Raw genomic sequence first — 144,179 nt, 5'->3', positions numbered from 1 at the left:
GGTTGAGTGAGTGAAGGAGGAGGAGGGAGGCTTCCCTATCCTCTCCAATGTCTTAAAAGCTGGGACCAGTAAAGTCCACAGAAATTTAAGGACTCCCAAGACTCTGTAGTCAGTGCTCATCAGTTTATTAAAACACGTTTATCAATGCTAAAACTCTGAACCTCCAAAGTTACATCTGAAACCAGTTTTATTCTGTACCATGGAGTCTGTGAATGAGGCATATCTGCCTGTACCTTTAACAAGAGACTTATTAATGAGCTACAAAGGTGCTTGTAGCCTTGGGGTTAGGGGAGAGAGTTGTTAACTGGCAAAAATCCATTAATACCCTGGTCATCAAACGCCATCAGATCTGAGAAGGATAAGTAAATGAGCAGAAGAGAGACAGTTTTCCTGTCTTCACATAAACAAACCTTAAAGCACCTTCTTTTTATCTAACTTACCAGGAGACACTGAGAGCAGTCATTGCAAAGTGAGTCAGTCTATCCCTTTTTTGAGTCTGGTAGCAAGGTGAGCTGTGTCTAGACTTAGTATTAGCTCTAAGAGAGTGAGGCCTGAATTTTACATAGAGAATTGAAAAGGCAGCTGAAGCCTTGGTTCCTGATGTTGAACTGACAAAGCCCGGTCCTCAAATGACACCAGAGATCTGAGAAGGATAAATTTTACCTGAGTTAGAGATTGAAAGTGACAGACTTACCTGCTGGTTACCTAGACAGCCACCCTAGGGTCCTCCACGGTCATTGAGGGCAGAGGTCTCGGGGCAGCAACATCAGTCTTTGGCTGCCAGGCCTAGGCCTGCCAGACCTCAGAAGATCTGACAGTTGTGGGTAGGGACTTGTGGGGAGGACCAGCCTGCCTTGTCTAGGCAAAAGTGAGGCAATGGATTCCCCAGAGTCCTGCTGTCTGAAGAAGGCCCTGGCAGCATTCGAGGCGAAAGGCAGTACTTGAGGAGAAAGGCAGTTTTCGCTCAGTAGCTGGTGCTGCCCCTCTGGAGCAGGTTCTGAGTGGAGGTTCTTCTCTGCCCGTCCATCTTCTTTGGAGGAAATAAAGGTGCTGCCAGGAGTCAGCATGTCTCTCTATCATGAAAAGCTTTGTTGTTGTTGTTGTTGTTGTTGTTGTTGTTGTTGAGCTGAGGACTGAACCCATGGCCTTGCACTTGCTAGGCAAGCGCTCTACCACTGAGCTAAATCCCCAACCCTGAAAAGCTTTTGAATTAAACAGTTTAATGCCATATTCTGCAGATCTCTGAGCATCTGTGGACCATCTGACCACTAAGATGTGAATGACTGACTGTTAACTAGTATTCCCTAAGTCTCCAATATGTTAGCAGCTTTCATGAGACTAGGACTTACTGTCTCCTGAGAAGGCAAGGACGAGTGACAGGGAAAGATCCAGGGCCAAATGGGAACAGGAGAAGAGGGGCTTGTGAGTTGGGGATGTGGCCCAATTCTGAGAAAAGACCCTCTTGGGGGACTAGAAATTCCATCATAAAATATATATCTTGTTTATCATTTATTAAACATATGGCATCATTTATTAAAATTTTCTAGAGACTTGGTGTTAAACATTTGGCAAAGACATAGGTGTAAATCTCTAAGATAGCTGTTGTTAATATGAATAGATCTTTATAAACTTCAATTTCTATTATCATATAGAGTATATTATAAACCGGAGTTGAATCAATATAGCTTTATAGTTCTACCATCATACAAAAAGTCCAAACCAATCCAAAATATTTGAGACTTGTTGCTATAGTCTTATTTTATAAAAGGACATAAAAGTTTTAAATATATTACTATTATCAATCAGTATTGAAATCCAAATCATAGAAAAGTAGGTAATGGGTATCTAGACTCACACCTTTGAGTCCTAGAAAAATTATAAATTTGGGTTAAAAGGTATGTACATTTTTTTAGAGAGAGAACCAGCTACAGATTGGGCAGAGATGTCTTTGATCTAATAAGAAATTTAAGTTTATATTTATAAGATGCTGGGAAGTGGTGTGCACACCTTTAATCTCAGCGCTCAGGAGGCAGAGGCAGGTAGATCTCTGTGAGTTTGAGGCCAGCCTGGTCTACAGAGCAAGTTCCAGGACAGGCACCAAAGCTACACAGAGGAACCCTGTCTTGAAAAAAAACAAAAAAATAAACAAACAAACAAAAAAAAAACCTCTCAAATGTCTTTCTGTAATATCAAAAATAAAATACTCTCTTTATTTGAAGAGGGAGAAAACATGGCATAACCACCACCTAGCTACAATAGTGCAAACAATCCCCAATTATCATCTGAGTGACTCAAACTAAAAAGTTTAGCTCTGTCATTTCTGGAATTTTTCAAGTTTCTTACAAAGCACTTCCTGTTTACTTGGGTAATATTATATCCTTCTGGGGTCTTTAATGGAGTTGAAAACTAGAAGCCGGGCGGTGGTGGCGCACGCCTTTAATCCCAGCACTCGGGAGGCAGAGGCAGGTGGATCTTTGTGAGTTCAAGGCCAGCCAGGTCTACAAAGCGAGATCCAGGAAAGGCGCAAAGCTACACAGAGAAACCCTGTCTCGAAAAACCAAAAAAAAAAAGAAAAGAAAGAAAGAAAAGAAAACTAGATAGTTATTTTTCCTTAATTATGATAAAAAATAAATTAGATAGGAAACTTTAGACTTCCAAATATAGGATAGATGGTAGAATATTTTCTTTATTTCTGCCAAATACAAATGGACTAGATATTGTAACTGTGATTCTTGCTTGATAACTATTTTGTTATATGCAATTTTCCTATATTAAAATGAAAACCTTCCTTTTTGATAAGACAGAAAAGGGGAAGTGCTGTGGGGTGGTCTTTCTGTACATTGTAAATATATGTTGTTACCATTGATTAATAAAGAAGCTGCTATGGCACAATAGAGCCAGGTGGGAAATCTAAGCAAAGATACAGGAAGAAGAAGACAGAGTCAGAGGAGACACTGAGCACTGCCAGAGGAGCAAGATGTAATGGAACACAGGTAACACCATGAAGCCATGTGGCAAAACATAAATTAATAGAAACGGTTGAGTTAAGTTATAAGAGCTAGTTAATAATGAGCCCATACAGTCTGTAATTAATATTAAGCCCCAAGTGATTATTTCATGATCGGCTGTGGTACCACAGGTGGGAAAGACTCATCTAGACCACAGTATCAGGCAGGACAGAAACTTTCAGCTACATTCTGCTATACTCATAGACTAGAGCCTAGTCCAGTCATCATCAGAGAGGCTCCATCCAGCAGCTGATGGGAGCAGATGCAGAGACCCACAGCCAAACATTAAGAAGAACTTGGGGAACCATGACTGAAGAGGAGGAGGAAGAATTGTAGGAACCAGAGGGGGTCAAGGACACCACAAGAACACAGCCCACAGAATCAACTAAGCAGGGATCATAGGGGCTCACAGAGACTGGAACAACAATCATGCAGCCCGCATGGGTCTGAACTAGGTCCTTTACACATATGTTACAGTTGTGTAGCTTGGTCTTCTTGTGGGACTCCTAACAGTGGAAGCGGGGGTGTCTCTGACTCACCTGCTCCTAGGACCCTTTTCCTCCTACTGGGTTGCCTCATCCAGTCTTGATAGGAGGGTTTGTGCCTAGTCATATTGTAACTTGCTATGCCATGCTTGGTTGATATTGCTGGGAGGCCTGCTCTTTTCTGAAGGGAAATGGAGGAGGAGAGGGTGGGGGGAGAGGGGAGGTGGGGGTAAGGGTTGGGAGAAGTGGAAGGAGGAGAAATTCCAGTCAGGATGTAATGTATGAGAGAAGAATAAATAAAAATAAAGAAAGAAAAAGAAAAAGAACGCCTATTAAAAAGTAAATAAATAAAATGTCTCTTGGTTAGAATCTAACAAATAATTCATTTCAAGAATTTTTTTAAATGACAAATAGATATCTCTTAGAAATCCACAGTCATCCTTGGCTTCATATCAAGTTTAAGACCTGCCTGGGCCACCCAAAACTCTTAGAAAAACAAACATGATAAAAACAAAGACCATGAAAGCCAAAGGCTGACCTGTCATCAAATGTCCCCACAGTGAACGTCAACTTCACTGACATTTCTGTATTTCTGCTTTCACTTAGCTTTTTGCCTCTGAAAAATCCCAACTTCCTCACCAATCTTACTGACGTCTTGCTACCCAACGGTCTCTTGCTCTTTCACCAGCATTGCTGAGATTTTCCTGTTCATAGTCCGTGCTCACCAGGGCTGGGGCTGCCAGCAGCAGCTGCTCCACCTGTCCCTTTCCATGTGAGCTTTAAACTGTTCCCTTTATTTAATGTTCTTTCTCTATTCTTATTTGTGTAGACTGGGGGTGGGAGACTATGGGAAATTAAACCTAGGACCTCATGTATGCCAAGCAAACGTTCTACCACTCAGCCTTTGTAAAATGTTTAAATGTATTTGTTTATCTGATTCTTCTTTTTCTTTTTTCTTTTTCTTTTTTTTTTTTTTTTTTAAAGTTTTTAAAGACAAGGTTTCTTCCTGTAGTTTTGGTGCCTGTCCTGGATCTTGCACTCTAGACCAGGCTGGCCTTGAACTCACAGAGATCCCCCTGGCTCTGCCTCCTGAGTACTGGGATTAAAGGCTTGCGCCACTGCCACCTGGCTATCTGATTTTTCTTAAGTCCTGTGGTTACTTTCCTAAAGTTTCCAAGGTATTTAAATGCTCAAAGCTCTGGTTAAATGCATACTCAGAAATATATACAAGTCTTGTAAGTGCTTGGTAAGGGCAAGAGACGGGCAGGGGTTGAGTGCCTGCTGCAGGCCATGAGGAACTAAGTCAGGATTCCCAGAACCCAAGAAAAAAGACTGGGTGGTGTGCGCCTATAACTCCAACCTTGAGGAGTGAGATCGGGGTAGAGACAGCAGGGCCTGAAGCTCATTGGCCAACAGCCTGGTCCAATGGGCGAGCTTCAGGCTCTGGGAGAGATCTTGTCTTAAAAACTAAAGGTGGAGCATCCAAGGTAAGGCCCCAGATGTGAACCTTTCAAATCCATATGTGGGTGCACACATCTGTACCACACACCCACAGCTACAAACCAAAAAAAGAAAAAAAAGTTGATTAATAAGGCAGAATAGGTAGGAGCACAAATTTGGGGTCCACGCTGCCTGGGTTCAACCACTGATAGCCAATTACTAGCTCTGTGTCCTGTGCCTTGACCTTCCTCATCTATAAAATGGGGGTGATAATAACAATACTCCTTAGCAGTAAATATTATATTTATATAATACTCTTAGAATAGGCCTCTCCAATGGTTAAGAGTGATACAGAGCTCATATAATTAAAATTATAATGATAATGAAGTTGTTAAAATCTTAGTTTCTACCTGGCACTCATGATTGGTTTAACAAGTCCTTGGTTTTCAAACCACCACAGAGGCTGTTCCTCTATATCTGGGGACATTCTGTGAAAGCCATGAGCCTGAGGGAAACTCGACCTAGGAAATGTGTTTAAAGAACTCACATTAAGCTATTATGGTATGTGGCTTACACTTGCAATCTATTCCTAACACTTGGGAGGCTGAGATAGGACAATGACTGTGATTTCAGGAATAACCTTAGCTAAGTGAGATCTTATCTCAACAAACAAAACCAAACAAGGCCTGCTGTTGACCAGATGTCTGCTGTTAGCAGACGCCTGCTGTGCCAGACAAGAGTCCCTGCAGTCTTCATCTTGCAGTTGATGAAATGGAATTTCCAAGAAGTTAAGGGGCTTACTTAGAATTACAGATCTGGTCAGCCTGTGCAGCAGCAGAGAGAGCATTTATAGGAAGGAAAGGAGGGAGGGAGGGAGGGAGGGAGGGAGGGAGGGAGGGAGGGAGGGAGGGAAGCCATGCATCTCTGGGGTGCACACACCATGTCTGCTGAGTTGGATCTGGAGTTGCTGTTACTGTTTTGGGTAGTTACCTGGGACGTGAATTACTCACTTTTGTGGATGAACCCTCCATGTTCAGAGAACACTGGAGCTCTTATGCGTGTGGTGCTTCACAAATAGAAAGAAGAACTGAGACCAGAAGCCCTTCCTTTCAACCCTTACCACATCGCCTAACCACTGGGCTTCCCAGCTTCCTTCATCCTGAAGTCAAATGAACCCTTTCCTTCCCCAGTTACTTTGGTCATGGTGTTTTATCACGATGATAGTGACCGTAAGACAAAAGCCAATTAAATAAAGTGTTCCATTAGATCACAATGCTGTGTGCCCACGGGCAGAGCCACACCGCCTCTCTAACATGCCCAGAACGCATCAAGCCCTAGGTTCACCACAGAACCTGGACATACATGGTAGCACACGCCTGTATTCCAGGGCTCAGGAGACAGCACAGAAGCAGAACAACCAGAAATTCAAGATCATCCTCAGCTACACTACAAGTAAAAGCTACATGAGAGCCTCCCACCGTGGGAGAAATGCAGGCATGACCCGGCAACCAGCCTGCCCAGCGCACTGTGCTTCTTAATAAGAAGCATGGCACAATGCTCCTCCTGAGTATTCCCGAAGTCAGAACCCTGAATTCTGTCTGAAGTAGCTTGAGTAACTGACCAGCTTCGTTCACCATGCCTCCTTTTATGTGCTTCTCCCAAATAGAGACCCTGGTGGTATGAGTGCTCACTGTCCAATTGGAGGTCATGCAAATCAATCACAGTTGACAGGCTTCCACTATAAATAGTTGTTCGTGTACAATAAAGCAGACGCTGTTCCCTGAAATGTTCTCTAGAGAGGTTCATCTCTGGGCCCTTTGCCGACCCAGGCTTTGCTGTCTTGTTGGGGTACACCCGATAACAAGCTCACCCAAATCCTGGACTTTAAAGTTAAGTGTCTGTCAATGAGGAAATGGCAAAGCCTCGCATTTTTCCTCTCCTGAATCCTTAATTTTGGTGACCTCCTCAGAGTAAGCTGTCTCCAAAAACCCCACATCATTTGTACAACTCTGCTGAGGCTCTCGGGTGCAGCCTTCTTTTGATTTTGTTTGGGGAGAGGCCCTGGGTGGCTATTACTTGCTGTACCACTCTGGCTGGCCTTGAACTTGCATCAACCCCCACATCAGCCTTCTTAGCACTGGGATCCCAGGCATGTGCCAAACACTGGCTGGATTTTTCTCTTAATGCCCAAACTTGCCTTTCCTCTAGTGTGTATGGATTTTTCTGAATCCGTAAACTCACTTTGTGTCCCTCTCATTAGTCCTGAAATTCTCGTCTGTGGCATTGTTGCTGGTGATGATCTGATGATTGAACTCAGAGGGGCTGAGGGTGTAGCTCAACTGGAGAGTGCCTTCCTAGCATGTGCATAGTCTGTGTCCCAGCACTGCATGGTGATGCACGAACTCACGCATGGAGGGAAAAGGATAGGAAGCTTAGGTCCATCCATCCTTGTTACACAGAGAGTCTGGGCCAATGCTGGGCCGAAGAAGAGGAGACCTACACACTCTGGAGCAAAACCACGCCCTCCAACACAGGAGGCAGAGCTGAAGCATCCCTTAGTCTGAAGACACAGCTCTCCTGACCACATCTTTTCATGTCCATGCTCAGTATGAGAGTTCAAACAACTGAGAATATAAACAGGTGACTCCTGGAAGAGGAGATCCAGATGTCCAAGGGAGACATTGTCCGCTGAACAAGACAATACAGTCACCATGGCAGGGCAAAGGCAGATGCTGGGCATGGTCAGCAAGAGGAAGAAGGGCATGAATTTTAATGGACACTTTGTTACATGAATCCAAATGCTTTTGAGCCAGGGTCTCATTCTATAGTTCATGCTATCCTGTAACTCACTATGTAGCCCAGGTTGACCTTAAGCTAATGGCAATCTGCTTGTATCAGCCTGCCAAGTCCTGGGCACACAGGAACAAGCCATCACACCTAACCAGATCAAACTTTAAAGCATATGCTCCTGGAATGAACTGTCCCTTTCCTAGAAATCTCCTCTTCAGCAGTATGCCTTCTGACTCTCGCATGCCTACAATACAATTAAATTTATGTTGTAGAAATCAGAGATAGCCTAAGTAGTTGCCAAAAGGAGGAGTTCTAAGTCCATTACATCTATATTGTGAATTCTAGATAACCATAACAATGAAAAAAATCCATCTGTAAAATACAGGAAAATGGCTGTGATAGGTTTCCTCATAAAGAGTTTGTAAGGTATAGATACGCACACTGTACGACTGTGGCCTAAAGGGCACAAGGATGACCAACGGCTTCGCACGGCATTGGAAGCCTTCTCCGTAGGAAGCCTGCTCCGTAGGAAGGAGCTCAGACCTGGTGCTGTAAACTTGGTCAAAAGTCCACAGCTGACAAACGCACTTTGTTTTGCTAAAACGCATGTTGCTAAACTGCCTTCCAAACATTTCTGCTTCCCCCACAGAGGAGGGCTAGCCTCAGCCTTGGCCAGGGGACTTCTGCAGTGGCCAGCAGTTAAGGCCAGAGACTTGCAACTGGTCAAAGTGCTAAAAATAAATGTCTATTGAGTGCTAAGCCCAAAATGGGACATCTATATCCACCCCGCCCTTCCCCAAGGTTCAGATATCATCTTGGAAGAGTGGTAGAAAGAATGTAAGAGGCAGAAGATGGGAAGAAGTGCTGTGAAATTCTGTCTTTGGGATACGACATGGCCATTGCACCCATGAGCAACAAGATCCATCAGCATTCCAACAGGCAACACTAACTGGATTCAGTGGGTTATCAACCTAAAAAGGAGAGTATATGATTGTGAAAGGACCAAGCAGACGCCGTAACAGGCTGCTTAGTCTTCTCTCAGAGATTAGGCCTCAATTTCAGTTTCCTGAGACATTCCAGGCCCTGGAGATGGGGATGTGGAAGCCCCCTGTGCCTGTCTGATTGATGGGGATGTGGAGATCCTTGAGTCTGTATGGTTTTGGTGTGATTGTGCCTTTGGCCTTGTGTGTAGCGTGTTAACTGTTCTCATTGTTGACTTGATTATGACGGACAGTATGGACAGTCCCCCTCTTCTCTCCTAGACCTATGCCTAGCCCACTGGAAGGATGTAGGAGCCACTGCCCACAACAGAGGGGACTGGGTCCCCCTGACTGAACTGAGATAAGCAGGTAGCTCCTGCCAGGTGGGGCTTGTGTACTATAAGAAGAGCCATCTGCTAGGTGTGAGTGAGGCCGTCATCTCAATGCTGATGTACCAGTACTTGGATTGTCTGTGCAAATGTTGTTTCTGTCTCCTCACCTCCCTTTTCTCCTGAAAAGGAGAGAGGCACAGCCAGGGCCACCTCCCTCCCTCCCTAGCTCTCCTGCTATCAGGACTGGAGCCAGCCAGCCGCTCTCATGAGGGTGGGGGTGCACTCTTGGCACAGGCAGGCAGAGACCGGAGCTCTGGACAGGGCAATGGGGACTGCCTGCAATTGACAAAGACTGTGAACACTGAACAGAGAATCTGACTTTAGTCAGAGGAGTTGACAAAAACTTTTTTCAGCAACACTGGCAGCCAAGGACACACTCTGTGCCCACCACTCCCCCTCCCTTCCTTCCTAAGCCAAGATCTTCACAGTGATAACTTCAAGGTCTGCTGGCCAGCAGCTATCCTTGTTAACCCTTCCCTGTCCTGATATTGCTTGAAAAGAAAAATGTTGAATTAACAGTCAAAGATACATAGGTTTTGGTCATTTTGAGTTCAATGGGTTACAAGTGCTTGCCATCATTTAAGAGAATTGGTTACAAATTATTGTTGGTTAAGATAAGGAGAAAAAAACTGTATCAAATTCCAAACAGAGGATAGGTCATATGTAGGTATGAATTGAATAGAAAAAAAGATGTGTTTAGGGTGTGATGGTTTTATAAGAATATGAAGGCCTGAGATATGAGGATGAAAGTGTGAATAAATGATTTTTTAGTTTAAGGAAAAAAAAACAGTTTAAGATGTAAAAATTTGAAGGCTTAAACATGTTCTGAGAGTTTGAGTACATGATATTTTGGGTCTGAGGAAGTAGTCTGAGGTATAAAAATGTGGAACTTTAAGTACTTTAAAGTTTAAATAAGGTATGAGGTTTGAATATACACAAAGTTTATGTAGCGTCTGAGATGTAAAGGTTTTAGGTATGAAAATATAAAAAGAATGTTTTGGGAAGAAGTAAAGTATATAAAATGTAAGTTATTGGAATGTGTAAAAACAAGTTATAAAGATCTGAGGATAAAAAGGCTTAAGTAATAATAAAAATAATTGACTTGAGGTATATAAAAGAATAAAACATGTTTCAGATTTCTTTTTCTTGTTATTCTGCTGTTACATTGAGACTCCAAAGGTTCATAGTTTTAAAAATGTCTGTCTACTCTGTAGGTATGGATGAAAATGTGACCACATATATATTTGCTTTTGAATGTCTGAGTTTGCATGTCCTCTGTGTTAAGGAATACAAGTTAATGCTAGTCATCCAGCTATCCGGATACTAGTTTAAAACTATTTAACTATAAGTTTTAACTATAATAAAACTTATTTAATCATAAGCTATTTGAATAAGAAGGAAAAAGCAGAACCTGAGAGGTACATTTGACTAATATATCTACAGGATAACAAATTAGCATGGTTATTGTTACCAGACTTAGAGATATTTTCAAGATCAGACCTACATTTGTTTGGCTCAGATATATTTAATAGATAATGGTCCTCAAACCCTTCAAAGATCTGATGAATATGACATTTAAATTATTTAATTAAAAAGCTTACTAGCTTTACTATAACAAACAAGATTCCCAGCTCCCAGCATTAACTCCCAAGGTCTCCAAAGAAGATGGAACAACAAGAAGATGTGCTGTGGATATCATTCTATATAAATAAAACACTGATGGCCAGTGACCAGGCAGGAAGTAGGTGGCCAGGCAGGAAGTAGGTGGAACAAGGAGAGAGGAGAATTCTGGGAAGCGGAAGGCTGAGGAGAGAGACACTGCAGCCACCGCCAGGACAAGCAGCATGTAAAGACTCTGGTAAGCCACCAGCCACGTGGCAAGGTATAGATTTATAGAAATGGGTTAATTTAAGATAAAAGAACAGTTAGCAAGAAGCCTGCCACGGCCATACAGTTTATAAGTGATATAAGTGTCTGAGTGATTATTTTATAAGTGGATTGTGGGACTGCAGGGCTTGGGGAACCTGGAGAGAAGCCCTCCAGCAACAAAGATGTCACCTGAATTGCAGACAACACCGACCACTGGGCAAGATGCCCCGACTCAACACCTGCTGCCAGGGATCCGGCCCAGACTAGAGCCACTGACAAGATAAGGTCAGTCTTTCCCAAGTTGCTCCTCCACGGGGAAAATTTCACATTATGGGCCCAGCAGCCAAGACTAATGCTGTCCTGACATCTGTCCTGCCAACGCTATGAAGACTACAGGAGCCTGGGATGATGGCGGCCTGGGTAATGGATAGTCTGTCATTTTTTAATAGATTTGGAAGTCTGCACTCAGGTACAATGTATCCTTCTCAGATCTCTGATGGCACTGATGACTGGGCTCCCTATAGCTTTGTCAGCTTAGCAACATCAGACAACCAGAGTCTTCCACAAGCTTGCAGCCACCTTATTAATTGATCAATTAATTAATTAAAGCTACTAAGTCTCTTAAAAGAGAGAGAGAAAGACAAATAGGTTCTGAATATAGACTTACAGGTGATTTTCATAGGGCCAAAGTCATTTTAGTCTAATCTATACCTGGCTCTCTAGATAGAAAAGACAGTATGGATTTCAAGGCAAATTGATAATACTACAATTACTGAGACTATGGGTCTAAAAGTTCCTAATAAGTTCATAAATTTAACTCCTGTTCCTAGTTTATATCTGTCTCAACAGGTTTCCAATTGGCTGACAGACACATGCAAGCATCATTTGCTGATGAGCCCTGAACTTGCTGAAACCTGATATGGACCAATTTAGCTCATATACATGCCATCTCTTCAGCTGGTCAATAAAACGCTCCCTCCTTGCCTTTGACTAACATTCTCGCTTTCCAGGACCCTGACAACAACATCCCAGTGTCAGCAGGAAGTAATTACAGAAATGAAAACATTGCCCTTGTTTCCCCCGCTGGAATGTTAGATCAAAAGGGAATTTCTTGTTATAGGGAACCTGAGATAAAGAAATAACTGGTCCCCATTCTCATTTCCAAGTTCCTTTAGGATAAGGAACTCTGTCAGCCATCACAGGGATTTTGGCCCTTCTGCTTCTGCTAATTACTGTTGGCTTTTACGTCACTGATGCCTTAACTAAATGAAGATTCCTGTCTGGGTACCACTAAACTGAGGATGCTAGACTCCCAACCTCAGCCCCTGAATTACACCCGTGACACACTTGCAGATGGCAAAAACTGAATAAAGCGAGGCTCACTTTGCCTTTGATAATGGGAAAACTCTTATGTCCTGATCCAATTAGTCTCTAAAATGATCTACTACCTTGGTGGTAAAATCTTTTACCAAAAAGAAACATCTCCAAGACTGGAGATGATACACTACTCAAGGGGAGAATGAAAGGACCAAGAAGATGCCATACAGGCTGTCAGTCTTCTCTCAGAGATCAGGCCTCGATTTCAGTTCCCTGAGACTTGAACAAGCAGTTCCAGGGAGGGCTATGACATAGTCCTTTCAGTAGCTCCCTTTCTGCATGTACTCTGACTGTTCAAGGTTCATCTAGTTGTTTACTGTCTGGGACCCCTCACCAACTTAGAGCTACGTGAATGGGTCAGTGTGAACATGTGAGGCCAGCCAGTCTCTATGGCAGCTCAAGGACAGAGCCTGGGCCACTGAGTCAGCCCCCACAGTCAGTACATGCTCCACCGAATGCACATATAAGCAGCATCAATTGGACTCAGTGGGTTATTTAAAAAAAAAAAAAAAAAAAAAAAAAAAAAAGCCAGGCGGTGGTGGCGCACGCCTTTAATCCCAGCACTCAGGAGTCAGAGCCAGGCGGATCTCTGTGAGTTCGAGGCCAGCCTGGAAGCGAGTTCCAGGAAAGGCGCAAAGCTATACAGAGAAACCCTGTCTCGAAAAACCAAAAAAAAAAAAAAAAACATGAAGTTGGCAAGAGCACCTAAGAGGGGGATTTAGGAAGAGTTGGAGGTAGGGAATGGATATGATTGAGATACATTGTATACATGTATAAAATTCTCAAGGAATAAACATAAAAAATATTACATTTTCTTTTTTGTTTGTTTGTTTGTTGTTTTTGTTTTTGTTTTTGTTTTTCGAGACAGGGTTTCTCTGTATAGCTTTGCGCCTTTCCTGGATCTCGCTCTGTAAACCAGGCTGGCCTCGAACTCACAGAGATCCGCCTGACTCTGCCTCCCGAGTGCTGGGATTAAAGGCGTGCACCACCACCGCCCAGCTAAAATATTACATTTTCCAAAAGCAAAAAAATGCTGGGTATGCTGGTGCACATCTTTAATCCCAGTACTCAGGAGGCAGAGGCAGGAGTTTGAAGCCAATGTGGTTTACAGATTGAGTTCCAGGACAGGCAAGTTACACAGTAAAAGTCTGTCTCAAAAGAAAATGTGAAAGAAGGGCTTGGGGTGGGTACGGCTTGACGGGAGGACACCTGCCTGCAGCGTGAGGCTCAGACTTCCCCAAGCTGCCTAGGAAAGAAGAGGGGAAACCACGAGACCTGGTGCTAAAGTCTCATCACCATCAATACACCAAAAGAAGCTGACATTTAGATTTCTGAATTAATGCTCCAACTAATTCTTCAGTATCCAAACTGTTCTATTGATGAACAGTGCAAAGCCAAATGGAGCATATCACTGGATGTTCACAGAGTTTGGGTAGAAATACTAACATGCCCTTCAGACCTGGGCCAGTTCTCACGCATTCCATTGGCCCTTTGGTCAACAGGACACTGGGCCCCTCTCAGATCCTTGGTCTCCTAAACAAAAGAATTTTTGTTTTTGTTTTGTTTAGGCAGGATCTCATGAAGCCCAGACTGGCCTCAAACTTACAAAGTAGCTCAAACTGGCCTTGAACTACTGATCCTTCTGTCTCTGCCTTCCGTGTGCTAAGATTATAGGCATATGATGTCATGGCAAGTACTACAGATAAAATAATGGAAAAACAGACACATGGCCTGGGGATGTAACTCAGTCAGTACGATGCCTGCCTGAAAACAGACACAAAAGGGACCAGAAGCCAGGAACGCTTGTGATCCCAGCACTCGGGATGGAGGTGGGAGAGTTCCTCAGTGCTGTAGGCAGTTCTGAGACCTACCGCAAGAGACCAAATAAAGAATCAATAAATAAGTAAATAAACAGTGGCTCACTCGGCAGTGAGGGGAAGGGTGTCGTGTGTACAAGTGTGTGTGAGCGCGTATCTCATGGAGCAGCTGTTCCTTCCACTTCCTCATTCTGTGCTCAGGTGGGCGCCGCTTGTTTTTCACTGTGGCATTCCATGCGTATTCGGTTGTAAAGCGTGACTTCCTCTCACAGGAGATCCCTAGTCTGGTCTGATGTAGAACCCTGTTTCTCTGTCCTTACAGGGTGCTCCTGACTACTGACAGTGTGGCCCTCAAAGGGTGTGACTGATCATGGTGCCATCTACATGGAGTATGGCTGGCTCTTGATGCTGGGTGTGGTCAACATGGTGATGTTATGTTCCAGATGGTGTCCGGGAAATAGAGGAGTGCAAGGGTCTTTCTGCCCACCTCCTTCCTCACTAAAGTTCATTCTCCCCTTGCTCATGGTATTTGAGAATATCTTAGTACCTAATTAAACCCATTCAGTTTATCATTTTTAAATGTCAGAAATTATATTTTGCCATTTTAGCCAATTTTAAGTTTAATTCAATGGAATTAATTACAGTCACGGTGTGTTTGACCATCGCCAATAGCTCTATTCCCAAAAACTTTCATGGCTCTAACAAAGGCTTTTTACCAGTTAGGTTTTAACTCCCACTCCCTTGCCCACCCCAAGCCCTTGTAACTCTGTTCAGTACAGAAGGATGCAATAGCTGTGCATTCAGTTTATTAAGCACACAGCAAGCAAAAGTAGAAAAGAGAGCAGGTAGCAGATAGAAGCAGCAGAGCGAAAGAAAACATCAAATCAGGCGCTTAAACCACAAGCAGAGATGATCGAAGTAGCCTTACATAGTGAAAAAACGAAGACAACATCATCAAATTGGGTCCTTATAACATCCTGCAGAAACCAAGTGGAGAAGAAACCATCAAGCTGGAACTCCATCAGTGAGTTTCGGGACTTTCATTCCCACTGCAGGCATGGTTTTTTTTGGTTTTTGTTGTTGTTGTTTTTGTTTTTTGATTTTTCGAGAGAGGGTTTCTCTGTGTAGTTTTGGTGCCTATCCTGGATCTCACTCTGTAGCCCAGGCTGGCCTCAAACTCACACACCTGGCTCTGCCTCCCGAGTCTTGCGGGCTGCAGGAATGTATCATAGAGATTCAGTTGTGTATTACAGCTAAACTTTGACTGGCCAAGGGTCGGTCAAGAGGCAAGCCATTTATTATGAATATTTGGTGCTATCCAGCCTTTAATACTTCAGCTGCCTTCTGCTGTGAAATTCTTGAGTGCCCAAATATTTCCAGACTTGCTGAAATCCTAGGTTCCTACCTCCCCCTCTGAGCCTAGGAGACAGGCTGGCTGGAGAGCATAGCTTTGCTTCTTGTGCAAAGGAAGCTCAGACCATCGCCTCACCTCGAGGTCTAGTGGCTCTACAGAGCAACTGAGAACAAAGGAGATTTTTACACATCAAGGTGTAAGGTGGAACAGCATTCCTGAGGGGGCAGAGAACCGTGTGCCCAGGGAAAGAAAGGGCAGGCATTTTCTGTAGAGACAAAACTGAAGGCGAGAGAGAAGAGAGGAAGACAGAGGTTCCGCAGAGGGTGAGCAGATCTCGGGTGGAGTCTTCTGAGTGCCACGAGTAGAGAGCAGTCAAAACGGAGACTGAGAAAATGGAGGACAAAGATGAGGCTGGAAGCACAGGAGTTTAGTCGTTAGCAGGACAATGGGCTAGGGAGCTGGACGGAACTAAAACTATGGAGACAGGATTTTAGACCAGAGAAATAAAGTAAACGAATATAGAGCTTGGTGTATCTAGAGTTACTCCTGCCTTGAATGCCTGGTGGAGCTATAGCTGCATTGATAGAATTTTGTCTTAGAAGAATAAAGTTACAGACATAAGAACATAGTGTACGTAGATTTTTTTCTCTCAGATATCCCACACCGGATGTAGTTAAACCCCAGGACCCCTGGGTATTCTGTACCCAAGAGCTGGGATTAAAGGCATGCACCACCACCACCTGGCTTCAGGTATGCTTTTTAATTTTATCTTTCTACCTCTGTGTGTGTATGTGTGTGTGTGTGTGTCTGTCTCTCTCAGAATGTATCTCTGTGTGTGTGCATCTGTTTCTGTCTGTCTGTGTGTCTCTGTGTGTGTCTGTCTATCTCTGTGTGTCCGTCTGCCTCTCTCTCAGTATGTGTGTAAATGTGTCTGTCTGTCTATCTGTGTCTGTCTGTCTGTGTGTGTGTAAGTACACACATGCATGGCACAGCATGTGTGTGAAGGTCAGAGAACAACTTTGTGGAGTCAGTTTTCAGTTCTCTCCTCCATGAGTTCTGGAGATCAAACAGATTTGCTGAGCGCTCTCCCTGGCTCCCCACCACAGACATGTTAGACCATGTGATCAACAACAGCAAGTGCTGTTGGTGGTGGTTTGCCCCCTTCCTGCTCTTGAGGACACACTGTTTTAATACCTTTAGAGCCTGGTTATTTTCCTTTCTCCCTGGCACAGTAAGGAAAGGGACCTTGGGGGGATATTTGAAGTAAACACTCCCAGAGTCCACATTCAGTGAGCTCAAACAGTGTGCAGATATCACCAACACAACATAGGTTACAAACCTCGAATCTGCTGCTTGCCTCTGGCTTGTGTGCTTTGGACACTTGCCCTAAACAGAGTGCAGAGAGATTTAACCCTTTCCTTTTTGGGTGCAGCTTATTTCACTTAGAAAATACTTTCAAGGTTTATTCTTGTAGTATCTATAAGAACTCCCATTCATTTTTATGATGAAGTATCCCATATGTGTGAATACCACCTCGTGTTTGTTTATTCATTCATCTGCTGATGGACACTTGGGTTTTCTCCACTATTTGGATATTGCAGGTGATGCTGGGAACATTTGCATTTTAGTCATTTTAAGTCTCTGGTCCTGTTTTTTTTGTTCTTTTGAGTACATGATAATTATATACTTAACAACCAAACCACTTTCCACAGTGACGACATCATCTCACAATCACATCTGCAATGTGTGTAAACAGATCTTTTTATTTGTTTTTTATTTATTGTTTTCTTGAGACAGGGCCTCGTGTTAATCCCGCCAGTCAAGAATAAGACCACTACCACAATTTAAAGTCAAATCTGAAGCAAGCTTTAACTAAATATTGGCCAGGTTGATATACTCTGGCCAGGTCCATACCAGGGTTCCCGGGGAAATGGCCCGGATGCATCGGCTTGCAAGGGCTTAAAAAGGCAAAATCCGTAATTCACCACATTTCCCATCAGATCCAATCAGAGGTACACACATATCCTGACATATTCCCTGCCCCTGCCTACTGAAAAAGTACTTGGTATCTGCTGTCAGCTGCTAACTTTTACAGGGAAATGAAAACGTGTGGCTGCTTATCCCCCTTAACAATAGCCTCCAGAATTTCAGGAAGCATTGTCCTTGGACAAGGGGCTCCTATGGCAGAAGCATTTTTATTTCATAGATCTCTTAGGCGTAGTAAAAAACTTAAAACTTAACTTTGGCTTAGCTAGGCTGGATTTAAACTTCTGATTCTCCCACCCCACCCCACCCCTAGTGCTGGGATTACAGGCAAGAGTCGCCCACCACAACTGGCAATTCCTCATGTTTTAAATAAATAAACCAAGAGGGGATCCAGTTAGATAATTTGTCTTTATCCCCAGATGGTCAGTGTTGCAGCAGACAGCAAATACCAAGAACCTTTGTCAAACTCGGGCAAAGGCTGACCGTGGTGCCTGTTAGCATGCAAAAAACAAACAAAAACCCCTAGCCACAGGCTCACTCAGGACCTATGGTTCCCCTCAGCCCCTCCCACCCTGCCCCCTACCCTAAACCTCTCCAGTCCAGGGGCTTCTTCCCTTCCCTACACAGCCCTGCCGTTTGCTCTTTTTGCCCCTGGCTGTTTCTCTTGGGGGGGGGGCTCTCTCTTGGGCCTCTCCTCTCGGCTGTCCCCTCTCCTGCTCCCATGGACTGGTTCATTCCGCACTCTCCCAGATGCCTCTGGCTGTACTCTCCTTGATATCTACACCAAAACCCTCCCTGCCGTGCCTGGGAGTGGTCGAGTCCTAGAAAAGCACGCAGACATTTAATTCTGCTTCCTGTCTACTTAGAGCGCTTGTCTGCGACAAGCCCGTGTGATGCTGTTTTGACTCCCTCTCTGTGGAAAGTGCATTGTCTGTCTAAACGTGAGCGCTTCAAGAACAGGCTGCTCACAACTCTGTCCTGTCTCCTCTTCCGAGCTCCTTGTGGTGCTGCACACTGTCCTAGTGTCCTAGTTTGCTTTCTGTTGGTGACAGAAAGGGACGGTGGGCATGGGGGTGGGGCGCATGACACAGGACACAACACGGAGTTTGCCTGGTTTCCAGGTTACAGCCTCTAAAGCCAAACTGAGGGAAGAACCACGTCAGGAGTTGAAGCAGAAGCTATGATGAGGCTGCTCACTGGCTTGCTCAGCTTGCTTCTTCTTGGTTGTGAGCCTATTGTTTAAGAGCTCAGCCTGCTTCCTGATACAGGCCAGACACCTGCCCAGACACCACCCACAATGGGTGGGTCCCACCACATCAGTCACTAATCAAGAAAATGCCCCCGGGACTTGGCTAGAGGCCAATCTGATGGAGGCATTTCCTCAGTTGAGAGTCCCCCTTCAGTGTGTGTCAAGTTGAGGAACAGGAAGGAGCATGGACAGTAAGTGCTCAGCAAAGACCTTCAAGATAGTTTTCTCCGACTTCATGTCACAGAGCCTGGGGAGCTGGGTCTCGGACAGCTTCAGTTTCCAAGAAACATGATTCAGGGCCAGCAGACGGACGGCTAAGTGATTCAGAACACTAGCTCTGCCAGCCTGCCAGCCTGCCAGCCTGCCAGCCTGAGCTCCACCCCAGGACCCATGTAAAAAGCTCGATATGGTGCACACATTCGAAATCCTAGCCTTACTGTGAGGTGGGCAGAACTAAGCCGGAAAAGTTGTCCTCTGACCTTCACACAGGTGTGGTAGGGATTCACACAAACGTATACATGTGTGCACACATACATACACACTCACATACTCTAAATAAATAATTTATTTTTAAAAAAGGAAAGAAGAGAAACTTGGTTGAGAAATCACAAATAACTTAAAAGTCATCTGAGGGGGGGGCCCAGAGATGGCTCAGCTGTGGAGAGCACATACTGCTCTTCCAGAGGACCCCAGTTTAATTCCCAGCTCCCCCATCAGGTGGCTCACAATCACCTGTAACTCCAACTCAGGATATCTGGCATCCTCTTCTGGCTTCTACAGACATCTGCACACACTTGCATACACATAAAGACCTACACACACACATAAGTAAAAATAAAAATAAATCTTTGAAAAGTCATTTGAGCTCTGGCAGGTGGCTCAGTGGGTAAGGACACTTGGACCAAGAGGAGTTCAGTTCTCCAGGACCCAGGTGGCTGTGCTGGGCACACTGACTGAGGGAAGAAGCCCCACCCCCTCTCGTGGCACTGTACGGTAGAGGCAGGCCTGGACTCTGTAAGGCAAGAACTCTAACGGAGCAGCCACCTGCATTTTCCCTCTGCTTCCTGATTGTGTGCTGTTACAACTGCTTCAAGCTATTGACCTTGACCTCACCTTCATGGTGGACTTTACTTTTGAACTGTGGGCCATCATAAACCCTTTCTCCCTTAAGTGGTTTTTCTCAGGTATCTTATCACAGCAAATGGAAAAGAAATTAAGATTATATGTAATAAAGACACTGTGTGGTATATAATGCACAATCCGAGAGCTGGTAGTAGTAATTAAGATCAGAATTTAAAACGCCCTGTATTTGCCCTTACCAACTGTCTTAGTGGTCACTGTTCTGTTCCTGTGGAGACGGCACAGCCACGGCAGTTTACAAAAGGAAGCATTTACCTGGGGATCGCTTACAGCTTCAGAGTCTTGTCATTGCCATCATGGTGGAGAGCATGGCAGCATGCAGACAGGCATTGGATCAGGATCTGAGATCTTTACACCCTGGTCCACAGGCAGAGAGGAGAGGAGAGGAGAGGAGGGAGAGGATGGGAGGGGAGAGGAAGAGAGAGAGAGAGACAGACAGACTGGGCCTAGCTTGGGCTTTTGAAACCTCAAAGACCACTCTCAGAGACACACCTCCTCCAACAAGGCCACACCTCCTCCAACAAGGCCACACTTCCTCCAACAAGGCCACGCCTACTCCAACAAGGCCACACCTCCTCCAACAAGGCCACATATACTCCAACAAGGCCACGCCTCCTCCAACAAGGCCACACCTCCTCCAACAAAGCCACACCTCCTAATTCTTCCCTGACAGCTCCTCACCTGGAGACCAAGCATGCAAGTACACAGGGGCCTGTGGGGGTCATTCCCATTCAAACCGCCACACACACAACCTCTCAATAGAAGTCAAGACTACTTGGCAATTTGTAGCCAGTGAAATGTACATAGCTTATGAATTTATTGTAATTCAATAAATTCTGACATTGTAGAAACAAATACACAAGGGTTGGAGAGATGACTCAGTGGTTAAGAGCACTGGATGTTCTTCCAGAGGACCCGGGTTCAATTTCCAGCACCCACATGGCAGCTCACAAGGGTCTGTAACTCTAGTTCCAGGGGACCTGACACCATTACAAAGACATAAATGCAGGCAAAACACCAACGCACAAAAAATAAAAATAAATAAATCATCAATTTAAAAAAAAAGGAAGAAAGAAAAGCACAAACATGTCCATCTATTTTTCTGACATGTTTGTGACAATATTAGAAATAGAGATTTTAAAGGAAAAACCTGGGCTCCTTAGCTCTCCCTTGATGCACGACGATGTAAATAATGATTACATCTCAGGAGGCGGTATTGTTATAATGGCTTTGGAAGTACACAATATAGTAGCACGTGAAGATGGATATTATGGCCTTGCTGGCTCCCATTCAGGCAATGCTACTTCCTGGTCAAATAAGTGAAAGCTACCTCTGGCCTTGGGTAGAGACATCACATGTGATCTGCTCCAAGATGAGACCATTAAATACTAATTTTTTGCTCCATTAAGAGTTAATCTATCTGGGCCCCTCCCACTCCTTGGCCAGAAGACTACTCCTCAGGAAGACTGATTCACCATGCTAAGGAGATGGGGAGCAATAATTATCTCCTTAATGAGATAGTGAGCATATCCTTCCCAGAAGCCCCCCTGGGCAACACTGGCAGAACTTCCGTTGCAACACTGTGACCCTCTCCTGTGCACACTGTGACCCTCTCCTGTGCACACTGTGACCCTCTCCTGTGCACACTGTGACCCTCTCCTGTGCACTGTGACCGTCTCCTGTGCACACTGTGACCGTCTCCTGTGCACACCGTGACCGTCTCCTGTGCACTGTGACCGTCTCCTGTGCATACTGTGACCCTCTCCTGTGCACACTGTGAGTCTCTTGTGACCCTCTCCTGTGCACACTGTGACCCTCTCCTCTCCTGTGCACACTGTGACCCTCTCCTGTGCACAATGTGACCCTCTCCTGTGCACACTGTGACCCTCTCCTGTGCACACTGTGACCCTCTCCTGTGCACACTGTGACCCTCTCCTGTGCACACTGTGACCCTCTCCTGGGCACACTGTGACCGTCTCCTGTGCACACCGTGACCCTCTCTTGTGCACACCGTGAGCCTCTTGTGACCCTCTCCTGTGCACACTGTAACCGTCTCCTGTGCACACTGTGACCCTCTCCTGTGCACACTGTGAGCCTCTTGTGACCCTCTCCTGTGCACACTGTGACCCTCTCCTCTCCTGTGCACACTGTGACCCTCTCCTGTGCACTGTGACTGTCTCCTGTGCACACTATGACCCTCTCCTGGGCACACTGTGACCCTCTCCTGTGCACACTGTGCCCCTCTCCTGGGCAGCACTGGCCAAGCCTCCTCTGCTTTACAGGGTTGCTCAGAGAAGTGTGACTTTTCTTTTTCCCTCTTTCTTTCTCCTTTCCGTTCAGACACTGATGGAAGTCTTGTCATACTTTGCAGTCACTCTGGACTTTCTAGTCTTCTTCTCAGAGCCTCCCTCTCCTCTGCCATGCAGATACTCATCCTCCTATGAAACTGCCTTTCCTATTTTTTAAGAATTTTATGCTTTTTAAGTATGTGTATGTGCACACACGTGCTGGTGCCTGTGGAGACTAGAAGCCTTGAATACCTCTGGAGCTAGAGTTACAGGCAGTTGTGAGCTGCCCCACATGGAAACTGGCAGAACTGGATCCTCTGCAAGGACAGCAAGCACATGCTCTTAACCAGAGCCCAGCCTGCTCGCCTGCTTCCCTAAGGGTGTGGCTCTCCCTCTTGGTCCCCATCACCCCTGACAACTTCTGAGCTTCAAACCTTGCCCACCCTATAGTTTTTCTCTCAGACTCTGAGAAAATTGTTCCTAAAGCTTCCCCCGAGTCCAGTTCTAAGTTATTTTGTTAATAAGTCTAGGCACCCAAAGAGGGAACCTCAGTTTTTCCCCAGGACAATACTGCACATCTGAATGTGCTCTAAACGGGGGCCTTTATAACAGATCCATAAATGTCAGAAGGACTATACGACAGAATTGCAAAAGGATATGGGATCTAGAGCTAACACTGGGATGCCCCAGCACAAAGAGGCCTACTTAATTTCTCTCCCTCAGCCACCATATCCAAAATTGAATTTACTTTCAATATATACCCTAAATACATTGCTGCCGTTCTCACTACTTCCATTTTGGTTCAAACTCCCACACATCCTCCTGTGAAGGTTCATTTTCACTGTCCACTGGACTTAGAATCACCATGGAAACACTCCTCTTGGCATGTATGTGAGGGTGTTTCCAGAGAGGTTTAATTGAGGGAAGGCCCACTCTGAATGTGGGTTTCCCCATTCCATGAGCTTGGGTACCACACTAAATAATAATCTTCATCTACCTCTGCTTTCTGCTGGCGCCATGTGCCCAGCTGACTCCAGCACCTGTGACCATGACTCCCTGCCGTGATGACGGCATCCTCAAACTGTGAGCCATAAACCCTTCCTTGGTGAAGCTGCTTCTGTCAGCGAGTTTCTCGCCTCTTAGTCACTCCACGGGCTGGGCATGGTGTGCAAGCCTATAATCCCAGGAGCTGAGCAGCAGGGTTGCATGGCTCTGAGGCCAGCCTGGGCTATACAGAGTATCAAACCACCTAGGTTATAGAGCCAGACTCTGTTGTTTGGTTTTGTTTTGTTTTAAGCAAAATGAAATAAGACTAAATAATAGTAAGTCATAACTCACTAATTCTTCAGTCACTTGCCTTAGTTTTCTTCCTTCCTTCCTTCCTTCCTTCCTTCCTCCCTCCCTCCCTCCCTCCCTTCCTTCCTTTCTTCCTTCCTTTCTCCCTTTCTTTCTCTTTTTTGTTTTGTTTTGTTTCCTTGTTGTTTTTTGACACAGGTTTTCTCTGTGTGGCCTTGTCTGTCCTGAAACTTGCTCTTAGACTAGGCTGGCCTCGAACTCACAGAGATCCAACTGTCTCTGCCTCCCGAGTGCTGGGACTAAAGGTGTGTGCCACCACCGCCCAACACCATACTTCTTTTTAAATGTTTGCAGGGCTAGATCCGGGTCCATGCGCTTCACCAATACTGACTAAACCCCAACCATTGAGCCACACTCCCAGGCCCCATATTATTTTTTTAAATATTTCAGTTCCTTGTGTGAAAATTCCTAAGACCCAAGACCCTTGCTGCTCTTAGTCAGTAATTCCCAGACATGCAGGCTTTCCTTCTGCCCACATAGCTGGCACACTGTCGTGACCCAGGTTTCTCTCAAGGACTCAGTCTTTCTATAGCAGAAGCTCCTAACCATTTACTCTAAAGTGCCTGCTGCTTCTCCAATGCATCACGGTTGTTATTTTAGTATGCATATGTGGTTCTTTGCAGCTGCTCAAACTTTTGTTGAGCAGATAGCGCACCCTACTCATCATTTATGGCCCAAATGAGAGCATGAGGTGCTGAGCAGGAATGAAGTCTCTAGCAGCTTCATCTCCTCTTTCAGAAACTTCCACAATAATTCTTTTATGTTTTCCTGTCACCTGAAACACTTGTTTCTAAAACCCTAGCTGTGAAAAATGTTCATGTAAGGAAGAATTGGGGCAGGAAAAAAGAATTTGGGACATGGGAAAGAAAAGCAGGCCCTGAGCCAGGAAACCAAGTAAAGCTTCTTAGGGGCAGAGAAGCACAGCCAATGCAGCCCGAGGCCCTCTCGATCCTCTTCCCACTGCAGTCCCTAGGACTCTCACCAGAAACTCCGTACCACGCCCCCAGACCTTAGCGCAACTGACTCCATGATGGAAGTGCCTGCAAACAAAGGCCTAATCCATCAAAGTCCATGTAGTTCTGGGAAGTCTCTAAATGTACTAACCTTGCTTTTGGGCTTCTGTAGTTCCCCTTTGGCTAACTGTTCTTGTTAACTGAAGTATGTCAATCCAAAATGTGGGTTGTTTTTGTTTTTGTTTTTTGCTTAAAAGCTCACCTTGAAAAAGGCTTGGGGCTAAACTGGGATCCCAAACATGAAATATTGTTGCTGGCCAGTTATAAAGACTTTCTGTTGGATTAAACCTGTGCCCAAGTTCTTTGGTGGATACCCCACAGCACTCCACTCATGGAGAAAGGACACATTCTGAACCTTTATTCAGCACCGGTGGGCCGGGTTTCCCCTTGTCAAATTGTAATTCCACTTCAGGCATCTCGGGAGCCACCTCACTTAGCTCACTTAACAAAAGAGATGTAAAAGGGGCCCAGCAATATGACTGAGTGAGCAAAGACCCTGGCCACTAACCTGATGACTCCCCAGGCCCCACATGATGGAAGGAAAGAAATGACTCCAAGTTCTCTACGCTGAGGCATGCTTGTGTCCACATACAGAAATATGTACAACACACACACATAAACAAAGCATAATAAAATGTTTTAAAAGAGAGAAAATGGAAAAAGGGTTTCTTAGCAACCTTTAGAGATGTAACTTGGGGGCCACTGAAATAGCTAATGCTGAGACAATTCATTGTGACTCTCTCTTAAGGAGCCTGTACCCACACTGGGGTGCATCTTGCTCTTTTCCTAAATGCCTCTCCTTCCCCAACCCCTATAAGATCTCCAACTTGTTTCATCTCACTGACTAGAACTGATATTATTTTCTATATCAAAGCCACAAATCCTGGCCTGGGAGGAGGTAACACAGGCTGCTGGGGAGAGTGGGGGCATCATGAAGCCACCTCTCTGCCCTCACTGACAGAATGACGCAAGGCCTTTTGATTAACTCTGCATGTAGAGCTGAAGAAACAAGAATCCCTAAGGACAGACTAGACAGTAAGAAAACTGAACTGGTCCCTAAGAAGAAGCAGGAAGGTGATAACTAGGGACTTAATAGTAGAAAGTCCCTGGGGCTTTTCCCACAACCACCCAAAACTTGGAAGTCTCTTCCCCTGCTAAGACAACTTCATTCTGACTAGAACACACCCTGAAAACACCCAAGGATGACCTTTGGAGCAGTAAATTCTCTGCATTCAGACACAGATTCTTTCTGTTCCAGTGCCAGGGACCAAATCTAGCATCTAATATGATGGTTAGTGTCCATGTCAACAGAACAATCTAAAGTCACCTAGGAGATAGATGTGTGGGCACGCCTGTGGGAGATTCTAAATTGTGGTGGGAAGACCCATACTATTTTAAATATTTATTTCGGTACCTGGGTGCTTTGTCTGCTTGTATGTCTGTGGCCCGCCTACAACCCTGCTGCTCCGAGGCTTTACGTCCCCTGGGACTGGAGTTAGAGACACTTGTGCACTGACAGGGGGGAGCTGGAAATTGGACCGGTCCTCTTGAGGAGCAGCCAGTGCCCTTCACCACTGAACAATCTCTCCAGCTCCAGGAAGACCCATCATAATTGTGGCCAGGGTTCCGGCACTGTACAATCCTGTAACTCGGAGAACGCGAACTGGCTGCAAGTGTTCACCGCTTTGACTCTCTCCTCTTGGTCTACAGATGCCATGTGACCAGCGGCCTCACATTCCTGCTGCTGTAACTCCCTCTGCCAGTGTTGATTGTGACCTGAAACCTTGAGCAAACAGTGAGGTCTGTTTCCGGGAAGCTGCCTTTGTCCAGGGTTTAATCCCAGCCCCAGAAGGGGGACTACAGTAGGTGGACACCGACCACAGCTGCCTTTGTCCAGACACTTGTCCCCTCCAACTGTCTGTCAGGCTGTTGAAAGTGTGGACTCCAGAGAGTGAAAACATCTCCAGAGTCCCACACTGGGGCAAGGGGAAGACTGGAGCCTCTGTGACGGCAAGGAGAGTCCACACAGTTCTGATTACTAAAATGAGCATATGTCTTTTTCCCAGCTTTCATTCACCTCTTCTAGAAAATTGTAATAGTGCTACAGAAAATGCAGACAGACACCAGAACTCTGCTTCACTCTGATCTGGTCAAAGTGTAAATAAATCCATCCTCCTTTAATTTTTATTTGTGTGGTGTGTGTGTGTGTGTGTGTGTGTGTGTGTGTGTGTGCGTCCGTGTGTCCGTGTGTGTGTGTGTGTGTGTGTGTGTGTCCATGTGTATATATGTGTGTCCGTGTTGGTGTCGGTGTCTGTGTCCGTGCGTGTGGTGTGTGTGTGTGTGTGTGTGTGTGTGTGTGTGTCCGTGTGTGTGTGTGTGTGTGTGTGTGTGTGTGTGTGTGTGTGTGTGTGTGTGTTTGTGCACGCACGCACACAGAGATGCAGGCTCCACTCAGAATGTGCGTGGCTGTCAATGCAGGTTCCAGGATCCCAACCCGAGTCTTTAGGCTTGTACAGCAAGTGCTCTTAACCGCTGAGCCTCTAGAGAGCCCTTCCATTTTCCCTCATCCACATGCTCCCCAGCTTCTTTTAAGAAGTGGTGGGGTAGTGATCTAAGATGCCCTGTAACATGACCCCTGAGCAGAGCTCCATAGTCCTCCCTTTCTAAGAAGTCATCCCTTTAGAACTTCAATCCACTCAGAACTTTTTTCCTCACTTCTTTTTGTGTGTTTGAAACAGGGTCTTGCTAAGATTCCCTGGCTAGCCTGGGACTTACTGTGTAGATCGAACTGGCCTCAAACTTGCAGCCATCTTCTTGCATCTGTCTTCACTGCCCTGGACACTGTCTTCACTGCAGTCAGGGACACTATGTGAGGCTTCCAGATTAGAAGTGGAAAGTCCAAACGTGCAGGCTTTTATTTTTTGCTGATTTTTGATTTGTCTTTGTTTTTAGCTCATTTTATTTCCCTTTTACTCCTGTTCCTCTAGAGTCTTGTACAATGTCAGACACAGAAGATGTGCGATTCTTTTTGGTTGATTAACTATATGCACATTGGCTGCAATTTTCACTCTGAGGAAGACTGAACTAAAAGATGAGAGAAGATATAAGGAAAACAGGGATTCTAGAATGCAGAGGGAAGAAATGGGTAAGTGGGCTTCCATTGTAAGACTCAATCAGAGTTTATCGTGGCTGTCTGTCCGCTAAAATAGAAGCTGACAGGCACTTGGCAGAGACATGGAAATGGACACAGGCCAGTTTACAGCCTTTTGTTAAATCTTTCCACAGCTTTGCCTAATTTGTAGCCATCACAGTCTCAAAGCCTGATTGATTCTGATTCCTTCATCATGCAAATATTAATTTATCAAGAAGTCTTATTGGCTCGTAGCTATGAGGTAATTATCCATAGAATGCAGATCAGATGGGTCCTCCTCTAGCATCTGCTCCGTTATTTATCTATCTCTATGTAGGCTGGCTAGCTTCAAACTATGTAGCCAAGGGTAGCTTTGAATGTCTACACCTCCTGAGTGCTGTGATTACAGGCCTGCAGACCTCAAACCCAGCACCTGTTTCTTTTTAAATAAAAACTTACCATGGTGATTTTTTAAGCAAGTATGATGGTTAGTCTTTATTGCCAACTGGACTTAGAACCACTTAGGAGGTACACCTCTAGGCATGTCTACTGAGGGTGTTTCCTGAGAGGTTTAAAGAAGGAGGGCAGACCCTTCCTGGAGTGGCACCATCCCTTGGGCTGAGATCCTAGACTGAATCAAAGTTAAAAGGGCCGAGAATGTGGGTTCTGCCTCCTGACTGAGGACATGTGGCCTCCCTGTGCTCTAGATCGTGCCCCTCGAGCTGTGGGCCAAAGTATAGCCTTCCTACGTTTGCTTTCATTCAGTGCTTTGTCACTGAGACAAGCACAAAGACAGCAAGTTCTGCTGGGAAGACACAAAATCTTCGTGCCTTTTGTATGATCATCACAAGAGCAGTCTCTGCTGTTCCTGCATGGAAAGCAATTCACATCTGGTCCTTCAGGAATATTTTAGTGTTTATTGTGATTTTTACATTTTTTCTTTATGATTGGGGTGTGAATATGCAGGTCACAGGACAACTTTGTAGACCTGGTTCTTTCCTTCCACTTTTTTCATAAGGGATGTTGTTAATCAAAATCCTCTTGGATACTTGTACAAATAATTTATTAGATATTAGGAGTGTCAGAAAACAAAGATTCACTACTATTATAGTATAATATATATGACTATATATATTACTATCATAGTGTAACAGTATAACCTAATATATAATTTGAATAATAAAATGCCCCCCACTCTCTCGCTCTCTGTTTTTTGTCCTTTCGAGACAGGGTTTCTCTGTGTAGTCCTGGCTGTCCTAGAACCAGCTGTGTAGACCAGGCTGGCCTCAAACTCACAGAGATCCACCTGGCTCTGCCTCCTGAGTGCTGAGAATAAAGGCATGCGCCCCACTGCTCTGATTCCCTTTTATATTTAAATAGAACAAATTCACACCTAGTAGCATGCTTATTGAAAACAATGAAATGTTTCATTAATTAAAAAGATATCAAGAAAGTGAGCTGGGAAGTGGTGGCACACACCTTTAATCCCAGCACTCGGGAGGCAGAGCCAGGTAGATCTCTGTGAGTTCAAGGGCAGCCTGGTCTACAGAGTGAGATCCAGGACAGGCACAAAAAACTACGCAGAGAAACCCTGTCTTGGAACAAAAACAAAAACAAAAAAACAAAAATCAAAAAAGTAATGTATATGAAATCATTATTTTTGAGAATTTCCTGTAACTATAGCCTATATTTTTTACATTTATTAATGATTAAAATACTAGACTTTCATGGTTATAAGGTAAATCATAATGTAGGTATGATGGACATGAATTTGCCAGGCTCCCTTTCCACCTTCTTTATAACTAGAAACCAAGTATTTTGTATGTATGTATGTATGTATAGTGTACGTGTGCATGTGAAAGTTGTGTGCACATGTTGTGGAGCCCAGATGTTGTGTATCTTCCCCTATGGATTTCTACTATCTAGCTACTTAGTTATTTTGAGACAGTGTCCCTCTGAACCAGAAACATACTGGGTGTCTAGCCAGCAAGCTGTGGGGAGCCACCTGTCTCTGCCCCTGCTAGCACTAGGGTTAGAGGCATCTGTCACTACGCCCAGATTTTACAGGAGTGTTGAGCATTTGAATTCAGGTCCTCACGCTTGCACAGTAGAAACTTGCTGACTGAGACATCTCTCTAACCCCACCTCACTTTTAACCTCCTCACTGGGGCCCATCAGTGTCTATCATGCCACTAGACTAAAGTTAGTTTACAAAATTAGCTTACTAGTATATACAACAATCTACCTTAAAATCCTGTACCTATCCATTCCCCTTTTTCTTTTCTTAAGGAGAATAACAAGTCTGATTTTTTGTTCCACCCCCAACCCTATAACCATCGTCCACAGTCCTGAGAAACATGAAACCTTTGGGAGAGGGGGTATCGTCGTCTTAGAATTGCTTCCTGCTGTTTTACTAGTAAACTAATTTAGTAAAATATCAGCCTTAAATAATTTGCATGGTTATAGATTCTTGTATACTGATACAAATGTAAACTATTTTTATATTCCTATTTAAGATAATTAGTATAGCCAGGCAGTGGTGGTGCACGCCTTTAAGCCCAGCACTCGGAAGGCAGAGTCAGGCAGATCTCTGTGAGTTCAAGGCCAACCTGGTCTACAGAGTGAGTTCCAGGACAGGCACCAAAACTACACAGAAAATCCCTGTCTCGAAAAACAAAACAAAAAACAAAAAACAAAAACAAAAAGATAACTAGTATATTGATACAAATACAAAACTATATTTCTTGTATTGTACATACATTTTTACTCCTATTTGAAATACCTTGTATATTGATATGAATGTAATATTATGTTTATCATACCGTATGTATGTTCTACCTCTGTTTAGGATATTTTGTATATTGATACATATTGTTGTCATATTGCACTATACATTTCTACCTCTGTTTAAGATATTTTGTGTATTGTCACAGTTTTGAGGTCATTGTCCTTTTACTGTACATTTGCTTACAGACTGTTTACCTTGTTTATGTGAAGCCTTAGTCCTTAGGTTATTTGGGTAGATAAGACTTACAGATTTATAGTCACCTATGCTTGTCATCTCTATAGTTATGTTAGTTAGTTTGTCTAGATTTACAGATACATAGGTCGGATGGACAGGTAATCTTCAAATACTTCATAGACCTAGAGAGTATGGCATTTAAATAACTTAGAATTCTGCTGACGTGAGACACAATTGCTCCTGGCAGCACCAATCTCATCCCAGGAGAATGTTGGGCTTTTAAGACACTTGGTTTGGAAGTTTGTCTTCCTCCTGGCATAACGGCCTGCTGGGCAAAGAACTGCTCTTGCCTCGACTGCTGACAGTACAAATGCTGTCCTTTCTGGATGAGCAGGACACAAGGGAAAGCTACTTCTGAACTCTGCCAAGACAGGGTAAGATGGTTTTTCAGAATTCCTGCTTCTGAAAATGGTCTGTCAGATAGTCTAGGTCTGTAGTCAAAATGAATGCCCCAAAGGTGCTGAGAATCTTTAGGTGACTGTCCAGGCTGCCAGCTGCCTCTGTCTATTCATGAAAGATTTTTGAAAATGGCTTGCCTGCATTTCCTATTTTCTCAGGTATTATTATATTCCTTCTCAGGTCTTTGATACAATTACAATCTTCTCGTATCTTAGCTAGAACATATTAAGTACTAGATTCAGATTCTTCAGGATAGGACAGCTTTTGGAATAATATCTCCAACATACCATTTACTTATGCTCTGGACATCTCTGTATTTTATATAGTATGTGTCTCTTGTTTGATGTTGTTCTTGTTGGTTGTAATTCCATTTGTTTATGTCATTACCCTTTATTTCTCCTGGACAATATTTAATAATCATTCCTATTGTATATAGTTTTGTGTTCGGTTAGAACCTTCTTGTTTAGACAAAAGGGGGAGATGTAGTGGGAGCTGTTTGAGCCATACCCTGAAGCACCGCCCCCAGTGAGGTAGCAGGTAGCTGTTACATATGCCTATGACCTTCAGGTACATGCCCCTGGGGTATGGCCGCTGTGGGACCCTTAAGACCTGGGATGCACATATGCTCTATCTCCTTGCTACCTCATGGTTTTAGATGCTGAGATCTTGGACCAGGCAGATCAATGTGGGACAGGTTTATTGAGTTAGGGTCTGATGTAGTCCAGGCTGGCCTCAAACTTGCTAAAAGCTGAAGATGACCATGTATTCCCAATCCTCCTTCAGTCTCCCAAGTGATTGGATCACAGGACTGTGCCTCCATTCCTGGCTGCTGGTTTGGTTGAGACAGGGTCTCATTATATATTCAGCTCAGCCTGACCTGGAACTCACTATATAGCTCAGATTGCTTTGAACTTGCAGCAATCCTCCTGCCTCTGCTAAGGGCTGGGACTGCTGGCCCGTGCTGCTACACCAGTTAGGGGCCTGTTTAAAGACATAGGGTAGACTGCATCAGTGCTCTTGAAACATTTCCTCTCCACAATAATAAGAGTGGCATCAGTCTGAGGTGAAATAACTGCTGGACAGACATGCTTGCCGAAAGTACTTTTTGGATAAAGATTCTGGTGACTTCTGTGCAAGCTTGTGGTCTTGGCAATCTTTTGTGATAGTTTCTATCAAGTGTTTCCTTAGTATAAGTACTTTTCCTTTGTAACTTTTCAGATTTATTTTTTGGTAGGGTTAACATGAGTCCATTTTTATTCTGACACTTCACATTTCTGTTATAGGAAGATGAGCAAAGACAGAGTCGTCGACACCGTGTATGTCTAGAGAACTTTTGCTGATTTAGTCACAAAGCAAGCACCTAGCACGATGGTGCATCCCTGTGATCCCATCTCCTGGGAGGCTGAGGCAGGAGGATTGTCATGCATTGGAAGACACTGTGGACTACATAGTGAGACCCTGCCTGAAAAATGAAACAAATCATCCATTCATATCATGGTATGGGGATCAGGCAGCAGACATTCTGGGGGAGGCCCCATCAAGGTCAGTCCCGGGAATAATTGTCAAGTAGACATCTTGTCTTCACATTGTCTCTATCCATTCTTGTTGCTGTAACAAAGTACCTTAGACTGATTAATTTATGCATAACAGAAACTTGGCGCACTTCTGGAGGCTGGGAAGTCCAAGGCAATGCCAGCGACTGATTTGGTGTCTGTTCAGGACCCTTGGTCTCATAGACTATTTTTTACTGTTTCTTCGTAGTAGCAGGGATGGGGATGGTGTGTGTGTGTGGAAATTTCCCTCAGGCCACTTTCATGAGGCACTAATTTCATTGTTCAGAGCTTTGTTCTTCTGACCCAATCACCTCCCCAATGCCCAACACCTTTATATCACCACCCTGGGCACTGCATTTCAACATTCGGAGTCAAGGCAAACATCCATTCTACAGAACATTACTTCCTAGTCCATGTCTGGAAGCACTTACTAGTCCCATGGCCAGATTCTTCAGAAACAGAACCACCAAATCCTAAACGGACAACTTTTTTTTTGTTTTTGTTTTTAAGCCTGTGGTAGATACCGGTATTTTGGGGTTGGCTGATTGCAACCTCAGATGTAAGTCTTGTAAATGTAGAACAGATCAACCAGTTAATCCATGATCAGGACACATTTATAACCGATAAGCTTTGCTGGTAAAAAAGTATTTCTCATAACCATGTTTTTAGCTTATCTTCAAAGTGCCCTGGATCAGGTGTGAGAGAGCTGCATTGCCCTGGATCTGTCTTCAACATTAGTTGAGGAGTCTACACCAGTCACATACCATTTTAGAGTTCTGAGTGGAGTCAAAATACAGTCTTTGGGAGCATTGGCTCTAGGGGCTTAAGAGGGATTTTTGTCAAAAAACTAGATCACAACAGCCTGTCCTGAGACAGGTCGGCGGACTCCATGCAGAGAGGGTCCGAGGTTATAGACGCAAAGTTTCCAACAGTTCTGCGAGCCGCATCGCCCACTCTAGTTGTTTCCGCACATAAGCGGAAAAAGGGAGGAGCAACTAGAGTATGAAGATCGTGATATTTACTTTGGAACTTGAATTTGTCAGCTCTTAGGTAGAGTCTGACCTTCCTACACTCCTCTGAGGGGCTCGCTCTGCAGTCATCCAGCCTCCGACTTCCTTTCTCGCTACTAGCCGCACCCGCCCCAATCCTCACACGAAAACTTCTATACAAAGCCTGTCTTCCGGCAAGAACACTGCCAGCCAGTGGCAGAGAAAAGGGGCGCCGTGGTCCCTGCACCCAGCTCCGACCACGCCCCGCATGAAAGGCCACGCCCTCACTCGCCTCCGAGCGCCCCGCCCCTTCTCGGCTAGACCTCATTCAGTTCGAAGAGCCACGCCCTGACCCCGCCTCCTTCGGCCACGCCCCTCTCAGCCTCGCCCCTCTTCTCAGAGCCACGTCCCTCTGGTTCGGCAGTTTTCCCCAGCCCCGCCTCCTGTGGGCCACGCCCCTCCTGACTTTGCGGACCACGCCCCGGCCCCGCCCCAGCCCGGCCCGCGCCCTATTTGGTCATTCGGGGGACCGGCGAGGCCGGCGGCGCTGCGGGGGAGCGGGACGCGGCGGAAGGGGACGCGGAGCGGTCGCGTGCGCGGAGGGCAGCTCGGGCGCCGTGCGGTCGCTGCGGGCGCTCAGGGGCCCTGGGAACAATGGCGCTGTGCGCGCGGGCCGCGCTGCTGCTGCTGCTGGGCGCGCTGCAGGTGCTGGCGCTGCCGGGGCGGCGGCCGACGGTAGGTCCGCGGAGAGGAAGCGCGCTGGGGCGGCCTGCGTCTCCATGTCCGGCGTCCTCGTGGAAAGTTCCACACATCTGCCGTAGACTCCGCGGGCCGAGGGGAACTGAGGTTGGGGCGGGTTTCCCGCTTGTCCCGGGGCCACCTGGCTTTTCCGGGCTTGGGGGCGGCAGGCCGGCGTGGTGCCGGTAACCTGTTGAGTTTTCCTGGGGTGGCCCTTCTGCCGAGGACTCAGCCTTGGAGTTCTGTGGCTGGTAGAAAGACCTGTAGATTGAAGTATGTCCGCTGACTGCTGCAGAAACAGATCTGGTTTTCGAATACCCACACAGCTTCCAGCAGAAGGCCCCCCAAGACGCTACAAGTTGGATTCCAGGGCTAGTGCGGCTGGGTGGGAGCCTTGGGTGTGCGCGCCTCGTTCCCCCCGCGCAGGTGAGGCTTATGCCCGGGCCGAGGCCACTAGGGCTGCGAGTCACCTGCGCAGCAACCTTCAGGTCTCTGTTGTCCAGAGCCCACGACGTCATTAAGGCCGTAACAAAATGTGTTGGCAGCCTTCTGTGTTGGGGATTTTTGTTTCCTTTCGGGGCCTTGACCTTTTGGACACTTTGAGAACTCTGAGTTTGTGAGGATTCTGTTTCCCCTTAGTACCTACTAGAGTCCAGTCGCTAGGGAAATAGTAAACTAGGGTAAGTAGCTTTATGTGACCAAAGGCTTTGAGGTTTTCAGTTCTGTCCAGCTGTTGTGTGTGTTTTTAGATTCATTTATGGAGAAATTTTCGTTCGTTTTCTCCACCTGCTTGCCTTGCGTGCACAAATAAGTCTGTTTACTCTGAGTTACTGAGTGGAGGAGAGTGGAGTCATAACACATTTGTGTTGTTGTTCAATACTGCGTTCTGTTTATAAATGTCTCACTAGAGAGGTTAGTGCTGTTTGGAAAACTTGAAATGCTCTGATGCCCTGATGTCGTGAACTAGTAGAGCCAATGAATTTAGTTCTATAGACTAGTCACCTTCAAACTGTGCTAAAAGGAGGTTTTGTTAAGTGAGTAATCAACAGGACCAGGCCCCCTGGTAATCCCTGCACTTCAAAGGAAGTTTAAGGCCAGCTTGGGCTACATAGGGAAACCGTAGCTCTAAAAACTATAAAACAAAACCAAATAACTCGTCTAGTCTTTGCATGCAACATGTAATCTGTATAAGCAGCATTACAATACATGGAGATTTTAGCAATCATACTGAGATGTGGCTAATATTGGCTAGGTACATCTGCCATGTTCTCCACTGTAATTCACCCCTAGGATCCTCATATACCATCTCCATTTTATAGCTGAGAATCTGAGACTTCCAGGTAAGCCAACTTACTTACAGTACAAGTAACACGTTTGACTTCAGATCAGAGCCCAGACTCTACCATTTCATCAGCAGGCCACATCAGCTGATGTTAGCTCCTACTGTTCTCATTCCATAATGCTGTCCAGAATACTGGGGAAGACAGAAGGTAATGTCATTGAGCTTCTGGTTTTCAAATATTCTGCCTGACATGGTGGCACACGCCTTTAATCCTAGCCCTTGAGAGACAAAAGCAGGTTGATCTCTGTGAGTTCCAGGCCAGCTTGGTCTACATAGTGAGTACCAGGACAGCCAGGGCTATATAGAGCACCCCTGTCTCAAAATACCAAAATAATAATTTATCGTGCTGATGCTGATGCTGGGTTGGTGGCACATGTCTTTAATCCCAGCACTCAGGAGGCAGGATGGCAGGCTGTTAGTATTTTGTTTTTTTATAGCAAATGACAAACACACTTTCAACAACCTTAGGGGAATGAAATAACTTGTATTAACTTATAACTGAAAGCATGGAATGTCTGCTTAAACATTCAAATATTTTGCCACTAAATACTGTCTCAGGAGTGACAGTGATTGATGCTTATGCAGCAGTCCAGACAGGTTGATCTTTATTGTGGGGTCTTGCTTGGGCAGTGGGACAGACCACTTGCTAATAGATGGGACAGTGAAGCCAGAAGAGGGAGGAACCAAAGGATAGCTTGGTTGAGAAAGGAGCAGTTGGTGATGTCACACCAGGAAGATGGAGAGGTGAACATAGATCTATGCAGGCTTTGGAATTCATCAGCCCGATCCACATCCATACTCACTCATGAGCAGAGCAGCTTTGTCTGGGCCTCAGCTTCTGTCACTGAAGAACAGGGCTCCTGCCATAGACTTTCCAGGAGGCTGAGAGGAAGCATTTAATATTGTCAGCCACTGCTTGGTGCCTGCCAAGTACGTCTGGTCTGATCAGGACCTGTCTGAGTTCCATTTCACACTGGATGATAGTCCCATCCAGAGGAAGATATTTGCATATAAGAAAGAGATTTGTCAGTTGGTCAATATTTCAAAGTTGTTGTTGCTGTCTTTGTGTTTTAAAGGTTCTTTGGTTTGTTTTGGATTTCTGTTTTGATTGAGGGAGTTTGTTGGGAGTGAGTTATGTCAGAAACATAAAACACCTTTGTGTCTCTTTACATTGCAAGGGACATAGAGCAGGGCTTAGCCTGACCTCAGTAGCACTGGTCTCTGTGACAGAAACAATAGTAGTATTACCTGAACTCCCTCCCCTCGCGGGTTGTCTTTATACCAGTTCCAAAGTAAACCCCTAAAAGGTGCCCACCTGGAGCACAGGATTCTCTTCTCCCCCTCCCTCCAAATCTTAAGGTCCTAGCTGAAAAATGAAAAGTCCTACTGAGATTTTCACTGAAAAATGAGAGACTTACAAATACCATCTCTCCACTGAGTGAAACTAGGGGTGCTGGTGGCAAGAAGACCAGGAGGAACCCGTGAACAAGAGGGCCTTTCCAGGAGGTCCACACCACCCGGAACAGCTGACGTCACCAGAGGGTGGCGCATAGTGAGCACTGTGCAAGTGTTTGTTACGGAAGCTTGCTGTGTTCTGTGTGAAAGATCTAACAATGCAGCCTCAAACCCACTGACAGCTCCAGGATGTTTCATAGCAACAGTGGTACAAGCAGAACTTCCTGTGGCATTACCTCCCCTCCCCCGTACCACTGCCATCCTCAGGCCTTGCCCATCTGCAGCTGTGAGTTTCCCTCCCCCTCATCTGCATACAGGCCCAGGCTTAAAGACTCACTGTATCGGACTAGGCATGGAGTACATGCGTGATGGATACACATGCACTAAAGGGGCCTCTCATTTTCTTCAAGCTCACAGTTCCTTCAAAATGCAAGACCCCCCCCCCCCCCTGCAGCCCAGGAAGTGGAGACAGCCTGACTGTAAGCATGTACAATGGACTGCTCATCAACCTGGTGGCGTCTGCAAAGGACACATTCTGCACTTGTCCTCAGAGGCCTGGCCATGCTGTCTTTGCATGGTGTGGTGTCTTTTCTGACCTCTCACACAAAAGCAGTCAAAGCTGGCCTCAGTGTGCATACCCTCTGGAGCCCCACACCTTCACAGAAGGGCAGAGGGCTCATACCAAGTTGATTCTTCAGTGTGCTTTACTAATGCTTCTCTTTATTTTTATAGGCTCTCCAAGTGGAAACAACTCTGTGCCTCTACTGACCTCCAGTGTTAATGTTACAGGTAAATCTTACAAATTCAGGGTTTCCTTCCATCTAGGCTATAATTCTACTAGCCAGGGAGTATATTCAAGCTGCTCCAGGGCCTGGCTGAACCACAAGTTCATCTCAAGTGAACCCCATAGCCTATGTAAAGGGATTGCCCATTACCATTAGCAGGTGATGGTTCACAAGATTGTTGGTGTTAGTCCAGCAAAGATGTGAATAACTGAAAAAAAAAAGTATGGGGAGCTGGGTGCCTGTAATCCTAGCACTTGAGAGGTGTATGCAGGAAGATTAGGACTTTGAGGTGATCCTCAGCCACATAGGGACTTCAAGGCATCCTGGAGTGCGTGGGAACCCTGTGCGAGCTTGCTTTCAGTTGCTGTGATAAAATTCCATGAGCAAAATCAACATGAGGAGAAAACAGTTATTTCATCATACAACTCTCAGGTCATACTCCATCACTCAGGGCAGGAACACAGAGTTAAGAACTGAAGCAGAGCCCATGGGGGAATGCTATTCACTGGCTTGTTCCTCATGCTTGTTCAGCGTGCTTTCTTATCCAGTCCAGGACTAAAGTGAGAAATCCACAGGATTCTGCCAAGGAGTATTAGGGAATTTATTAGGACATGAGTTGAGCAAATACCACTACACAGGACCACCTGCCCGGGGATGGCACTGCCCACAGTGGGCTGTGCCCTCCACATCAATCATTGATCAAGAAGGTTCCCCACAGCCCTGCCTGTAGGCCAGTCTGATTGAGACCTTCCTCAGTTGAGGTTCACTCCTCCCAGATGGCTGGTGCTTGTGTCAAGTTGACAGAATCTTAACCAGTACAGTCCGTGTCTCAAACAAAGAAAAACATACTGGGATTTCAACCTGCATGTGGCTTGTGAAGTCATGAGTCTGCAGGTCCACTAATGAACAAAGTCCCCTGAGCTGTCCTGGCTGGCTCTCAATGCCACTGTTTGAGCCATCAGACTTCAACCTGCCATCTTTCTTTTCCAGAGAGACAGTTAATGAGGCCCTCCTTCACTCACACTGTTAGTTTGGGACAGATGAGCCCTTCTGGGCTCTGCACTCACTAGCCTGCAGGTCCTGTCACAGGATGGGGCACCTGCCCATTGCCTTCATTTCTAGTGCTGATTTGTCAGAATTTTCCCAGGAGCCTGCCCTGAGAAAATCCTTCCCAGATTCCTGGGGAAGACACTACATCCAGCAGGGGGTCATCTGAGGGAAAAGAATCTATGTACACCATGCTCTTTTGTCCTTTATTTCTCTAAGACAAAATTCTGTCTACATAGCTTCAGTTCCGTCCTGACACTCAGTTTCTCTCTGTCCCTTCTTTTTCTGTCCTCTCATAGTCTAATAGTAACTAAGCTCTTATGTTTTTGATCTCCTCTTTGTCCCCTGTTCCTTCATCCTCCATCTTTCCTCCCTCTCCTTACTCCTCGGCCTGAGCCAACCTGCCTTACCATCTACAGAAACTCTAGCTTGTTCTCTTCTCCCCGAGCCATGCCACTCTGCTCTGACTAGGCTGTCTGCTCCAGTCTTTACTGCACTTGGTTATGCAAAACACCCTATTGTCCTGAGACAATGGCTCTCAATGCTACTAGGCCTGAAGGCAAGGGGTGGTCTGAGCTTCATTTGCTCAAGAAACAAAGCTGTGCATCTACAGCCGCCTGTCTCCTAGGCCCTGCAGGGGTGTTACCTAGTGGTTCAGCAGCAGGTCTGAGAAGCTAAACTTTTTGCCATATGACCTAATAGTATATGGAGACACAAGAATTTCATAGCAGAAGACAGCTGATACCTACTGAAAGCTGAATAACACCAAATATTCCATGATAAAGGCTTTCCTCTTGAAGGACTCCTTGGTCGATCAAGGTATAGTTTATTATATACAGCCGTACTCTTATTTCATATTCTTGTGGCCCATGACACTGACTGAGAGAGAAACTGGAAAAGGTTGCACATAACCTGCTCTTACTGACACATTCTGAGTGCTCAGGGCACAAAGTAGACCACATCTTGACTCCCTAAAATGTTTTATATTTAATATTCTCATGGTAAAATATGGATGAGATAGAATTTCTGATTTTTGCCACTTTACATTTACAGTTCCTGCTATTGCGTGCATTCACATTATTGTGCAACTTCATGAGTTGTGTGTTGTTATTTATTTCTTTGTTTAACCATGTCATACAATGTAGGTTAGGCTTGCTCAAGTTCACTGTGTGATGCAGACTGGTCTTGAACTTGATATCCTCCTGGCTCAACCCTGTGGCTACTGGGATTAGAGACTTAGCCTACCCAGCTGGTCCCGGAGTCCTGTGTGGTTTGTCCTCACACCCTGTGCCTTGTTCTCATTCGGTCTGTCTTTCCTGCTGATGTCTAGTGAAACGTAGCTATGCTTCTGTTATGATCATAGCAATAGCTGTGCTGAATTCCAGTAGATGTGACAGAATTACAGAAAACTTCATGGGGGAGAACAGGACTAGAAAGATGCCCCCAAGTATAGTAATATTTATCAACTGGGTTGATAAATTATTGTCAGCAAGTATAATAGTAATTACCACTGGGTAGTTGAATATTTTACATATATTGCTAGGCGGTTAGGTGAATGTCTCTTCCTGTTAGCTTATTTTAGGGGGAAGGAAAACGTGTGTGTGTGTGTGTGTGTGTGTGTGTGTGTGTGTGTGCGTGTACACGTGTATACAGGTGTATTCACCATTCGCCTGAGTGTGGTGAAGGCCAATGATTGGCCTCTTCCCTTGTCACTTTCCATCTGTATCACTTTTGTTTATTATTTTATTTGTTATGTCTATAGGAGATGGCTTAGCAGTTAAGAGCTTTTGTTGCTCCTATCAAGGGAGAACCTGATTTCAGTATTTAGTAGCCACCGTCAGGTGACTCACACCCACCTACATACCAAGTCCAGGGAATGCAATGCTTTTGGCTTCAGCAGGCACCTGCACTAGAGTGCATAGACACACACACACACACACAACACACACACACACACATAACTAAAATGATTTTTTTTTTTTAAGTAAAACAGCAGAACTTTCAAAGTGGTGGTGGGGTTATAGAGAGTTTCCCTCACTGCTCTGAAAAGCTAGTTCAGACTCAACCTGCTGGATTTTTCCTGCTATTAATGACATTCATGTTTGTGTGCTTGCGTTTGAAGATTGCTGGTAATGTGGACTGTCCGTAGATTTCCCCAGACTGTGGAGTGGAATAACCATACACTGCATGCCCACCTACTGAACCAGATGGGTGTTTGGATTACCCACTTGACCTGGTGCTATTTCAGGCGAAAGTAATTTAGTAAATAAAACAGATCTGAGTTTGTTCTTGAGTGCTCCATCAAGGGAGGGGGAGGGAGTATAAGAAGAAATGAGCTGCAGATGGTTTGAGATGGTGATAAGAGGTAAACAGGTAAAATCCATACCTAAATAGGTGATGGGTGGGGTAGAGACTGACCACAGGTCTGCTTCAGGTTCTTTGATGTGGGTAGACCTGTACAAGGTGGGCTGGCTTAAGCTAAGACTTGAAGACCGGAGAGAGCCAGCCCTATCCATAACAGGAAAGAAGCTTCCAGGCAGGAGAAACAACCAGCATAGGCACTGTACTGCAGGTACTCTGAGCAGGAGTGACCATCTTCCTCAAGGAACATTGGCAGTGACGTTGGCTGCTTTTTGGTTATGTTATCATATACAGGAAATAGGGGACAAAACAATTACGGATTAGCTGTCAAAACATGGGAGGCTGGAAACAGGTCATGGCAACTCAGTTAACTGTTCGGGTCTTTTTTCCTCATAAGATGAGGGCTCTTTTTTCTGTAGTATCTGTCAGTGAGTCTAGCCCACTGCACTCTCTCATACTCGGCAGCTAGGATGATGTAATGCCCTGGCTTTCCTTTCTACGTCTGTCTGTAATACGCTAGCGTTGTGATTAGGAACCTGAACTGCACCTGGCATGTTGATGATGTGACCAGGACTGCTGTGCACATCACCACTGTAAGCTTGTTGTAAGTGGGTTCCTTTGTTGTTGTTGTGGCTGGTTTAGCCACGCCTCTCCCCCTCCCCTTTTCTGGTTGTGAAGGTAATTCATGGTTCATGTAGAAATTGTGTAAGATATAGTAAATAGCTAACATCGTTACTTGAGGTATTTTGTTTTATGTGTGTGTCTGTCCATGGGTCGTGTGGAGGGCAGAGAACACCTTATAGGAGTGAGTTCTCTGTCCACATGTCCTGGGGATGGACCGTTGACCGTCATCCTTGGCAGCAAGCACCTTTACCAGCTGGGCCATCTCGCCAGCCCAATAACAATGTTTCCTACTTGAAAACTGCTAAAAGAATAGATTGTGAGGTCTCACCATAAAAAATAAATGTGTGAGGTGGGGCGTGATTGAACCAGTCCACAGTGGCTCAAAACATGTAGTACACCGTAAATATATACACAATTTTAAAAGTACTCTATTTTAAGTTTGGGGTTTTTTTTTTTTTTCAGCTTAAATTTGTGAGCACAGTATTTGAAAAATGGGAACTCAGACCCTCGTGGCCTGTGCTTATAACATACTTGCTCACCCGTGTGGCCCTCTTATCTTTCTTTCTTTTTTGTTTTGTTTTGTTTCTTTTTATAGAAGAAGCAAAATTACTTTATCCAGAGCAAAAAAAGAGTACAGGTCAGAGAGGGCTACACAGTCCAGATTGGTGGTGGGCCACATGAGCGAGAGTCCTCAGAGCCCCGGGCATTGTGGAGGTCAGGACGTGGGCGCTGCTCACCAAGGGGGTGCTGTGAGCACTTCTTTTTGTTTTGTTGTTTTTTTTTTCTTGTTGCTGAAAATTTTTTCATACACTACACTCAGATCACACATTCCCCTCCCCAACTCTTACTGGACACTGTATTTTATAACCTTTGCTTCGAATAGAGTTTCCTTGCTACTTTCCCAAGAAGAGGAGAGAGGGGAAGAGAAGAGGGGGGTGAAAAAAGGAGAAAACACTGTGTCGGGTGCTCTGAGACTGGCCTGCGGGCTCTGGAAACTGGTTTGGTTGCTTGCTCTCCGAACTGGTTTTTAGTGTCTACCCATGGTATGTATTTCATGTTGTCCTTCAGAGAAAATAAAAAAAGAATCATTTTGTTGTTGGTTGGACATGGATGATGTGTAGTCTCTCTGAGTCTCCCCTCCCATTCGCAGCACAGGCCTCACAGGGTAGGTGAGGTGGCAGGTAAGGACCCCAGCACTCAGCACTGACCAAGCAAGAAGTCATGTGGTTCTGTTCCTCCTCCTCTCCAGTCTCCCCTGGCTCCCCTGGCTCAGGGCCTTTGCACCAGACTGTTCTTGATACCTAAAGCACTGTCCTCCTGTGTCTGCCTTGGCCTGCCTGGTGTCCATACATCAGAGTGCTGAACACTGGATGCTCAGGCCTCACACTTAGTGAACAGTCCTTGATCTCCCAGATTCCGGGGACCCAGTGGTTAACGTTCTATGTCTACATGATGCTTTCTTCCTGTGACTCCAGCTATCAGCTAGTGCCTGAAGGGGCAGTGCTGACTTCAGTCACCACATCCCAGGGCCCAGTGCAGGACCTGGCATGAATTTCTGTTGGAACAGTAAGCGATAACCAAGCATTCTACATAGAAGAAGTGTACGGGCTGTCTTAGCCCTGGGTGCCAGGAGTCACCCAGGTGTGGTCAGCGAGCACAGAGCTCTTGTGTTTGTGGGAGTTGCCATGAGTAGATTCTGTGTAGAAGCAACGCTGAATCTTGCTTCTTCCCAGGATCAGGCTGCACACCCAGCAGCTTCTTGGCAGGACAACATCTCTGCTTTGTAAGGAGGCAGAAAGGGCAAGAGGAAAAAGGCTGGTCCTACAGCTCTCCTAAGGAGGACAGCTGTCCCACAGAGTTGCTGGAGTCTCCCTGGAGTTTGAAATGGATTATAATGCAGCCAGAAGCCATGGAAAGCTCAAAGGTGGGCAATCCCACGATTTGACTGACATTTCAAAGAGTAAGGTTCATGATTAGGAACCTGCTGAATGAGTGTAAATGGCTGTAGGCCAGGACAGTGGTGAGGAGTCTGCACAGGCCTTCTGCTGATTGACTGGCTATAGCAGGTGGGAGTGGGGGCTGCAGGCCGGTGTTTTGAGCTCAGATGTTCATTGTTTGGGTCAGTGAGCAGACACTTCACCCCCACGTTTGGAGATCAATTAAGATTGAGCGCTGCGAGTTCACGGCATACTTGAGAGGCCGGACGGGCAGAGCCACGTGAGAGAGGAAAAGGAACGGAGCTAGAGAAGGAGAGACTCCCTCTTACTGTGCTCATGGTCTGTGCGAGGCAGAGGTGACTGGGCCGTGGCAGCACTGAAGATAGGCAGTTTTCACTTCAGTGAGCCGCTTACTAAAAAGGGTTCTTGTGGATCAAGAGCTCCTTCAGTCCTAGAAATTGTTAGGTTACCCATCGCTTTTTAACTTTTAACATAAACTTTACAACTTGCATCAGTCTTTATTTATTTACTTACTTACTTACTTGTGTGTCTGTATATCTGTGCCTCATGTATGCAGATATCCATGGAGGCCAGAAAGGGAGACCCGGAGTTACAGGTGGTTGTGAGCCACCCAGTGTGGGATTTAGGAACTGAACTTGAGTCCTTGGAAAGAGCAGTAAGCTCTTGTCTTAGTCACCATTTTATTGCTATGAAGAGACGCCAAGGCAACTCTTTTTTTTTTTTTTTGAGCTGAGGATCGAATCCAGGGCCTTGCGCTTGCTAGGCAAGCGCTCTACCACTGAGCTAAATCCCCAACCCCAAGGCAACTCCTATAAAAGAAAATTTATTGAGGGCTTGCTTACAGTCTCAGAGACTCAGTCCATTATTACCATGGCAGAGAGCGTGGCAGTAAGCAAGTGTGGTGCTGGAGAAGTAGCTGAGAGCTACATCCTGATCCACAGCAGAGGGAGAGGGAGGGAGGTCCATGCTGAGCCAGGTGAGCTTTTGAAAACTCAAAGCCCACCCCCAGTGACACACTTCCTCCATCAAGGCCACGCCTCCTAGTCCTTAAATAGTGCTACTCCCTGATGACTCCGTATTCAAATTTTTGAGCCTTTGGGGTCCATTCTTATTTAGACCACCCCAGCAGGCCTGACGCTTGAGCCTTCTCACCAGCCCAGATCGCATTCCCATCTTCAGAGCAGCAGCTCTCAAAGTTATTAGAAATACCAATCCTGGTGCCTGTTGAGACAAATTAAATCTGAGTGGGAAAAAGCAGAAACACTCCACTGTGTCTGAAGTAGAGAAGCACTGCCCCACCCCCCACCCCCGCTCCCACAGTGGCTGAGGCCATCTCCTCCTCAGTGGTCTTTGCATAGGTGTATGCTCAGGATGGCGGTCATAACAAGATGTGAAGAAAGTAACAATTGATGGCATTTGGCAAGTAAGGGATTTGTTTCCTTGCTGGGGTTTAGAATATGTTGCCTGGTGATGGTCACTGCGTGGAAGCCTCCTGAAAACAGACCTGACACCCCACCTCCAGAGGCATGAGAGCAGTAACAGCAGCCAGACCCTTGGTGTGGTGGGGATTTTACTTTACTGGCTAACTTGTTTGATCTGATAGTCAGTCCATTAGCTGTCAAGAGGATAAGGGGAAAGTCCGTAGGAAATAAAGCTTCCCTCAAGTTTCAGAACTGAAACTGAGATGTTACAGAGAATAGTGGAGAGGTCCCGTCACATGGTGCATAGGTCAGCATGACACTTGTGTTCTAGGCACCTGTCCAGGGTTAGCCATGAAATGTCCTGAAACATCAAAGCTAACCTTGGCAAAGCCGTCATCCCGATTAGTCCTTTTGTGACAGTGTGACGAGAGAGAGGGGAGACCACAAATGTGAATTTTTTTATTCGTTTGTGCCTTGAAACTTGGGAGACTCCTGTGAAGGTGGGCACTTTGATTTTTGTGGATTTTGTGAATATACATGAAGACTTTTCAAAACCATAATCCTAATGTCATTTTCACACTTTAGAAAAAACTCAAGTCATGTTTTAGGTGGCTGTCCAATCATTGCTCTTTGAATAATTTTTCATAAACTCTGAAAAAAGAAAAAAAAATTGACAAGCCCCTACCCACTGAGTCAACCTACTGACCATTTTCCATTCCATTTCTCTCCAGTGAAACGAGCAAGCTTCTGGCTCCTCTAATGGGGTCTTAGTACCCTCCACTTTCCCAGAACCCTTCCCTCCTCATGTCAACAACCACAGTATAACATTTTTAAAAATATTTCTGTTTAATTATGTGTTCACTGCAAATGCAGATGCCCATGGAGGCCAGAAGGGGGCGTTGGATCCCCTTGAGCTTGGGTTGTAGGTGGTTGTGAGCTATGGCAGTCGGTGCTCAGAACAGAAAACCAGCCCTGGTTTTCCTTTTTTTCTTTTTGTTACAAAGTCTGCCTGTTTTTCCAAATTGTCTCATATGATCTACCATACCATAGCCAGGACCAAACTTTAGATTCCGTGCTTGCGTGCGTGCATGCATGCATGCGTACAGTGCTGCTTTTCAGTTTCTGACTTATTTCACCTGACATGATCATCAGTCCATCTGTGTCACAGGATGGTCGGGATGTCTTATCATCAGTGGCGTTCTGTTGCATGTACCCACCACATTGTCTTTGTCATCAACGGTGCACTTAGGTTGTTTGCATGGTGATTGATAGCTGCAGTCAAGATGGGCATGCAGCTACCTCTTTGACATGCTTGCTTGCTTTCCTCTGGATTGAGACCCAGATGCCTGTCTGTTGCTGACAGTGGAATACTAAAGTTGTCAGCTAATGTTGAAATTTTATCTCCACTTCCTCTTGCTGGACTGAATCTCCCATCATTGTATAATGGTCATATTTATTTGTACTGCTTTTGTTTTAACACATATTTTACCTATGAGGCTACCCTCTCTTTTAAATTCCTTTTTTCATGGGATTCTGCCTTCTTTACTTTCAGTTTGCATGAGCTCAAACAGTTGAACTTAGTTTTTTGTAAAGACCATTTAGTTTGATAGAAATTTGGGGTTCCACCCACATTTATTCATTGTCTTTTGATTGGGGGATTTAATGCATATACTTCCAGGTTACTGTTGACCGGGCGGGTCCGAGTCTATCTTATTTTACAACTGGTTTTCTAGTTTTGCTGTATTTCCTCTTCTCTCACAGTCTTTGTGGTTAAGTGACTGATGATTTGGTTCCTTGCTTACTACTTTTGGGTCTTATCTGCTAGTCTTGAGTTGTGGTTTTGTTTGTTTTGTTTTTCCATGAAACTTGAAAGAAACAAGCCTTGTAGCTGTTTCAAAACTAGTCCGCTGATTTCCTTAGCACTCAGGCGGGAACCGCTGTGCCCTGGTGTCCCCATGGGAGGCTGTCACCAAGGCTATCACCAAGCTGCCATCTTCCTGGGAAGAACCTGTTTTTAAACATTATACAGCAGGTTCTCTTTATCTTCCTTTTCTAGTGAAAAGGGAGGGGGCTTTCAGTGTTGTATAGCAACAAAAAGCACAGCACCAACATTTGCACATGGTGATTATAAACTTCCCCTTTCATGGTATAGAGTCAAGGTGGTTTTAGTAATTCCTTAATGGACTTGAAAACTTAAGGTTGATTGTAGGTTATAGATTGTAGAGCACTTGCCTAGCATGCAGGAGGTCCCAAGTTCTATGCCTGGCACTGCAATTAAGTAAATAAATAATGAAATTATTAGCTGTATATCTTGCACAGTGAATGCTTTAAGTATGGAATAGTTGTGATAAAGAAATTTATTCTGAATCTGTTTCTGTTGATGCTTGAGTTAGATTGCTTACTTGTGAGAGTCTTTGTTCTGTTTTGGTTCCTTCCTGCTTCTCAACCTCCCTGGTGCTGGGATTACAGGCATTTGCCACCAGCACCTGTAAGAATTTACCAGCCAAGCCTATAAAGAATCAGGTTTGCCAGACAGGAGGCCCTTGATCTTATGGGGTACTTAGTTAGGGTTTCTAATGCTGTGAATAGACACCATGATCACAACAACCCTTATAAAGGAAAATATTTAATTGGGGCTGGCTTACATTTCAGAGGTTTAGTCCATTATTGTCATGGCAGGAAACATGGCAGCACACAGGCAGACATGGTGCTGGAGAGGTAGTTAAGAGTTCGACATCTGGATCTTCAGCAGGAAGAGACAGTCACTAGGCCTGGCTTGAGCTTCTACAACCTCAAGTCCCATCCCCAGTGACACACTTCCTCCAACAAGGCCACGCCTCCTAATGGTGCTGCTCCCTTTGGGCCTATGGGAGCCATTTTTATTCAGACCACTTTATTCCACTCCCTTTAGGAGCATTTGCCAGGGCATTGCATCACAGCAACTGTCTATGCGCAACTTCAACCACCTGAACTTTAAAGCTTCAGGACCTCTGACAAGACCAGAAAAGCCTCTGGGCCACTGTCACTGGCTAACAGGTCACTCCCTGCCTCAGGCTTTTCAGCTAACTGGTGGACTGCCAAAGCTACATAATAAGTTATTTTCAAAACAAGATGGCTGGGCACAAAGCTCAGGGGCAGAGCACTTGGGCTGAATCCTTGACCCCCTGTGGTGATGGTGGTGATGATTTGAATAAAAATGGCCCCCACAGATCCATTAGGAGGTGTAGCCTTGTTGCCATGCTTCCTGCCGTAACGATAATAGACTAAACCTTAGATCTCTGAATTGTAAGCCAGCTCCAATTAAATGTTTTCCTTAATAAGAATTGTGTGGTCATGATGTCTCTTCAAGCAATAGAAACTCTAAGACAGAGTTGGTACCAGGAACTGGGGCACTGCTCTGATAGGTCAGGCCATGTTCTTGTTGCTGGAATGTGGGCTTTGGGACTTTGGATTAGAAAAGCAGCTGAATACTTTTAAGTGGACCTTAAAGTGCAATACTAGTAGGGTCATGGAAGACATGATTTGAACTGTGAGGGCCTGGCTCAATACAAAGTACCTCCTCATGTATTGAGGCTGGGCAAGGTGACCCAGTATGAGGAGCAGGGTCCCAAAAGCCAGTAGAAGAGTCAGAGATAGCCTCTCTTTCCTCTGTTAGGATTCCCATAAGAGGACCAAGCTACACAACTGTAACATATATACAGAGTGCCTAGATCAGCCCGATGAAGGCTCCCTGGTTGTCAGTACAGTCTCTGTGAGCCCCTATGAGGCCAGGTTAGTTGACTGTGTGAACCTTACCATGGTGTCCTTGACACCTTTGGCTCCTACACTCCTTTCTCCTCCTCTACAGGATTCCCAAACTCCACCTAATGTTTGGCTATGGGTCTCTGCATCTGCCTCCATAAGTTGCTGAATGTCACCTCTATGATGATAATTAGGCCAGGTACCAGTTTGGTCACAGGAGATGGCCAGTTCAGGCTACTTATCTACTATTGCTAGGAGTCTAAGCTGGGGTCCTCCTTATAGATTCCTGGGAGATTCCCCTGTGCCAGGCTTCCACCCAACCCTGAAATGACCCCCAGCATCCCCTCTCAATACTCTCCCCCTCCGTATGCCCCCAACCTGATCACTCATGTTCCCATCTCCACCTGCCCTCAGTCTACTCATAAAATCTATTTCCCCATCCCAGGGAGATCTGGGTGTCTCCCCACCCCCATAAACCCTCCTTATTTACTAGTCTCTGTGGGTCTGTAGCTTGTAGCATGTAATTTTCCTTTATTTTACAGCTAATATCTACTTATGAGTATATACCATGTTTGTCTTTATCAGTCTGGGGTACCTCATGCAGGATGATTTTTTTTTTCTAGTTCCATCTATTTGAGGCTCAGTATGTTTCTAACATGCCTGGTTGACTGATACATAAGGACTCTATGTCCTGCCATTCTTGAGCATGAAAACTGATACAAACTGTAAGTAAATTTGTTGCAACTCTTTTGCAACTCTGGGGAAAGGTGTCCTGACTGCCTGGGGAGTCGAGCAACATCTTGAGCTTCTCAGGACAGCTCTGCCCTGGAGGTGTCCTGGACACCTGGAGCTGCTTAGGATAGCTCTGATGGCTGGAGCTGCAAAGAGGCTGCCCAACCCTGGAGAGTGAGGTATCCCAGACACCTGGAGCTGTTTAGCACAGCTCTGATGGCTGGGGCTGCAAAAAAGCAGCCCAACCCTGGAGGGAAAGTTTTTCTGACTTGTTGGGAAAGTCAGGCCTGAAACTACTTCAGCAGGGAAGGTTATCCTGACTGTTCGGGACAGTCAGGGTATACCTGGTGTGGTTGGGTATAGTAGGAATCTTAAAAGTTCTTATTAATAAAGTCAAACTCGAGGCCAGTTATTTGGGTCCATGCTGGTAGATCAGAGAGACAGAACAAGCCACAGCTATCTCACCTTGCCAGTTCGTCAGCTGGTCTTGTCTCCTCAGACTGGAGGCCTCTGTGTCCTCATCCCAATGGCTTTCAGCTGAACTACTGCTCAAAAGCCTGAATGCTTAACCAGCCACATGCTTAACCAGCCAAATGCTTAACCAGTCAAATGCCGCTAGTTTCTGGTCCTCACGCCTTATATATCTTCCTGTTTTCTACCACCACTCCCTGGGATTAAAGGCTGGCTTTCTGGGATTAAAGGCGTGTCACCATGCTTGGCTATTTCCAATGTGGCCTTGAACTCACAGAGATCCAGAGGATTTCTATCTCTGGAATGCTAGGATTAAAGGTGTGAGTGCCACCATTTTCTAGCCTTTGTATCTAGTGGCTCTCTGTTCTCTGACCCCAGATAAATTTATTAGAATACACAATACCACCACATTTCCTCTCTTTTTGTCTAAAATTAAAGAAGCTTATAACTAATACAAGAAAAAACTATCCAATAAGTATATACAATATATACAGCCAAAAATTACATTAATGATGTCTAGTCCATTAACATTTGACAGATTCAGATAAAAACTCCATTATATATATTAACAATGTCCAGTCCAGTAACATCTGATAAACTCAGACTGTAAAATTTTCATTACTTATCTTATTTAAAACAAGTAGTTCCTTTTTTAAAAGTAGATTCCATAATCTCCCTTTTTATCTTATCATATCCATATTCTCTCTTTTTTCTTTTCATAATAGATTCAGTAGTCTACCTTTTGTTTTTATATCTTCCCTTTTCTTCAGTGTAGATTCAGTGATCTACCTGTTTATCCTATTATTTCTTTATCATTTTTCTCAGAGTAGATTCAATGATCTATCTCATAACTATATTCTCTTTTCCTTTATGCTTTCTAGGGATGAAGATATCTTTAGGGAATCTTGAAAAGAAAATTTTTGGGTTAATTTTCAAGTCCTGTATCATTTGTCCAGTCTCTGCATAAAAGGAAAGTTCAGGGCTTGTTTCAAGTCCTTGTTCAAGTAGTCTGTCAGGCTGGATCATCTCAGCTAGTCCTCTCGAAATTGTCCTGACCAGTTTGTAGTCCAAAGTCGATTTTTCCATGGTGTTAATCGGCTTAATGGCTTTATCATAGTCCATGTGGAATCATCATTGTAGGATCCTGTCATCTTTTTGAAGATTTCAAAGTCACTGTTATGCATGGTCATGGTTTCCTGCAGACTTTTTTTTTTTTTTTTTTTTGCCTCCTCTGTGGTTTGGAGCAATCACAGTCTGATAAATGTCTGTCTCTCGAACCATGAACATTCTTCCATAGAACAGAAAATCTTCACAACAATTTCTCCCCACCATTTGTCTTGCCAAACTTTTCCAAACTGACCTTTGCCGATGCTTTCTTGTAACACGATGGTCCTGGCAATTCTTCTCTGAACCAGCAGCAGTAAACCCTTCGTCCCAGGTAGCAGCATCACCGCAGTCACCAACATGATGAGAAGGAGCTGGCAACGTGGAGCAGTAGCCACTGCTTCCATGGTCCCACCACTGTTTGTGGCTCAGTCCGGGCCAAAGCTTCTCCCAAGCCTCCTAGGTCGGCTCAAACTCGGGATCTTCCTGCCTCTGTCTCCTTCAGCAAATCCTACCGGCGTGTGCCACCACCACCGGCTGAGTGTAGCTTGGGCCTGAGCTGGGGCTCACAAGGCCACAGGCAAACAGGTTTTTCATGAATTCGTAACACGAACGTTGGGCGCCAGATATAGTAGGAATCTTAAAAGTTCTTATTAATAAAGTCAAACTCGAGGCCAGTTATTTGGGTCCATGCTGGTAGATCAGAGAGACAGAACAAGCCACAGCTATCTCACCTTGCCAGTTCATCAGCTGGTCTTGTCTCCTCAGACTGGAGGCCTCTGTGTCCTCATCCCAATGGCTTTCAGCTGAACTACTGCTCAAAAGCCTGAATGCTTAACCAGCCACATGCTTAACCAGCCAAATGCTTAACCAGTCAAATGCCGCTAGTTTCTGGTCCTCACGCCTTATATATCTTCCTGTTTTCTACCACCACTCCCTGGGATTAAAGGCTGGCTTTCTGGGATTAAAGGCGTGTCACCATGCTTGGCTATTTCCAATGTGGCCTTGAACTCACAGAGATCCAGAGGGATTTCTATCTCTGGAATGCTAGGATTAAAGGTGTGAGTGCCACCATTTTCTAGCCTTTGTATCTAGTGGCTCTCTGTTCTCTGACCCCAGATAAATTTATTAGAATACACAATACCACCACAGTTGGGGGATGGTCTCCCCACAGAATATAGCAATCCTGCTCCTCTCCTGGAGAGCCCCTACAGCTGACAGCCCCCACTTAAGGGGGCTTCCCAGCAGAGCTCTGCTTCTCCAGCCTAAGAAATTGCAAAAATGTAGCAATCTCCTCTGGCTCATGAGAAAAGTGTTACTTTTTCAGCTCTTTCAGCTCCTCCTTGCTCTGTCCACTTAGGGACAACTTAGCAAGGTTCTTCTGTTCAGCTCTTCCTTGCTCTGTCCACTGAGGGATGTCTCAGCAAAGGTCTTCTCTATGCCAGTAAATGAAGATTTTCACACCCAAAACTCTTTTGAGAAAGAGATTTATTTGGAAAGGAGGAGTCCAGGTGGAGAGAACAGCTCTTTTTTTAACTGACCAGGCAGGGCACTTTACATAGGATGTCTTGGGGGTGGAGTCAACCAGGGGTTGACTTGGGGCCCAGGGTTCTATTGTCCTGCTCTGTGATCGGTTGGTTTCACAAGTCAGTTGGCCAGGGGCAGAGATGGCTCTGATCTGACTGAGCCAAACTATGTTTCTTTCTGCCCTGATCTGAGCCGGCTTTGCCTAGTTCTGGGCTCCAGAGTCAAGGTGGGTTTCTTTAGCCAGCCCCTTTTCTCTACACAAACCAGGGACAGTCTTCATTTCCTCTTCTACATTTTTACAAAGATAGGTGTTATGCCTTCTCCGTGTTTCTCAACACTGATGATGAACATGACCGTTTCCTTGAGGATTGTGTTTCTGAGAAAGCCACCTGGTGAGCATGGGGTTGGATGTTCAGGTAAACCTCATTCTGACTCATATCTTGAGGACCCACTTCAAACCAGACTTTTACAAAGTCAAGAAACTAGCACTGTCTCCATAAATCAAGTTTGAACTCTCAAGAAAAGAATTCAGTCTTTTGTGCCCTGCTCCACCCACTTCCCACCTTCACTCCAGTCCATGGGATGCCAGTAAAAACCTCTCCATGAGCTCTGCACGTGGAGAGCCTCCTCGGCCAGTCATCTCCTTAGACACATGCTCTCAGTCACAGCCCATGAGAGGCCTCCACATCCTCAAGGTTCTTTGTCCCCACATTCTAGAAGCTTCAGATAGCTTGGGTTAGGTTTGCTCTGTCTTCTGTCTCCAGCATACTGTCATCTGTCTGTCCTGTACCAGCATTATGCCTCCCTTTAATTGCTCACTCCTTCAGTTTGCCTCTTTTAATCAGCAGTCAGCCAGGAACTTGTTCACAGTGTGTCTAAAATTAAAGTCATTTTGTTCTTTTCTTGTACAAGAGTTGAGATTCAGTTGTTTTAGGAGTACACAGCCCCAGGGACAGACCTGGCTGGGGTGGAATGAAGAAAAGACAGACAGATGACACAGAAAGCTGGCGTCGGTGGTCTGGGGTTCTTAGCTGGAGAAACTGCAGCCCTGGAAGCTCAGGTGTTTGTGACAGAGTTGAATAGAGAGATGGGTCATTGCATACCACTGGACACGTAGGCAGGATTAGCCAGTCTTAGTAGCTGTAGTCTCCAGGGTTGGGGAGGGGGGCATCTTTAGGCTGTAAATATGGGGTAGAGGGAAAAAGCTATGGTGGACATTTTCTGCACATATTGTCAACACTTGGTCCCAAGAAAGGCTTTGGCATCCTTCTGAGTCTGAGGCTATGAGGTCATTGGCATGGCTGACCTTATGTCAACACACATTCCCTCAGGACTTCACTCACTCAGGCTTCCTTTGCTCCCTGCAGGGTGTGTCTTATTTAAAATATTTACAGACCTCTGGACAATTGTGGCTGTTAACATTCGTGCTTTAGCCTTTGAGGTGATGCTTTAGCATCTAAAGCAAAAACTTGAAAAGGTCCTGACCTTTTACCACTCCTTCCAGTAACTCCTAGACAGTCACAGCGAGACATGCCCGCATTGTTCGCTCCTGTGAGTAACGGAGACATGCCCATATTAGCATTGTTGGTTTTGTCTCTTGTATCAACTGCAGGTTCAGAGCCCCAAGCTTAGTGGAGTTTTAAAGTATTCCTATTATGTAGTGTCATCAGGAGCTGGGCAGTAACTCAGTAGGGCTGGCTTTATATTGCAGTCATTACCGGGGTCCATAGGCCTCACGTGGTTAGCTTCCTTCTTCTCCTGAAGAGGGCTGTGGAAGCTAGCCTCAGAGGTCAGGAGGCATCACCTGCACCAGATTCTCTTTCTCTGAAGAAAAACCTCAAGACAAGGGATGTAAAATCACACCTCAACTTTTGGAAGGGAGCATGCATAGCAAAGCATTTGTAGACATATTATCTTGGGGGGTTAGGGACATATCACCCAGTTCATGTGTGGAGGTCAGAGAACAAACTGCAGGACTCAGGTCTCACCTTGTAAAACGTGAGTTTCAGGGATGGAACCAGGTCATCAGACTTGACAGCAAGCACCTATACCCACTGAGACAGACACATTGTTGGCTCTGTTTTAAATGTTCCCTATTTTGTACTATTTCATTGTGTACCATGGTATAGATTCGTATAGTTTCCTTAGCAATACCCCATCAGTGCATATTTTATTCTTCTAAGCAGTTTTGCAGTGATCTTACATGCACATCATTAGCAGCTTGAGCTAGGATTTAACTAGATTGGTAGATGTGGGACTTGGGGCATCAGTAGTTGTGAGATTCTAAGGACCATAAGGAATGGATCTCATATAACAAGAAAACCTGAATATGTACAAACCTACCTGACAGTACAGCTCTTAGGAAAAGGTTTTAAATACTTTACAAAACCAGTTATGTTGAATGCAAAGAGCAGATGTCAGAAGACATATTGTGCAGAGTAGTTAAAAAATTTAAACCATGGAGAGTAGTAGCATTATATGGTGTAGAAACCCTGCCAACTGAGATAGTGTAAAGAAACCCTCAGCTGGGACAGTGGCTTCCTGAGAGGGAAGCAGGGAAGGGTACACTTGCACCTTGGGGCTTCGTTACTGAAGACCGCCTTAGTTAGGGCCGTATTGCTGTGATAAAACTCCATGAACAAAGTAACTTGGGGAGGAAAGGGTTTGTGTGGCTTACACATTGCAGTCCGTCACTGAAGGAAGTCAGGACAGGAACTCACACAGGGCAGGAACCTAGAGGCAGGAGCTGATGCAGAGGCCATGGAGGGGAGCTGCTTACTGACTTGTTCCTCATGGCTTGCTCAGCCTGCTTTCTTATAGAACCCAGGACCACCAGCCCAGAGATGGTACCATTCACAATGGGCTGGGCTTCCCCCATCAATCCCTGATTTAAAAAATGTCCTACAGGCTTGTCTATAGCCCATATTATGAAAGCATTCTCTCAATTGAGGCTCCCTCCTCTCAGATGACTCTAGCTTGTGTCAAGTTGACATAAAACGAGCCAGTACACAGGCTGATGAGAACACAGATGTTTCTATTATTGGCACCTTTCTTGAACCGGTCAGTATTGGTAAGTGGGAAGGGGCTGTGGGTACAGCCAACTGGCAGGTTCAACCCCAGCAGGAAAACACAACAGAAATCAAAGTTGTGAGACACTATGATCTTAAACGCTTTCAAAGCGAGCTTTCTGCTTCTGGACTTGGTGACAAGTATCCTTGTGTGTCTTCCGATGCTGTCTGTAGTGCTGTGAGGACTGTCAAAGGGAACCCGTGTCTGAGTGAGCACTTCGCATGGCAGAGCGCTATCAGCCCGGCCTTCGCTGCCGAACGAGATGTTCAGATGGGACCACTGCACAATGGGCACTAGGCTTGCAAAAGAAGCCCTGTTACCCTCCTCCAGGTCCAAGAGATCACACAAACTTGAAAACAGGAAAACCACCTGGCATGGCACCTTGTTGTGTGAATTTGGCCTTTCAATCTAATGACCAATGGGACGGAGCGGATTGGCCTGATGGGCGTGGTCTTCTGTGAGGATACGTGACCTTTTAAAAATCGAAGTGGGAGAGACGCGTGCCCTCTTGGACATGGAAGGCTTCCTGATGCCAAAGCTCAGTGACCTGGTCCGGGCCTTTCCTCTTCCCTCCCAGGTGGATGGCACCACTTCATTCTGTATTCATGAATGTGTTATATAAATTCATCCTTGAATAAGTATGTCCTGATCCAAGACTTCTGTGGCCTCGATTGTCTGGCACTAGCGCGGGCTCACATAGGCTGCTGCTGTCTGAAATCCAGGATTTTTAGAAAACATTAAGCATGTGTATACTTTAGTGTCTCAAGGTTTTGCTGTTCCTTGTCTTTCAGGAAACATATTGGGCATTAAGTATTAAACTTGGTTGTGCAGAGTCAGCCAAGGTAGCTTCACAAGGCTGAGGCAGGAGGATTTCCAAGAGTCCAATGCTACCCTTTACCTAGTGTTTCAGGACAATCTGGGCTACAGAGTGAGGCTCTTGTCTCTAAAACAATTACTAGCATCAAAGCTGGGTGTGGGGACCATGCCTGTAATCTGGGTACTCAGGAGAACGAATCCAGAGGACTGTAAGTTTGAGGCCAACCTGAGCTACACAGCAAGTTCCAGGCCAACCTTAGCTACATAGCAAGACCCTGTCTCAAAAAACCAAACAACAACCAGAAAACAGGTCCCTTTCCACGGGGGCCTGAGATGGTTGCCACGCTGCTCCTGTGTGCAGTGTCGCCTCTCGGGGCTTCTCTGCTGACGCTGAGCAGCTGCTGTTCTGCTGACTGGCTCTGTCTTTGTTGTGGTGCTCTGAGCTTGTAGATAACCACATTCTTTGGTGGCAGCTGCAGATTGCACATGCCTATTCTGTGTTTAGGCCATAAATCTCCTGTAACCAAGTGGCAGTACTATCTGCATAGCCTATGAAATTGCTAGTACAGCTTTAATAGTGTTACCTCAGGCATGATTTCTCCCTCATCTCAGCCCTACAGAGACAGTGCAGAGACACAGGGGTATGTGTGAGGTGGCTGTCAGTGCCCGGTGTGGGCCCCGATGGAGACGAGCCCATAGTATTTCTTATGTGCAGATTCAGGGAACAGCAAAGTGTTTGGTGCTGAAATTGATACTTGAAGTAATTCTGAGCATGTTTGCATTGTAATTTTTTCAACCTAAATTCTTTTTAAATTTTTTTATTTTACATAAACTGGTCTTTTGCGTGCATATATGTCTGTATGAGGGTGTTGGAACCCCTGGAACTGGAGTTATAGTTGTGAGCCACCATGTGGGTGCTGGGGATTGAACCCAGATCCTCTGGAAGAGCAGTCAGTGCTCTTAACCACTGAGCCATGTCTCCAACCCCCTCAATCTAAGTTCTGTTCATGGGTTTCATCATTCCAGCCAGGAGCATGTTAAAGGAGCACTGGGCAGTGGTGTACCTCCTGGCCCATTCCAGCCAGGCTTTCTGACTCTGTGGCACTGCTGTCCCTTGTGACTAACTTTACATCATGGCCTCCACACTTGTGACCTTCTGTGTGCCTTTGTTTTTTCTGTAAGTGGGGCTGACATCTGCCTCAGAAACTCTGTAGAACAGTCTTTGGCATAGATTGGGAACCAAGGTAATACAGGGCCAGCGGCAGAAAATACAGAGGACATGGACGCCGCTCTGCAGCGCACGCTAGGTCACAGCTCAGAAGAAGACACTGGCCTTTCAGTTATGTTAGCTGACTTGACACTAGGAGAGCCCAGGGGCACACAGAAGCCTGCAGTGCGCCCCAAGGACCACTTCTCGGGGCGGAGCAGCCGGAACAGGGTGGGTCTTGATCACATTTACATATAGTATGCATATTTGTGCCAGTTTCTATGTAAGAATCTTCCCCATTGCCTTATAGTATGTTTCCTAATTCTCTACAGAAAGAATTGTGGATTCAACTTGTAAAATGAAAAGTAAAAACTGCTTAAAGTGTACTTCCAGCATTAGACTGCCAATGCCTGAAGGAAGGGAGAAACCATTTCCTTCCTATCTGATCGAGAAAAGCCACTGCCAGCATGATAGAAAAACAAATGTTTAGTTATGTGTGTGTGTGTGTGTGTGTGTGTGTGTGTGTGTGTGTGTGTGTGTTGGGTACATGCATTTTCATGCTGATCCCAAGAATCATTAATTTCTAAAGTAATAGAAATATAATTAAGAACTATAAAAACTAAACCAGGCATTTGATTAAAAGGGAGACAGCGATGCCCAGGGAGAAGAGAAAGGCTAGCCTAGCCCCCAGCCTGGCTTGTAACTGTATTGGCCCTTGTCTGTCAAGTCCACCGCGAGCCCCTCGCAGTAAGGCCCGTCTGCGCCAGTGGGGCCTCCGGGCATCATGGTCGGTGTGGAAGTAGCTAGCACTCACGCAGTCAGGAAGAGGTGACTGAGGACCCGGCTGCTTGTAACTCGGGTTAAGAGAGTAGGATGGGCCTGGTGTGGTGGGGCACGCCTTTAATTCTAGCACTTGAGAGGCAGAGGCACATGGATCTCTGAGTGCAAGGCCAGCCTGGGCTACACGGGGAATTCCAGGACAGCCAGGGCTACACAGAGAAACCCTGTCTCAAAACACAGAGAGGGGGGAGAGGAGAGGGAGGGATGCTGAGGGGTTTGGAGGGTTTTGAGCAGGGGCACAGGACAGTAATGCCAAGTGTGCTTCCTTCTTTTCACGAATTGGACCTTCTGTAGCTGGCGAGACTTTCTCCCTGTGGGTGTAGATGTGGTTGTGGACTGGAATGGGCAGGCCCTTGACGAAGGGACCTGGCTGAATGAGTCTTGTGGGCAGCCTCGTTGCCCTGAGCAGCCAGGCCACTACCCTGCCTTTCCCACCCAGCCGTGGGAGTGAGCGGTGCTCCTGCTGTAGACTCAGTGCCTCAACAGACTAGACGGGAGCCAGGTTTGTCCTGGGGCTCTAGATGGAGCAAACCCTGTTTGTACTAATAGGATCCATAAGACATTCGATATTCACAAAAAGACACTCCCCTGTGTGGGGTGCCTCTTAAAAGGCCCAGTTTTCACCTAGACCCATTTTGGTACATATTTGTCTAGGGTTTGGTTTGGTTTTGTTTTTTGTTTTTAGACTGATTTTTTTTTTAAAATCAGATTTTCAGTTCTGTATTCTCACTGTCCATTAATTTGAATTTAGAGGAATTTCTAGAACAAGTCTGTGGACTCGCAGTAAGAAGGCCTTTGGCTTTTAACAGTGTCTCTGGGTTTGCTCAACACTTCTTGCCAGGGTAAGGGTAAGGTGCACTCTGAAGAGGGGTTCTCAGGGGTTTATTTTATTTTATTTTTTTAATTCTAGGAACTCATTTTAATTTTATTCAAGTTTTCAAGCTACAAACCATGCTTAGAATCAGCTCCTCAAAATCCCACTTGGGCACCGGAACATCTGGTTGTCTGGAAATAGCGCCTTGTTTTCAGCAACTGTGCTGGACAGGAAGCTGCCACTGCAGTTAAAATAATTGAGTTTTAAACTGGGTGCGAATTTAAGTGTGCAATGGTGCCCTGAGGAAAACAAAGTGTCCCTTCTGTTTTTTGGGACTTGGTTACTGGGAAGGGTGGTTGCTCCTCACAGCAGCTACCCCACACTGAGGCAGCTGGAGCTATCCAGGTGTTCGGGTCACGGGGAGGCTGCTTCACAGGGCATCACCGGCTCTGTCAGAGAGTGGCTATTTGCCTCTTCCGTAGTTGAAACTTGTCATGACTGCTAATGGCTGCCATCGGAAATGGGAGCCTGGCCGCTGCCCCCTTTGCTTCCTGGAGGGAACTTTGCAGGGCCGTCTCTCATAGGCTTGATGAGCTAACATTACCTCAGCTAATGCTCCCAGCCCTGGGAGCACTTTACAGGCACAGGACAGTGGCCCCCAGAGATGTTAAGAGGCTCCGAGCTCTGCTCCCTGTGGCTGGAACTAAGTGGGATAGAGGAGTGAAATCTGATCAGACTGGTGGAGGCCCCACACATGCGCGTGTGCACGAGCGCGTCTGCCTTTCTCTCTCTCACTGCAGCTGCTGGGAGGACATGGGCTGTTACTGGACAGCTTCCTTCCTTCCCTTCCCTATGATTATGTTCAGGGAAGACGGAAGGCCTTGGAGATGTGTAGAAGCAATGGGCTAAGCACAGACACTGTCCAGCTGTCCAGCTGCAGGGGCACTTTCATGCCAGTGCGTGGGACCCTGGAGCCAAGCACAGAGCTTGCCAGGACTGCCTGAAGCAGCATTGAGAATGGAGGGAGATGCGCATGTCAACACCGAGAGATAGCGTCCCTGGGCGCTCTGGTGGTCAGAAGTGTAAGCAGTGGGCAAAAGTGCCTTCTCTGGGAGTCCCAAAGGATAAGGCCGGCCACCCATCCCAACATAACGTTTGAAGTGATAAGTAACAATGTGAGTGAGAGGGGTTTGCTCACTGCACTAGGAGGAGCAGACAGGTCTGGGGACCCCAGCCATGTGCTTCACGCCTTATTACAGAAGGAGCTGGGGTGGAGAGAACAACAAGAAATTTCATAACTAAACAGTCGTGGTCCAGATTGAGGTCTGATTGATCTTTGATCAAAGTGGTTCAAAGAAGTTGCTGCTGCCGTCATCCCAAGAGAAAGTCTCATGAGATGATCACGTCTGCTGGGGTACAGCCTTGCCATAATGGGTACCGTTTCTGGAGAGCATGATTTCAAAATGCTGAAACGCTACAGTGATTCCGCACTGGACCTTAGATTTGCCAACACAGGCCGGCTCCGAGGTCACACGTCTACCGGAAGAAGACGCTGTTGGCCACCTCTCCCCTCTGCTTGTTTCCCTTACTGGGCCAGGCCCAACGGAGCTTAAGGAGAAAAGCCGGTTAGCTGCTTGATGGTTGGCGCCCTCTGGAAGACCCTCCTGATTGTCTGGGAGGTTCTGGCAGGTTGTCCTGCTGAGGCCCCTCCTCCGTCCATGCAGCAGCGTTTCCTTTGCTGGCCTCACCCCACCCCGAAGTACCCTGCAGGCTGCCCCATGGCAGCCCTCCTCTTAGGTTCTGTGATTGACTCATGAACCACTTTGGTATCAGGTAAGGTGGCATCCTAATTTCTGCCGGTAGATAGATAAGCTATCTAACAAGCAAACCTTGCCTGGAACAGCCTCTCACCTCGGCCAGTCTCAGGGCAGAAAGCTGTCTGACTTTTCAGATACATTCCTTTTTCCCTTAGTTTCTCTCCATGGGCCAGGGGTGGGAGCCAACATCCTCCCCAAGCCTGCCTTTTCAACCTTTGCTTAGAGCAGCAGTGGGTTGGGACCCCTTTGGGGGTCAGACGACCCTTTCACAGAGATTGTATATCAGATATCCTGCATATCAGATATTTACATTATAATTCATAACAGTAAAATTACAGTTATGAAGTGGAATGAAATAATTTCATGGTTGGGGTCACCACAGCATGAGGAACTGTGTTAAAGGCTCACAGCATTAGGGAGGTGGAGAACCACTGGTCTAAGAGACTGAGGAGAGCGAGATGCGAAGCTGGGTGGATGACAGGGTTTCTCCCTGACAGTGCCAGCTGCCTGGCTGGCCGGGTGTCCTGACACCGCTGTACACGTCACAGTTTTGTTAATGGTACGTTTAGGTACTCCTCATTCCCTGGACAGTGAAAAGAGGGAGAAGACCAGGCTTAACATGGTTATCATTTATATAAAATATTTTATTAAATGCATTCATTGTGAGTGTATGAACATGCATGTGTGTGTGTGCCATGGCACACGTGCGGAGGTTGGGGACACCTTGAGAGTGTTCTCCTTTTATCATGAGGGTCCTAAGGATCCAGCACAGCTCTCGGGCCTGGCAGCTAGCACCTTACCCACTGAGCCTTCTGCCTAGCCCATTGTTTTTGTTCTCTGAAACAGGATCTTGTCTTGTAACCCTGGCTGGCCCCAAACTTGCAACCCCCTGCTTCAGCCTCCTGAGAGCTGCTTTTGCAGCTGGGTGCCTCCGTGCCCAGACTGACACAGTCCTTCACAGAGGGAACACATGACATTTTAGTAGACTTCAGAACAAGGGAGGTGAGTCACCAGGCATGAGCTTAAAGAGAGCATCCTTACATCCCAGCTCTTACATCTGCACCTTAACACCAGTTTACCCTTTGGAGTATTTTACCAGTTTTTAGAAATTTCTAGCCAATGAGTTGTTTCTCTAGCACGTTTGATTTTTTCCGAGTAGGACACTAATGTGCCCTCCCGTCCTGCTTTTGCCGGTGCGGCTTTATGGGTCTGAAGACTGTCCTGTGTGCAGGGGTGGGAAGCCGTGGTGTTTACTTTATGGGTCTGAAGACTGTCCTGTGTGCAGGGGTGGGAAGCCATGGTGTTTACTTTATGGGTCTGAAGACTGTCCTGTGTGCAGGGGTGGGAAGCCGTGGTGTTTACTGTCTTCACTGTGTTAGTTTCACCGCCATGGAATCTGTGCAGCAGTTAAAATGTGATTAGATGTCATAGTACTCGGGATTGACCAGTAAAAGGTTAGTGCAAGTGTGGCACCTACTAGGGTAATGATACGTGTTCTCTTAATCTTAAAAAAAATAGCTAATACCCCGTAGGGGAGATCACAGTGGAGGAGCGAGGTCGTGAGGCACACCCGGGAGTTAAGTGTCTGGGTGTGGAGAAGCAGTGCCCGGAAACCAGCCTGGACGGTTAAGCTTGAAATGCTCGAGTCTTAAGCCTAGCTGTGGAGGACAGGATGGTGACGTGTGGAGTCATCATTTGCTCTGTAACACACAGAAGGGCTGATGAAGACGGGCAAGAAGATGGGCCCAGGGACTCATCTTCTCCATCTTAACTATTTATGAGGAGAAAAATGGGCACCAAGGGAAAACAGTAAGCTCTTGCATCTCTGAGAGATGGGAAGCCAACACAGAAATAATCACCACCATCTTCCAGAGTCAAACGTGCATTACACGTCTCCCACACGTGTGTGCACAGTGAGCAGCTGTAGAGCATCAGAGTGGTACCCTTTGGACCATAGATGTAGGGCTTGGTTTTGGTCACATACAGTGTTTTATACTCCCTCAAGGGAAATGCCTACTGAGTAAGACGTAAAGAAGACATTCTGTTGTTGGGGAGTTTTACTTAAGGAGACTAAATGCTTCCGTCCCTTTTCATGCGCACAATATTTCATACCAAAAAATAGGAGCTGGACATGGGCTGAGGCACCAGCGCTGTCAGCCACAGTGGAACTGGCTCTGAGATTTGAGGCATTCGGAATCACACCTGTGGACCCCATCACCATCACAGAATGACCACCTAACTGGTAGCATTTCATCCCCAGAGTCACCCCAGGGAAGAATAACTGCCTGCTCATATCCTGCTGTGTCTTGGAAATCTGCAGCTGCTGGCTGTCCGCAGAGTTCTTGAAACAATGTGGCAGAGAGCCTTAAACTTAAAAACCTTTTCACTTTCACATTCAGGGTTTATTCCTCTAGACAAGAACTGATTTGTTACAGGTTATGCAGGGCCTGTAATCCCAACACTCAGGTAGGCTGCAGTGTGATTGCCATAAGCCTGGGTCCAGCCTGGGCTACATAGCAAGACCCTGTCCCAAAAAAAACAAACAAAAAAGTATCTTATAAAAACCAAAAATATGTGGGTGGTAGTAGTGCACACCTTTAATCCCAGCACTCAGGAGACAGAGGCAGGCAGATACCTGTGAGTTTGAGACCAGCCTGGTCTACACAGAGATACCCAACCAAGACAGCCAGAGCTGTTACACAGAGAAACCCTGTCTCCAAAAACAACCTAAAATGTGACAGGAAGTGTGGTGCAGCATTCCTATTCGGCGATGACTCAGTCTTACAGGTTTTTATATCCTTACAGAACTCCCTCGCTCTGTGAATGTGGGCCTGGTTTTGTTGACAGTTGGGGTGCCCTTGTCGCACAGATCTTCTGCCGCTGCCTGGTCAGACCCCCGCTGTGTGAGGCCATGACAAGTGGCAGTGTGTGGGATCTTTCACTCTAGATCCTAACGGTTTTTATTCTTGACATTTTTTTTTTTTTCAGAGAATATCACTGTGCACTTGACTTCCAACCAGACCAGGGAATTTAACAGCAGCACCGTGAAGCCAGTAGTAACTTCAAGACTGCCAAAAACTGTCACAGCTGTCACTTTGAAACCTGCAACTATTGCTAAAACATCAACACCAGAGGTCTCACCACACGCGACTTCCACTGCCTCCAAGTCTACACCCAAAGCAAGTGCTTCCCCAAACTCAACCCACACGTCAGCATCGGTGACAACCACAGTCCCCAGTAGTTTAAAGACATCGATAACGAGTATGTATTAAAATGACTTACATTCTCTGTGCTGTAAATTAGTTGTTAAATGCCACGTTAAAACCAGCGTTCCATTCTGCAAAAATACAGAACCTTTATGTGCCTATATTTTCCCTCATCCCCACTTTAGCGCTCTTACAGGGAAATTCAGACTTCAGAGCATGCTCTGTTTCAGACTACAGCACGGACATCTGTTTTGTCTCCTTCTAGTAACAGCGACTGTTCATTCTGACAAGAGCAAAGGATCCAGGTTTGACCCCGGCAGCTTTGTTGGAGGAATAGTGTTAACACTGGGAGTCCTGGCTGTGCTCTACATTGGATGCAAAATGTATTACTCAAAGAGAGGCATCCGGTATCGAAGCATGTAAGTCTGGCCACTCTACATAGTTATCATGTCCAGTGTTCTCTCCAGGACAGACTTCCGCTGTGCTTGGGTCAGACGTGTGCTCACAGATGAAAACACACCCAGGATCAAACACTGCTTTACCAACTTTTAACCAAGTCCTTTGTTGGTGTTTACCACACATCATAAGTGACATACCTGTCTCATCAACCTAGTGACTTGTCCGCGTGCCATATATATATGATATATCAAAGAGTATTTTAGTAAAAGCATGGTTTTTGCTTTAATGACAAAGACACAGACACACAGGAAATTCCTCTGCTTAGTTTTCCCTGGTAATAGTAGTTACTGTGAGTACAGCTCTGTAAGCCAGGTGTGGTGTTCCATGACTTGTAATCCTAGCCTTTAAAGTTGCCTAACTTCCTAATTTTACCCTTTATGGGCTAATTTTTTCTCATGTATACATGACCAGATAATGGCTTATGCCCTATGAAAAGTCACAGGGATTTGACTGTGGGCCTATTTGGCAATCTATACTGGGTATGCACATGACTTAATGCTGAGCAACAGTAATTAATTTTGATTGTAAAAATACTGTTCTAACGTCTTCCTTACCAATACTAATTTGACAGTAATTTAAATTTTCTATTACAGTGATGAACATGATGCCATCATTTAAAGCACTCTACTGAGCAAGGAAAGAAGAGAGACTGCAACCCTATCAATTAGTTTGTTTATATTAGCTTAAAATATTATTTTCTTGGAAGTAGTATAAGAAGCATGCATAAAATGAACAGTGTGTTCCATGATATCCAGAAATCCCTCATTACTGAAGGTAAAGGGTGTGGTCTGGGCAGTTCAGTGAATAATTGAAGCAAACAGGTGATTTATCCAGTGATTACATTTACTTTAGAAAGTCCTCGCAAGACAAGTTCTCGCAAGACAAGCCCTGTCTTTCAGAGTATGCAGATGGCACTGGTTGTCACTGGGGCGGGATCCCGTGTAGCATACAGGGAGGAGCCTGCCGCAACACTGACTTTCACTAAACAGTGACCATGTAAAGAACCTGAGTGCCATTCAGAGCTGGGTGTGCCCTAATTCATGCCTCGGGTTCCACAGCTGAGCTACCCAGCTCATCTTAAGGAGACGGCAACATTTTAGGGTTTAAAAGTCAGGCTTGATCTAGAGAGAACTTGCACTCCAATGCAGCCCTCACAACACCATGCTGTGTTAAAGGCCCTGGAGTGCCGTGGAGTGTGGACTCCACTAACCACCTCTTGTCAGCTGTCCATGTTGCTGTTTCTTCATTTCTGCAGATGTAGGCAAAGCCACAGCGCTGCTGGGGACCTGTCACACCGCTGGGAACGCTGTTCACAGGCACTTGACAGTTTGAGTTTCAGTGAACAATTTTTAGGCAATGTAGAGCTGCTTTCCATATATAGAAATTTGTAATGGAATGTAAAATACCTTTTTTTTTAAGTCCCCATTGTATGATTTCCAAATCAGTGTTTAGAAGTCTACATTGACAGCAAAACACTGTGCTTTCTGAACCAGGGACTGTGAAGCCCCCCAGGCCACTAAACTACAGAGTGGAGATGCTGCATTTTTTACACTGTCAACTTACTCAGATTTGAGAAAATGGCGTTTTTTATTCTAGGCTGTATTTTCGAGTAAATTCCAGCTTCCTTATCCCCAGGCCCACTTCTTACCCTTGGTGTTTCCAGGGAAAGCAGCACCCGGTCCCCCAGTGGCCCGTCACCCCAGCAGCCTGTCACTCCAGAAGCCCATGCTGTCTGCGGCATTTAGTTCTATAGTTTAGATTCCAGGTCAAACTCAGGGTCAAGGTTAACAAAGGAGGTGTTAGTTACAAAATACAAATATAATATTTCTATTGTAGAGGGCCAAAAAATTACAGCAATTTTTGAAAGTGTAGAAATAAGCCTCAAGTGTCCTAATGAGTGCACACCTGTTACAGTTAAAATTAAGTGTAACTTTTGTAATCTGCTGGTTTTCAGAAAATGCAGACTACCAAGAATTTTTTATATAAATAAAATTATTTCTACTTGCTGTGCATTAGGGCCAACTGATGTGGTAAACGTGGAATGCTCAGATCTATTAACAGGGAGAATGGAGGAAATGCTAGGAAATGGAACATGGGGTAGATTAGTTTCAAGTGTGGGCTGATGGAAAGTGAGTGCTTTCTCATGGCTACTTTCCTTTCTTCAGAATGTAGTTTAGGCTCCTGCGGTGGTGAGGGCTTTTAAGTTTAACTGGTTTCGGTTTGCTGCGCTCTTGGTACTCAGTACCAGCGGGCAGTGCTCTCGAATGCTTTTTTCCTTAGCACTTTGAAGGTCCAAACCTCTTCCTGAAGTACCGTCTTTCTTTGCCTCTTAGTCTCCACTGATTTGGGGGTTAAAAGTAATGTTGTTATGTCTTTTCTAATTTGTTACTTTCAAATACCAGGACTTTTGTTGAAGGGATTTCTTTTTAATCTATCAAAATTGACCACATTTTCGAAGCGTAAATTTGTCTTCCGAGACTGGCTTAAGCGAACGAATGCTCACTTTTCCTAGCTTTCCTAGAGAATGTGTTTAAGATAAAGCAATCCTAGATGTACGTGTGGACACCAGAGCTATTCTGGCTTTAAACTTCACTTCAGTAATTCCTTAAAAAGAATAATTCAAAGGTAGAGAAATGAGAGTTGGCAACATATTTTATAGTGTGATAATTTTGTATCTTCAGGGGAAAGACTAGCAAATTGTTACCCTTTTTTCTATAATGACCAATTTTGGTATTTCATTGTTACTAAGATCTATTTTTAGAATAAAATTTGTTCTCCATTCAAAGGTTTTAGTGTTTTGTTGAATGTGCACAGAGGTTCCTATTTTATTTATCCAGTATGTAATCTTTATTTTTTATTTTTTATTTATTTATTTATTTATTTTGGTTTTTCGAGACAGGGTTTCTCTGTGTAGCTTTGTGTCTTTCCTGGATCTCACTCTGAATACCAGGCTGGCCTTGAACTCTGCCTCCTGAGTGCGGGGATTAAAGGCATGCACCACCACCACCCAGCTTCCAGTATATAATCTTGATGCATGTACAGTAAAGGTCTGCTTTTACACCTAGGCCAGACTTTGGATAGTTCAGTCTTACAACAAAAACGTCCATTCCTTGGCACAGGCTTTGAAAGTTTGCCATGGGGTCTCTCATTTCTTCAGTATTCTTGGGTTCAGTTTCTTTTGCAACAGATTATCAGCCATCCGTTTCCACCAGAGGCTGCCACCCCCATAAACACATCACACACCACAAAGCAGCCACTTATTTCACTCCAGAAATCAGAGATGCCATCTCTCCTGCTGACCCTGAACAAACTCGAAACACTCCAAAGCTAAGCTCTGAGGCTGCATAGTACCTACCTCTGCTTCTGACACGGGAGACACCCCAGAACCAGCTTGTTTGCACGTGGACCCTCTAAAGTGCCAGCTTGGCCGTCAGGGATGCTCAGGCCTGGACAGCCAACATCAGTGGTGTCTTAGAAGGCCTCATGCTTGGGGCCCAGGGCCACTGTGTGATGTGCCTGTTTACTAATGCTAGCTCATGCGGTCACCGGAGAGAACACAGACCTCACTTCACCATGCAGCCACCATGGCCATGTGTGTTGCCCTTGTTCCCAGTTCTTGCCTGCTTCACAGGTGGAACCTAGACACTGTCATGAACTTCTCAGCAGGGGCCTCAGTCCTGAGAACCCATGTTCTAGTCCCTGGAGTCACAGCCTCTCCACAGGCACACTCTTCAGAATATAGTGATGTCACAGTGTGCCTGCAAGCTGGACTCGGTGCCTTGAAAAGCCTTAGCGATGACCTCTGTGGTGCAGAATGACTCCAGCAGATGTCACAAGTGGACCAACAAAACCCTGAGCTACTCACGTACAGAGCTGCGAGGGCGGGCCCCACAGTGTCTGCACAACCACCTCGGCCGCTGGCTGTCCTCGCCTGTACCAGGTCATTGTACCTCTCACCAGCGCCCTCCATCCCAAGTGTAAGTCCTTTGTCCCAAAGCCACCCTAAAGTGACAGTGCCACCAAATACAGAGTCCAACAGGAGATGGGAAGTCAAAAAGATGGGAATACCAACCAACCACTTCCAGTAGCTAGAGAGCTCCACACTATTAACATATAAAAATAATTCAGGATAATCATTTTAAGGAAGGTTAAACAAGTGACAAAGTGAAAATTGTAATATAATGAAGTGTTAAATCGGCTTTACGTTCCTGTAATAAAATAACTTGATACTCAGCCTATAAAAAATGTTTCTTGCCTAGGTGGGGGGAGAACTGTTCATCCGTGATTGATGGCTACTTGCTTGCTGTTGATCCCATGGTGGGGCAGAGCATCATGGGAACATGTAACAGAGGAAACTATTTCCATGCTGTCTGTGGGCGACTGGATCCAGGACTCCCAAAGCTACCAAAATCTGCTTCAACTCATCACTAGAGTACTTAGAGAACCTACCTAGCAACGAAGTATACAGTCATCAGAGGAAAAAAGATGTGAAGAAATGAGATCCTACAGTTTATGAGCCAGCATCACAAGTGAAAATGCTGAATACAGTATTAATGGAAGAAAAATTACTTAAAGAAATAATAACTAGAAATGCCCCAAATCTGGGGGAAGACATGATTTTAAAAAATCCAGGTACAGAAAGATCCAGAGTCACAACTCCTATTTGATTCAGAATGGGTTCCACTGTGACATTGCAGTCCAATTGCCAGACACGACAGGATCCTGAAGACAACAGGAAAAAGATGCACAACCCCACATGAAAGGCTCCAATTTTACCATCAAGACTTCAGTGGAAACCTGACATCCTGGAATGATCTAGTCAATATTCTAAGGGAAAAAACAAAAACCCGACTAAATAGCAAAGCTGTCCTTCAGACTTGCCACAAAAGTGTGGGTGGTGTTCCATTATCACACTACTCAAGGAGGGAGCCTTTCAGGATGGGCTTCAGAAGGATAAGCCTTGCCGGTGACAGCTGCACTGTCAGCTGTATGTGACAAAAGGTACATTGTGACATGAGTGATAAAAATGGAAGGTGGGTGGTAAAAGTACAGAGTAGGTTACACAAAGTTGTTAGTTCCTAAAAGAAATAACCACTGGGCTATGTAACAGCCAATGGGTACATAGAAGATAAATAATAAAGCATACTACCATTGCTGGTACAGAAGATTACCCAGGCACAGGGAGACAGCCAGAGGATTTGCAGGACCTAAATAATAACAGTTCTTGCCTATGTATACAGGTTCAGTATATCTGACCTGAAATGCTAGAGAGCAAATGTGTCTCAGATTCTGGACATTGGGATGTTTACATATGCAAATGAGGTATCTTAGGGATAGAACCTGTCTATTTGTGTGTGTGTGTGTGTGTGTGTGTGTGTGTGTGTGTGTGTGTGTGTGCCCGCGTGCGCGCGCCTTAAACACTAACCAAAAGCTTCTGTGATATTCTTAGTGTGCCTTCATTTTGACTGAACATCACGGAGTCAGATATGGAAATTTCCTCGTGTCATTGGGTCAGTGCTCAGGAGTTCCCGATTTTGAAGCATGTCAGGTGTTAAGAGTAGGGGTGATAGCAGGGTGGTGGTAGCATGCACCTCTAATGCCAGTATTCAGGAGACAAAGGCAGGCAGATCCAAGAGTTAGAGCAAGTTCCAAGACAGCCAAGGCTACACAGAAACTCTATCTCAAAGAACAAAAATACAAAAGAGTGAGGATGATCAACTTTGAATATATTTAATAAATATAAATGAACTAAAACCTCTAATCAAAATCATTGACTGAGCTGGGAGGTGCGCAGTGGGTACACTGGTCTTTGTATGAGCACCAGAGTTTGGATTCCCAGCACCCACATAAGAGCGAGGGGTGGCAGTACACACCCATAACCCCCGTGCTCGGGAGCAGAGACACTGACTGCTGGGGCTTGCTGGCCATCCACCCAAAAAAGTGGGCTCTAGGTTCAGTGAGAGACCCTGTCTCAAAAAATATATATAAAGTAGTGGAGGATACATCCTAAAGTTAACTTCTGACAGCATACGTGTGCAGATGAACACATACCATTGAATAGATTTATAAAACAATACTCAGGTTTATTACCTGCCTCCTGGCAGGCCTCCATAAGGCTGCCCTAAAACCAGTAAACTATGAAAGACTAAGAATGATAATTCAAGACAAGGACAAAATCCATCTCATTTCTTAGAACGGCTTACTAAGGCCCTTGTTGAATATACTAGCCTAGATCCTGAAAGCCCAGAGGGCAGGCAGCTCCTTATGACCCACTTTGTCTCACAGAGCTTCCCCAAAATAAGGGCAGAACTTAAACACTTGGAGAAAGGCCCTCTGACCCCACAGGCAGAAGTGTTGGCGGTGGCATTTAAGGTGTACCATGGAAGAGATGAAAAAGCCAGATGCTGGCACATGCTGTCTGACTGGCTCCCCAGAAGCCGCCTGGTCCCTGTTTCAAGTGCGGGAAAGACGGCCATTGGGCCCAGGCCTAAACCGCCGCCCCACGGGGGGCACTGATAGGGCCTTGCCCAAAATGCTGCCAAAATGGCCGCTGATCAGGTGCAGTTGGAGTTTTCTCCAGGCCTGCTCAGACCCGCAGCCACTCACACCCAAATAAACACACAGATGCTTATATTATTTAAACTGTTAGGCTTAATGGCTCAGGCTTCTTGCTGTCTAGTTCTTGTATCATAAACTAACCCATTTCTATTAATCTATAAGTTGCCACATGACTTGTGGCTTACTGGTACCTTACATCTTGCTTATTAGAGCGGTAGCTGGCAGCGTCTCCTGACTCCACCTTCCACTTTCCAGCCTTCTCCTCTCTTGTCCTGCCTATACTTCCTGCCTGGCTACTGGCCGATCAGCACTTTATTTACTAACCAATCAGAGCAACACATTCAGAGCATACAGAACATCCCACAGCAGTCAGGTGACTGTCCTAATGCACCTAGTAGCATGGGAACGCCAGATCAGGACCACCCTCTGGCTGACTTCCTAGGCTTGGCTTTCAGTGACGACTGAAGCTGCCCGGGTCCCACCCCGGCCACTCCCATCTCACACAGGGAACCCAGGGTAGCAATAATAATATCCGGGTGACCCATCTCCTTCCTTCTGGACACCGGAGCTACCTACTCTGTCCTGAGGGAGTACTGGAGCCCTACTTCTCCTTCTCGTCTCCCTATTGTCGGGGTGGGGGGACAGCCTTACCTACCTCATCAGACCCCACCACTTCAATTGCATTTTCAGAGGCATCCCTCTTACACACACATTCTTAGTGGTGCCAACCTGCCCTGTGCCTCTAATGGGAAGGGGTTTTCTAGCTAAGGATGGGGGCATCCAGTTCTTTCGCTCCCCATATTCGCCTCATCCTAGACTTACCAGCAGCTCCTCTTTTTCTCCTCCTATCTACCCACGCTACTGACTGTAACAGTTCCTTTCCCTTGCCAGCCTCTCAGGTAGACCCAAAAGTCTGGGATACCCAGAACCCCTCTATCACTAGGCACCATCAGCCTATTACTATCCAGTTACAGGACCCTACCAAATATATCACCCAAGCTCAGTACCCTCTCTCACTCTAGAGCCTAAGAGGACTTAAGCCTATCATTTCTGACCCTCTCAGGAAAAAGCTGCTCCACCCAACCGCTCCATCTTTTAACACTCCCATACTTGCAGTTAAAAAGTCTAATGGAACCTACTGCCAGGTTCAAGACCTCCGGCTCATTAACTCTGCAGTGGCCCCTCTCCATCCTGTAGTGCCTAACCCTTATACTCTGCTGTCCACTGTCCCTTCAGGAACCTCTCGATTCTTAGTTCCAGACCTCAAGGATGCCTTCTTTTCTATTCCTCTCAGTCCTCAGTCTCAAAATATCTTTGCTTTCACCTGGACTGACCCTGACACTCATCTGTCCACACAGCTGGCCTGGACTGAGTGACTTACCCAAGTGTGTTCTCACAGTCCTTGCTCCCAAGTCCGAGCTTTAGGTGTTGGGAGCTTTGGTGTCCTCATTCCAGGCCTTACAAGTGGTAGTTTTTTCACTGGCTGTCTTCACAAGGCTTCTTAGGGTATATGGACTGTGTAGGCCCCTAGAGGCAGAGTGGCCAGGGCCCTCCCCCAAGGACCTCCAACTGACAGGTTCCACCCACAGAACAATCTAACTGCCCTAACAGCTGCACCCAGCCCCCGTCCTACAGAGTAAAAAGCCCACGCTCTGGACTTGAAACCCAGACCCTGGAAAGCTCCACCCCACACCACCCCTAGGAAACTATATATAAGCCCTACCTTCTGCTCATTCTCTGCTGTTTCTCACCTGAGCAGAGGCAGTCACCCTCTGGGTTTTTCCCTCCCAATAAATCTCTTATGTGAAGTTTGTTGTGTGCTGTGACTTTGTGGTATTCCTTGGTGCCCGAATGCCAGGTTACCTTTCCATCCGAGATGTAATGCTTACATTTGGTGCTGAAACCTGGGATAGCCTCTCCTAGTGCCTGCATTTCCCTTCATGGTCTAAGCTGCACTGGGACCCCATCCCTCATCTCCAGTCCACCGGCAACACACTCACCTCCAGGTCACCAATCTCTTGGCACCCCATCCACCAAGGGCAATTTGGCGAGTTTCCTCTTTGGTCGGTGTAAACGTTTGAGTCTGAGGAGTGACCGTTGAGTGTCCAGCACTCCTTCGTTACTCCTGGAGGTAGAGGTGCCCCCAGCCACAGTCTTTAAGGCTCCATATTATGGTCAATCCACATGAGTCTATTAAATGGTTAACAGGATTTATTAAGATATAAATTGAGGAAACACACTCTCAATTACAGAATGGAGTAGACAGCAGAAGTCATCCTCTGATCTGACTGGGAGCAAATCACCTTGCATGGAGGAGTGGAGAGAAGGGTCATGCGACCCTTCTCCCTTTCCTTATAAGAGGTCACTTACAATGACAGGAAGCACCACCTCCTTTGGATCCTATAGCCCATGGCCATGGGCAGAGCAAATACCACTACATTTCCCCTTTTTGTCTAAATAAGAACGTTCTAATCTTTAATGCAAACTATATATAATAAGAATGATTATCAAGTATTTTTCAGGAAAACAAAGGTTAATAACATAAAAATGGAACTACAACCAACAAAAATAACATCAAACAAGAGACACATACTAAAATCCAGAGAAGTCTAGAGCATAGGTAAATGGCACATTACAAAGATCATTCCAAAAATGTCTTATCCTGAAGAAACTGAATCTAATACTTAATATGTTCTAGCTAAGATACAAGAAGATTTTAACTATAACTGTTAGTCTTCAATTCCATCAAAGACCTGAGAAGGAATATAATAATACCTGAGAAACGGGAGAAGGATGCTAGCGACTTTCAGGAGTCTTGCAAGAGTGGACAGAGACAGCTGGGAGCCTGAATAGGGACCTAAAGTTTCTCAGCATCATTGGTGCATTCAAATTGGCTACAGGCCTAGAGTATCTGACAGATCATTTTCAGAAGTAGGTATTTTGAAAGACTATCTTACCCTGTTTTGTCAGAGTTCAATAGTCACTTTTCCTTGTGTCCTGCTCATTCAGAAGGGACAGTATTCGTACTGTCAGCAGTCAGCAAGGGCAGTTCTTGATCCAATAGGCCATTTTGTGCCAAGAAGAAGACAAACTTTCAAACAGGAATGTCTCAGAAGCCCAGCATTCTCTCGGGATTAGATTGATGCTGCCAGGAGCAATCATGTCTCATGTCAACAGAATTCTAAGTTATCGAAACATTAGATGTCATATTCTCTAGGTCTATGTAGTGTTTGAAGATTGCTTATCCATCTGACATATTTCTGTAAGTTTGGATAACCTAACTAACATAACTATAAAAATGACAAGCATGAATGACTATATCTCAGTAAGTCTTCTCTACTAAAATACTTTAAGGATTAAGACTTCACATTAACAAGATAAACAGTCTGTAAGCAGATGTATGATATAAGGACAATGACCTCAAGATTGTGACAATACAAAAAAATAGTGTAAACAGAGATAAGAATGTATAGTGCAACATGTAATATGACAATAATCCTAAATATGTATCAATATATCCTAAACAGAGGTAGAACATACATACAGTATGAAAAGTATAATATTACATTTGTATCAATATACAAAATATTTCAAACAAGAGTAGGAATATGTGTACAATACAACAAATATAGTTTTGTATTTGTATCAATATACAAATTATCATAAGTAAGAATATAAGAATAGTTTACATTTGTATCAATATATAAGAATCTATATCAGTGCAAATTATCTAAGGCTAATATTTTACTGAATTGGCATACTAGTAAATACGATAATCTACCTTAAATATCCTATACCTATTCATTCTCCTTTTCTTTTCTAAAAAAGAATACTGAGTCCAATATTTTCTTCCACCCCCAACCCTATAGCCATTATCCATAACCCTGAGAAACATGAAACCTTTGGAAGAAAGGGCATCATTTTCTTAGAATTGCTTCCTGCTGTTTAGGGGGCAATGGTATCTCTATTGAGTTCTGTAGGAAAGCTCAGATAGGTCTCAATAGAGTCTGCAGCCAGTCTCAGAAATGGGTAAGATTGAGATTCTGGCTAGAAGTGTAGTGTGCTGGACCATCTCATCTTAGAACTGTCTGGAAGTTTTCAGTCCAAAGTTAATCACTGAGTGATGTTCATGGGTAACAAGGCATCATTCTGGACTGGGTAGAGTTGTTCTTGTGGGGCCCCATCTTCCTTCTGGAGACTTCAGAGATTGCTATTGGAAAGACTTATTTTCACTGTGGAAAACTTAATACCAAAATGGAAAGTTTGAATTTAAAGATGAGATGACATGACATGTAAGAAAGGATTCTCTGAAAGCAAGGACAAACATGGAAAGAAATAGAATCTTGATGACAATGGTCCCTTTTTTATTGGTTTTCTTCTGTCCCACACCAGATGGCACCTCTGATATGAGACAGAATCTTTTAACTTTTTCTTTTAGCAACATGCTTGGGTTTAGAGAATGAGGGAGACAAATTCCAACTTCAAAGTCAGCTTGATATAATTGGATTGAAACCACAACTTTTCTAGAGTTAAAGAGATATAGATGTGAGGAAGTAAGATATTACCCTGTGTATATTGTACCAATAGATTCTTTCCTTCTGCATAGATGTCTGGATATCCAAGGTCTTATGATTTCTTGAAGATGGGTATTTCTATTATCCTGTAAAGACAAAAAACAGAACCCTGCTGTGGTGATATTTTATTTGTGCTGAAATGTGGTGATATTTATTTGTACTTTAATAAATAAAGCTTGCCTGGAAATCAGAGGAAAAGATCCAGCCATTATAAGTAAACAAAGAAGTCAGGCAGTGGTAAGACATGCCCTTAATCTTATCACTTAGAAGGCAGGATCTCTGTGAGTTCAAGGCCACACTGGGAACAAAGCCAGTTGTGGTGGCACACACCTTAAATTCCAACACTAGTTAATCATGGAGGTCTGGAGGTCTGTGCAGACAGACAGGAAGTGACAGAGCAGGGCAGGAAGAGGAAGTAATATACCTGGACAGACAGCAAATCAGATGGCAGAACACCAAGGCATATAGACTTGGGTAGACAGGAAGTAACTCGCATTTGGAAGCTGCAGAGTTGGTAAGGTAAGGTTGGCTGGTGGCTTTCCCTGGTCTCTCTAAGGCTTTCACCCCTATATTTGGCTATGTGTTTTTTTATTTAATAAGACCATTTAGAAATTCATACATTCTTACAACTTGTAGAGATGTCACATCAGTGGATGAGCTTTTACTTCTCCTCATCAAGGGGTTTCTCCCTGTCAAATCGAATTTTTATTAATTTTTTTGGTATCCGTAGCTTTTTTTTTTCTCCTTCAGAAACAAAAGCAAAACCTCTTCCCCAATGTAGAACATATCCTGGTTTCCATTGTGAGGTTAACACATCTTTGAAGTAAACTGGTTGGTTTAGCTCAGGAGTTTTTTTTGTCGTCCAGTGTCTCTCAGCAGCTATTATCTCTTTCTCATCAACACTGAGAAAATTCAAGGTTACTAAAGCATTATGCAATCTATTTCTATGAGTCATTGTTATCTCTTTCTTGCTTATTGAGCATATTCTTTAAAGTTTGATTAGATCTTTCTGATTGCTTGGCCTGTGGGATTGTGTGGTATACCTACAATATGCTTTATATAATATGCAAAAGTGTCTCATTTTATTGGAGACGTATGCTGGGGCACTGTCAGTTTTAATTTGTACAGGTATTCCCATGATGGCCATAACTTCTAATAGGTGGGTAATCACAGAATCAGCCTTTTCAGAACTCATAGGAGTGGCCCACTGAAGTCCTGAATAGGTGTCAATATTATGGGGGCTGTTTAAGGATTCCCTCCAGGGCATGCGGGGTTGCAATAGTCAGTCTCTGACCAAGAGTCAGTTTGTCTGCATCTTTAACTAGCAGAGCTACGGCCGCAATTATTCTTAGGCATGGAGGCCACCCCGCAGCCACTGGGTCCAACCTTTTTGACAGATATGCCACCGGTCTTTTCCAGGGTCCCAAGGTCTGGGTGAGGACCCCTTTGGCAATGCCCCTACTCTCATCCACATAAAGGTGGAAGGGTTTGTTGATGTCTGGTAGGCCAAGTGCTGGGGCCTCCAGCAGTTTCCGTTTCAGTTCCTCAAATGCTCGTTGTTCCCTCTCTGTCCAGACAAAATCTGTTGTGTTTTTAGTGACCTCATATAGGGGCTTAGCCAGTTCAGCGAATCCGGGAATCCAGAGGCGGCAGAATCCCGCTGCCCCCAGAAACTCTCTCACCTGTCTGGGTGTTGTAGGAGCGGGTGTTTTCAGACCGTCTCCTTCCTGTTGCTGGAGGGCTTCTCTCCAGGTTCTCCAAGCCCCGCAGTCCCACAATTCACTTATAAAATAATCACTCAGATGCTTATATCACTTATAAACTGTATGGCCGTGGCAGGCTTCTTGCTAATTGTTCTTTTATCTTAAATTAACCCATTTCTATAAATCTATACCTTGCCACGTGGCTGGTGGCTTACCGGCATCTTCACATGCTGCTTCTCCTGGCGGTGGCTGCAGTCTCTCCCCTCAGCCTTCCGCTTCCCAGAATTCTCCTCTCTCCTTGTCCCACCTACTTCCTGCCTGGTCACTGGCCATCAGTGTTTTATTTATATAGAACAATATCCACAGCACTTCCCCTTTTTTCTTTTTTTTTTAAAAAGGAAGGTTTTAACTTTAACATGGTAAAATTATATATAACAAAACAATTACCGAGCAAGAATTATAGTTACAATATTAAAGATGTCCTATCTATCTTATATTTGTGAGTTTAAGGTTTTATATCTAACTTATCTTTTATCATAACTGAGGAAATTACAACTATCTAGTTTTCAACCACATCAAAGACTTGAGAAGGAACATAATGGTACCTGAGAAATGGTAGATGGATGCAAGCAACTTTCGGGAATCTTGCAAGAGTAGACCAAGACAGCTGGCAGCCTGGACAGTCACCTAATGTTTCTCAGCATTGTTGGTGCATTCAAATTGGCTACAGGCCTAGAATATCTGACAGACCATTTTCAGAAGCAGGAATTCTGAGAGACCATCTTACCCTGTCTTGGCAGAGTACAGTGGTCGCTTTCCTTGTGTCCCGCTTGTCCAGAAAGGACAGCATTGCATTTGTACTGTCAGCCATCAAGGCAAGGGCAGTTCTTTGCCCAGTAGGCCGTTTTGTGCCAAAAAGACAAACTTCCAAATGGAAATGTCTTAGAAGCCCAACATTCTCTCGGGATCAATTGGTGCAGCCAGGAGCAATTGTGTCTCACATCAACAGAATTTTAAGTTATTTAAATGCCATATTCTCTAGGTCTATGAAGTGTTTGAAGATTACCTATCTATCTGAAATATATCTATGTATACCTAGAAGACTTAACTAACATGGCTACAAATATGATTATCATAGATGACTGAATATTAATCTATTTTTAATTATCCATTACAATTTTAAATGAGTTAAACATAATACCTCAAACAAGAATAGAAATATATATATATATATATATACAGTATAACAAAATTAACTTCAAGTTTGTATCAATTAACTAAAATTTATACCAATGTAAAACATTTTAAACATAAACTAAAATCTATATCAATGTAAAGCATTTTAAGCAAGTTGTTCTTTAAAAGTAGGTTCATTAATCTACCCTTTTATCTTATCATCTCTATATCCTCTTATATATCTATATCATATCCCCTTTTCTTTTTTAGAAAGAGATCACATTTATAATCAACCTGTTTTAAATAAAAATATTGTTTTTTCTCTGTCCCACACCAGAGGGCTCTTCTGATTTGGGACACAAGAATCTCTTAATCATTTTTTTTAAAGCAATATGTCTGGGTTTAGAGGGGGAGTGAGCCAATTCCACCTCTAAAGCCAGCTTGGTATATTTGGGAATTTGGGCGTAGCATCTCTTACTACTTCCTGCTGGAGGGGGGCGCTGTATCTTATGGGGAAGCACAGAAAATTTTAAGCCTATGGGGTAGTCCTTGAGGCTGTATTGTGTGAACCAGTTGCCTTGAAACCGCTCTGGATGTTGGATCATCTGGGCCATGGTGTCATCGGAGACCTTTCAGGGGTCTTGGCTGGTCAAACCTGATGTATCTTAATCTGGAACAAATCCACAGCCTCTGGCTTTCTGTGGAAACAAAAGCAAAACCTCTTTTCCAAAGTAACATATGTGGCTAGAGTTTTCCTGCTTTGCCCACAGTCAGAACAAATCTTTGTTACCCGCCAGTCCCACAGCCGCTCAGACCCAACCAAGTAAACACAGAGACTTATATTGCTTACAGACTGTATGGCCGTGGCAGGCTTCTTGCTAACTGTTCTTATAGCTTAAATTAATCCATTTCCATAAATCTATACCTTGCCACGTGGCTGGTGGCTTACCGGCATCTTCACATGCTGCTGGTCATGGCGGTGGCTGCAGTGTCTCTCTACCCCAGCTTTCTGCTTCCCAGAATTCTCCTCTCTCCTTGTCCCACCTACTTCCTGCCTGGCCACTGGCCAACCAGTGTTTTATTTATTGACCAATCAGAGCAATTTGACATATAGACCGTCCCACAGCAAACATATCCTTATATCCAAATTTTGAAGTCAAGGTACCTTTAAAATATACATTTTGGCATAACTCAACAGCTTTTGTAATCAAATGTTTTTCTTCAGTTACGAATATCAAAGAGAACATAATCCAGATTCTCTGTGTGGTAGCCATCTTTACGTGGCTTATTTTTTATATTACCTTGAGCTTATTGCTTTAAACTGCACCATTCTAAGACTGAAATGGCGGTGTGGCTGCTAGCTCCACCCATTTCAGCTTACCAACATGGCGTTTTCCGCCAGTTCTGTGAGTCATCAAGTCTCAGAAATAGTAGGTCTACGCTTTTATCAAAGCAGCGTGTAGCCCAGAAACCTCTCTCTGTCTCTCTCTCTCTCTCTCTTTTTAATACTAGTAAAGACTAAATCTACCACACAGCATAATGTGCCGCTGGCAGATGCCTCATTCCCGCCATACCGCCGGTCAAACGCACCCGCCAGGAACCCGCCAGTGTTCAAACCTGTGTTTTGCGCGTGCCCGTATGAGACAAGAAGCAGGAACCTGGTTTTGGCTCTGTTTAGAATTGGTTATTAAATATTCTCAGGTTTAAGGTGGAAACTCGAGCAGTTGGGTGCCATTTGTTGCTGGAGGGCTTCTCTCCAGGTTCCCCAAGCCCCGCAGTCCCACAATTCACTTATAAAATAATCACTCAGACGCTTATATCACTTATAAACTGTATGGCCGTGGCAGGCTTCTTGCTAATTGTTCTTTTATCTTAAATTAACCCATTTCTATAAATCTATACCTTGCCACGTGGCTGGTGGCTTACCGGCATCTTCACATGCTGCTTCTCCTGGCGGTGGCTGCAGTCTATCCCCTCAGCCTTCCGCTTCCCAGAATTCTCCTTCTCTCCTTGTCCCACCTACTTCCTGCCTGGTCACTGGCCATCAGTGTTTTATTTATATAGAACAATATCCACAACACCTTCCTGGCGTCCGACAGACACCTTTGACCCTCCTTAAGGACATACCCCAGATACCCAACCTGCCTCTTACAAATTTTGGCCTTTTTGGCCGAGGCTCGGTACCCTAGGTGTCCTAGGGTCAGCAGCAAGTTCTCAGTCCCTTTAAGGCAGGCTGCTCTGTCGACTGCAGCAACCAACAAGTCATCTACATATTGTAACAAGCTGATGTCTGGATTTTGGGTGCGATACTCACTCAGATCTTCATGAAGAGCCTCATCAAATATGGTTGGAGAATTTTTGAACCCTTGAGGGAGTCTAGTCCATATCAGCTGCCCGCTAATCCCGATCTCAGGGTCGTACCACTCAAAGGCAAAATACAGTTGGCTCTTGGGGGCTAACGGGAGGCTGAAAAAGGCATCCTTTAAGTCCAGAACAGAGTACCACTGCCGGTCTGGAGGTAGTGAGCTCAGCAGGGTATATGGGTTAGGCACAGTGGGGTGAATATCCACCACTCTCTTGTTCACTTCCCTTAAGTCCTGGACTGGCCTGTAGTCCCCTGTGTGGGGTTTCTTGACTGGCAACAAAGGAGTGTTCCATGCGGACTGAATTGGTCGCAGGACTCCCAAACTCAGAAGCCTCCTTATATGAGGTGTTATTCCCTTCTTTGCTTCTAGGGACATGGGGTACTGGCGGACTTTGACTGGATCAGCATCTGATTTGATCTCTACATAGACCGGAGGCCTATGCTTCGCTAGTCCCATTCCCCCAGTTTCTGCCCAAGCTAGGGGAAATTTTTGGAGCCAAGCCTGAATTTCTGGCCCGGGAGCCTCAGGATCTAGGTGGAGTCTGTATTCCTCGACTAGGTCAGTTGTCAGGAGTACTTGTATCGGCCTCCCTTTTTGGTCCGTTAGCCAAGCTCCCTCGTCTGAGAAATGAATTTGAGCTCTCATTTTAGACAGGAGATCTCTCCCAAGCAAGGGATATGGGCATTCTGGTATCACCAGGAAGGAATGGGTTACTTTCCCCATGCCTAAGTCCACAGTTCTTTGAGTAGTCCATGAATACGACTTAGTTCCTGTGGCTCCCTGTACCCAGGTTCGTTTTGAGGACAGGGGTCTGGCAGGGGCCAGGAGGACCGAACTCTCAGCTCCTGTGTCTACCATAAATTGGATTGGCTTCCCCTCCACCTTTAAGGTTACCCTGGGCTCAGGGAGGGGTGCTGAGCCCCGTCCCCCCTAGTCACTTTCTTCTTCCAGAGTGGTTGCTAGGGTTGGGACATGCGGTACCTTTTTCTTCTTGGGCAATTGCTGACCCAGTGTCCTTCTTCCCTGCAATACGCACATTGGTTTCTTCCTACCTTGGGTTTTGGCTTGGGTCGGGGCGTTCCGGCTCCTCGGAGAATTCCTTTCTCAGTTGCCAACAGGACTCTCTCCAATTGTGCCTGCTGTTGTTCTAACAGTTTAGTTAGATTCCTTTCCTGCCTCATATCTCGTCTATCCTCTCTTTGTTGTCTTTGTTTCTCTTTCCTTTCTTCCTTCTGCTCCTCTGTCTCTCTCTTGTTATATACCTTTTCTGCCACCGCTTCTAGCTCCCTGAGGTTTCTTTCTCCTAGTCTGTCTAATGACTGCAACTTTTTTCTAATATCTGGTGCTGCCTGGTTTATGTAGGCTAGTATGACCGCCTGTTTGTCATCGGACTCAGGATCATACGGAGTGTATTGTTTAAAGCGTCATTACTTTCTAATAGGCAGCTGGACTCTCGTCACTCCTGTCTTATATCATAGACTTTGGCCATATTTGTCGGCTTTCGTGCGCTGCTTAGACCGCAACAGACTGGCATAAATCGGACTCTCCTTACCTTCCGCCGCGTTATAGTCCAGTTGCGGTAGAAGGAAAGCAGCAGTTATAACAGCGGATCAGTCATCTCAGTAGGCCCGGGACAGCTTCGGCGTGTTCCAGATCCGTCCCTCTCTTCAATGGTGAAGAGGATGCCAGGAGTTGCTGGCAATCGTCAAGTGGCTGTGCGTGAAAGAACAGTCTCTAAAAGGTTAATTAAGTCTTGTGTCTTTAGAGAAAGGCATTCTGTGCCTTCCAATTATAGAGATCACTAGTGGCAAATGGCCAGTAATGGAAGGGCTGATTCCCGTCCTCATCTGGGGGTCCCACCGGCCTCAGAGGGAGGGCAACTGTGGTGTCAGGTTGAGGGATAGCCCCTTGGCGGCTTCTCGTTGCCTGTGCGGGACGCCGTGAGGGTTGTGGGGCCAAAGCTGGCTCTGGTGGTGGCGCCGTCGGCTGCACCGCCAGTTGTGCCCTAGGGGAGTATGGTGGGGGGAAAAGTTCAGTTTCATCAGTCCCTCCCTGCAGGACCTCAGGCATGCCACCTGTCTGTTTGGCTTTCCTAGCAGGGAGGAAAGGTTTGACCCATGGCAGGGGACCTTCAAGCCGATCAATCAGGCCCCGCCAGGTAACTACATATGGAATCTGGTCCGGGTATCCCCAACAGGGTCTAAAAACTATTTCCTCTACTTTCTGGATAATGGCCAGATCAAACGTGCCCTCCACCGGCCAGCCAACATTAAGAGTTGGCCACTCTGCGGAGCAAAATCTCACCCACTTACGCTTCCTGACATTCACACTGTTGTTGTTCACCATGTCTCGCACGTCCTGCCAGTGAGCAAGGGTTAAATCCAAGGGGGAAGATGGAGTTGTCCCCATGGTTAGTTTAGAAAGCTAATGAACAAAGGGAAGAGAAACAAACAAAAATAAACAACAAAAATAAACAAACAAACACAAGAACAGACAATAAAGAAATGACAAGGCCTTAACAGACGGGGCCACAGAACTCTAAGAAGGGTTCCTGGTCCCCTTCAAAACGGATGGACTCCACACAGGAGTCCTCTGACGGAGGAGGGGTCCTCTGAGGCCCCCCACCATGTCCTGACGAGGGGTTGAGACGTCTCTCGACCCCTCCAGGGTCACCTTACAGGCACGTCCGCCAAGGTGAGCCTGTCAGATTCAACCGCCGGCTTCGGATAAGAAAATGAAAGTAAAAGGAAAGCAAAGACAAGAAAATGGAGCGCTCTTACCGATCGGTGCAGATGGACCTCCAGAGCTCTTAGGGGTCCCGGCAGGGGGTCTCTGGGGATCCCGGACGAGCCCCCAAATGTTGTGCCCAGATCGTGACCCCCCAGAGAGACCACCAAGGAAGAGCAAGCCGGAATGCAAAAGCAAGGTTTAATCATGGATATCCAAATGCAATACAAGCCTAAGCAGGGACTTCGTCCAACAGATCCAACACAGTGGAAGCTGGAGGAAGTGCCCACCTGTCTGCAAGCTCAGTTTTTAAAGGGAAAAGTCACAAGGTTACATCATTTAGGGGTGCTAGTACGGGTACAATTCTGATTGGCTTGTGTCTAGGAATTCCAGAAATCACAATTCAGTTTTCCTTCTAAGGAAGTAGTTGCCCACCACCATTTTTCATTGGCTGCCCCCAGATGGGGGCATCTGGTGATTACACAGTCACTATGGAAACTAGGGTTGGGACATTCTATGGTCAAGCAGTTGCCTAGGGGGCCAGGGAGAGGGCATTCCATAGTCCGGCAGCCATTACCTCCTGACTACCTTGTGACTCTGTACTTTTACACTTCCTGGTTTCTGGAATCTGGACTGACTGGTTTCAGTAACTTCTGGCCTATTCCAGTAGCTTATGGCCTGTAGCTAAAAGGAGCAGCCTTAGGCCTTTAGTTTTTGGGGTGAAAGCATTTTGGTCTTATTTTGGTTCCACACTGATATTGCTACTCATCTCATACTCTTGGTTTTGGTTTAACTCTCTAAAACTTTTGCTAAGGTATGAATATATTTTCTTTTGTTTGTGAGACACATTTTTGTCTGATTTTCAAGACAGGGTTTCTCTGTGTAACAGCTCTAGCTGTCCTGGAACTCTCTTTGTAGACCAGACTGGCCTCCAACTCACAGAGCCTCCTGAGTGCTGGGGTTAAAGACATGTACCACCTCGCCCAGCAAGCTATAACGCTTACCTCAAGATTTGTAAGCATATTGGGTACAATTAAAAACCTGTAAAATCTGTAACAAAAGGGTTAACTTAAAACTCATAACACCAGGGCTGACTGCTAAAAATCTACACATAGGTCATCTTGAAGGAAACATGGGACTTGCTGCCATCTCAGTTCCTGTCCCCCGACAGGGATGGAGGCGGCCACGTGACTGGCAGCCGTCTTTGCTGGGGTTGGAAAGGATGGGTCTTACCATGTGACTTCACTCCCATCTTGATTAAAAGTGCCCACATGACATAAGCCAGCCAAGGAAAAAACAGCTGCTGCCAGCTGAGGCCCAAACCAGACTTCCCACTGCTTCAGATCACGCTAACGAGCCTCCCCTGTCAGCTTCAACCCACAGTCCCTTCCGTCCCTCCCAGCCTCTTCGGTCTCCCTTTCTCCCTCCTCAGCCACAGGCCATCCAAATCAACCCTCTCAGGTGCCACTGGCAGCCCTTAGTCCTGCTCCTCACGCCTGCTCAGACATGGGACTTCCTTTACCCCCCCCCCATGTGACCTAAACTGGCCACAGTTCTCGTTTGTGGGAGGTTGCTGGAGTAGATGGCCTGGTCAGGATAAACATCACCTTCTCATTAAGATACTCTCTCAAATAGAACAGAGATTGGGTTCCTACCCTGCTAATTCTTCCACCCCTATTAAAGAGTTCCAGTGTATGACCCAGTCCCACACCCTCACCTTCCATGGTGTTTATATGATTCTCCACAACAATCAGGAATGCAGGTGAGTCTGGACCAGGCTGTGGGACACATGCAGATGAAATCCACCAAACTAACGCCACCCAGCTGTGGCTGAGGCAGTCCCTGGCCCCAGCCCTGGATGGAATTACAACACCCCAGCGGCATCCTTGCCAGGGATCAATTTGTAACTTGCCTCCTGGATGGTCTTCACAAGGCCACCTTTAAAGTGGTAAATTATGAAAAAAATTAAAGAGGTCATCCAGGATAAACACAAAACCCCAACCTAGTTCCTAGATGGCCTCGCAAAGGTCCTCTTACAATATACCAGTCTAGATCCTGAGACCCAGATGGAAAACAGCTCCCTATGACTCACTTCTCCTTCCAGAGTTTCCCTGATATTAGGACCAAACTTGAACGTCTAGAGAAAGGACCCCTGACTCCACAAGCAGAAGACTCAGCTGTGGGCTTCAGGGTACCATGAGAGAGATGGAGAAGCTCAAAAACAAAGACACCTGATGCTGCCTAAGTGCTTTCAGCTGGCCATGGCAGCTGCTCAGGCATCCAAAGCCCGAGAACCTCCGGGTCCCCATTTCAGATGTGGTCAGTAGGGTCATTGGGCCCAGGTCTGTCCAAACCCTTGCAAACTGTTCTAACCATGCTCATGGTGCCATCAAGAGGGACACTGGGCTACTGACTGTCCTCATGTTCTTTGCAATGTGAAGACATCAAGCCCAGATCACCCTCCAGCTAACCTCCTGGATCTGGCTCCCAGGCTCCCTTGGCCTGACCACCACCATCGCTTAGGAACCTTGGGTAATCATCACAGTATCAGGACAATCCATCTCCTTCCTTCTGGACACCAGGGCCATGTTTTTGCTCCTGATGGAATTTTGGGACTCTACCTCTCCTTGTTCCTCTATTGTCAAAGTAGGGGGACAGCCTTACAGCTTCACCAGACCCCACCACTTAGCTGTATTCTAGGGGCATTCCCCTCACCTACTCCTTCCTAATGGTACCAACCTGTCCTGTCCCCTTGCTGGGAAGGGACCTCCTAACTAAGGTGAGAGTCTCTATATCTTTTGCTCCCCTTATCCTTTTAAACCCAGGCTCACCAGCTGTCACCCCTCTTCCTTCTCCAAACCACACAATCTGACACATCTTTTCTCTTACCAGCTTCCCAGGTGGATCCCGGGTATGGGACTCCCAAAACTCCTCTACAGTCAAACATCATTCCTCTCTCATTCAATTACAAAATCCTTTCACTCCCATGGCAAAAGAGGAGATGTAGCCCTGTTGCTTGGTTCTGGTTGTTTGGAAAGTTTTGTCTGTCTGTTTTCCTTGCACAGATGGGGCTATGTTTTCTGGTGTATCTGTAAGTTTCATTGTAAACATGGGAGCTGAGACGGATATCAGTCAGGCTCAGTTGAATGACACCAGCCACTGCTGTGTTTCTGAGTGGTCTTGTTGGAGTGTGTGAGCTCTCTGTGGTCTTGTTGGAGTGTGTGAGCTCTCTGTGGTCTTGTTGGAGTGTGTGAGCTCTCTGTGGTCTTGTGGAGTGTGTGAGCTCTCTGTGGTCTTATGGAGTGTGTGAGCTCTCTGTGGTCTTATGGAGTGTGTGAGCTCTCTGTGGTCTTGTGGAGTGTGTGAGCTCTCTGTGGTCTTGTGGAGTGTGTGAGCTCTCTGTGGTCTTGTTGGAGTGTGTGAGCTCTCTGTGGTCTTGTGGAGTGTGTGAGCTCTCTGTGGTCTTGTGGAGTGTGTGAGCTCTCTGTGGTCTTGTGGAGTGTGTGAGCTCTCTGTGGTCTTGTTGGAGTGTGTGAGCTCTCTGTGGTCTTGTGGAGTGTGTGAGCTCTCTGTGGTCTTGTGGAGTGTGTGAGCTCTCTGTGGTTGTGGAGTGTGTGAGCTCTCTGTGGTCTTGTTGGATGTGTGTTCTGTTCTTGTTGTTTTTTTTTTGTGTGTGAGCTCTCTGTGGTCTTGTTGGAGTGTGTGAGCTCTCTGTGGTCTTGTTGTGAGTTTGTGGTTGTTGATGTCTCTCTGTGGTCTTGTTGGAGTGTGTGAGCTCTCTGTGGTCTTGTTGGAGTGTGTGAGCTCTCTGTGGTCTTGTTGGAGTGTGTGAGCTCTCTGTGGTCTTGTTGGAGTGTGTGAGCTCTCTGTGGTCTTGTTGGAGTGTGTGAGCTCTCTGTGGTCTTGTTGGAGTGTGTGAGCTTCTGTTGTCTTGTTGGAGTGTGTGAGCTCTCTGTGGTCTTGTTGGATGTGTGAGCTCTCTGTGTCTTGTTGAGTGTGTGAGTCTCTGTGGTCTTGAGTGTGTGAGCTCTCTGTGGTCTTGTTGGAGTGTGTGAGCTCTCTGTGGTCTTGTTGAGTGTGTGAGCTCTCTGTGGTCTTGTTGGAGTGTGTGAGCTCTCTGTGGTCTTGTTGGAGTGTGTGAGCTTCTGTGTCTTGTGAGTGTGTGAGCTCTCTGTGTCTTTTGGAGTGTGTGAGCTCTCTGTGGTCTTGATTGTGAGTTGTTTTTGTGTTGTCTTTGTTTTTGAGTGTGTGAGTCTCTGTGGTCTTGTTGGAGTGTGTGAGCTCTCTGTGGTCTTGTTGGAGTGTGTGAGCTCTCTGTGGTCTTGTTGGAGTGTGTGAGCTCTCTGTGGTCTTGTGAGTGTGTGAGCTCTCTGTGGTCTTGTTGGAGTGTGTGAGCTCTCTGCGTTCTGTGTTGGTTGGTTTTGTTTGGCTCTTGCTGGTGCTGCCAGCTGCCAGTCACCACTGCTAATACTGCCTGCTATGGCTGCTCTGGTGTCCAGAGCTCAGAACACTGCATGAGTTTCTGAAAACATTTAAAACAATTCTTGAATTGTTTTACCCAGGGAAGACTTAGAAACAATTCTTGTTTAATGAGGTTTTTAACACTACACCTCCATGTATTAACATACAATTATGTACCTCTGGCCACAGCCTAACTTCTTATACGTGAATCAAAAACGTTACCCTTGGGGTCACCTGTAGTGCTGTCTTCCCAACACCTGCCCCACCTCCTAACATACAAGGTCCTCCAAACACTCCTCCCTTACCAAGTCCTCTCTCTTCAGGTAGCACTGGTAGAGGTTGTTCTATACTTTTCAGCCATGACCACATCTCAACATTTCAAACTGACTCAAGTTATTGATTTGATGTCTAGACTTACTCTCTCCTCCTCTGTTTCTTCCTATCTATACCTGTCCAGGGTAGCTGACATATGAATGTTTAACATCCAAGAGACCTCCACCTCTATTGGAGAAATTATTTTGGCCACTCCATGTAGTTTAAAGGATATTTATTTAATGGTGTAACTCACAAATTAAGTAATGGGTAGGAGGCAGGGTCTGGGGAAGGTGTAACGCAGTCCAGCGGTGTTCTCCGGAGCTCTGCACAATCCACCTTCACCGTTCAGCGTCCGGGCACTGAGAGAGCGCACAGAGAGAGCGCTGGCCCATCCAGCTCTCGGCTCCCCAGGCACCTCCCCTCGCCCCGCCTCATAGGCATGACAGTTGCCAGAGTCTCAATGGGGGTTGGAACTTCCAGATCCAAGCTGGAATGGCTACCCACTACACACCTCTAACCAACAGCCTATTCTAATAGGGTTGGGAAATTGCTCTATATCAGGTTGCCAAAGGCTGATTCAGTCCCCTACCACCCCCTTATTCATCTCTCCTTCACCATGGCTTACCGAATGCCTGTTTCTCTATGACCAAAAGGAAGTTTACTATAAGAAGTGGCCAGAAACATGAAGAGGTACCCATATTGTCCTGAAAATACCATGGGACAAATCTGGGCCACCCTAATTGCAATCAGGCACCAACACTCTGACCACTTTGAATGGCACTGGTTGTGTGTCATCCCCCCCTCCGGTGAAACTCACAACCATCGTTCATTGGACTAGACTCTCACCCTACCTCTCTTAACTGCTCTGAGCCAATTACCACTCCCACCCCTTACCTCTCCCATCTTTCCCTTCGGTATCACAGACTGTTTTAACTACTCAGGGACACACTTCATGTGGGCACACAGGATGCCTCAGACTGTAATTATACTTTGAGCACTGCGACCCAGCCCTTGTCTGAACGTTTACAATGCCTCAATCCTCTGTGGCACTCAGGTCAACTGCTGCCCACCCACTGGGTGGTCTGGGACTTGTGCCCCGGTGTTCTTTTCCCATCACAGGGTTATGGCATGGCATGCCAAATGAGTGGTTCAGGGCCGACCCTTTCTCACAGCCCTGGGTGTAACACCGCTGCATCACCACTGAAACGGAAGGATTGACCATCCGCTTTCCTCTCAGTTCATCCAGGACCTCCAACGCTGCTGCTCCATGGCCAAATAGTGGCCTTCATAGTGCTCAGAGTCAGCAAGGGTGAGATTTACTAACAGCAGAGAGAGGTGGTCTTTGTCTCTTCCTCAGGGAGAAATGTTGACAAGATCTGACAACTCCAGATAAATCTCCAAATATGTAACAAACAGCTCAATGCCTCTGGCCAGTGGCTCACTGACAGTCTAACATGGAATTGGATACTACCCTTAACCCCCTTCTCCTGCTTTTCTTAATCCTACTAGTCATACCCTGCCTTATAAATTTCTTGTCTAGATTTCTTCAACAATAGATTCAAAAGATTTCTAACCAGATTTTTAACCAGCTGCTATTACAGGATTACCTAGAAGCCAGACCCAGAGGCCAGCGACTCCTGATGATACTGATGATCAAGTCTGCCCAAAGGACTTGAACATCCTGATTCAGCAGGAAGTTATCTAATGATACTATCGCCTCCCTTTCCCATAACCTGATTGTTTATCAATAATGAACAAAAAGGGGGAAATGTAAGCCCCTCCCTTGAGCCACACAAGGGGCCAGGCCCCTCCCCGAGGACCTCCAACTGCCAGGTTCCACACCCAGAACATTCTAACTGTCCTGCCCTACAGAGTAAGAAGCCCAAGCTCTGAACTTGAAATCCCACCTATCCCCACCCTGGAAAGCTCCAACTCAACCCCAAGAAGCTATATAAGCCCTGTCTGCGGCTCAGTTCTCTGCTGTTTTTTGTCCAAGGAGAGGCAGCCACTCTCCTGGGTTCTTTCCTCCCAGGCTCTTGTGTGAGGTTTGTTGTGTGGTATGGCTTTGTGGTATTCCTTGGCTCCTGACTGCCAGGATACCTTTCCCCTCAGAGCTGAAACACAGACTGGAACTCACCTACATGATACTTCTCCTTGATTACTGCTTTTAAAGACCTATTTCCAAATGCAATTGCATTCTCAGTTCCCATATTATAAACTCCAAAATCAAAACTCAGGCCAGAGGACAGCTCAGTTGCTTGGCAGACAGTGACTCCTCAGTGCATACTAGCCAGTAGTAAGCAAAGGGCTAAGAGATTAAACAGAAAGTTTTTAAGATTTATTATCACCTGCAGGCCAGAAGAGGGTGCCAGATCTCATTGTAGATGGTTGTGAGCCACCATGTGGTTGCTGGGAATTGAACTCAGGACCTCTGGAAGAAGAGCCAGTGCTCTTAACCTCTGAGCCATCTCTCCAGCCCCTAAACAGTAAGTTCTAAAAGGACTGACTACCACTTAAGAGGGCATGAAGGGCTTGTTTTTGTTTTTGAATTGCGGAGTCTGAGATAAAACTCAGATGGCCTGGCACTGAACTGCCTACATCCTCATCTTGGGGTAAGTTCTAACTGGGTTGTTTGACTGGCAAACTTCTAATTTTACTCCCTGAGAAAGCTGAATACCTCATCAGAAATCATTCATAATAGGTCCAAGATGAAGATAAAAAGTTTGGCATGTTTTAGACCTACTATGTGTAAGAAACTTCTTTGCATTTCCCCCATGGTGGTATGGACAAACTTTCTCTTGCTAATACAAGGTTCTGAACCTTGGCAGTGCCATTTACTTATCCTGACAGAGCTTCAGAAATGGCCCAGGGATTTAGAGCATTTGCTGCTCTTAAAGATGACCAGAGTTCACAACCCCAGCACCAGGGTTACAACACCCTCTGTGGACAACTGCACACATGTACAGACAGAAACACAGACATAAATAGAAACAAATCTTTACAAAAACAATCAAGACAAGATGGAGCATTCCCAGAAGAGTGGAAGGCAAAGATTTTATCCACCTTCCTCGAGTCTAAACACTACCCTTTTCTTACTAACCTTGTGGAGTAAGAAAAAATGGATAGCTATTCTTGGTTGTCAACTTGACTATATTTGGAATTAACTAAAACCCCAAAATGGAGGGCACACCTGTAATGGATTTTTGCTTAACTTGAAGTAGGAAAATTCACTTCCAATCAGGATCTTGAGTTGAGAAGACACACTTTTAATCCACATCCTTTGAGCTGGGAAAACACACTATTCTGGACCACACCTTCTGCTGGAAGCCTATTTAAGGACACTGAGCAACTACTAGATTATTGGATTTTCCATTCATGGCTAGCCACTGTTGGATTAGCAACACTGCAGCCTATAAGTCATTCTAATAAATCCCCTTTTTATACAAAGTTCTGTTACTCTAGAGAGCCCTAACACAGAGGGTCTTAGTTTCTGGCTGGTTGGTTTTGTATTATTAGCTATCCCTGGCTACTCTGGAACTCACTATGTAGTCCAGGCCATGTTTGTTCTGTCTTGGTCAGAGTTTTTATTGCTATGATAAAACACCATAACCAAAGCAACTTGGGAAGGAAAGGGTTTATTTCAGCTTACAACTCTCAGGTCACAACACTCCATCACTGAGGGAAGTCAGAGCAGGAACTGAAGCAGAGGCCATGGAGGTGTGCTGCTTACTGGCTTGCTTTCTTATACCATCCAGGACCCCTGCCCAGGAATGGCACCATCTAAAATGGGCTGGGCCCTCCCACATCAATTTTTAATCAAGAAAATGTCCCGCAGACATGCCTACAATCCCATCTTATGTATGTTCTCAATTAAGATTCCCTCTTTTCAGGTATGTCTAAATTTGTTAAGTTGTCAAAAACCAACCAGCAGAGAGATCCACTTGCCTCTGCTGAGACTGAAGGTATGTACCACCAGGCCATTTTGTTTCGTTTGTTTTTTCGAGACAGGGTTTCTCTGTGTAAATTCTGCCCATCCTGGAACTCTCTCTGTAGACCAGGCTGACCTCAAACTCAGAGATCCACTTGCATCAGCCTCCTGAGTGCTGGAATTAAAAGCATGCACCACCATGTCCAGCTTGTTTTTTTTTTTTTTGTTTTTTTTTTTTTAAATATACTTAAATTTTCACAAGTCTACCAACCTACATCTGGGACTGATCATGTATGATTTGGTCCACAAAGAGGGTACTACTTATCATTGACTGTGTCCTATCCCCAATCCTATCAATACCTACATACCAGGCAAGTATACTGTTTCTTGTAAATTCTCAGGTAGATTTATCTGAGTTTTTTGATAGTGAAGTCTTCACCCATTGCTTTATTTGCAAAGCATACACAGTTTGTTAGCTAAAGGAATTCTCATGAATTGCATCATTAGAAACACTTTAATAATTTGTTTTATGAATTCATTTTTTTACCTAAGAGCAAATGAGTACAAAGAAGTCTTAAGAAAATTACTTTTTTAAGTCGGAGTAGAAAATACACTGTGATGATGCAAGCCTTTATTAACTTTAAAGTAACTTTATTAGTACGTTTCTCACAATTAGGGGAATCTTATTTACCAAGTAACAGAAAAATTCTTATTCTCCACGAAGGAGAAAAAGAAGCACCATGAAGCATGAGGCACTGTAACTGCTGGGTGCCAGGGCTACTTGTTTCCAGGATTTCTGAGCTCCACGTCACCCGAATCTAAAGCTTTCACAAACTCCAAACCCAGTAACTCCTGAATGACACACAGCAAGCACCACCACTCCTGTTTTTATACATTCACGCTCCTTAGCTGACCAGCACAGACCTTCTCTTGCAACTAAACAAATTAAATATACAATACTACCTTTCATGAAGCAGGATTACTAACTCTGGAGAAGAGCAAACATGAATGTACTCGTTGAATCAGTAATTCATTCTTTGTTCAGACAGCTTCTGGTGTCCAATGATACTTTAAACCACTCTTCATTTATGAGAGAAATGTGCGCACAGTCCCCTTGATCGTGCCCCTGCAGATGGGGCACTTCCTCAGGGAAGGGGCACAGTCCTGGCAGACTACCAGATGACCACAAGGAATGAACACAATAGAAACCTCTCTGTCCATACACACTTTGCAAGTTCGTTCTTCTTGCAGTCTCCGCAACTGCTCTTCCAAGGACAAGCCTAAGTTAGAGAAAAAGAGCATTGGTAAATGCAGCTTCTCAAGAGTGACAGAAACAATGTTGATTATTAACTGTGCTTTACCTGAAACGTCTTCTGTTGGAATATACTTCATGTTCTTTTCCACTGAAAAAAGAAAGCATACGAAAATCTATCTCTATCAATACAAAACATTTTTAATCTACTATTTTTATATGGATTTTTAATATATATTATAAAGAATACTACCTAGACAGCAAAATACACCAGGTTTCTGTTTTTGTTTTGAATAGGTAAAATGTAAAGATTACAATTTAACTGGGTTTATTCTGCTTGCTCAACAGAGAGATGAACAAAAACCTATATAGCTATCTAAATAATTTTCCCAAAAAAACTCACCAAATAAGTTTTCATATAATGTGGAGTCAATTTCCTTCAGACAGTTTTTGAAGATATTGGCTGCAGCATTTCCTTTGACTAAAACAGTGTCAATCAGCTCTCGTGCTTGTAAGGGCACCTGTGTTTTCTGTCGGATGATATCATGTTCCTGTCTAGTGATTACACTGGCCTCAAGAAGATGATCCAGGATCGGAAGGACACACGTCAACTGTTGAAAGAGGGCCATCCTATTCTTCCGAATTAATGACAAGTCACCTTCAGTTCAAAACAAGCAAGAAAAAAGTGCATTACATTTCAAATGCCCCCAACTACACCCAACCAACCCTATGCACAAATGAGGCACTAAGCTGAGCTGCAGGAAACTGACTTGTGTGCACCTCGCTGCTGCCATCTCAAACTTCCAGATTAAACTCAGACGGCCCACACAGCACATACACACGCTTTCAAGTCTAAATACTGATGAATAGTAAAGCATGTGCCTCTTTTTCTTTCTCTTTCCCCACCATGGAATGCAAAAGTAATTTATTTTTATCTATATTATATCACTTTGTTTACAAGCAGAGGCACACAAATTGTCATATTCAAAATGTCAACTATCTTCCAGATAGGGAGCCTCAGAATAGCATGAGTGGCTTGTCAAAGGCCACAACATGAGCTGTCAAACCAGTCCTAAACTAGCTGAATTTTTTGGTTTGTTATTTACTAAGATAGGACCTTATGTATTCAAGCTCCATATGTAGCCAAGGATGGCCCTGATCCTCATGACTCTTCTTCCCTTCCAAGTGCTGGGGTTCCACACATGAACCACTAAGCCTGGTTTTCATCGTGCTGACATCCTTTGTGACATCTACAAACTACAGCACTCAAAAGCTTAAGCTACAAGTCAAGACGGACTTAGCAGGCTCACAGTTAAGTCTAGCCATGGCCCCTGCCATACACCTCAGCTTCCTGATCTGAAATATGAATAACAGCACCTTCCTTAAAGAGTTCAATAAAATACACAAAAACCACTTAGCACAATACCAGGCGCATTTCATAAATCTAAATTTATAGTGCAGCTTTAGAAACTGAATCTAGCTTGTTCATAAGAGAATACCTTACTTCGGAGGTAAGAAACTCCAAATTTAGTTGAATGAGCTGCCTACCTATTAACCAAACAGGCCAGAATTTAAATGCCAATCTGTCTCAATCTGGAAGTTAGACTTTTAAACACGTTGCTATATGGTCATACAACAAGGCTATCTTGAACTAGTCCTTTTTTTTTCCTAACATTTTCTTCCAGGGGGGTGGGTGGTGCCCCATCAAGCAACTTGTAGGAGAACTGATCAGTTCTCACCTTCCACCATGTTGGTCCTGGCAGCAAACTCGGCCGTCAGGCTTGGCAGCAAGTGCCCCCTGGCCTGAACTATGCCTACCTTTACTTAAGGACAAAACTGTCTTCCAACCCAATACCCCATTTACACTACACATACAGCCGCCACTTCTCTGACAACTCTTTTAGGGTTTTGTGTGTGTGTGTGTGTGTGTGTGTGTGTGTGTGTGTGTGTGTGTGTGTGAAGTGCCATAGCAGCAGTCAGAGGACAGTCTGTAGGAGCTGGCTCTCTCCTCCGACCATGGCGTCTCAGGTCCTGAGCTAGGCTGTCAGGGTGGACAGGAAGCACCCTTCTCCACTGAGCCCCCTTACCGGCCCTCTGCTGGCTAGCTCTCGACTGTCTTCTGTAACCTAGTTTTCCCAGCTGTCTACATGCTGGAGAGCAGTCAGCACTTTCACATTACTTACTTCCGCTGTTCACATACTTAAACATATGAAAATATTTGTTAGATGTAATTACTCAGACTTGTTCTGGGAGGTTAAGATATGAAAAAAAAATCTACACAAATAATCAAAATCCTTGGGTTGGGCAAAGGACCACAGGCCAGGATGTCATCTTAAGTTGGCTTTTTGGTGTAGAAGCACCTACCAAGGATTACTAGTAAAATACCATATAGATTTGAAGGAACTTTATTTAAAAAGTAGGAAAATCAGAATCTTTTAAAAAGAGATTCTTGCTATGTAGCTCAGACAGATTGTGAACTTGGCATACTCCTGCCTCTCTCTCCTGAATTCCAGGAGTGTAGGAACTAGGCATGTTCCACTACAACAAGCTCAGAATCAGTTTTTAAATACTGCTTTAGAAAAAAAAAAGTATTCATTTTTATGTGTGTGTATATGGGCCTGAGTGTATATATGTGTACCAGGTGCATGCAAAGGTCACAAGTATTCATTTTTGTGTATGTGTACGGGCCTGAGTGTAGGTATGTGTACCAGGTCACAAGAGGGTGTCAGATACCCTGGAACTGGAGTTTCAGACACTGGACTCCACATGGGTGATGAGAACCAACTCAGGCCCTTTGCAGGAACAGCAAAAGCTCTTAGTCACTGAGCCGTCTCCCCAACCCTTGAAATCATGCTTTTTAAATTTAGCTATGTAAAAAGAAAAACTGCAATATAGCTCAAGAAAAAAGTTTATTATAAATCTGGGTATGGTGGCACATATATGTAATCCCAGTACTTTGGTGGTGGGGTTAGGGAATTCAACGGCAGTACTCGCTACAGATCAAATCTAAAGCCAGCCTGAGCTTGGCAAACAGAGAGTTTAGAAATACTGGGGCGGGGAGCGGTGTCAGCAGCAATGCATGGGTGAGCTGAGGGTGCTGCCGTGTAACTAACGTGTGACTGAGAAACTCGCCACCAACCCTGCAATACCTGACGCCGCTTCTTCAGTCTGTCTGTCCCTCTCCTCCTCTCTTCTTTCATCCTCAGCATTAAGAAGTGCTGAGACAATGTCACTGACGGTCCTGTAATTGTCCCCGGTGGCCAGGATTTGACGCTGAACCGTCTGTCTCACCAGGCTCCTACTGAAGCCCATTTCCAAAGCCGCTTTAACCACAGGCGTGCTCATCATGACCGCATCTTCTGAACTTTCGCCAGGTCCGAAATGCACAACTGATCATAAACAAATATGATAATGTTAAACTCCATATATTTAAAACTATGGAAAATAATGACTGTAGCACCTTTATTCTCATATCCTGATAAGGGAGATATATCATATGCATCAATTAAATTTAACTTGATAATGGGTAAATGAGAGTCCAGTTGATGCACTATGCATTTAACAAATCACTTCCTATGGTCCATACATCCTAGACACACTTAATAAGAAGAGTCTCTTGGCACCAGGCCTGGGCATCTGTGCTGTTAAACATTTCACCAGTGTGGATGAGGTGGCTCGGTGGTAAAGGCACTTCCTCCAGCCTGAAGTTCAAATCACAGGACCCATAAGTAGGAGAAAAGAACCAACTCCCCAAAGCCTTCCTCTTTTTTTTTTTTAAATTTATTTATTTATTTATTTTATGTGGACTGGTGTTTTGCCTGCATGTGTATCTGTATAAGGGCATCAGATTCCCCTGGAACTGGAGCCACAGACGGTTGTAAGCTGCCATATAAGTGCTAGAAATCGAACCTGGGTCCTCTGGAAGAACAGCTCTTAACTGCTGAGCCATCTCTCCAGCCCCCAAAGTTGTCCTCTTAACCTCCATGCACATGCTGTGGCATGGGCACCCACGCATGCTGTGGACTATTCCCTTACACTGTGTGAATACATGTTGCTGTGATTGGTTTAATGAACAAGCTGACTGGCCAATAGCTCAACAGGGTACAGTTGGTGGGAAAGCCAAACTGAGAACAATGGAATGAGGAAGGGCGGAGTCAGGAGTCTCTGGCAAAATAAAGAGAAGCAAGATGAGAACATCATACTGAGAAAAAGTACCAAGCCACATGGCTAAACATAGGTAAGAACTATGGGTTAGTTTAAGTGTAAGAGTTAGCTAGTAACAAACCTGAGCTATTGGTCGAGCATTTATAGGTAATATGAAGCCACTGAGTGGTTATTTGGGAACTAGATGGTTGGAGAGAAACGTCTGACTACACACACATACACAATAAATAAATAAATACGCTCTTTTTAATTTTTCAAAAATTAAGCAGGCAAGATGGGTCATGGTAAAAGTGTTTTCTGCACAAGCCTACCCAAATTCAATTCCTGAAGCTCACAGCAGAGGACTGACTCCTGAAGTAATTAACCCTCTCTGTCTCTGTCGCTCTCACCCAATTAAATGAAATACAAGATCTTCCTAAATGATTCTAATATAAATCCTTTTTAAAAAACTAATGTGCTAGCCTGGTCTCCAAAGCGAGTTCCAGGAAAGGCACAAAGCTACACAGAGAAACCCTGTCTCGAAAAACCAAAAAAAAAAAAAAAAAAAAAAAAAAAAAACCAAAAAAACTAATGTGCTACAAAAATAAAGGAGTGAGAAATTACCTCCAAGCAGGAAAATTGGGGAAACTAAACATGTGACAGCAAAAATAAAGCCTTGGGTCCTTTCCTGACACTCAAAAACAAGATTTAACAAGCTACACCCTCAAAAAATAAAAATAAAAAAATAAACACAGGAAATCGGGTTAACATGGAGGTACAGCTCCCTTGGTAGAATGCTTATCTAGCATTTGGTTGATAGCACATTAAAAATTTTAATTAAGAAATGGGGGTGTAGCCTAGGTAGAGGACTTGTCTGGCATGCTTGAAGATTTCATTTCTAGCAATCATATATACATCTACTCCCTTCCCCCATAAAGGGATTAGGTGTGGGGCTGGGGCTTTGCACAGTGTGGTGAGTTCTTGCCAAGCACACATGAACACTTGGGCTGGATTCACACCACCAATGGAGATCTATCAGACTTGAAGATGAAGAATGTCTAAACAGGTACATAAATGAGACAGAAAAAACAACGAAGATGGGAAGCATAAAGATAGAATGAAAACACATAGTTAATAATCAAAGCAATGATATTCTAAACAGAGAGGCTATCGAGATGAAAATCTAAGGTGATGAAAACAGGAACTGGGAGGCCATTTCTGAGAGGATGGGGTGGGGAAGCATTTTCTGTTAATGGAGTCAGTGCGAGCTCATCCTGTGCTGCACTGTCAGATACTTTTCCAAGACACTCTACTGCCATCTGCTGGAAACTGGTACAATAAACACACAAATGTCCAATGTCAAAAGTGTGGAGAGACCAAAGCAGCCTTGATCTCTGACACCTCCTACAAAAAATAACACTGGAAAATAAATAAAATCTTGAAACTGAAGTGATAAAGTAAGTGATGGAATGTCTGAAAGAGACCAGCAAGCGTTAACAGTCTTTTTTTTTTTTTTTTTTTTAGATTTATTTATTTATTATATATACAGTGTTCTAATTACATGCATGCTTGTAGGCCAGAAGGGCACCAGCTCTCATTACAGATGGTTGTGAGCCACCATGTGGTTGCTGGGAATTGAACTCAGGACCTCTGGAAGAACAACCATGCCCTTAACCGCTGAGCCATCTCTCCAGCCCCGAGTTAACAGTCTTAAACAGGACAAAGCTTGGCATGGTCAAGAAATAAAGACAGTAGTAGACAGTGAGGACAGCAGCCAATGGATGGAGTGTCTCCACCACCCCAAGTTTGCCAGAATACTCTAGGAGGGTCTTGAGCAGAGGGGCTATTCCAAAGGTGACTAGAAATGCTGCAGATGGGCTTGGGGCAACCTAGGATGAGGGAGAACTGTGCAGGCAGATCAGGTAGCACGGATGAGGCTGGCAGTGGGTAGACGGTGAGCATCTGGACATCTTGTGCAGGCCCAGCTGGTTCTGTAGCTGGTGTTATGAACTGCAATGAGGAGAGTGAGAGCAGAAGCTCTGAGGAACAAAACTGAGGAACCCTGTGCTTTGGCGTGTTTACTGAAACGGCTCTTCAGCCAGAAATGGAGGCACTTTAAATTTAAGCGGGTAACTGGACATTGCCACCTGGCACCCATCTGACTGACACTTCATATGGTAGCCTGTCACTCAGAAATATGAAAAAGGAGCTAGCAAAGGAGACTGCTCAGAATCGACACAGGAAAAACCCAAGAATGTCAGGGAAGCCAACCACAGGGTGTGCTGAGGACAAAGCCCACGTGCTGGAGTGTGCTTGTCACCCAGTGCTGGGAAGGAAAAGCTGCAGGATCCCAAGTTTAGGGCACGACACACTTCCAAAAGCAGCCCTCAACTGTACCAAATAACAGCTATCGCTAAGAAAGAGGCCCGCTAATACAGCAGTTTCCAGTGACCACGACACGAGGGGACCCTTGCCTCCTGTCATTACCAAAGCTACATTTACAAATTGGCAGCCGGGGGCATGTTCCTGTAACAGAGCATGCAGAGGCAGAGCCAGAGGATTCAAAGTTCAAAGCTAGCTTGGGCCACATTATGAAACCACGTCTCAGAAATGAACCAATAAAGGGGAAATAAAGAAAGAATGAACAGAGAAGAGTTCATGGAGACCAGTGGTTCTGATACGAAGACAAGAGTTCTCTTCTCATTCTTCTGTTTTCTCAGTGAAGCACATGACCTAGGAAAACTGTGGGAAGAGCCTAGTGCCGCTGAGATGTCGCCCAGTGGAAAGCACTTGCCAGGCAAGCCAGAATGATTCCCAGACCCCATGTAAAGCTAAGAGGACTGACTCCTGAGAATTGTCTTCTGATCTGTGTATGTGCACTGTCACACACACATGTCCAAACATGCATCATACACACATGTACACAATTTCTTACACATTCTTTTAAAAAGAATTTTGTAAGTTAAAAACAGAAATCTGTGAAGAAAGAAAAGGTCCAACAGTCATTCTGAAGACTGACAAAGTGATTGTATAAACAAAAGTAAGATGTAAGTTTTAAGAGGCTGGAAATACAGCATGGTGCAGCATGGCATACACAAGGCCCTGGAGTCTAGCCTCAGCCCCCGCCTAAAGAAACACTAAATAAGAACAGGTACCCACTACTTTATCTCCCCGGTTCTTCTACACAGGGGCAGTACCACACACAGTACTCCTTCCTTCCATGACCAGGTCCCTTATCTACTGCAGAGTCACAGCTTCCATGATTTCTGTCTTGGTCCTCTTTCTCTGTTCCAGCTAACAAGCTGCCATTGCCTCTCTTGAAATGGTGAGCCAAAACTCCCCTTCTGATGTGATTCGCACATAAAGTGATAGTTATTCAACCACTTGGGGACCATGACACATGGAGATCACATACATCAACTACTGAGAATGGTTAAGATTCAGCTCTAGCCGGGTGTTGGCGCACGCCTTTAATCCTAGCACTTGGGAGGCAGAGCCAGGCGGATCCCTGTGAGTTGGAGGCCAGCATGTCCAGTTCCAGGACAGGCACCAAAAACTACAGAGAAACCCTGCCTCATAAAAAAAAAAAAAAAAAAAAAAAAAAAAGATTCCGCTCTAATCCAGAGACCCTGCACTGAATACTATGCACCTCCTTTATACTGACTTCCGGCCCCATCACAGATCAAGTGCACACTGGGCCTTTTCTAACACACTCGCACAGCAGCCTCGTCCTCTGGAGGCAGAGGGTACCCAGCACACCTCTCACTGGCCCTGCTTCAGCCTGTTTGTTTTCTGCCTGTGTCCTGTCGTCTCACATGGAATGTCAGCACTGTGAAGACCAATAAACGCCCTGGGATCTTTGAAAATGTCACGAATCTTAGTGGACACCTAAATTTTCTAGTTAACATCCTGCAGTTCCCCACACGACTTCCTCTAATATACTTTCATTCCTAACATTCTTACAAAAACTGTTGTATTTGAAATGTTTTCCTACTTACTTGGAGGTTCAGAATTTTCTTCTGGGGTGTCTGAAGTGGACAACAGCTATGAAATAAGAGAACACTTGACAGGTAAATCAGAAATCTCAAACAGTCTAAACAGCACAGTCAGGGACTTGCCTTGCTGTAAGATAGGGTCTCACTCTGTTGCTGAGGCTGGCCTAGAACTCATGGCAATCTTCCTGCCTCAGCTTTCCAAGCACTCGGATGACAGGGGTGAGCCACCACACCCAAGCAAACAACAACATTTACTTTAAGTAAATGCACACACCCTTTGGAAACGGGCTGGTGCAGACAGACATCTTAGGCCAGGTACGCTAGCACATTCCTGTAAGTGCAGCACCTAGGAGGTTGAGAAAGGAAGTTCAAGGCATCCCTTCCTCGGCTGCATGTCTCAAACCTCTAAAACAAATAATGCACGTGTGTACTGCACTTGGTTTTCTTTCACCATAATATTCACACGGCTATGCTTACACTTGATCTACATCCAAGTCAGGATTCAAGTGTGTCTCCACTTCAGAGAACAGGAAGACACAACAGTGGCTCCTCACTCCATTTGGAAAGTGGTATGTCATTTGGATAACTCTTAAAAGGTTTAACTCCTAACAAGGTTGTTTTGTTTGTTTTCTGGAAAAGACGAGAGACATTGAAGATACCTCTTCAACCCCATTAAAAAATTCTGTATATGGCAGAATGTAGTATTTTTCAAAAAAGTAAAAGTAAAAATCAGTATTTATAGAGAAGCCTGAACAGCAAGCTAGCAACAAAACTGCCAAGGATGCCGTTACCATAGCTACAAGACAATAACATGAACTCCACCGATCTACTAAGCACACACCCACAACCTCATGTGTGTCTTTCTTCCTAAGAACATTTCTTTTTCCTAACTATGGTGCTTAAAATCGCTATAAGAACTTCTTGATCAACTCCAATTTTGCCTCAAAAATTTTGTACATAGAACTAATAAAACAGATATAAATAGGGTCTCTGTCTCATTCAACCTGGAACTCCCTGAATGGTTCGATTTTCTGGCCAGAGAGCTCCACAGATTCATTGGTCTCTAACACCCTAGTTACCAGTGCATGCTGCCACACCCAGCTTCTGGTGCTGGGATCTGAACTCAGGGCCTCATATTGCCTAGTAGACACTTTACCAAATGAGTCATCTCCCCAGTGCTCATGTTAATTTGAAGAATCAGTTTACCTGTTCAAGAAGATGAGGATATCTAGCTTGAATCTCATCAACAAACTCCTGCCCCTTCATCCGTATCAAGAACTCACACCTAAATGTGAAATAAAAATGATTCTAAATTATTTCATATCAAACATTTTGATATTTCATATCAAAAATAAAATTATTCTAGAAGAGTAATTTTCAAGTCTTCTGATTATACCCCACAGCAAAAATTTTACATCACAACCCAGCAGACACTTCTAAGAGAACCCAAACTATCATTCACCAGTACACATTCTTACTGTGTTAGCACATTCCATTATTTTTCTGTCTCCTTCCACTTACACACAACAAAGGGAAAATTCTGGACTCATAAAGGGCAAAAGTTGGAATGTGAAAAACAATGTTACAGACATTGTCTTTTTGTGCTTAACACTATTTCAAAATGATTGTTCATTATCTATTAAAAGTTTATTGTTCGAAATGTAGTAATGGCCAATTCTGCTCCAGAGTTCATGCTCCTATCTTGAAATACAAGCCACCACATTCCCTCCAGGAAACACATGATCAAGTGCTTTATCTCCACATTTTGTAGCAGTTTCTCAAATATTTAAGCTACTATAACTTCTTAAAGGAAGTTCACATAACATCCATTGCCATATTCAAATTTTCTTTTAAAAGCACAAAAACAAACAAAAAATCTTGATCTACATTCATACTATGTGCAAAAAGTAAACTAAATATGAAATACATCCTTAACTGTAAGAAAAGTCCTTTTGTCCTTCCTTACGTCGGAATGTTCTTCCATAAGAAGCTTGGAAGGAAGGCTGGAGACAGCTCAGTGCTCAAGAGCACTTGCTGCTCTTACAGAGAACCAGAGTTCAGTTCCCAGCACCCATGTCAGGAAGCTCACAGTCTTCTGTAACTCTAGCTCCGGGTGATCCAATGCTCTGGCCTTCTTGGGCATCTACATTCATGTGCACATGTCCACATGTAATCACACACTGTGCTAGATAGTTTATGTCCATGAGCTCAAGCTGTGAGGCTTTTTTTTGGTTTTTCGAGACGGTTTCTCTGTGTAGCTTTGCGCCTTTCCTGGAACTCGCTTTGGAGACCAGGCTGGCCTCGAACTCACAGAGATCTACCTGCCTCTGCCTCCCAAGTGCTGGGATTAAAGGCGTGCACCACCGCCACCCGCGGCAGTAGGCATTTTTATAAATAGTGACTGAAGGTGGAGGGCCCAGCCCATTGTGGGTGGGGCCACTGCTGGGGCTGGTGGTCCTGGGTTCTATAAGAAAGTAGGGGGAGGGGCTTGTTCCTGCCTCACTTGATATGCCAGAGAGGCCTTACCCTCTCTGAGTAGTAGATAGGGGGGTGGGATAGGGGAAAGGTGAGGAGGGGATGGGAACTGTGGTTAGTATGTAAAATGAAAAATTAAAGAAAAAAGAAAGAAAGCAGGCTGAGCAAGCCATGGGGAGCAAGCCAGTAAGCAGCACCCCTCCGTGGCCTGTCATCAGCTCCTACCTCCAGGTTCCTGCCCTGTGAGAGTTCCTGTCCTGACTTCTTTTGATGATGAACTGTGATGTGGAAGCATAAGCCAAATAAACCTTTTCCTCACTAAATTGCTTTGGTCATGGTGTTTCATCGCAGCAATAGAAACCCTACCTAATACACACAAAATTAAATATGGTAAAAATAAATCTAAAACAAAGTAAAGAAGCCTGGTAGTGTAGCTTCATCAGATACAAAGCCTTTGCTTAGCATGCTGAGCCCACAGGATTCAATATCCAAAAACAGAACTTTTAGGTAAGGACCAAAAATATAATTCATAAAAGATAAAATGAAAGACATCTGCTCTTCAGAAGACTCTCTGTTAAAGGAATGAGGAAAAGGGAGGGGGAGCTAGAGAGATGGATCAGTGGTGAAGAGCAACTGCTGCTCTCCCAGGTGCCCAGCACCTAGGTACAGGACTCTCAACTGCCTGTACCCAGCTCTAGGAGTTTTTATGCCCTCCTCTGGTTTCCACGGGCACCTGTATTCACATGGTATACACTCAGACAACCCGTACTCATAAATAAAAATTAAAAACCAGAAGTGAAAACATTGATGGACGAAACTGGCTCCATCTTAAAGATGGAGGCCATTTTGTTATAAGGTCAGAACAAGTTCATTACTATTTGCTGCCAAAGTTGACCATGCCCATTAACTGTTTCTGGAATGTGACGTGCTCCCCACCCTATGGAGTTGACTCACATACTGAATACACCCTGATAAGATCAGATGGTCTGCCAAATAATGTTAAAATGTTCAGTCAAGTTCCTATGTAGCCAAAATTCCTCTGGAAATCCTCCAGCCCTTGAAAACCCTCTAGTCTTACAGTTTTGGACTACAGAAACCCTCTTCTCTCCCGTGTCCAATGCTATTTTTGCAAACCCCACTTTAGGGAGATAGCCTGAATGATAGAAAACAAGGTTTGCTAAATTTAACCAGAGAATCTGGTAATGGTCTTTACTCTCATTCGGTGGGATTAACAAATATAAACCACAGATTAAAGGAGAGTTTGCAAGAATGTTATCAGAAAGATGGCAAAGTAAAAGGTTCTTGTTTGCTTACTTCTATAACAAACCCAAACTAAAAAAGACAGCTGTCCATGGAATACACAGCCTAGGAAGAGCTCAATAACTCAATTAACACAAAATGAAGACAGGTATGTGGGTGCAGACTGTGGCAGTGGTGGGGTGTTTGAATGCTCAAGGCCAGGGAACAATCATCAGGATCACAACAGAAAAGAGAGAGAGAAAGAGAAAAAAGGAGGGGAGGGGGTGGAGAGGAGGGACAGAAGGCCCACTGGGGAGGACAGGCTTAGCAGAGACATCTGGAAACAGGCGGGCTCAGAGGAGCTTAGGAGTCTCTGTATCAGTAGTCTGGCAGGCAGACACCACCATGGTTCCTAGGGGCTTACTTTGGGGAGAAACCCAGAACCTTTGCCACTGAAGTCATCAACAACCTTGAGATAATCACCGACCTCCTGAGGTATCCCAGCAAAAGACTCTCTAGTGTGCACTGGCACTGAATTCAGAACCTCCTCTGCCAAGGAGCAGCCAGTTCACACCACTACTGCTGAGGAACCCTGAAGGCAGGCAGGAGCAGTTGCTGCAACACTCCACAAGGATCCACCTTCCTCCCTAGCCCATGCGCTGCATCCATGCTGCAGAATAGCCTGCATGTCAGAGCCCATCCTATATCTACTCTGGTCTTGTGCTCTAAGCCCCAGCCCTGCAGCTGTTCTGCACACACCTGTGCACCTCATCTACTCCAGCTGCTCCAGCTGTGTGTCCTCATCTCAGACATCAGCACAGCACAGCAGTCAGTGCTCTCTCTGCACACTCACAGAGATCGCTCTGTGGCTGCTCTTCAGGCTCTCTAACATCAAGACAGACACCAGTGCCACTGCCGCCACCATTGACAGAACACTCCCAAGCCACAACAGGTATCAACGGGGGTCCCATTGGTCAGGATGTTTCTCATGACAGTAGAGAGCAAGTCTTCAGCCTTGCCACCAAAACCTTTAATGCTGCCCTGGACACTGAGAATCTCTAAAACCTTCACTGACAAAGACTTCAGCTAACAGAGCTGAATGGAGATTATGACACTGGACTTCCCAAGGAGTCAGAGCATACCATACCCCTAACAAGCCCAAGCCCTCACCCACCTGCAGTTAAAGGTCTCTGCTCAACACAGTCACAAAATCTAAGATGCAAGACATTTAAAACACAAACAAAAACCATAACAAAGGAATGCAATAATTTTCCAAGAACCAATTCAAAAAAAGGAAGAGAAAGGCACATACTGCCAGATAAGCACTTAATATTCATCTCCAGGGAGCTTGGTGAGTCTCAAGAGAACAAGACAGATAATGCAGGCTAAAATGAAAGAACACAAAGAGCAATTCTTGAGAGCATAGCAAAGTACAAAATTTACAGGTGAAGACAAATACAAAATCACCCCATCACATACTTTTAAACTACTAACAATTTTTAACAATTTATTGATCCACTATAAATACTGCTACTTCAAAATTCCTGTTCAAAAATGACCAAAGGTCCTTCTAATGCCCTGAAGGAAGCCAACAGATTCCTCATTATTATGGAAGGCATGCACAGGTCCAAACTCCCTTTATTGTACGATTTCACTTATATGTGGTACCTAAAGTGAAAACCTCAGATACAGCAAGTAGAAGGGTGGTTGCCGGGGGAATACTCACAAGTGTGTGGGATACAGAGTTTCAGTTTGAGAGGATGAAAAGGCTCTGGACATGACTATAAAACAGTACACATGTACTTTATGCTACACAATACATTTTACATGGCTAAATTGGTATATTTTATATCATAATAATTAAAAATACCTAACATTACCCATTCATTTTAGAAATGAGATCCAAGTTCACAGAGCTAATTGGTTACAAACACACAATTTCCAATTCCATTTCACTGACAACTGTGCCCCTAAAATCTTGTTTTATTTTGTTTGTTTTTTGAGACAGAGTTTTTCTCTGTGTAGTTTTGGTGTCTGTCCTGGATCTCACTCTGTAGACCAGGCTGGCCTCAAACTCACAGAAATCCACCTGGCTCTGCCTCCCGAGTGTTGGGATTAAAGGCATGCGCCACCACCGCCATCTGGCCCCTAAATTATTTTACACAATAATAAAAATTAAGAGGTTAAGGATATACTTCAGGGGTATAGTACTTGCCTACCAGATGTGAGGCCCTGGGTTCAATCCTCCATACCACAATAAATTATCAGTTTTTAAGAACCAATTACCGGAGCTAGAGAGATGACTCAGAGGTTAAGAGCACCAACTGCGCTTCCAGAGGTCCCGAGTTCAATTCCCAGCATCCACATGGTGGCTCACAACCATCGGTAATCAGATCTGGCGCCCTCTTCTGTATACATGATAAATAAATAAATCTTAAAAAAAAAAAAAAAGAACCAATTACCAAGCTGGGTGGAGGTGGCACACACCTTTAATCCCAGCACTGGGCAAAGGCATGCAGATCACTGTTGAATTCAAGGCCAGCCTGGTATACAGAGCTAGTTTCAGGACAGCCAGGGCTACACAGAAAAACAAAAACCAGTAAACAAACAAGTAAACAAAGAAGCAGTTACCTTGGAAACCACTTGGCGTGCTCCACCCAGGGGTCGTCTCCAGACTCCCAACACCTCAGCCCACCATCACAGCAAAAGCACTTGACGTCATCATTGCGATCTAAACAAGAGAAAAAGACCAGAAACTGGTCATACATATTCCCATAAGCAAACTAGATAAAACTCTAGTTCTGCTGCATCTTACCCATGTAGTAAAATCCAGCACTTGCAAGCTGCTCAGGCTGAACAGGAACACTAGACGGCCAGTACAAAAACGTCCTCATTCGAGCAGAGTGTGTCTGCATACTCAGATTTGATATACTAAACCTCTGTGTTTCTGAAGAATTTTCCAGAAATGGGCAGCTGGGGAAATGTCTCCGGTGCTCTGACATTGCGTCATCCTTCGGTTCCCAGTTGCTCAGTTTCCCGCCACAGGCAAAGCAGGCCACCCTGTCTCCAGGTCCTACGTAGTAGAAACCGGCTCTGGCCAGGTCGGCCGGAGACAGAAAGGACAATGGCCACGTATTGTAAGTAAGAAGTCTGGCCTCTTCAGTAGTCATGGCATAGCTGTAGGGACTCACCCTCGATGGCGAGTCTTCCACTGCTCTAGAACGGAGAGCGTCTGAGGACAAGCTGGAGTAAGTACCACCGCGTTCAGGAGGAGGTAATGACTGTGCAAACCCACTCCTCACAGGAGCTGTGCTCTTGGTCGGGGACGGCAGACTGGCGGGATGCAGAGTGTGGACAAAGCTGCAGCTGGGGTACAGCTGCCTGTGCTTTTCAACAGGGCTGTCCCCTTGTTTCCAGTTGTCCAGCATCAGGCCACAGCAGAAGCACTTGACCTTGTCGTTGACGCCCGTGTAGTAAAAGCCAGCACGAGCCAGACTCCGTTCCGAGACAGGAACTCCAGCGGGGAAAGCCGAGTACGTGGACATTCTGTACAGCTCACACGAAAAGTCGTACTTCATTTTTTCTTTGCTTTCTCTTGTCCAATTTGGCAAGGTTGTGCTATTTTCCATTATACTTTTGGTTTTTGGTGTAAGGTACCTTGGACAACTCTCTGGGAGATAGTTTTGTGCATGAGTAGTGACGGTATTTCTGACAGCTTAAACTGCCCTGTGAGGTGTCTCACCACTTCACACTAAGATCTCTACCACAGACAGAAATGGAATAGCGGGCTAACTGGGTAGAACTCACTCTGATTGGATTTATATAAGTTCACTGTCACATAGGACAAATCTGTCTCCTTTTCCAAGATACTACACTACTCAGGACTCTGGGACAGTATTAACTCTTGTGGGTAACCCAAGAGCTATTTACCCATAATTTACTTTCATGAAAAGTTATGAAGTCTAGATACTAAGTCAATTGCTGACTATATTGGAAAAATTATATGCAGGCTTTTTTTCCCTTATAAAGAGTTTAATACAACATTCAAACTACTCTATTCATCTACCAAATACAAGTAACTAAACTCTACACATGGCCACATTTCCTAAAAGCTAATTTCGTACAGCTCATCATCACAGCATTTTCTAAAGTGGGTTAGAATGATCTCAGTTACCTTCTGAGGAAGTTAACACACAGCCCTATTAAGACTATAGACAGTATGTGTGGTGAATGACCTTTGCTTAAAGCTTAGACTGTTCTTCTTCTTACCTGTTAAATCTTATGTCACTACCTAAGCCTTCCTGTGTCTATCATTTCAAGACATCTGGTCAACAGACAGCAAACCTAACTAGACTGCATTTTAAAAAGTCCACCTGCACTTCTTTTAAGTCTGCTAGAATTAAGGATGAATCAATTTATTAAGACATAGCCTTCTCCTGTTATCACAAGTATCTAATAACCCTGCTTTACCACAGCATTCCTGTTGCACAATGTACCATACTTACTAGCACTCTGTGAGAACTCAGTATTTTATATAACTATTCATACACAAAAGTACACTCCACAGAATTCAAACTGGATTTTTTATAACATTTTCCAGATTTCTATGACTGGGTTTATTTCTAGGGAAACATGGGAGGAATGAAGACGCTCAGTGATCTAAGTCTGAAAGGAAAAAAAGATATTTTAGAAAACTAATTGCATAGCAATTTTATAGCCTCTTCGATTTATTCAGTAGTATCTAAAAATGTCTTTCTAGATAATGCACCCTAACTACAGCAGTTTCCCACCCAACCAGTCTACTTAGAAAAGGTTGAAATCAAAATACATGCTTGCAAAAAGACTTCCTAGAGCACTAATTATGCTTGTCTTTAAAATGCACAGTTTTATATATTTTATAAAGCAAAACTTTGAAGACAGATGGACATTTCCACCCACGAAGAAAAACTGGTCCCCGATTTCACAGTTGTTGATTTTATTTATTGTTTATTTACTGTTAGACAAAATGTACCATACTTCATGGGCATCATTTTATTTTTTGCAGGGACATGGTCTCAATCTGCAGCCTAGGCTGGCTAGAAGTCAATGTAAAACAAGCTAGTTTTAAATCTTGTTAGAAATCTCTTGTCTTAGCATCCCAAGTGCTAGGACCACACTACTATCTGGCTCCTTTCATTCCCTGATTTAGGTATTTTGATACGGCACTTCGCTGGAGACAAAAGGCACCCGTGGGTAGTGGAAAGACAGTCTGCAGGGCTGCTGGTGTGGCTCCGTGTTAGAGCTTTTGCCTTGCAGGTAAAGGACCTGGGTTTAGTCATCAGCAATTACAAAAAAAAAAAAAAAAAAAAAAAAAAAAAAAAAAAAAAAGGAGGACGAGGAGGAAAGCTGCTGAACAGAAAATTCCTGAGGCCTGCTTGCAATGTCAATCTCAACACTTGGAAGAAAAGCCAGGATGAGATGCTCCACCAGTTAGAGCACTTATTTAGTCAAGGCAGAGTTGGCCTAGATGAAGGTATCTGGTTGTCATCAACGCACTCCGTTAAGGACAACCATTCCCTAACAATTCCGAAGCAACCACCGCAGAAAGCATCTCAAAGCAAAAGGTACAATAGCTTGTAAAGCACTGGCCGGTATGAGGCTTCCACTGCACGCGTGGCTTAACCACACCAGGTGTTAAATCTCCAGCAAGCACCGGACTGTGCTCTCTGCACACTGAAGGGGAGAGACACCTGGGTCAGAAAGACAAGATACATGTTACCCCACTAAACCACGGAGTTACTCCTCACATCACTGCAGAGCACAAGCAGTAAAACTACATGAGAACCGAGATGTCCCAGCCGCACAACTGTCTCAGTTTAAAGGCAGTTTAAAAAAAAAAAAAAAAATGCCTCGGGTAAGCTTAAAACCCTGCGAGATGGGCGTGGTGGTGCATGCTAGTAATCCTAGCACCTGGGAGACTGAGGCAGGAGGATGCCGCAAGTTGGAGGCCAGCCTGGACTGGCTCAAAAAAATAAATAAACCGAAGGGAAAAGAAAGCAAAACTGGAAAGCAACTCCAAGGACTGGGGGAGCGAGCGGCGGTCCGGCGGCCTTGAGAACAGAGGGGTTCTTACGGCACCGGCTGGACTGGCTTCGGGGAGCCGAAGGCGGCCGCTCACCCCGCCGGGCCGGAGGGAGCCGCACTCACCGCGGAGCCGGGGCACTCGGGCCTCCGCGCCCGGGAAGCCGCAGCACCGGACCGTTCAGCCGCAGCCTTCCCGAAAGCCCGGGGCCAGCGGGACGTTGAGGACGCGATGACGTCAGCACGGCGCGCCTCCACCACGATGGAAGGAGGGGCTAAATTGATGCGCGCGACTGCGCCTGCGTGTTCGGGTTTTGGAAGCCGAACATCCGGGCCTCGCTGCCCGGGAGCGGAAGAAGGCTGGGCCTTCAGGAACGCCCTTCCGGGCGAGCTGGCGCGCTGCCTCCGCGGGGTGCCTCGGGCTTGGCTTTCGTGTGGTTTACCGTGCTGCGGCACCGTAAGGGTAGCAACCGTGAGCCGTGCTCGTGGCTCGGGAAGCCCTGTGGGACAGCCCGGGAAGGCGCTAGAGACAGGCGCCGCGGCGAAGGCGGCTGACACGGGTGACGCGGACCGCACTCGGGCGCACGAACGTGGAAAGGACGGTGTTTTCTCTGGCAGGCGCACGGTGGCGCGCACCGAGTCCCGGGAGCTCAAAGCCGCCGTGGCCAGCATGCCGAGGCCACCGAGACCCTTTGGGCGCGGAGGCAGTTACGCATTTTTCTTTTTCATAAACGCAGCAGGCCCCAAACAAAAGATACGGAGAAGGAAGGCAGGGGACTGCTCTGGAGGAGGGTATAGTAGGAGGGTTAGTGGTCTAATGGGGGAGCGCATGGTCGACGCGCGTTACATATCTGTGATGAGATTGTGGAAGAATACATTTAAAAAGGGAAAGCTAAAACCTGGGTTCTTTGCTCACGGGCATGTGTCTCCCCACCCCACCCTCCGCTGCCGCTCCCACACAGCGCTAGCACACTGGGAAGGACTTCCAGTGTTTTTCTCTGCACTCCTGTTTGGATGTTTTGTTTTTGTTATTTGGTTGTTTGGGGTTTGCTTTTGCGGGTTTTTTTGTTGTTTTTGTTTTGCTTTTTTGAGAAAAGATTTTACTGCAGGGCTCAGGCTGGCCTAGGATCTAGAATCCTACTTCAGCCTCCTGCATGCTGGGATTAGAAGCGCGCCACTAAGAGGGGGGTTTCTAGGGTTTCATTTACGTTGGGCTAGACGGTCTTAACCAATGAAATCAAATCTCTCCGGGGAACTCCAGGGAGCAAACAGTTCAAAAATTTAGAAATAACAGGCCACTAGGTTAGGCAGCCAGGGGAATTCCGGGACCCTGAACCATTTCCCATTTCCTTTCCCCGTCATTTCTGCCTGCCAGTCAGTCACAGAACAAGGCAGTCTTCTGTCCCAATGTTGATAGTAAAAAGAAAGTATTTGTCACAGTTTGTGAGACAGAGAAAATACGTGTCGTGGTTACCAATGGCTAACTTCTAAAAGTACACACGGATGCCAGTCACTACTCGGAAAGTTACAAAAAACATTCCTTGAGAGCTTGTTTGGAGACGGCTACTCGTATACCCTTGACTGAATATATACCCTTCCTCTATTCGGGGAAGGTCTTGCGGTGGTGGCACACGCCTTTAATCCCAGCACTCGGGAGGCAGAGCCAGGCAGATCTCTGAGAGTTCGAGGCCAGCCTGGTCAACAGAGCGAGATCCAGAAAAGGCGCAAAGCTACACAGAGAAACCCTGTCTCGGAAAAAAAAAAAAAAAAAAAAAAAATTCCTAATATTTGTAGGACTCTAGCAAGACTTGTGCACATTGAATTCAAGAGTGTCTACTTTTCAGTTCTTGTCGTGACCAAAACATGAGATAGTGAGTCTACTTCAGTATATAGGCAATTCAGAAGCTTCAGAACTTACTACTTTTTTTTAATATTGTATAATCTTGGAGCCCACTCATTTATTTTGTTGACCATTTATTCAACTAAAACTTTCAATGTTGAGGTAGTTATGACATTTCATCTTTATATACAAAAATACACGATTCAAGATATTTTTGAAGAAAAAATAAGATTGAAAAGATTTCTGCAACGTAAGTTGTATAATAAAACCAGGGACTGGAGAGATAGTAGTTAAGAACACTGCTGCTGCCGAGGACCCTGGTTCGTTTCCTAAAATCCACATCGTGGAGTTCCAGAGAATTCGAGGTCCTCTTCTGGCCTCCGTGGGCATTGCATACAATGCCCAAACATACAGGCAAATTACGCATAAAATAAAACATATAAATAAAGAAAAAAGTAAAATTTCCAGTTCTTAGTAGCATGCCTTTCTCCACTTAGTAACTGCACACCACTCAGTATTAGCACATAGCGACGAATGTTATAGGTGCTGGTGATATACGGCACAAGTACACCATAATATATTCAACTTTAACGATTTGATTCAAAAGCAATTAAGAGCCAGGAATAGTGGCTCAGGCCGAGGATTGCTGCGAGATTAAGGCCAGCCTGGACTACACAGTGAGTTCCAAACGAGCTTTGTTCCTTTTGTCTCTGCAGCTACGGTAGTAAGATTAGGTACCGCCAGGGGGCGTGTGTGCAAGATCCAGAGAAATAGGTCCCTGAACCACGAAAGAGCATCCCAGCCAGTGGGCCACAATGGTGTTACAGTGATGATATAAGGAAGACACAACCAGCTGCCAACCTTCATGACCACCATGGTCCACTCTGTCCACCATCAGATAACCATGCAAACTGCAGATATCAGAGCCATCCAGGCAAGACAGGCCTGTTACTGAAGAGGAGGTGAGTGGGGACGGCCAGGAGAACTTGAGCCCTCCACCTCTTTCCTGCCTGCCAAAAGAAGTAGAGCCAAGACCTGTTCTTTTTCTTTATTTTCGAGACAGGGTTTCTCTGTGTAACAGCCCTGGATGTCCTGGAACTCACTTTGTAGACCAGGCTGGCCTTAACTCACAGAGATCTGCTTACCTATGCCTCCCGAGTGCTGGGATTCTAGATGTTTGACACCACATCCTGTGACCTTTTCTTTACCAAAAGAAAAGTCAAAGTTTCCTCTAGCCAAAGAGAAAAAGTATTACCATTGATCTGGCTCAAGGATATTACAGAATTCAAAAGATTGCCCATGTTAAAAATTGGGTTATTTCTAGGCTGAGGGTATGTGGTATATATAGCATTTAAGTTGAAAGCCCAGCATTACAAGGAAAATACTAGAATGGGTTCTCTAAGGAAAAAAAAAATTGTAAATTCAACTACTTTCCCACTGACAGGCATTTGGGTGGGCCCCAACCTTCCACAAACACTATTGTAATTAGCAGTTTTGGATAAATGTCTGATTTTATAATACTTTGCTAGGAATGGGTTGTTGTTAGCTTCTCGTGTAAATCATGTAATTTTGCTGGACACATCCATATAAGGGAATGTTGGCAATTGTAACCCAAGAAATGAGACAGGGTGGATCTCTGAGCCTAGAGTCACGGCCCGAGAGCATCAGCGATCCTGTCTTCTGTTCCACGTCACTGGAGCAACGTGTCACAGGCACTGGGCAGCCATGCCCAGCTGTTTGCTAAGGTGCTAGGGATTTGAACTCAGGTCCTCAAGCTTGTGCAGCAAGCCCTCTTAGCCACTGAGCCATTTCTCCATCCTGAATGTGGCTTCTTCAGAGTAGACACTGCAAGAGAGGCCAGGGAAGATGGGAGGGCAATGATTCAGAACAAAGTGTAATGACACACATGGATGGAAAAGAAGTAATCCTCCACCATATGTGGGGTTATGTCTCTTGCCAAAAATTTCCAAACTGCCTGCAAATAGACTAGAACATCTTTTCCAAGATATTCATGGCAAGGTTGTGAACCCTGTTGTGATAGTGAATCTTCAAGGCCAAGCAGGCGTGGCTGTATGTGTAGACAGATGTTCCAAGGAGTACGTTAGCACCCTGGGACTCCACTTGGCTTGAGCCATGCATGCACTGCTGCTACGTGAACAACGTACCTCACAACCTGTGGGCAACCTAGGTACCCACTCTCAAATCAGCCTACACGTGTACCTGCTTAAAACAACTGAAATGAGTTACTTCCCTTAGCAACCTCCTGATAATGCTCCATTTCTATTCAGATATGTCCCAAGACACATCATGAAAACAAGAGAGATGAGCCGCTCGGCCTAGAGGGGATTTGGGTCCGTGCCCAGTAAGGCACACTGTATCCTTTGAGTGAATTTTTAGGGAAAATCCCCTATTTATTATCTTATGTTGGGTGTTCATTTGATCAAAATCAGATGCATCACAGGAAGGAACCTGTGCAGTGAGCAAAGGCTTCCATAGTCCAGTCCTATCAATCCTAACAGGGAGCCCTCACCACGTCCCTTTGCAATCGAGCTCTTCCCTTGAACCCCACAGCGCCTCACGAGCCTTGCTTACTCAGGTCACCACTGTCACTCTGACACTGTTTCTTTCTGACCTGCCGTCTTGCTCTACTTTGAATAAAATTTTTGTGCTACCTTGCAATCGGTGTGCCATTTATTTCATTCTCAATAAGATACCAAAGACTGCAAATTCCCAACCCGGACCCAGATCACCGTGAGACACCCTTTCAAGCTCTTCGGTCCAGACTCTCCATCTTGCTGTTGTGCAGTGCTCTTAGACAAGAAAGACCCTGCTCTGGCTTCCTTCTGAAACTTCTCCCACCAGCTTTCTGTCTGAGCTGGGGATCCATGCTGCTTCTCAAAGGTTTCCCCTGTGAGGACTTCCTGTTTGCCACACTGTCTACCCCCAAGTCCAAATAAGGCTCCTTGCAAACTCTGCCACTGGGACAAAAGTGACTGAGACTAACCTGGGCAGGAAAAGGCTTATTTTGTTCACAGGTTACCGACTCTTATTGAGGGAAGCCCACACAGGAACCTGGAGACAGGAACTGAAGCAGAGGCCGAGGAGGAACGCTGCTTACTGACTTGCTTCCCAGATTTGCTCAGCGAGCTTTCATATACCATCCAGGACCTCGTGCCTAAGGATAGCACCACCACTGTGGGCTGGGCCAGTACCACAGGAATGAGCAACTAAGAAAATGCTCCAGATAGTCCCACAGGCAAATCTGATGGAGGCCACTCTTCCACTGAGACTCCATCTTCCCAGGTGTGTCAACTCGACAGCTGAAGCTATAACACTAGCTTGTGAGCACATACTTACTTTGATTAGCTCCCAAATCTTTGAACTCAAGGGTGGCCTTCAGGTAAGAGCTTGCCTACTCTGTCATTTCTCTCTTGAGTAAACTGTCACCAGGTTCCCTTTTACATCTATTTCAAGATTTCTCTATGGATGGCAACAACCTGAAAACTGTGAAAGGGACTCTGGGTCCCTTCCCCCATCCGTGGCAAACTCATGTATGACTGGGGAAACATCATTGCAAGAAATATCAGTGGCAAACAAAACCAAACACACCTCATTCTGTATGCATTTCCAGTCACCGAAGCATTGAGCTAGTTCCCAGAGACGGCATGTCATGCTGCCACACCTAACTTTATGGGGCTCTGTGGATCTGAACACGGTTCTCATGCTTTTGTGCCGGTTACCTCACTGACTGCACAGTCTCCTCATCCCCATCATATAAGAATTCTTTAAATGGTATGGCAGGAATCTGGGTGCGACTAAACTGCCAGGGATCATAAAACAAACAAATAAATATATAACAAGAGTAATTTTGTTGCTTTATTAATTTTTCCTTACAACTTCTTTATAAAAATTCTATATCTCTAAGATGTCATTCAATAAATAACAGGTGTTTCCATGCATAAGACACTTAGAAAAGAAGTGGAAAATCTGTGTTCCCAGTTCTTAAAGCAACTGGAAAAGATTTCAAATTCTGAACCATAAATGCCAACATCGTAAATCTCTGAGAATTTCAGGAATGCAGGCAACCCCTGCTTTTCTCTCAGCATCTGAACATGCACATACATATGCTTCAGATGTTTACAGGAAAGAGCTTTGTGAGTTGGAAATAAATAGCACTTTTACGGAAACCCACTCAGTTTAAGAGCTAAATTATTATATAGTTGACCATTCACTCTGGAGTTCAGACAGTTTTTCTTTTACCTTTGTTCTCATTTTCACGTGTGTTTACTGATTTATTTTGAGGTGGTGTCTCATGTAGTCCAGGCTGGCTCAAGGTTCCTATGTGGCTGGGGGTGACACTGAACTTGTGTTCCTCCTGCCTCCACCTCCCACAGGCTGGAGTTGGAGCATCAGTCCCGGTCAGGAGAGAAATGTTCGCACTGTGCCCTTGATGGCCCCTCTGCAGATGGGGCACTTCCTCAGGGAGGGAGCACAGTCTTTGCAAACCACCAGATGGCCACAGGGAATGAACACGATGGATACCTCTCTGTCCATACACACTTTACATGTTCTTTCTTCCTGTAGCTTCCGCAATTGTTCTTCCATGGGTAGAGCTATGAAGAGGGGGAGATTTTATTTTTTATTTTAAACACTGGGTCTCTCTGTGGAGTCCAGGTGACCTCAGACTTTGGTTCTCCCACATCCAATTTCCAAGTGCGATGCCATGTGAGGCAAGAAAAAAGAATTTTTAATGGAAAGCAATTTGCTTTTCCTCTAGTGAAATATCAATAAAATAAAATAGTGATTTTTTTGCAGGTTTAAAGTGTTAGTAGTACCCTTACCTGCAATGTCATCTGTGGGAAGACGCCTAGTGTCCTGTCGCACTGGGGAAGGAAAAGGGAAAGCATTACTATGGCAACCAAGGCTGGTTTTAGCTATTTGTTTTTGTTTATTCATTTTTGTAATGCAGGTGTTCAAACCCAGGGCCTGATGCATTCATGCTAGGCCAACAGGCTCTCACTGAGCCAATTCCACAGCCCAGAATACATTGGACAAATTTTTATTTATCTAGTATTAATATTTATTTGAGACATAGACTTATTCTGTAACCCAAGCTGAGACTGAACTCACAATCTTCCTGCTTCAGCCTCATGAATGCTGGGATTACAGGTGTGTATTACTATGTCCAGCAGCAAATTTATTTACTTACTTATGAGTGTGTGTGTGTGTGTGTGTGTGTGTGTGCGCGCGCGCGCGCGCGCGCATGCCCTAAGGATGCCACAGTGTGTATAATGAGATCAAAGGACCACTTTCAGGAATATTCTCTTTCCACTGTAGATTCTGGGGATCAAACTCAGGTCATTGGATTTGTGAAAGGCTTATGGGTGTGGTAGTTGAAAGAAAATGGCTGCCAAAGGGTGTGACATTATTAAGAGGTGTGGCCTTGTTAGAGTAGGTGTGGTCTTGGAGAAACTGTGTCATCAAGGAGGCAGGCTTTGAGGTCTCATATATGCTCAAGCCACTCCCAGTGAGACAGACCACTTCCTGTTGCCTGTGCAAGATGTAGGACTCTTAGCTCTAGCACCAAGTCCACTGCACCCTGCCATGTCCCACCAGGATGAGCCTCTGAAGGGTAAGCCACCTCATCAAATGTTTTCCTTTGTAAGAGTTGTCATGGTCACAGCAATAGAAACCCTAATTAAGACAAGGGCAAGCACTTACCTGCTGAGCCATCTCACCAGCCCCCCCAGCAGATTTTAAACACTTTACACTTTGAACAAAAGCTCATAATATTAACAAAAAGAACCTTAATTTTTGTGCAATTAGAATTTATAAGTTGGGCTGAGTTACTTTCAACAGTCCCTCCTAGGAAATCCCCCCAGATAGTTTTCTAGCACTCACCAAATAAGTCCTGGTATAGCACAGGGTGGCTCTCCTGAAGGGAGTTTCGGAAGGAGGCTGCTGCAGGGTTTCCTTTGGCTAACACAGTCTCGATCAGTGTTCTTGCTTGCAAGGTCTGCGGCTTCTGTTTCACAGCATCAGACTCCTGTTCAGTGATCGCCCTGGCACGTAGGAGACAGTCCAGGATTGGTGTCACACTCGTCAAATGTTGAAAAAGCACCATCTTGTTCCTCCGGATTAATGTTAGATCATCTTTATGGAGAGAGAGGGTGGGGGGTAGAGGGAGAGAGGGAGGGAGGCAGGTTCAAACGTGGTCACAAACTTCTTTCTGTACCTACATAACACGTGAATGAAATCCTACATGTATTTATTTATTTAAAGGCCTCCTGTACCTCAGGTTGGCCTCCAATTTCACCATGGCATTAAACTTGTGATTTTTCTGCCACTGCCTCCTGAGTGCCAGCTTTCCAGACGTATGACACCAAGCCCAGTTTATGTGGTGCTAGGAATCAAACCCAGGGCTTTGTGCATGCTAGGCAGGCACTCTGCCAATCAAGCCATGTCCGTAGCCTGATATTTACTTCTTCATCGTTAATGTTCTATTTTTTACTGTAAAGCGATATAATACGAGGGGTCTGAAAAATTATTGTAGGAGAGGCAGTTATTGTAGGAGAGGCAGTTATTGTAGGAGAGGCAGTTAGGTGTAGGAGAGGCTGTTAGGTGTAGGAGAGGCAGTTAGGTGTAGGAGAGGCAGTTAGGTGTAGGAGAGGCAGTTAGGTGTAGGAGAGGCAGTTATTGTAGGAGAGGAAGTTAGATGCCGTGAGTTTGTCGCCAGGACAGGCATGGACCCGTGTTAAGTGTTAAGAAGGACAAAAGAAATGGCGCTTAGTTAAAAACTCCGTCCTACATGTGCTTTTGTTCCGTGTCACAGGTTCTGTCTTTTCATGTAGCCCAGGCCAGCTCAAACTCACCTCATCGCCTTCAATCTCTGCCTCTCCACCCGAAGGTGCTGCAGTTAAAGCATGTGTACCATGCCTAGGGCTAAACACAGGTGTCCACATGTGCCTGGCAAGTTCTCCACCAATCAGCTACACCACAAGCCCGGCTTGTTTTTGAGACAAGCTCCTAGGCTGCTCTAACCTAGGCTAGTCTGGAACTCACTTTGCAGCCCAGCTCTTGGGAGGCTAAGGCAGAAGGTCATGAACTCAAGGCCAGCCTGGGCTACATAGCAAGACCCTGTCTCAAAAGTTAAAAGGCTCGTGCTTGAAAGCAGATCAGCGTGGCTTTGGTCTGCACCAGAGTGAGGAGAGCAATCAGAACCAGAAGAGATCTGCACATGCCCAGGGGAAGGTGGTTCTGAGCATGGAACAGAGAGCAGGGTCACAAACACAGCTCACGTGATGGATAACTTACCCTGGGGGGACAGGAAACAGACATTGTAAACTAAGACATTGTAGGGAAGCCAGCTCTTGTGTGGGCAGGGAGGGGACTTAAATAGGAATCTGTGCATTAAGCCAGGCACGGTGGTCCATGCCTGTCATCACAGCTCTTGGGAGGTGGAGGAAGGAAAATCAGGATTCAACTACATAGCAAGTTCAAGGCCAATCTGAGCTACCTGAGACCCTGTCTAAAAAAAGGGGTGGGAGTGGGAGGAGGCTGGAGGGATGGCTCAGTGGTTAAGAGCACTGGCTGTTCTGGCAGTGGACCTGACACACACACACACATGTTGACTAACAATCTCTCTAACTGCAGTTCTAGGAGATCCAACACTCTCTTCTAGCCTCCAAGGGCTCCTGCACACACAAGGTACACATAAAACTCACACAGATACACATAAATTTAAAAATTAATTAAAAATGTAAACATTGTAGTCTAAGGCATACTATTATTCTAATATTCAAATTATTAATTCTCCTGGATCCCATCTCAATTTATGACAAAGGGGAATGATTCATCTTGGGATCAAGAATGTGCTGTGGGTCAATAAGACGGCTCAGTGCAGAAAATGCTCAATGCAAAATCCTAATGCGTGTCTTTGATACTTAGAACCCAAAGAGAGTTCTGACTCCAGATGTCCTCTGGTCTCTATCTATGTGTCATGGCATGCGTGTGCGCACACACACACCACACACCTCTTCAAAATCGAGAACTGATTTGACATTATGTTGAAATTGAGTTCCTTAGTGCAAATTTTGCTTTTAGAGGAAAATATGAAGGCTTGTTAATTGAAAAGATCTGTGTGCACATACAGAAAACAAAAATCACACATAGTGTGTGAGTCTTTGAGGCTTTTAAAGGTTACATGGCACTTAAAAAAACAAACAAACCTGGTTCGTGTGACCTTGAAATCTGAAAGAAAAGTGTTAACGTTTGCTCAACATACACATTTTTTTAGTATAATGAGAATTCGGCTATTTTTAATAGTGTGTGTGTGTGTGTGTGTGTGTGTGTGTGTCTGTGTGTGTGTGTCTGTGTGTGTGTGTGTCTGTGTGTGTGTGTGTCTGTGTGTACATGTGCTGCAGCATGCATACAGAGGTCTGAGGAAACCTGTGTGAGTCAAATTAGTTTCCCCGTCCACCAAACAGGTACTGGGGGGTCACGGATGCCCCAGTACTCAGTATTCAGCAGGAAGCGCCCTCCCCACCCAGCCATCTCCTTAGCCCCGCACAATGCACTTTATTTATTTATTTATTTATTTATTTATTTATTTATTTATTCAGAATTTGAATTCAGAATATAAAGCATAAGACAGACCAGGCTGGCTGGATGAGCATCTTTTTAGAACTGGCAGAAAGTGACATTCGATCTCTCTGGAAAAGGGCCTTGGGAACTCGTACCTGACTCTGTTTCCTCAGCTGCCTGCTCCTTCTGTTCCTCCCGTATCTCATCTTCTGCATCAAGTAAGCCTATCACGAGGTCACTGACGGTCCTGTAATTGTCCCCGGTGGCCAGGATTTGACGCTGAACCGTCTGTCTCACCAGGCTCCTACTGAAGCCCATTTCCAAAGCCGCTTTAACCACAGGCGTGCTCATCATGACCGCATCTTCTGAACTTTCGCCAGGTCCAAAATGCACAACTGTATGAAAAGGGAGATTTAACAGACATCAGCAGTGCCATATACCTTTTGTTGTGGCTGCTGTTTTGAGACTCCTTCTAGCCCAGTCTAGCCTCGAGCTTATTATGTAGCCCAGGCTGATCTCAAATCCATAGCAATCCTCCTACCGCAGCCTCCCAAGTCCGAGGATTACAGGCACAAGCCAACACGCCTGGCTTCATAGACTTTAAATAGCAAGTCATTGTAATATCAAAACCATGAAATCTGAACAATACATAGGCACTACACTGTATGCAGGTGGCTAACTTCATTTGGTGTTGGTGTTGGTGTTTTATTTTTTTATTTTGTTTTTCAAGACATGGTTTCTCTGTGTAACTTTGGAGCCTGTCCTGGATCTCGCTCTGTAGACCATGCTGGCCTCAAACTCACAAAGATCCACCTGGTTCTGCCTCCTGAGTGCTGGGATTACAGGTGTGCATCACCACCGCCCGGCCTGTTTTGCTCTTTTAAGACAAGATCTCACTAGGTTCCCAGGCTGGCCCTGAACTCACCCAGGCTGGCCCTGAACTCACCCAGGCTGGCCCTGAACTCACCCAGGCTGGCCCTGAACTCACCCAGGCTGGCCCTGAACTCACCCAGGCTGGCCCTGAACTCACCCAGGCTGGCCCTGAACTCACCCAGGCTGGCCCTGAACTCATCCCCTGTAGAACCCCGGTGCCTTAGACTCCCAAATGCTGGATTACAACCACACCCATCTTCACCTTCAATCTTAGTACCAAATGGCTCACTTTAATGCACTATGATCATTATACATACTTGGTGAGTCTTCGTTCTCATCTTCTGGGGTGTCTGACGTAGATAATAGCTACAGGAAAAAAATATACATGTTAAAATGTAAACTGCCTCCCACCACTGTGCTGAAAATGACCAACAGACCTGCTATTTAACCTACTACAAACTCACTTTGCCCGGTCAGAAGCAGTATTTCATGGCATTCACCAGGAATTTGAATAATGGGGCTCTAAGCTAACAGCTTCCCCAGGGTGCTGCAGAGAGCAAAGCCTCCTCGCTAGGACAGGCTGGATTCTGGATTCAGGAGAGGCAGCGGGTTGGCCTGGCATCTGCAGCTTCCATTACCCTAGTCATCTGCTGGGGTAGGTTACTTTTGAGTCGCTTCCTCTGGCCACAGCTGACAAGCTCTTGAGCCTCAGACTATGAAATAAGCTCTTATTTGGTTCTTCCAAAGAGTGATAGCAAATGCTTTCTCAAATCATTTAAGAAAAATTTACAGAGTAAACCTTTCCCCTCAAATGTAATTGATTAATTGCTTCAGAGTTTAATTGATTGCTGGTTGGTTGGACAAACGCTCAAAGAGAAATACAACAAACACTGTCTTTCATGTGGCTAATAATTGCGGATCTACTTTTCTCACAAGGGAGGCTCCTGGCATGATGATGTTGAGGTTTGTGAGAAAAGAGGAGAGGGGGTGTCGTTTTAAAACAATTTTCGCCTTTTCACTAAAATATTACTCTGTGATTGATTTTACAAATAAATTTTTAAAAACAATTTGTTAAATGATTAAAATTTTAAAAATAAATAAGCAGTTTCTCTGTTGGGAGGCACTAATTAAAGGGGAAAAGAGACCTTTCCTACCTGTTCAAGTAGATGAGGGTACCCGGCTTGAACGTGGTCAACAAACTCTTGTCCTTTGATTCTTACCAAGTATTCACACCTGGAACGTAAACAACGACGCTGTGAGCGCTCCTTAGCAGGACCACTTGTTATTGCCAGCTTCAGAAGGACAGGTGCACTACAAGCCATCTTAGTATGCCCATTTTTATGATTAACACGTGACTCGGAATGCAGTGACAAACTCACGTCTAAGTGCTCACCTCGTGTGAGCTCTGGTTACCTAGGCAACAGTCACTAACTCTGCCAGGCTATTGAGGAGTAACTCTACTTGTGCCTGTTTGCCTTGTGAAGTTCCTTAAAGGTTCATTTTTTTGTTAGGTTTGTGTATATGTCTGTGTGTGTGCGTGTGTGTCTGTGTATGTGTGCGTATGTGTGTGTATGTGTGTCTGTGTGTGTATGTGTATATGTGTGTGCGTATGTGTGTTTATGTGTGTCTGTGTGGGTATGTGTGTGTGTGTATGTGTGCTTATGTGTGCAGATGTGTGTGTATGTGCATGTGAATGCAGGGTCCATGGCGGTCCGAAGCATCTGGTCCTCCAAGAACCGAAATTTCAGGTGGTTGTGAGCTGCCTGATATGGTGCTGGGAACCAAAGCGGTGACCACTGAGCCATCTCCCTAGCCCTTGCGCATGAATTTTTGAATTTGCCGTTGTAAGATGCTGTCTATTGAGGTTAGGGTGTATTTGATTGGCTTCTAGTACTTTTCATATACTTCAGCTGTTTTACAAAATTAGTTTATTACTTTATATTTTATAGTTTTATTAATCTAGCTATCTGGAGGCTGGTAACTGTTTCTCACGAGCTTGAACACACACACACACACACACACACACACACACACACACACACACACACGAGTGCCGCACTGTGGAAGGGAGGGTCAGCCGCTGTGCTGTCAAGGCTGAGCCACTGAGTGGTGGCCATGAGGAGCCCTCAGTTGCCATCCTCAAGCCAAGCTCCCCAGCAGGCTCTGCTCGGAGTGCCTCCCTGCTCTCCACTCTTCTAAGACTCCTAAAAGTACCCCTGAGCAAACGTGGAGGCAGAGAGGCCTCTGCGTGAGCCATCCGATCCTGTCCGTGACATGTCCATGGGCTGAAAACATTCGAACAGACTTCAGGGGAAGGGTGGGACATTCAACACAGCCCCGCTACGGTGAGTCTGCCAATCCCTAGATAATGGAGATCCACTACTAAATGTAAGTACAATGTGAATCTCTGCGGCAGTGAAGCAGACTCATGATTCTTCTTGTGTTTTTACAAACTACTGCAGTGGGGGCTGGCAAGATGGCTCAGTGGGCGCTTGCCACCAACTCTGGTGACATGAGTTCAATCCCACAGGGTAGAAGGAGAGACCAGCCCTTAAAAGTTGTCCTCTGACCTCCACACCACACACACACATAAAACAAATAAATAAGTATATAAAAAATTAACTAGAGTAATAGAAAGCACTTAAAAAATCTATGTGAATATTTTTTCTTTTTTTGGCTTTTCAAGGTAAATATTTTCTCTCTCTCTCTCTCTCTCTCTCTCTCTCTCTCTCTCTCTCTCTCTTTTGTTTTTTTGTTTTGGTTATTCGAGACAGGGTTTCTCTATGTAGTTTTGGTGCCTGTCCTGGATCTCGCTGTGTAGACCAGGCTGGCCTCAAACTCCCAGAGATCCGCCTGGCTCTGCCTCCCAAGTGCTAGGATTAATGGTGTGTGCCACCCACCCAGCATAAGGTAAATATTCTTTATAATCTTCATAATGTTTAAAATCTGAAGTAATAGGGCTGGAGAGATGACTCAGCAATCAAGAGCACTGACTGTTCTTCCAGAGGATGCAGGTTTGATTCCCAGCTCCCACATGTTGGCGCAGAACCATCTTTAACTCCAATCACAGAGGATCCAGTGCCCTCTTCTGGCCTCTGCAGGCACTGCACACAATGGTGCACAGAAATAAATATAGGCAGGCGAAACACTCACACACGTAACAATGAAACAGAATCCGCAGTACTTAGGAGGCAAAGGTGCTATAAAGGAAGCTAATGTATCTCATGAAAACCATAGAAGATGCAAAGGAGAATTTCAAAGCAGTTACCTGGGAAACCACTTGGCGTGCTCCACCCAGGGGTCGTCTCCAGACTCCCAACACCTCAGCCCACCATCACAGCAAAAGCACTTGACGTCATCGCTGTGTCCTAAAATGCATAAGTTTGAATCAAACTTATGAATACATAAAATTTGCACACTCATGTGTATAACGTAACACATGATGGATCTGTAAGAGTCTCAGATTACGATTCTTACCTGTATAATAAAATCCTGCACTTGCAAGCTGCTGAGGAGGAACCAGAGCCCAGAAGGCCAGTTAAAGAACGTTCTAACACGGGCTTCCTGTGTCTGCATGCTCACGTTAGAGACAGTGTATCTCGAAGCTGACCGACTCCGATCTTTTAAGAATGGGCAGCTGGGGAAATGTCTCCGGTGCTCTGACATAGCGTCATCCTTCGGTTCCCAGTTGCTCAGTTTCCCGCCACAGGCAAAGCAGGCCACCCTGTCTCCAGGTCCTACGTAGTAGAAGCCGGCTCTGGCCAGGTCGGCCGGAGACAGAAAGGACAATGGCCACGTTTGATAGGTGAGTAATCTGGCCTTCTCTGTATTCATTGCAAAGTCGTAGGGACTTGTCCTCAAACTAGGGCAATCTTGATTTGCTCTGAAGTTCACAGGGTCTGAGGGAAAGCTTGCGTAGGAGCCACTGAAATAGCCAGTGTTCTCCAGACTTGCACATAATGAAGGCATGGTGCTCGGCGCTGCAGACGCAAGAGAGGACTTGGGGCTGGCTTCCAGAGGGTTGGCGGGATTCAGAGTGTGGACGAAGCTGCAGCTGGGGTACAGCTGCCTGTGCTTTTCAACAGGGCTGTCCCCTTGTTTCCAGTTGTCCAGCATCAGGCCACAGCAGAAGCACTTGACCTTGTCGTTGACGCCCGTGTAGTAAAAGCCAGCACGAGCCAGACTCCGTTCCGACACAGGAACTCCAGCGGGGAAAGCCGAGTACGTGGACAGGCGGTACAGCTCACACGAAAAGTCGTACTTCAGCTCAAATGTGTCGGGACTCTTCCTCGGCTTGGACAGGACACTGTCTTGAACCATGTTCATGACGAAACGATGGGGAGGGGAAGGGACCAGCCTTCCTCTGGGGAGGTAGTTTTGTGCATGGCTTTTGGTCAGTTTTACTACTAGGCTGAACACCTAAAATAAGAACAAACTCATTTTTTTCCTTCTATGTATTTTGGGATTCAGTAAGATGAGAGTGTAAATCCTACCCTGATACATTTTAAGGCACAATTACACACAACCACACCTTTGTACAATCTTCATGCACACAATAAAAACTAGATTCTGCCTAACAGCCAATGTGTGACAGAAGTTAATTCCATTCTGGAAGCAGAGTGTTTGGGCACTTTGTGCCAGGCATCTTGGGGGCAAGTCTGCTCCTTTGCCAGGAGGACGCACTAGCCGTGTTCATCCAACCTGCACGAAGTCTGATTCATAAAGAGTGAAACATGGTTCAGATGCAATTTAAAATAATAAGCCACTTCAAGACTGTTGCTTGTTTTGTGTTTCCTTTCAAAGGACCAGGATCAGACTTATTCATGATCCTCTACCCTTTCACTCATCTCCCCAGCACTGGGGATCGAGCCCAGGGCCTTGGGCTCACAAAGCCTGTGTGCCTTACCATGGAGTTACACAGCACGCCTCAAACTTTGTGTTTTCTTTCCTTCTTTGTCTTTTTTTTTTTTTTGAGACAAAGTTTCTCTGTGTAATCCTGGCCGTCTTAGAACTCACTGTGTGTTAATATTCTGATATCATAACACTCTGTAGACCAGGCTGGCCTCAGACTCAGAGATTGGCCTGCCTCTGCCTCCTGGGTGCTGGGGTTAAAGGCGTGTGCTACCACTACAAGCTTGTAACAGAAATTTTTAGTTTTGGTCAGAAATTATCTCACAGAGTGTTCACTGAGCACATACTTATCAAGACACGAAAAATTCTACTACCATCTGAACAGCAGAGACCTTCAAATTGGGAATTTCTCACATAAGATTTACTAGCCATTAGCAAATCTGTCTTATGTCACGGCCCAGGGCTTTGCTGCCACTGGCTGGTGTGGCTTCCTGCAGTTCCCAGAAACGCAGGTTCTCTACAAGGTCAGCAATTCATCATCTGCACAGCTGTCACCAGGAGCCTCCTTCAGGAGACTCTGTGTCTGACCTCACACTCAGTCGTTCTAGGACATTTCCTTCTGAATAAACTGTTCTAGGACATTTCCTTCTGAATAAACCGCTTCGTTTATCAGAACAGCGCAGCTGCCGCTGTTCTCATGCGCAGTCTATCTACAAGACCCGCAGAGCAGAGCTTTAAAATGCCAACGGCCTTGTGGGTGGCAGTCTCTCAGCTCTCAAGTAATGTCTGTCTCACTTCCTCTGAACTTGCTGTGTGTCCCAGAACATTTTCCTCCTGTTTCTTCTCTGCCATTGTGGCCATCTCTCGGCATGTCAGCGACCTCATGAGCACACTCCTCTACTCCTGAGTAAGCCTGATGACTCATTTCCTCTGGATAACCGGCACTGTGCTTGGATCTTTCTTGAACAGAGGCACTTTTTAAAAAGTGCCAGCCAGTGGGCCAGGCAACTTCAACACTGCGCCCGTCACAGAACTCCTTCCCTTCTGGGAGTCAAATTCACAACCAAATCATAAAAAGCACACCTCAGAGAATTAGACCACAGGCTTCAAATGAGCATCTTTGAACAACAGTCCCGAAAGTCCACTTAGAAATTAATTTGTCTGTCCATGCACAAAACTACCTCCCAAGTTTAGGCTACGTCCCTTTTAGGGTTTTAGGCCTCCATTTTGAGATGTTTTGGTTTACAGAAGAAACTGAGAAAAAAGCTACAAGTGGTAGGGGTTTGTGTCCTTTGTCAACCTGTTTAAAACAGAGAAATTAAGGTCAAATAACTCATGGTAAAACACAAGGTCTTTTTTCTCCCTCTCTCCCCCACTCCCTCTTTCTGGAGCCTGGGATTTCCCGACGTAGTCTAAGACGGCCTCAAATTCTAACCTTCCTGTCGGCTTCCCAAACGCTAAGGTGACCAGCAGCTCCACCATGACCTTTCCCTTAACATGTTTTCTCCAAAATGGAGGCTGGTGTGTAGCAAGAAGCTATGCTAATTTGGGCTGGAGGTGTGGTTCAGGGGTAGGGCACGTGGATAGCACACCCAAGGCCCCTGCCTTAGTCCCCAACACTGAGAAGACAATGCTACACTGGACATCAAGCCAAGAAATGTCACACAGAACTCATGAGTTACAGACGGAGCTCATGGAGATACATATATAGGAATATATATGTGTATATACCTAGAAATTAATTTATACTTTAAAAAAGCTTGCAGAGTTCACACACACTTTGCACTCAGCTTCCCCAAATTAACATCTTACATAACAACAGTACAGTTACAAAACTGGAGGGAAAGCCCTTTTTATTCCTGACTGTAAACGCAGCGTTCGGGGACTCCTAACCACTGGGCCAGCATCTCCATGCTCTTTGCAGTAATTTGTCACGAGTTACAATACTTTACTCTTCATGGGCCTTTTGTTTTGTTTTGTTTTTTGAGACAGATACTCACACTACAGCTCGGGCTGGCCTGGTACTCAGTCTGTAGCCCAGGCTGGCCGTAAACTCACAGTAACATGCTGCCTGAACCTCCTGAGTTCTGAGGTTATAGGCATGAGCCACCAACTCAGCCTCTAATTGTTTCTATTAGAATTCCTAATGCAGGGCTGGAGAGATGGCTCAGAGGTTAAGAGCACTGGCTGCTCTTCCAGAGGTCCTGAGTTCAATTCCCAGCAGTCACACATTGGCTCACAACCATCTGTAATGAGATCTGGTGCCCTCTTCTGGCATAAAGTTATACATGCAAATAAGCACTCATACATAAAATAAGTAGATATTTAAAAAAAAGAATTACTAACGCATATTGATTAAACAAATTAGTGGATCTGATTGTGACATTTACACATTTGCACATGCTGTGCCTTGGTCCTTTCTTCGGCCCTCTGTTGCCCCTCCTACCTCTCCAGCTTTTTTAGTAACAGTCCCTCTTCAGAGAAGTGAAGGCATGCTTGTCTTTAAACCTCTGCATTCTTTTGCTTAACACAATTTCCTGTTCCATCTATTTCTTCAGATGATACCTTTAATTCTCTTTACAACTGGATATTACTCCAGTGTCCACACACACACACTTTCTTTATCCATGTATCTGTTCTCAGGCATTCAATCTGTTCCATTTGTGAACAGTGCAATAAACAGCGTGTGGTGGTCTGAAGGAGAATGGCCCCCATGAGGTCATAGATCTGAATGCCTGGTCTCCAGTGGGTGGACCGTTTAGGAAAGATTAGGAGGCGTGTCCTTGTTGGAGAAGGTGTGTCACTGGGGGTGGGCTTTGAAGTTTCAAAAGCTCACACCAGGCCCAGGTTCTCTCTGCCTGCTGCCTGTGTGTCAGGATGTAGCTCTCAGCTTCCTGCAGCCTGTCACTCTTCCTGTAGGGACGATCATGGACTGAGCCTCCGGCACTGTGAGCAAGCCCTCGTTAAAAGCTTTCTTTCATAAGTTGTCTTGGTCATGTCCCCTCACACAACAGTGCAGTGACTACAACCTGGGGGACTCAGGAATCTCTCCCAAGTTGTCCTACATCCTCCACGTGCCTATCAAGGAGGAGGCGAGCTGGGTCCTGTGGTAGTCGTGGTTTTGGTTTTCTGAAATGTTGCACTGATTTCCATAGACACTAGACTAGCTTCCCTTCCCAGCAACGGAGGGCTTGTTCTCTTTACATGCTGACCAGCATCTACAGAAACATCTCGAGCCCTCGGCCACCTCCAATTTCACTTTCTCACATTGACTCGATTGGCTCTGTTCTTCAGAAAAGAGGTGCAGCCCTCTGCCTGCCTGTGTTCACAAACCTATTGGCCACTTCAGAGAAACAACTGCGCCTCATGGACCTACCCTCTCCCACTGCTTTGACCAGACTCCACTTCTCTTCAAACCCTGCACAGCCCTGGGCCTTCCACACAGTACTCACGCTGAGTCCCTGTCAGCTTCCAAAGGAACACAGCCTGCTTCCCACTCCAGCCTCTCCTGGGGCAGGCCCTCCCTCCACAACCAAGCCAACAGAACATCTGTTTATGAACCACATCTCCACACAGCCACAGTTAGTCCGTGTACCAACAGCCCTTCAAACACTCTCCACATTCATAACATCAAATCCACAGGAAGCATTGGCATCTGCCACTGGGGCCTACTTCCTCTTCAACATGTCCTGATCCCGGGCCCTGTCCACATCAGTGTGTGGGAGTCCTCTTTCCTTTACAGTGGTTCCTTCCAGATGAGCTTGGTGCCCCTGTCTCTTCTCTGCTTCCTCTACCATTTCCAGTAGACCTGGAGGGCTGCTGGGTGTCCTCACCCTCTGGGGTAATCAGCCTGATCACCTCTCTGACACAGCAGCGTAAATGTGTCTGTTTCCCTCTCCTTGGACTAGATCTCCTTCAGAACAGGAAGTACGCTTTCATTTCTGTAGCAGCCACAGGACCTAGCAAAGACCCTGAGGCTTGCTGCTGTTGTGGGAGACATATAACCCAGGCTGGCTTTGAACTCCCAATCCTCCTGCCTCTACCTCCCAAGTGCTAAGATTACAGGCCTGTGCTACGAATCCCACCAAAACTTCTTGTTGCAGAATTCTTTGCACAGCTGGCAGCCACCGTGTCCACCGCCCCTTCTTTTACTAAGGGCATTTTCCATGACTGCTAACTCAGCAGTTTACTTCCAGGCTCTGGAATCAAACATCAAAGGGTTTCAAGGAGGGTGTCAGAGTCCCTTTCACAAGGGACACCACCACGTGGCCGGACATACCTTTAATCCCAGCACTCCAGAGCAGAGGCTCTGGATATCAGTGTTCCATTGAGTTCAAAGCCTGTTCTACTTAGGGAGTTCCAGGCCAGCCAGGGATACATAGTGATGCCCAGAAAAACCACATGCGTCTCAGTTTCCTCAGTGCAGAATGGAGATAATAACGGCGCCCACTTCTTACAATTGATGATTAAATGTAAAATATACGTCTAAGTCTTCAGGGCGGAACTTGGCATGTGGTAGACAGAGAAATGACTACAGCCATTTACTGACTAGATTAAGAGCGCTGAAGCCCAGCACTCAAGGGGTTAAGGCTGGAGGATTTTCCAGAGTTCAAAGCCTGTCTGTCTCAGCTATAGTGTGAGGCCAGTCTCAAAAGGAAGAGCCCTAGTGCTTTTTCCAGGCTCATCACTAACACACCCCACTGCCCCTCTGAGCTTCCCCAAGCTGTTCCTGTTCTCACTGTATCAAGTCCCCCTGATGCCTCTTGAAGCAGTCGAATTAAAATTCCACGGCCTCACTCGGGAAGGAGACAGACCTTGAGCTCCGGGCAGGCGCGAGGATGGCAGCGGGGGCAGTGGGGACAGCTGCAAGTCACCCTCCCGCAGGACCGAGGTGCACACAGCCGGCTCTGCAGGCCTCGGAGCCACCCCTGCGGCCACCTCGGGGACCCTCCCCGCTCTCCACGCGCGTACTCACCGCAGCCGGCTCCCCAGGCTCCCGACGCCAGCAAGGACGCCGACCTCCGGGGTGGCCCCTGCCGCCTGGCCTGTGGGGTGCGGCGGAGTGTCACGACGCCTTTAAGTGGTGGCCGCCCGGCCTCGCCCCCCGCCCCCGCGCTGGCCCGCCCAGGCTGCGGCTCCCGCCCGCCCAGGCTGCTGCTCCCCCGGCTGCCCGCGGTGCTTTCCTCCGATGCTCGGGGAACTCCAGGGTGAAAACCACACGCACTTCCTCCTCACCCGCCGTGGCAGCCCCGGCCGGGGATTTCCGTGGCCCTTCGGTGCGTGACTTCCTGGGCCCAGCTCGTCCGCGTGGCGTTTACTGAAAGTTCTGACTTCTTGGTGGCCAGCTCATTGGAAGCCTTGAAAACAGATGTGCAGCCTTTGGGTCCGCATGCCTGGAAGAGGCCCTGCCCCCTGCCTGCAGCCTCCAAATCCTTCACAGTGAAAATAAGGCCACAACTTTCCAGTCTACAACTGCTGAATTAAAAAAAAAGGGGGGGGAGGGCAAAAAAAACCCATGTAACTCTCTGGTTATTTTCACTTTTTGTTTTGGTCAAGAAAGAGATGAACATTTTTTAAAAAACCATGTAGATCTCTTGTTCAGTCTATCTTGACTGTTTTAAAGATCAGAACTAGAGCTGCAGGTGGTAGCTAATGCCTTTAATTCCAGCCCCGGGAAGGCTGAGGCAGGAGGATCCCTGTGATTCCAGGTCAGCCTGGGCTACACAGTGAGACTTTGTTTTAAAGAGGTTAGAACTATGTTAGTTCTGGAATTGGAAGGATTGCTCGGGGGCGGGAGAGACCGCTAAGCAGCGGCTGCTCTTGCAGAGGTTTGGGCTTCTGCTCCCAGCATCCATAGGCAGCTCACAGCCCCCTGCAGCTCCAATTCCGGGGGTGGGGGTGTCCATCGCCCTCTCCTGGCCACCACAGGCACTGCATCCGCATGCGCACAGGCGTGAAGCTAAACAAACATACTTTTGGGGGGGGCGTGGATTTCGAGACAAGATTTCTCTGTGTAGCCCTGGCTGTCCTGTAACTCTCTCTGTGCATCAGGCTGGCCTCGAACTCAGAGATCCACCTTCCTCTGTCTCCCAAGTGCTGGGATTAAAGGCGTGTGCCACCACCCAGCCATACTTTAAAAACAAACAAACAAAAAAACTGTTTTGATCTGTTTTAGTGGGTATTTTCTTGTATTTTTGTTTTGTTTTGCCTTGCTGTTCTTTGTTTTATAAACAGGATGAATAGATCTAGAAAAACAAAGTTCTTTCCTTTCGCTTTTTCTCTTATAAGAGATGAGCTAAGCTGTATCTGCTCTAGGAAAAACTTGACGTTTGTAGTCTAACTCGTCTGTCTTCTTCCATTTTCAGCGAGTTGGCAGCAAACTTAAAGCAGCTTTACTTTAAGGTGAGGAACCCACTCTTCATTCTAGGAATAGGAGGCTGGACTGTGGGCTCAGCTGAGGTGAGTGGGGTTGTGGTGGCTGCCTCTGACGGCACAGCTCACTGGAAGTCAGTCTACCAGATAGCTTAAGTTTGTCAGTCCCATGGAGAGTTCCATCCACCTTTGAGCCTCTTTTTGAGGGCAGAATCACATCATCAGTCTCCCTTGCAATGTTTGCACATTTTATTGCTGACTCTTTTTTAGTTATTAAGCAAGGTGTGGCTCTAAGCCTGTGAACAGGACATGATAAGCTGGAGCAGAAGACAGCTGTGGCCCCAAAGGCCACCTAGGTTACACAATGAAGTCCAGGACAACCTGGACAAGAGTTAGACTATTCCTCAAAACTGATAAGAATTAAAGTTATTTTCTGGATAAACTCTAACTTGCGTATGGGCAGGGACAGTATGTCTTTTATTCTATGCTTTATTCTAGCATCAGCAGGATGCTTGCTCATGATAGGTGCTTAGTATCTTGATTAATAAACTGAGCCAACCAATCCTCTGGGTTTTCTCCATTCTCAACTTGCATTCAGATCTTTAAGTGTAGAGCTCTTCTACTATTGATACTCCAAATATATTTGCTCACTAAATAGCCATCTAAAGTTATTATTAACTTATTTTTAAGTTGGGTGTATAGGTATGTGTGCACACGGTAGTGCAATGCTTACATGAGCCAGAAGGGTCAGTAGATGCCCCAGAACTGAAGTGACAGAAGGTAACTCAAGTGCTGAGTCCCCTGCAAGAGCAGATGCTTGAGTTTCTAGCCATCTTTCCAGCCTAAAATAGGCTTTTCAAGCAGGAATTATTAAGGAAACATTTAAATAAAGAAGAAAGGTAGCCAGGCAGTGGTGGTGCTTGCTTTTAATCCCAGCACTCGGGAGGCAGAGGCAGGCGGATCTGTATGAGTTCAAGGCCAGCCTGGTCTACAGAGGGAGTTCCAGGACAGCAACACTATACAGTGAGACCCTGTCTCGACAAAACAAGAGGAGGAGGAGGAAGAGGAGGAGGAGAGTAGACACAAAACCATTGTTTTCTCTGCTCAGTTTCCTCTGCCATCAGTACCCAGCCAGCTGAGAGTGGCAGGGATTGCAGACCCTGACTGACACACAGCAATGCATCCCCAGTATCTTATTAAATCATCCAGTGTATTTTCCCTCAAAGGCCATCACAATTTCTTCCTAAGAATTTCACATCAAAAAAATAGTATAAAAACTTTGCTCAACCTTTCCCAACTGTAACTTTTAAAGTTTTAACTTTATTTTATTTTATTTTATTTTATTTTATTTTATTTTATTTTATTTTATTTTATTTTATTGATACAGGTTCTTCTCTACATAGCACTGGTCATCCTGGGACTCTACATAGACCAGGCTGACTTCAGGCTCACCGAGATCCACCTGCCTTCACCTCTCAAGTGCTGGGATTATTTTTTTAATATACAAAGATTCTAACCAAGAGCTTAGAATCAAAAGTGAAGATAAAATCCAACTGGAGCCATGGCACCCTGGCTCCAAAGTAAGTGACAGGGATTTCCTGTGTTAGTGACAATTTCATGATGTCCTGTACACAACCAGGGTCAGGCACAGTGATGCACCTTTAGTACCATCACTCAAGAGGCAGAGGCAGGTGGATCTCTGTGAGTTTGAGGCCAGCCTGGTCTACACAGCAACTTCCAGGCCAGTCAGAGCTATATCGTGAGACTCTGTGTCAAAAATAAACAAATAGATAAATATAACCAGATCAGTTTTAACAAAGTCCTCATAAAGCTCCAATTGAGAAAAAAAATTATTTAATATTAATATCAATATTCTGTAATGATGAAATTTGCCCCTTATAAATTGCAGCTTACTTTAATCCTGATGATACTATAATGAAATAAGGTTTATCTGGTATCAAAGCACACGTTTTTTATATTACATTTGTTTATTTACTCATTTATTATGTGGATGTGTGTGCATGCCACAGCACACACATATGAAAGGACATTTTGTGGGGGTTGGTTCTCTCCTCCCACCATGTGGGTACCAGGGAATTGAACTCGGGCCACTAGGTTTGATAGTGATATCAAGTGATAGATAATGATATACGAGCCATCTCCCTGATCTTTAAGTGTACACCTCCACAGATTGTTTGATTGTTTGTTTGTTTTTCTAATAGGGTTTTATGCAGTCCAGACTGGCCTTGAATCTTTGATCCTCCTGCTTCCTCCTCTGGAGTTCTGGGTCTATAAGTGTGCATCACTGCTGCGGGCCGCAGGAATATATCATAAGAACTCAGCTGGTTATAGCAAGGTCACTACCTGGAAGGATCAAGGAATTCCTCCAGAGGAAGCCAAATTCCAAGGAGCTTTTGGTGTTACTTGGCTTGTTATATATCAGCTGTCTTCTGTTATGGAAATCATGTGTGCCTTCATAGCTTTCTCAATTGTTTTTTCCCTAAGAAGGGCTAACAGTGTGGACTGATCACTCTCTGGACATACACATTCCAGGTATTTGGAGAACAGCCTCAGGAAAGGTTTCCTTCCCCCCAGCCCATTGGTTTCTCCCCTTTCAGCACTGAAATCAGATATTTCCCTTAGCCACTTTCAAGGACTAACAGAAATAACAGTTGAGACCACCACATGCTAGTCTCCTGATTTAAGGTGAATTCCACAAGGAGATACCGCCTAGGTCAGGTGGACCTTAAGTAATAGCTTTACACAATTTAGCTCAGACCCTCCTTTTCTTACAGCCTTACTAACTTTATAGACCCCTAACTTCTTACCTAACTGCTGTGGATATTGCTCTGCATAAATAAAATGCTGATTGGCCAGTAGCCAGGCAGGAAGTACAGGTGGGACAAGCAGAGAATTCTGGGGACAGGAAGGCTGAGTCAGGAGACACTGCCAGCCACCTCCATGAGTACCAACATGTAAGATACTGGTAAGCCAGGAGCCATGTGGCAAGGTATAGATTTATAGAAATAGGTTGATTTAAGATACAAGAACTAGATAGCTAGAAGCCTGAGCCATTAGGCCAAACAGTTTAAATAATATAAGAGTCTGTGTGTTTATTTTATAAGTGGGCTGTGGGACTGCTGGGGCTTGGCAGGAGCTGGAGAGAAACTCTCTAGGTACACCTAATCACTTCTAGGAATGTAGACTGAGCACATAGACCCCCTTTTTCATATACTAACCGGTCATTAGCACTCAATTGATCTCCTCTTTTACCACTCCCATTTTGGGTTGTAAAAGAAAGCCTGACTTCACTGCCTGAGGAAAATTCTTACCTGCCTGTATGACCCCATAGAATTCAAACTTGGTGACCTTGCTTGACCAGGGGATTGACATTGCTTGGGTTTATAACTGGATTCCAGAGAGACTTAGGGAGGGTTAGGAGGTACATAGACAACTGAGAGAACTTAGAGATGGAGAACAGAGAGGGATAAGGAAGATTTTGACCAAAGAGAATGTGTGGACAAGATGGAAGATGAGGAAGAGCCAGATGGGGAAGTACTAGCTGGGTAAGAGCAAGATGAAAAGGACCTAGATGAGGCAGAATAAGATAGAACTTGGAGGGAGCAGTAGATGAATATAGAGAGAAATCAGGCAAAAAATGAGCTAAAAGATAATAGAAGCTGTGTAGAGAGAGAACTCACACAGAATAATAAAGTGTATGGACTAAGGAGTTTCGTGTACATAGATTCATTTCTTTTCATCAAAGATTAATTATCAGCTGGTTATAGATTCTTCCTGGACCCTGGGAGGGGACTAATGAGGGGCTGGACCCCCTAAGTCCTCGATACATCACCATGCCTATTTATGTGGCACTAGGGATGAAGCCCAGGGACTTCCACTTGCTGGGCAAGCGCTCTACCCGCTGAGATCCACTGCCATCCCAGATCCACAGATTTTTTTTTTTTTTTGAGATGGAATCTTATTGTGTAGCCCAGGTTACCCTGGAACTTACTATGTAGCCAAGGCTGGCCTTAAACTTACAGCGATTTTCTTGCCTCGGTCTCCTACGTTGCCCCTCAGCCCTCACAAGCCACAGATTTTCATTTGTCTGTTCTTGAACACCTTTTTCTTTCTTTCTTTTTTTTTTTTTCAAGATAGTTTCTCTGTGTAGCTTTGGAGCCTTTCCTGGAATTCACTCTGTAGACCAGGCTGGCCTCCAGCTCACAGAGATTCCGCCTGACTCTGCCTCCTGAGTGCTGGGATTAAAGGCATGTGCCACCACCACCTGGCTCTTGAATGTATTAAGACTGGAACTATTGATATGTGTTCACACACCTGCTTCTGCCAATCAATACAGTTTTCAGTTTCATCAGTGTTGAAGTGTATCCATAGTTTGTTAATCTTTATTGCCGACTTGATTGGATTTGGAACCACCTAGGAGACACACCTTGGATTTGGGTCACAGACTGAATAAAAACAGGGGGAAGAAAAGAGGAAGCCAGCTGGACACCCTGTCCTTTCTCCCCGCTGCCTGGCTGTGAACACATGACCAGCAGCCTTACAATCCCGCCACCGTGCCCCCCATTTATGGTAGACTGTATTGCGTCAAACCATGAGCCAAAATTAACGTTTTCTCTCTTGCATTGCTTCTTTGTTGGTATTTAGTCACCACAGTGAGAAAGGTAACTAATACATGGTCCTTTTTATTACCTCATAGCATCCCTTCCCTGTACGCCACCGTCCATTTATGCACTCTCCTGCACAGACAATTCGAGTTTCTTAGTTCAGTCCCTTGTGAAGAAAGTGGGATGCTATCTCAGAAGAAAATCAAACGAAACAATTGCCTGAAGTTTTAGTGTATACTGTTCTAAATTCCCTCAAGCAAGTGTAAGAAGGATTTCTGTGGCTTCACAAACTTTGCAAAAACTTAGCATCCTCGGCACCTGCCACTGCAGCTCAGCCGATAAGGGCTGCTGCCCCCTGCTTTGGGTCCTGGCTCTGGTGGTAACAATGTCAAGCACATGGTGGTGTGTTCTCTGGTGGCTTCGGCTCTTTTGTGATGGTTTAAATTTCAAAGCTACCCTTTGATGTTTGGTTTGTTTAGATGTTGTTGTTCACTTTTTGAGAAAAAGTCTTATGTAGCACACCTGGCCTGTGATGACATCGTAGTATGAGCCGCCATGTCCAGCTATTTCTTTCTTTTTGATGTGTGTTCCTTTTATTTCTTTTTATTTAATTACCACTTTAGTTAGAACCTCGAGTATAATGAATAGATGTGGACTGTGTTACATCTTTGCTTATCCCTAACCTTGGGGGACAGTAGTGCTAATTACAGTTTGTGATAGATATTCAAACTGAGGGTGAGTTTTCTTTGGGGGTGTTGAGACAGGATCACATATCTCATATATCCTAGGGTCTCAAACTGCCTAAGTAGCTGAGGATGGCCTTGAATTTCCAATCCTCCTGTCTCTACTTCCTGAGCACTGGAGTTACAGGGGTACACTACTGTGCTCAGCGTATACGGTGCTGGAGATTGAACGCAGGGCCTTGTGCATGCCAGGTGTTCTAGTGTCATTTTTCTTGTTGTGATAAAATATCCTGATGAAAAGCAACACAGGCAAAGAGAGGACTTATTTGGCTCACAGTTCCAGGTCACAGTCCATCCCTGAGGGAAGGGAAAAGCAACAATTTAACATCACATCACAGTCAGGAACAGAGATAATAAATGCCCCCATACCACCTGCTCACTCGGCTAGCTTTCTTTCATCTTGTTATATTGAGAACCCCACGTTGAGAGCGGTGTCTTCTGATATCCGTGATCAAGGCAATCCCTCCCATAGGCATACACACAAGACAACCTGATCTAAATAATTTCTCCACTGAAAATCTCTCTCTTCCCAGATAGTTCCAGGTTGTGGCAAGTTGACATTTAAGACCAACCATCACACTGGGCAAGTACTCTGCCAACTGTGTGACACCCTGAGACCCTGACTGAAGTTTGCAGGAGCCAAACCATCTGAACACAACTTCCGAGTGACAGGCAGAGCATTGGGTCTGACAGCCCCCTGTGTTGGCTAGGACATAGTTATCCCAGGTCAGGAAACCTTGATTAGCACAGCCAAATGGGCTGAGACCAGAAACAGCAGGACAGGAATGTCGTCAGAGAGCTGTCTGTGTACTGTTCACAATTGTGAATGTTTGTCCAGTTCACTTCATGGCCAGCTTTCTTTCTTTCTTTCTTTTTTTTTGGTTTTTCGAGACAGGGTTTCTCTGTGTAGCTTTGCACTTTTCCTGGAACTCACTCTGTAGTCCAGGCTGGCCTTGAACTCACAGAGATCCCCCTGCCTCTGCCTGCCTCCCGAGTGCTGGTATTAAATGCTGAGGGCCGCAGGAATATATCATAAGAACTCAGCTGGTTATGGCAAAGTCACTACCTGGAGGGATCAGGGAATTCCTCCAGAGGAAGCCAAATCCCAAGGAGTTTTTGGTGTTACTTGGCTTGTTATATATCAGCTGTCTTCTGTTATGAAAATCATGTGTGCCTTCATAGTTTTCCCAATTGACTTTTCCCTAAGAAGGGCTAACAGTGTGGACTGATCACTCTCTGGACATACACATTCCAGGCATTTGGAGAACAGCCTCAGGAAAGGCTTTCTCTGGAATCAGATTATCTCCCTTAGCCACTTTCAAGGACTACAGAAAACACCACCCAGGGGGGGCGCCCAACTTCTGAGGACTAACAATGATAACAGTCCACATGCAAGTCTCCTGACCTACGGTAAATTCCACAAGGAGACAACGCCTAGGAGAGTGGACGTTAAGTAATAGCTTTACACAATTTAGCTCGGACCCTCCCTTTATATACTAGGACTTCCAGGGCACAAGACGGAGAAGAGAAAAGAGAATGGAAGAACTAGATGAGTAAGAACTTGAGAGGAACGAACTGAGATGGGGAAGAACTAGATTGGAGGGCTAAAAGAGAGGACTAGAGGAACGAGACGGAAGATGAGGAAGAGCCAGATGGGGAAGAACAAGATGAAGAAAGAGCCAGATGAGAGAGAAGGAGATGGGAGAGGAGCTGATAGGGGAAAGAACTAGATAGATGAGAACCTAGAAGGGACAGAACTAGGTGAAGAAATTGAGATAGAACCTAGAGGGGACAGTAGATAAATATAGAGTAATTAGGCAAGAAAGGAGCTAGACATGAGAGCAGAATAGAAGCTGTGTAGAGAGAGAACTATCGCAGAATAATAAAGTGTATGAACTAAGGATTTTTGTGTACATAGATTCATTCCTTTTTATCAAAGATTATCAGCTGGTTGTAGATTCTTCCTGGACCCTGGGAGGGGACTATCGAGGGGCTGGACTCCCATAGTCCCCAATAATTAAAGGCATGCACCACCACTGCCCAGCTATGCCCAGCTTTCTATATGAAGTATTTCTTACCCATATAAGCCTAGCAGAGCCCTAAGAAGCTTTAGCTGCTGACAAGATGAATTCAAGACATTTATGGCCCTTGTTTCAAACCTTTGTGCCCACTGGGGAGCATGGGTGATTTATCAGGATTCTCTGGGTCCACTGGACTGCTGATCCCTTTCTCAAGGGCACAGGAGTGTGGCAAGAGAGGAGGAGCATGAGTGCCAGACCCAGCCACCCTCATGGTCACGTGACACTGTCCCAGCTCTGCAGAAGTATGAAATGCACACCCAACCCCTGAGAACGTGGAGGAGAGAAGCAGGGGAGGGCCATCCAACCGTTCCTGCACATTTTCTCAAAAACAAAAGCTCTGACCACCCCAGAAAGCAGGAGACTTGGGCAAGTCACAGCTCTGCTGGACAGTGTCCAGGGCAGGAGGCGCAGAGCTGACAGGACTGTGTCGCCACGCTGGGGCTGCAGCTGGGCATGGCAGAGCACGGCCTTGGGCTCAATGCCCAGGTCTTCAAAACAGTCAAGAGCGGCTCAGCCTTTTAAGTGTCACAGCTAGAGCCCACATCAGAACTCTTCTTGGCTTTTGTCTAGCTGTGTGACTACTGTGGTCACACAGTATCAAGGTCACCCACCCACACCCCCGGGGTCCCTGGTGCTTGAGAGCTGCTTACACCTGTGACCTGTTCAGTGGCTAGAAAAGGCCGGTACCACACCCCCGCCTGCTGCCACCGACACCACCATTCCTCTGTGCAGGACTATGCCTAGCTGCCTTCCTGCTCAGCCTGTGCTCTGTCACGTCTGGCTCCTCCGACCCGGGACAGACTTTCCCAAAGAGTAGTCCTTGCGGTCGGGCATATGTTCCTGAAGTCCATCCAGCTCCTACAGTCTCGATGAGTTACCATTAGGCACCAATCTCTACTTCAGCTGGGAGGTGGGAGTTAAACATGCCCCTTAGGGAGAATTGGGAAGATTAAGTAGCTGATACTTTTCGATACTGTATTAGTTACTTTTCTCCTTGCTGAGACAAAATATCTAACAAAGCTAACTTTGAGGAAGGGCTTGTTTGGGGTCATGGTTTGAGAACACCACCTCTTGGGGTAGGCATGGTGGCTAGGGCAGCAGGAGCATTATGCAGCTGGCCACATTCTGTTGCCGGCTGAAACGCTTCCCTGTAAATACAGATTTATGGTCTGGAGAGAAAGCTCAGTGGTTACAAGCATTTGCTTCCCTGGCATAGGACCCAAGTTCTGTTCCCAGCATCCATGTCGGCAGCTCACAACTGCCTGTAACTCCAGCTCCAGGATGTCCTATACCGCTGTCCTGCAAGGGCATCTGCACTCATGTGCACATACCCACATACACACACACACATACACAGGATTTGAAATACCAGTTCATACAGGATACAGTGGGGCATGTTCTGTCTGCAGAAAACATTTGAATAGCCATCTTGATGACACCAACTAGACTGGCAATGTATGCATGACTTGACACATTTACTCACAATACACAGCACGATGTCACAATAACTGCTGACATACTGCACCAGTCCAGATGAAAGGCAGTCCTGTCAAAACAGCACAGCTCTGTTAGTGGGGGAAATGAGCTTAAATTTGTTCACATTTGTTTGTTTAAGAGGCAGGACCACAATTACACAAGATAGCCTGAAACCTACCAACATAGCCTTGAACTCACAGGCACCATCCTGCCTCAGATTACAGGCATGTGCAGCAGACCTGGCCTGATTTGTTGAATTTTGACATTTTAAATGCGAGTTCATTCAAATTAAGCTGAAATTAACAATTCATTCTCTTAGTGGTGCTACTCCCCTTTAAAGTACTCAGTGTCCCTGGCACTAGTGGTTGCCAGTTCTGATGCAATTTCTCTCACACCACGTTTCCTCCCTCCATGGCTTAGTCTGATTTCTGTTGCAGTGATAAAACCTTCTGACCACAAGCAGCCTGGGGAAGGAAAGAGTTGTTTACCTTACACTTCCATGTCACAGTCTATCATGGAGGGAAGTCGGGGCAGGAGCCTGGAGGGGGGACTCTGGTTACTAGCTGCCTGCTGACTTGCTGCTCCTCCCCAT

At 45.4% G+C, this 144,179-nt stretch overlaps 3 protein-coding genes and 1 long non-coding RNA gene across 4 annotated transcripts; 2 read left to right on the top strand and 2 right to left on the bottom strand.

Moving 5' to 3' along the window:
* The first annotated feature begins 33,537 nt into the window (after positions 1-33,537).
* Positions 33,538-67,956, top strand: Tmem123 (transmembrane protein 123). The gene is made up of 6 exons (XM_037208226.1): positions 33,538-33,648; positions 33,913-34,372; positions 37,905-37,961; positions 64,495-64,767; positions 64,978-65,131; positions 65,765-67,956. Exons 1-6 carry the CDS (start codon positions 33,538-33,540, stop codon positions 65,787-65,789), a joined length of 1,080 nt encoding a protein of 359 aa, XP_037064121.1. The 3' UTR covers positions 65,790-67,956.
* Positions 67,957-93,474: 25,518 nt separating this feature from the next.
* Positions 93,475-112,381, bottom strand: LOC114708003 (baculoviral IAP repeat-containing protein 2). The gene is given in 10 exon segments (XM_028890958.2): positions 93,475-94,259; positions 94,341-94,382; positions 94,635-94,889; positions 97,381-97,620; positions 102,373-102,418; positions 103,576-103,654; positions 108,715-108,814; positions 108,899-109,723; positions 109,726-110,748; positions 112,270-112,381. Coding segments are annotated over 9 exon segments (1,830 nt in total). The 5' UTR covers positions 109,775-110,748; positions 112,270-112,381; the 3' UTR covers positions 93,475-94,065.
* Positions 112,382-113,873: 1,492 nt separating this feature from the next.
* On the top strand, positions 113,874-117,820 carry LOC119088345. Its single transcript, XR_005091999.1, has 3 exons — positions 113,874-114,945; positions 116,272-116,357; positions 116,703-117,820. It is a non-coding gene; the product is annotated as an uncharacterized LOC119088345 (long non-coding RNA).
* Positions 117,821-117,841: 21 nt separating this feature from the next.
* On the bottom strand, positions 117,842-133,353 carry LOC114708004 (baculoviral IAP repeat-containing protein 3-like). The gene is given in 10 exon segments (XM_028890959.2): positions 117,842-118,596; positions 118,825-118,866; positions 119,885-120,136; positions 122,722-122,961; positions 123,757-123,805; positions 124,594-124,672; positions 126,708-126,807; positions 126,917-126,961; positions 126,964-127,858; positions 133,266-133,353. Coding segments are annotated over 9 exon segments (1,803 nt in total). The 5' UTR covers positions 127,766-127,858; positions 133,266-133,353; the 3' UTR covers positions 117,842-118,402.
* Positions 133,354-144,179: the final 10,826 nt, after the last annotated feature.

The sequence above is a fragment of the Peromyscus leucopus genome, chromosome 7 (genome assembly GCF_004664715.2).
Source record: "Peromyscus leucopus breed LL Stock chromosome 7, UCI_PerLeu_2.1, whole genome shotgun sequence".
NCBI lineage: Eukaryota > Metazoa > Chordata > Mammalia > Rodentia > Cricetidae > Peromyscus > Peromyscus leucopus.
The sequence above is the reverse complement of the archived record's forward strand: the minus strand, read 5'-3'. Positions and strand labels throughout refer to the sequence as shown.

Bases quoted from the DNA above. Each gene is read 5' to 3' on its own strand.
- Tmem123 (XM_037208226.1), top strand. From the start codon at position 33,538: ATGCAGAGAGGGTCCGAGGTTATAGACGCAAAGTTTCCAACAGTTCTG. The intron at 33,649-33,912 runs GTATGAAGATCG...CCCGCATGAAAG, and splicing joins AAAAGGGAGGAGCAACTAGA to GCCACGCCCTCACTCGCCTC. The intron at 34,373-37,904 runs GTAGGTCCGCGG...TTATTTTTATAG, and splicing joins TGCCGGGGCGGCGGCCGACG to GCTCTCCAAGTGGAAACAAC.